The sequence below is a fragment of the Sorex araneus genome, chromosome 8, assembly GCF_027595985.1.
Source record: "Sorex araneus isolate mSorAra2 chromosome 8, mSorAra2.pri, whole genome shotgun sequence".
Lineage (NCBI taxonomy): Eukaryota > Metazoa > Chordata > Mammalia > Eulipotyphla > Soricidae > Sorex > Sorex araneus.
The window spans coordinates 42,325,178-42,466,515 of record NC_073309.1 but is presented as its reverse complement, the minus strand read 5'-3'; the positions used below and the strand labels follow the sequence as shown (position 1 = coordinate 42,466,515).

Here is a 141,338-nt window from a genome sequence, read left to right as displayed (position 1 = left end):
CAACATCTCTGGGACTTGATTTACGCCTTCACTGAGCCTCCGCTCCTAACACTCAACCCTCTTCTTCATTTTGACCTCACACTGGGCTCCCTCTCCCTTGTGAAAGAGATGGGGGTGGGCACTTTTCCAGGAAGGGAAAATACTACTTTGCACACATGAAAATTGAGGCTGTGGCCTGGGGTCTACTGCAGACGCTGCCCTTCTGCAAACCCGTCCCATGTGGCCTCAAAGTCGGGATGTCCGTCTACTTCCAGGGACTGGCCGACAAGAATATGCAGAGGTGAGGGATCCCATATCGGGCCTTGGGAGGGTCTGACATCGAGTAGCACTTGCAGTGGGGTTCCAGGCCCTCAGGAACTGTTGGAGAGACCACACTCTCAGAAAGGGAAGAAAAAAGATGAAACATAGACTAAGGTACATGGTGATAGAGTCTGAGATGGGGAGTGGGGGAGATGGAGAGGAGAAAGAGGGGCATGGCACGTCTCTTACCAGGTGGCACAGGAAAGATTTCTTAGGTGAAACAAAATTGTTCAGGGACTAAAGGAGAAGATGGGACTATGGGGTGCTGCAGGCATCAGGACTTTGAGGGAGAGGAAAGGGCTGATGCAAAGGCCCAGGGGTGAGGGGAGATGCCTTTTGGAGAACTTGGGATGCTCCAGTGAGTGGCATGCATGACTTGGGCGCTCCAGGGCCCTCAGGTTTCATGGGAATGGGGATGTTCTTGAGGAATTGTGAAGGGAACGGGGAGGCCTGAGCAGCCAGAGCTGAAGATGCTGGAACAGAGACTGGCCAACTGGGTAGTCAGGTTTGCCGGGAACATTTGTGTTGGAGTTGGGGGTTTCAGTGAGCAAATCAATATGGTTCACTGCATTCTGGGACCCTGGCCACCATGTCCCAAACCTCTAGGTCATAAATCCCAGTGACCACCTAACTGTCACCTCAACCTTCTTGGGTGGGACTAATTGGGCTCCCTGGAGGTTCTGACCCATTTCTGGCACCATTGCTGGGAGGATTTGAGGAACAGGCCCTCCTGTCCCCAGGTTTGTGGTAAACTTTGCCATGGGGCCAGATGCAGTAAGAGATGACATCGCCTTCCACTTCAACCCCCGCTTTGCTGGCTGGAACAAGGTCATCTTCAGCGCAAGGTTGTCAGGCATGTGGGGTGCGGCAGAGGAGAAAAAGAAGATACCCTTAAAAAATGGGGAGCACTTCGATATGCTGGTGATGATCACACAGGAGCATTACAAGGTCAGAGTCAGCTGCCTCCTCTCAGCCTACCCTTTACCTCGGTCCAGACTTCAATTATTGCTTGAATTTGTTAATTGTTGTGAGGGGCCACACCTGGCACTACAAAGGGAGGGTGCCATGTTGAGGGGATCAAACACTCCCCCTGAAATCGTGAACACAAGCTTGAGTTCCAGTCTGAGGAGGTATCTGCCATTCCCAGTTTTCTGTTTTTGTTTTTATTTTATCCTTTTTTCCCTTTGTGGCTATAACACCTGGGGCTTGCCTCTCAGTTGCAGGAACCCTGAAATGGTAGGGACTCGGGGGGACTGTGGAGAACAGGATTCAACCCAGGGTTTCACACATGCAAGACATGAGGTCCACTGCTGAGCCCCACCCCAACCTTAGGCCCCTCTTGTTCTCAACCATTTTTGAAAGTAGTTCAGAGAGGTTAGTCAGGGTGACACAGTCTGTGTTAGAGTGAAACCTCTATGTCCAAACCAGAGTCAGGCTTGATATTCTCTCGACCTCGCCATGAGCCATGTTTTGTGTCCTCGATAATCTGCCATCTTTGAGCTGTTTCTCATCTGCCATCTTTGAGCTGTTTTGATGCCCAACACTTCACTCAGGTGAAGCATTTCTGTCCTATGGAAATGACCTCTGACTTCACGTTGATCTTAAACCTGTGGAACCCGAGGTCCTGACTCTGGGTCTCTAGCTTTACCTCTCAGATTTGATCCCGAGTTGAATAGTTCCCCATCCCTGCTTCCTGTTTGAACTTCCCTGAGTCCCTCTGGGACTCATGACCTCTGGTCTTCATTAATTTTGCCCTTCAGGTGCTAGTGAACGGAAATCATTTCTATGAGTTTGGGCACCGGACACCCATCCAGAAAGTCACCCATCTGTATGTGGATGGAGCCATGACCCTTCAATCCGTTACCTTCTTTGGCAGCTGTCCCACCTCCTGTGAGGTGAGAGTTCTCTCATTGGTTATCTCTCTTTTTTCCTTCCCTCCCTTTGGTTAACTACAGTGTTGCGTGGTGCGGATCCTTAGGTTGAGCAATGCAGATGAGCCAGCAGTGACAGAGATTCTGCATAGAGGTTAGAAAAACCTCCCCTGGATCCTGGTGGCAGGTGCAATCTGAGCCTCATGGGAATGTCCGAATCCAGGAGGCTGACCTGAAGATCAACTTTACTCTTAAAGTACCAATGTTCCAGTCACTGTCATGGAAAATCAATATAGTTTAGGAGGGAAACTAGGACCAACTGTTCCCTGTACTATGTTTGGAATGATCTCTGCACACAGAGCCTGGAGCTATACCAGAGCATTGCTGGGTGTTACTAAAACCCCCCAAATAAAAATAAAATAGTAGGCAAAACAGAGCAAGATGCAGGAAGAAGATGCAAAGGACTGGGACTCAGGCCTTTATGGTGAGTCCCTAGCTCAATCTTGGCACCGGATGGCCCCCCAGTTTCACCTCAGAGGAATCCCAAAGCACTGCTGGGCCAAGGGACTGAAGAGTCTAGCCTGTTTGGTCAAGTATTGCTGAGAGTGACCCAGAGACCCCTGAATAGTGCATGGGAAACCCCGTCACAAAAAGGAGGGAAGAAATAATGGAAAGTGGAGGAGAGAGAGAGATGTAGGGGGAAGAGAAGAGGCTGGAGAAAAGTTAGAGAGAAAGTAAGAGAAAGAGGGAGATTGGTGGATGAAGCACAGAACCACAAGACAGGGGTTGGGGGTGCGGAGATATTGTCTGGTCTCAAAGTCTCTAGGTGCCTTGGGGAGGCTGTCGAGGTTAGAGGTGAGGTGATCAGGGGTCAGAGGCTTGTACCCTGCGGACAGTGGCTTCTGCATGGGCTTCAGGGAGAGGGAAAGAGAGGGACTGAGGAGGGTCCTGACAATGCAGGAGTCTAGGTCGGGACAAGAATAAAAAGGTTCTTGTTATTCTTTTAAAAAACATTTTTTTTGGGAGGGAAGTCAGACACAGCAAAGCTCGGAGCTATTCCAAACCTAGCACTTTGGGATCATACCTGAATGTTATCAAGGAACCACACGGAGCTGGGACTCAAACCCTGGGTCCCCCAAATATGAAGCATGTACTTTGCATGCACAAATCCCTGTTCTCTTTCCAGCGACCCATGATCCCTGGATCAATACCAGAAACTATCTTGAGCACAGAGCTAGGAGTCAATCCCCACCAAATCACTAAGTAGGGCTCCCCAAACTACAACTAATGAAGTTTCTCATTGAGCACTGGCGTTTAGACAGGACGGGACCCCTCTATTAATGAGGAATCTGGGGCCACTCCTTGACTCCAGAGTTCTCATGGATTGTGATATGGGGGTTGGCCTGAGGGGTGTCCTTCATCTACTCTAGGTCTTACTTTGGGGTGGTCTTTCTGTCTCTGTTCCCAAACATTCCTGTGGCTTTTATGGCATCCTGCATAAGGACCTGCTGAGGTTCATTGATTTCTCTTAAGTAGGTTCAGTGTCTGAAGAGCCCAAGAGCCCTAATTATCACTGTCTTCTCTGTATATAGTGTCCAGGAGTCGCTCTCAGAACGACAGTTAATCTGTCTGTACATTGGAGGGTTGTATTGGCATGGGAGTTATGGGCTAAGAATGAGAGGGGTTCCATGGGGTCAGGTCTCCAGTTTTGTAACTCAGCACCCCAAGGAACACCTGCATCTTATGATGTGCTGCAAACATTTGCTGACTTTTCTGCATTCTCTCTTCCTCACAGGAACAGGCCATGGAGGGACCCTCAATCTTCTACCCAGTAAGACAGCCAGTGGGGGCCAACTATATGATAGGTGATCTTGGATAAGCATGAACTGATGGTGGGGACCCGTATATAGGGGTGTCCTGTTGGAGGAAGTATATTGGTCAGAGGGGGCTGGGCAAGAGATCGGAGAGGGTTTGAGGTGGACAGAGGCCCCTAGGAGGAGTGGTACCCTGCTCTCAGAGTGGACCTCTGCTTCTAACTTTGGTGACATGGGTCCAATGGTCTCACCCCACAGCCTATGCCATATATGCGGAGACTTCAGGGGGGACTGAAGACCAACAGAACCATCATAGTCGTGGGCTTCATCCCTCTCTCAGCCCACAGGTACAGATGCCAAGTGGAGATGGAATGTGAACCCTATTCTCCATGCCTCCTCCCTTGGGGCCGCCAGTAATTTACCCCCAAGTGCTGACTCCTACTTTTCTCTCTACTTTCAGATTTTTTATCAACTTCATTGTGGGAACCACAGGGGACATAGCCCTGCACATCAACCCGCGCATGGACGAGAAGGCTGTTGTGCGGAACAGTTTCCTAAAGGGGGCCTGGGGGTCTGAGGAGAGGAGCATTTCCTACAATCCCTTTGCTCCAGGACAGTACTTTGATGTGAGTCCAGCTCTCCTTCCCTTCTCTTCAAGTATGTTTCCTCCCTCGTCTCAAACCTGCCCCTCTCCTGCACCATCTCACACCTGTCCCTCTCCTACAGCTGTCCATCCATGCCAGCACCGATAACCTCAAGGTATTTGCCAATGGCCAGCACATCTTTGACTACAAACATCGTGTGTCGGCTACCTTGGCGGATATACTGGAGATCTCCAGTGATGTCATCCTCTCCTATGTCCAGGTCTGAGCTTCACAGGTGACCAGGATCCAGGGAAATTCAGAAGAAAGACCCCTCCACCCCCTTAGGATACTCCTTTTAATCCCTGAAGTTTTCTTTATTAACCTCTTTCAAATCCAGTTCACTTGATTTTTTTCCTTCGTAAAGGACACACATGCTTTGGTAGTTTGGCACAAGCAAAATAAAGTCATGAGTTTGGAGCATCTCTGTGTCAATATATAACATTTCACAAGCTTAGGAGAATGAGTTCAACTCTCACACATCTAGGATGCCACTTGGTAGCTTAGGGCAGGGCACATGTGCCAGTGCATGCCCAGCCTTGTGCTCTCTTGTGTGTCTGCACAGCTCTGTCCCTCAAAACAAGAGTACTGCTATTTGCTCAGTCATTGATTAAGTTGATTGAATTGGGCATAAACTCCACATTACTTTTTTTTTTAAAGTTGTATCACCATGAGAGAATTACAAACCTTTCATATTTGAGTTTCAGCCATACAATGATGAAACACCCATCCCTCCATCAGTGTACACCTTTCACCACCCACATCCCAGTCCTCACCATGCCTCTGTGGCAGACAATTTCCCCAATATTCTCTTTCTACTTTGGGGCATTATGCTTTGCTCGAAATTTCCTACAACCATCCAGGCCTACCTGCCAGAGGCCGATACTAGATAATTTATTTTCATTGCTCATTTGAATTTCATGAGAGCTGGCACAGCCACGACTATAAATGTAAATTTCTAGATTGTAAATGGTCGGGTTCTAGACACATCTCTGTATGGCACTAATCCATATTGAGATTCAACTGGGAGTCTATGGGTCAGGGCTGTTAGTACGCCTAGATGGCACCCAGAGGCAAATTGTGGACATGAAAGCCAGTCTACTGGGCACCTGGGACCTGGGGAGGGGCATCCCAGGTCCTCTGGTACCATGTGACCTGAAGATTTAGTCCTGGAACCTGCATAAGGGTTGGGGGGGGGGCTTGTCTGTGGAAGCTCTTGGCTGCCGGGATCCCAATTGGAGTAGGCAGGGAGAATGCACCTGCTCCATCTGGGGTGCCCCAAAGAAATTGGCTCTGTATCTGGCCCAGAGAGATCTCTGGCACTGTGATGTCTTCTGGAACTCATAGCTATGTCTCTGGTCCAGGGCTGTTGGTGTGTTAGATGGAGCCCAGAGGCAAATTGTGGTCATGGCAGCCAGTCTGCTGGGTGGGTGGGGACCCGGGGAGGAACAGCCCAGGTCCTCTGCTGCCATGCGGGCCTGAAGATTCAGTCCTGGAACCCGCATACCTGGGCCTTGCGGTGGAAGCTCTTGGCCCCCGGAATTCCATCTGGAGTGGGAGGGGAGAGCACACCTCCTCCATCTGAGTGCCCTGGTGATATTGTCCTGGTATGAGGCCCAGAGAGATCTCTGACTCTATGGTTTCTTCCGGGACTTACCGCTGTGTCTCTGGGTCAGGGCTGTTGGTGTGCTAAGATTTACATTACAAAATTTTCAGCAGATTATATGTTGGCGAGGTCTATCCTGCGACGGTGGAGTCAGGCTGGGGGTGTGGCAGCGATTTTGGATTGTGGAAGCAAGTGGCTGCCCGGAGCTCTGCTTGGGCAGGCACAGGTCAACCCGCCCCCCTCCAATTTACCCTGGTCTGTTCAGTCACGCATGGGTCCGAGCTTTTCTGAGGCTCTTGATCTCTTTTGAGATTTATTTAGGGGTCTCTGAAGCAATGCCGGCGGTAGAGCTTACAGGGTGGTGCTGGAGTTGCTTCGTAGGGGTGACTGCCAGTGCTTCCATGGGGGCAGGTAGCTCACCTCAACTCTGAAAAAGCGTGGAGATATGAGTCAAAAAACCTGCATACCAGAATTTTCAGCAGATTATACCTTGGTGAGGTCCGTCCTGAGACAGTGGAGTCAGGACAGGAATATGGCAGATATTTTGGATTGTGGAAGAAGCGGCTGCTGGGGGCTCTGGTTGGGCAGGCCACCAGGCCAACCTGCCTCCCTTCAATTTACCCCAGTCTGTTCAGCCACGTGAGGGTCCAAGATTAACTGTGACTTTGGATCTCTTTCGAGATTCATCTATGGGCCTCTGCAACAGGCCAGTAAATGAGCTTATCTAGCTGAGCAGGAGGTGGTTTGGGGTGTGGCTTCCTCATACCTAACTTTTGGCCATTTAATTTCTTGATAAACTTGGTCCCAAGTTGTTGGGGTCTGGCCATAGGCATAGCGGCAATTTTGGGGTGTCAGGAAGCCTGAAGGCACCATCAGGCTGCTGGTGCACTCACCTCACAGGTACAGGTTGACCTGTTGGCAGCACCATACCCCCAAGAAAGTGCTTTTGTTTGTATAAAAGTCAGCCAAAGAAATTATAACCAAGTTGTTGTCCTTGGAATTCTGATTTCTAGGAAAACACAGGTTTTACCAGGTTTATAACACTCTCAGAGGTTGCTATTTTCAGCTATTCTAGTCTCTCAGGAAACGTGGAAGAGAGATGAGATTCCAGGTGGCAGCAGGGGAGGAGGAATCAGGTGTGGAATCTGGAATCTGAGGCAGAGCGAGTGATAATGGAGCAGCTGGGGCAGTGCTGAGAGGGACAGAGGCTTTGTGGGAGTGGACGATAGCACCGAAGCACAAAGGGAGTGGATGGGGCAGGGAGAGAAGACAGCCACTGAGAAGGCAGCTGAGTAGGGAGTGGAGAAGACAGCAGGGAAGAGCAGAGAATAGTAGAATGTCACTAGGAAAGTGAGATGGGCTTGAGGAGAGAGGGGCTGGACAGAGAAAATGTATGATAATAAAGATAAAGATGGGGGGAGAGAGAGAGACTGAGTCAGAGGTAGAGAGAGGGTGGGGGAGAGAGGGAAGCCTGAATATAAGGCTCACCAGAATTTCTCCCCACCAGACCACTTACTGGCAGTGATTTCATAGGGTTGTTAATGTTGAATAGTCAAACGTCCCATCTTCAGTCCACTTAAGACCATCCACCAAGGATTACGGGGGCCAAACATTACAGAAATGTATCAGACATTTGAGTCAGATACGCAGGAAGTCAAGTGCTTTCTGCGAATGCAAAAGGCACCCCAGAGGGGTGTGGCTAGGTTTTCAATTTTAGATTCCCCATCTAAATTTGTTCATGACCCAATCATGAAGGGAACGAGGAAGTACTCAAATACCATTCAATCCTTCCACAAAACAGAGGTGAGAGAAGTCAGAAATGACGACTTTTCACCCATCTCTTCACTGGGGAGACAGAGAGAAGAGAAGAGCGAGCAGGCATCCCTGGGGGCTCCAATTTTTCAAACAGAGGGTCACCCTGATGTGAGCTCGAAACTTACAATATTTAGGGTGCAGAACAGCTGGGAGTTGAGGTCATTGAACAAAAACAGACAGAGGTCGTACTTAAACTTACCAAGGCCAAGTTGAGGATCCAAGATGCGGTGGTTACGTGTGCATGGACAGGGGTGTGAAAAGAGAAGGATATCTTCGGCCAGAGCAAGGAAGGGATTTAGGGCATCATCAAAATAGGTCTGAGACCTCACCCGGCACAGACAAGGGACAGAGACGGGTAAAATGAAGAAACAGGAGTTTCTTGGAATGCGCTACTGGGCAGACCCTACTGGCCCCTGGAGAAGCTGGAGTTGAGCTGCGCCCTGGGAGAGACTTAAGTAGAATTTTAAGTTGTCTTCAGCGGGAAAAGTAACAAAGATCAGTGTGAGTGCTGCTGGGGACCTTCCAGTCCAGAAGATTGAACTTGGACTCCTGTATACATGGCGTGAACTCCAGCGAGGGGTTAGCTCCATTTCGGACTACATTAAAGAGGTTTTTTTCCCTCCTTGCCCTGGGTGGTCCAGGTTATTTGAGGTTGCCCACTGATTGAACTGTATCCAAAACCTAGTAATTTTGGGGAGTGGGGTTGGAGCTCAAACTGGGGCCTCCCATTCCCAAGTGTGCTCTGTGCTGAGGCATCCCCCGGCCCTCATCCCCCATCCCCACCACACTTTCAGAGGAGGTTTATAGATGATTGGGCCATCTGGGGTCTAGATCTCAGGCCCAGAGAGACAGCACAGCAGGCAGGGCACTGGCCTTGCATGATGCTGCAGCAGTGTGACCTTGGTTTGAATCCCTGGCATCACCTGGGGATGTGAGGTTGCAGAGAGCACCTGAGCACTAAAGGTGATCGCCCCGCCTCACAAAAGAAAAAAAGGAGAAAGGAACTAAACTAAAAAACCCATATCAGGAGCCACCTTGATATTCTCCCCAGCTGTCTTCCAGACCATATTCTTCATTGCTCTCAACTGTCATCCGGGGTTGTGCATCTTGGGGTTCCCTGTTGGAATTCAAGGCTTCAATATGCAAAGCACATGCTTTGGGGCTCAGGCACATCCCGTTTCTTTCTTTCTTTTTTAAAAATAATGTAGGAGTACTGCTATTTATTCAGCCATTGATTAAGCTGATTGAATTGGGTATGAACTCCAAATTACTTTTTTTTAAAAAATCTATACTGTATGTTAATTTTATTTTATTATTTTATCCCCCCCCATTTTTATTCACTGTGAGATACAGTTACAAAGATTTCATGTTTGAGCTTTGGTTATACAATTATCAAACACCCATCCTCTCACCAGTGCACATTTTCCACCTCCAAAATCCCCAGTATTTACCCCCACGACCTCCATTCCAACCCTCCCCTGCCTGTGTGGCAGACAATTTCCCCCATACTCTCTCTCTACTTTGGCAACATTCGATATTTCGACACCAGTCTCACCACCACGTAAATCTGCTGAAAAGGCAACGCTAGATGATTTGTTTTGGATTACTTGTTATGGACAGAATATAATGTTCAGGAAATTCTGTGTTATTTTCTTCCAGGAGATTTAGTTTGGCCATTGATTATATAAAATTGCTCGGGGGGGCAGTTTGTGGGTGTGCCTACCACGATTCTGGAAAACTGGGGTCTGGGAGGAGAAGGCCCAGTCCCAATGCAAGCAGGCTTGGGGATCTCAGTCACAGGTTCTTGCATATCTGGGTTTTCCTGCCGGTATGCCCTCTGGTGAGGTTCATGCTGTCTTGGGTGAGGTCTGTCCCCTCTTGGGTGAGGCTCCTCCGAGTATGTGGAGAGTAGCCTTGGGCCTGGTGATGGTTGGATTCTGGAGGTTTTTGGCTGCCAGGGTTCTTCTGCTTGGGGCAGGGAGGGAAACTCAACCCGCCCCCTCCAAGGTGCCCCAGTGAGGACAGCCTGGCACGGGATCAGGACATTATTCAGTGCTCTCTTCCGGGACCTTTAGTTTATAGTCTTTGGTTCTTGGCCATTGATGAGATTACATGGCACTGGGGCAGTTTGTGGGTGTGACTGCCAAACTATTGGAAAACTGGAAACGTGGGGAGAGGAGATCCAGTTCTGTTTCAAGCGATCCTGGAGCTCTCAGTCATGGGTTCCCGCCTATCTCTGTGCTACAGGCCCTAATTGCGTCTTTTGATCTCTTCTGAGATTCATTGGTCTCTGAAATAAGGCCAATAAATGAGCTTGTATAGCTGAGCTGAGGTGGTTTGTGGGTGTATCTCCCACATACCTAACTTTTGGCCATTGAACATCTTGGTAAACTTGGTCCCAAGTTGTTGGGGTCTGGCCAAAGGCACATCAGTAATTTTGGGGTATCTGGAAGTCTGAAGGCACCATCAGGCTGCTAACATCCCATTTCCCATTGGAGCTGAACCTTGACCTCAACTGCATCTTAGGCCTGTGGACTCCTGGGGCTGCATTCACCTCCTGGTATGGTTCTGCATGAAAATGTCCCTGTTCCCTGCTTCCTGTTTTGACCTTCCCAAGGTCTCTGTGTTCTTCATGGCCTTGTCCTTGTCCTCCAGGTGGTGGTGAATGGAAGTCCTTTCTATGGATTTAGGACCAGCTCTGCCTCCAGAATGACACCCACCTGCATGTGGATGTGGTCCTAAAGCTTTGATTCATCAACTTTTTTTGTTGACCGTCCCACCACTAGGACGGCAAATCGTCTCTGTCATGGGCTAGCTCCCATCTTTCCTTCCCTCCCATTGGTTAATTTCCTGAGAATTGCGTAGGAAATGCCCGAATACATCATTGCAGCTGCCCTCCCAACCCCACCTGGTCCCCCAAAAAGAAGAAAAAAAAAGAAAATGGAAAAAGAAGGAAAATGGGAGAAGGAAGGTGGGAGACAGAGGAATGGTAGTCCAGGTAGAAGGTGGGTGAGAGAGTGCGCGAACGAGTGAGAGAGAGAGGGAGTGAGCACAGAAATAGAGTTTATTCTCTCTCACACAAGGCACAGAGCAGTGCATTCACAAACCCAAGAGACTTGGATCCTTGATTCCCCTCAGCGAGAACTATGTTTTTTATTAAAAAATTTTAATTGAATCACCGTGAGATACAGTTATAAAGCTTTCATGACTGAGTTTCAGTCATACAATGATCAAACATCTATCCCTCCACCAGTGTGCATTTTTCACCACCAATGTCCTCAGCATCCCTCCTGCCATCCCTACCCCATCCCATTCCCTGCCTCTTCTTACTCTGTCTCTACTTTTGGGCATCATGGTTTGCAATAAAGATGCTGAGAACCCATCATGTTTGGTTTTTAGTCTACTTTCAGCATCTCCCATCCCGAGAGAATCCAGGGGGAAATTTTTTAATTTTAAAAAAATTTTTAATTCTTTAATTAGTGAGGGTACAGATACAGATTTACACATTTTTAGAGCTTGTTTTTCCCTCATACAATGTTCGAAAACCCATCCCTCCACCAGTGCCCATTCTCCACCACCAATAAACCCAGTATCCCTCACATCCCCCAATCCCATCTCCTCCCCACCCCACCCTGCCTCTTTGGCAGGGTATTCCCTTTTGATCTCTCTCTCCAATTGGGTGTTGTGCTTTGCAATAGGGGTATTGAGTGGCCATCGTGTTCAGTCTCTAGTCTACTTTCAGCACTAATCTCCCATCCTGAGCGGGATCTCCAATCACATTTTACTTGGTGTTCCCTTCTCTATCTGAGCTGCCTTTTTCCCCAGCATGAGACCAGCTTCCAAGCCATGGAGCCAACCTCCTGGTACTTATTTCTACTATTCTTGGATATTAGTCTCTTACTCTGTTATTTTATATTCCACAGATGAGTGCAATCTTTCTATGTCTGTCTCTCTCTTTCTGACTCATTTCACTTAGCATGATACTTTCCATGCTGATCCACTTATATGCAAAGTTCATGACTTCATTTTTTCTAACAGCTGCATAGTATTCCATTGTATAGATGTTCTAGAGTTTCTTTAACCAGTCATCTGTTCTCGGGCACTCGGGTTTTTTTCCAGATTCTGGCTATTGTAAACAGTGCTGCGATGAACATATAAGTGCAGATGTCATTTCGACTATGCTTTTTTGCTTCTCCGGGGTATATTCCCAGCAGTGGTATTGCTGGGTCAAATGGGAGCTCAATTTCTAATTTTTTGAGAATTGTCCATATTGTTTTCCAAAAGGGCTGAACCAGTCAACATTCCCACCAGCAGTGAAGGAGTTTCCTTTTCTCCCTACATCCATGCCAACAGCGGTTGCTTTTGTTCTTTTGGATGTGGGCCAGTCTCTGTGGTGTTAAATGATATCTCATTGTTGTTTTGATCTGCATCTCCCTGATGATTAGTGATGTAGAGCGCTTTTTCATGTGCCTTTTGGCCATTCGTATCTCTTCCTTGGGAAAGTTTCTGTTCATTTCTTCGCCCCATTTTCTGATGGGCAGTGGGAAATTTTTAAGTTGTATGCCCTCCCGCCTACATGCCTGGGTACATTCTCATGATCTTGAGCAAGCAATCAGAGGGTACAGAAGGGAAATTGTGGTCAACATAACGTGTTACATTTACTTGAAATATCCTTGTTATCTGTGGTCATAATCAGGGTGTTTGTGTCCTTGCCCTTTGTGGGCTGGGATGTTTTTCTTAGTTGGTTGTAAACTCATGACCCCACGATACAAAAATGGAGTCTGGCTTTCCAAAATGGAGTTGCTGTGGTCCTTTCAGCTACACTCATGCCTCACAAGGGGATTGGGAAGAAGTGGGACTGGGTGGAAATTGGGGAGTCTCTAGGGGGAGTGAGGAGCCTGCTTTGACAATGAGCACCTGGCTTCCTGTGATTGAGAGATGAAGGGACCCCATGTTCCCATTCCAGTGTCTGTGCTGTGTGTGGTGAGCCTGAAACGGGGCCTGACACCAAATAGAACCTTCAAATTTGGGCCTTCATCCCCCACTCAGCCTACAGGTACAGACCCAGGTGAAAGTGGGGACATGTTGCTGTCAGGCCTGGACATGTTGCCATCAGGCCTATGTCTTCCTTCCTTCGAGAGTATGTGCTGAACTTCCTCAGAGCTAACCCCCCACTTCTCTCTGTCTCCTGATTTTCCATCAATTTCATCATGGGAAGCACAGGAGACATAGCCCTGCACATCAACCCTCGTACGGACCAATGTGCCATGGTGTGGAACACCCTACAGAGGGGTATTTGAGGGGCCGAGGAGAGGAGCATCTCCTACAACCCCTATGGTCCAGGGCTGTCTTTCGATGTGAGTCCTGTTCTCCTCCTCCTTACTATCCAAATTCTGCGTCTTCTCTGTTTTTACCCTGTTTCTTCCTTGTAACTGTCCATCTGCGTTGGCTCCCAGAGTTGCCAGATGTTTGCCATTGGCCAACACGTCTTTGACTACAAGCATCGTAGGTTGGCTTTCACCATAGTGGATTTGTTGGAGGTCATTGGGGATGTCAGTCCATCCTACGTGCAGGTCTAAGCTGTGCCTTTAAAACTTATTGAAAGAGATCCCTAAGGATGTGCACTTACGTCACTGATCAAAAGTCTGAGTACATGTAGGAAGGTGGTGTCTTTTTTTTGTAATTATGACTTATTTCATGCAACTTTTGAGGAAGGGTTCAGGGAAGAAGCAAATTATTTTTTTTGAATTAAAAAATTTTATTAGAGAATCACTGTGATGTGCAGTTACAATCTTATGAACTTTTGTTTTTGCATTTCACTCATACAGTGATCATTTACCCATCCCTCCACCAGTGCCCATTCACCTCCACCAACGATCCCAGTATCCCTCTCACCACCCCCATCCCATCCCCCTCCACCCCACCCTGCCTCTGCGGCAGGGCATTCCCTTTTGTTCTCTGTCCTTTTGGGTGTTGTATTTTGCAATAGAGGTATTGAGTGGCCTTCACGTTCGGTCTATAGTCTACTTTTAGTTCGCATCTTCCAACCCGAATGGGTCCTAATAGCATCCTCTACTCGGTGTTCCCTTCTCTATCTGAGCTGCCTTTTCTCCCATCATGTGAGGCCAGTTTCCAGGTTGTAGGGCAGATCTCCTGATCCTTATCTTTACAACTCTTGGGTGTTAGTCTCTCTCTCTGTTATGTCTGTCTCTCTGTTTCTGACTCATTTCACGTAACATGATACTTTCCATGTTGATCCACTTATATGAAAATTTCATGACTTCATCTTTTCTAACAGCTGCATAGTATTCCACTGTGTAGATGTACCAAAGTTTCTTTAACCAGTCATCTGTTTTTTGGGCACTCTATTTTTTTCCAGATTTTGGCTATTGTAAACAGTGCTGGAATAAACATACAAATGCAGATGTCATTTCTACTATAACTTTTTGCCTCTCCACGATATATTCCCAGGAGTGGTATTGTTGGGTCAAATGGGAGCTCAATATCTAATTTTTTGAGAATCGTCCATATTGTTTTCCAAAAGGGTTGAACCAGTCGGCATTCCCACCAGCAGTGAAGGAGAGTCCCTTTCTCCCCACATACACGCCAACAGTGGTTGCTTTTATTCTTTTGGATGTGGGCCAGTCTCTGTGGTGTGAAATTATATCTCATTGTTGTTTTAATCTGCATCTCCCTGATGATTAGTGACGTAGAGCATTTTCTCATGTGTCTTTTAGCCATTCGGATTTCTTCTTTGAGAAAATTTCTGTTCATTTCCATCCCCCATTTTTTGATGGGGTTGGGAGTTTTGGGAAGAAGCAAATTCTTCACTGCCAGGACCTATTGGTAGCTCGGGGACAGGACATGGGTTCTCAGGTTTAAGCCCCACCAGTCTCTCAATGCCAATGTGCTCTTCTGGTTGCCTGCCTGATCTCTGCCCTTCACAGCAACAAAAGGGAGGGGGACAAAAAGGAAAACAACCATCTCCATGGTTTGTATGTGTTTGGGGACTCTCTACAGCCATGGGCTGTCTCCCTCCCTGGTTCACTCAGTCCCCTGCACAGTTAGATCCATTGTGTGTGCATCAAGGACTGGGGCATATCACTGTTCTATGAACCTTCACACAACAAAAGAAACACAAATACTAAGCTGAATGAATGGGATTCTGGAAAGTTCTTTGAGCTGATGGACATTGAAGTCTCTGAGTGACTTGGAATTAATCAATTTACATGGGATGATGTGTATTAAAGCAAATATGGTCAAAGCAACCTGTAGGAGATAATTGTTTGGGTGTTAACTGAACAATTTCTTCTTCGTCTTCTTCTTCCTCTTCCTCTTCTTTTTCTTCCTCTTTCCATTCTTCTTCCTCTCTTCTTCTTCTTCTTCTTCTTCTTCTTCTTCTTCTTCTTCTTCTTCTGATGATGATGATGATGATGATGATGATGAAAATGATGATGCTGGTCTCAGAAAGGGACTGAGGCTGGATCAAGTCCTAGGGAATTGAGAAGGGTCCGGCCATAGCTACTTGTGGTGTTTATCTCATGCCTTTATTTTCTTTTTTCCTTTTCATTTTTTCAGTTTTCCTCTGTAGTTATTTTTTCTCTGGTACTGAATATCTTCTAGGCAGTGTCCAATACATCAGGGAATGGGCTTGTTGGTCCTGGTCTGGTTGTGGTAGCTTTTTTCTAATATCTGATGAGACTTGACTTCTGAAGTGCACTGTTAGATTGGCTGCTCTCCTCTCAGCATCTCAGTTCACACTCTGCCTCAGAATTTCAGTCAAGGGAAAATGAAACACAGAGAGATTCTTGGAAGGGACTTGAGTGCATCTCCTGGGTCTTCCTGTAGTGAAATGGTTCAGTTCCTGCTTATTTCAGGCCCTCCAGGAGTCGAGTGATCCTGTGCTCTCTTCTCTCTTTTCCTGTTGTACCCAGCTAGTGTTTGCACTGTAGCTAAGTGTGTGGAATTGTTTCACGGGCAGGATAGGCAAGTTTGTTGGCTTTTTTTAGATGTGAGACGTATTCCTTGGACTGCCTCAATTGCTCCCCCCTAAGCCAGGGACAATTGACTTCTTTCCTCATCGGTACAACGAATGGTAAAAATACTAGATAGTTTTTGCCAAATCAACTCAACAGCTACAGGTCGAATCAGAAACTTTCTAATGACATGGCTGTTTTGAGTTGAAATATCCAATTTGACTTCAATCCCCACTTGCTTAAATAAAAAGAGATGAGTTTTGTTCAAGGTGAAGCTAGCAGGGCCCAAAAAGAACAAGGAAGATTATAACTCACGGTCTGCCAAAGAGAAGTCAGGACAGTCACTGACACTTGACAAACTAGATTACACTTGTTATGAGGAGACGAGAAGGGGAAAAAGTGCTCTCTCTCTCTCTCTCTCTCTCTCTCTTTTCTCTCTCTCCCCCTCCCCACATACATACACCGCAAGAATTTCTGGTAGATGTCTCACATTCAGAGGTGACAAATGATGTTTTGGGAGAGAGAGAGGGAGAATAAACATCAATGGAGAATTAAGGTTTTTAAACAGAGAAGCTTGTAGCAAACTGGTGAGAACAGTCAGTGTGAGTGGCATGTGAGATCATGGAGCCTTCCTCCACGGTCAGGTTTCCTTTCTCAGAGAATCCTTTTCATGGGATTGTACCCACTATCCCTTGAGCCAGGAGGAGCCCTGTCCCTTACTGATTTGGAAAAATATGTATTTACATAGGATAGTTTTTAAAATCTTGACTGAGTGGTGAGTGGTGAGAAAAACCAGTAGAGTCCAGTAAAATAAGGATGATGCAGTGGATCAGAATTTCCTTTTCACAAAACATATGTTATTTTTATTTACTTTGGAGAGGGGGGAGTACTGGGTCACACCCAGCAATACTCCGGGTTTACTCCAGGCTTTGTGCTCAAGAATCACTGCTGGTGGTGCTCGGGAAGCATATGGGAAGCCAGGAATTGAACTCGATTTAACTGTATGGAAGGCAAGCACCTTACCCGCTGTGCTATAGCTCTGGCCCCACTTTTCATAATCTTATCATCACTTCTAGATTCTCTTGAAGCTGTTCCTTTTCTGAGAGGGCCGTCTGCCTTCTCTACGTGAAGCCAGAGTTTCTGCATCTGGGTGAGGGCCTTTTAAAAAAATTTTTTTTTTTATTTTCCTACAGCTCATAGCTGCCACTCAAAGGATTGTGATCCTCAAGTCTTTGGGCTTCTGTAGGGCTGGTGACTAAGCAATTTCCCATGATGCTCAGGAGGCAGGGCTTTCTCAAATAGGGAACAACAAATCCAGGAGAGTATAAGAGTCACCCCAGTGACCATGTGGCACATTTCCACTCCTGCAGCTGTCAGAAGACAAACTGCCATTTCAGCATCTGAAGATGACTTTCGTGCCTGCACCTGGCTACTATCCTACCTACAACCCGGTGAGACACAGACCCAGGTTCTGACCTGGGTTCATCCCGACTCCCACTCTCCAGGTCCCTCCCAGCCTGAAACACAGAGGTAACAGGGATCCAGGGACCTGCCGCCTACACCATCCCTGGGATTTTTTTACTCCTTCACTGAGCCTCCTTTCCTTTCTTTTTTTTTTTTTTTTGGTCACACCTGGAGATGCACAGGGGTTACTCCTGGCTCTGCACTCAGAAATTGCCCTTGGAGGTGCTCAGGGGACCATATGGGATGCTAGGAATCGAACCCGGGTCAGCAACGCGCAGAGCAAACACCTTACCCGTTTTGCTATTGCTCCAGGCCCGAGACTCCGTTCCTAACACTCAACCCTCTTCTTCATTTTGACCCTCACTTTGGGGTCCCTCTCTCTTGTGAAGAGATGGGGGTGGGCACTTTTCCAGGAAGGGAAAATGCTACTTTGCACACATGACAATTGAGGCCGTGGCCCGGGGTCTACTGCAGACGCTGCCCTTCTGCAAACCCATCCCATGTGACCTCAACGTCGGGACGTTCGTCTACATCGCTGGAGTGGCCCACCAGAACTTGCAAAGGTGAGAGATCCCATACCGGCCGCGGGAGGGTCTGACATTGAGTAGCACTTGCAGTGGGGTTCCAGGCCCTCAGGAACTGTTGGTGGGACCACACTCTCAGAAAAAGAAGAAAAAAGATGAAACATAGACTAAGTTACATGGTGATGGAGTCCGATATGGGGAGTGGGAGAGATGGAGAGGAGAAAGAGGGGCGTGGCATAGTCTCTTCATGGGTGGCATAGGGAAGATTTCCTAGGTGAAACAAAATTGTACAGGGACTAAAGAAGATGGGGTTGTGGGGTTCTGCAGGCATCAGAGCTTTGAGGGAGAAGAAAGGGCTGATGCAGGCCCAGGGGTGAGGGGAGATGCCCTCTGGAGAACTTGGGGATGCTCCAGTGAGTGACGTGCTCTCACTAGGGTGCTCCAGGGCTCTTGGGAGGCCTGAGCAGCCAGAGCTGTAGATGCTGGCACAGAGACTGACCCCCTGGGTAGTCAGGTTTGCCGGGAACATTTGTGTTGGAGTTGGGGGTGCCAGTGAGCAAATCAATATGGTTCACTGCATCCTGGGACCCTGGTCACCGTACCCCAAATCTCTTGGTCATAGATCCCAGTGACCACCTCAATGTCACCTCAACCTTCTTGGGTGGAGCTAATCAGGCTCCCTGGAGGTTCTGACCCATTTCTGGCAGCATTGCTGGGAGGATTTGAGGAACAGGCTCTCCTGTCCCCCACAGCTTCGTGGTAAACTTTGCCTTGGGGCCAGATGCAGTAAGAGATGACATCGCCTTCCACTTCAACCCCCGTTTTGCTGGCTGGAACAAGGTTGTCTTCAACGCAAGGTTGTCAGGCACGTGGGGTGCAGAGGAGGAGAAAAGGAAGATCCCCTTCAAAAACGGGGAGCACTTCGATATACTGGTGATGATCACACAGGAGCATTACAAGGTCAGAGTCAGCTGCCTCCTCTCAGCCTACCCTTTACTTTGGTCCGGACTTCAATTATTGCTTGAATTTGTTGATCGTTCTGAGGGGCCACACCTGGTACTACAAAGGGAGGCTGCCATGTTGAGGAGAAGATTAAACACTCCCCCCTGAACTCGTGAACACAAGCTTGAGCTCCAGCCTGAGGAGGTTTCTGCCATTCCCAGTTTTCTGTTTTTGTTTTTATTTTATCCTTTTCTCCCTTTGTGGCTATAACATCTAGGGCTTGCCTCTCAGTTGCAGGTACCCTGAAATGGTAGGGACTCGGGGGGGACTGTGGAGAACAGGATTCAACCCAGGGTTTCACACATGCAAGACATGAGGTCCACTGCTGAGCCCTACCCCTGCCTTATGCCCCTCTTGTTCTCCTCAACCATTTTTGAGAGTAGTTCAGAGAGATTAGTCAGGGTGACACAGTCTGTGTTAGAGTGAAACCTCTATGTCCAAACCAGAGTCAGGCTTGATATTCTCCCGATCTCGCCATGGGCCATGTTTTGTGTCCTCGATAATCTGCCATCTTTGAGCTGTTTCTTTTTTGATGTCCAGCATTTCACTCAGGCAGAGCATCTTCACTCCTATGGAACTGACTTCAAGTTGATCTAAACCTGTGGAACCTGAGGTCCTGACATGGGTCTCCAGCTCTTCCTCCCAGATTTGATCCTGTGTTTAAAAGTCCCCCTTCCCTGCTTCCTGTTTGTACTTCCAAGTCCCTCTGGGACTCATGACCCTGGTCTTCATTACCTTTGCCCTTCAGGTGCTGGTGAATGGAAATGATTTCTATGAGTTTGGGCACCGGACCCCTATCCAGAAAGTCACCCACCTGATTGTGAATGGGAACATGACCCTTCAATTGGTTTCCTTCTTTGGCCAATGTCCCAAATTCTCTGAGGTGAGTGTGTTCTCTCATTGGTAAGCTCCCTTGTCTCCTTCCCTCCCACTGGTTGATTTGCAGAATTGCGTGGTATGGATCCCTTGGTTGAGCAATGCAGGTTAACCAGCAGTGACAGAGACTCTGCATAGAGGCTAGAAAAAGCTCCCCTGGGTCCTGGTGGCAGGTGCAATCAGAGCTTCATGGGAATGTCTGAATCCAGGAGGCTGACCTGAAGATCAACTTTGTCCTTCAAGTACCAATGTTCCCATTGCTGTCATAGAAAATCAATACAGTTTTGGAGGGAAACCAGGGTCAGGGAGGTAGCTGGGTGGTTAGTACTCTTACTTTCCATGAGAGGTCCTGGGTCCTTAGCCGTGCAAAATAATAATCTTAATAAGAAATTATCAAAAGATAACTATCTTAGTCATTAAAAGATAGCTATCAAATACATTTTTTTTTGCTTTTTGGGTCACACCCGGCAATGCACCTGGGTCACTCCTGGCTCTGTACTCAGGAACCACCCTTGACGGTGCTCAGGGGATTATATAGGATTCTGGGAACCGAACCTGGGTCGGCGCTAGCAAGTCAAACGCCGTACCCCCTGTGCTATTTGTTCCAGTCCCTATCAAATAAAATATTTTAAAGAGCTTTTAGAATAGTTTAAAATGTGAGACATAGGCGGTCATGTGCATGCATTCAACCCAGGTTTGATCCCCAGTTCCCAAAGCGTTCCGTGTACCCTGTTTGAAATGATCCCTGCGCACAATGCCTGGAGCTATACCAGAGCACTGCTGGGTGTTACCAAAACCCCCAAAATAAAAATAAAGTAGAAGGCAAAACAGAACAAGAAGCCCTCAAAGGACTGGGACACAGGCCTTTATGGTGAGTCCTAGCTCAATCTTGGCGCTGGATGGCCCCCCAGTTTCACCTCAGAGAAATCCCAAAGCACTGGTGGGCCCAGGGACTGAAGAGTCCAGCCTGTTTGGTCAAGTATTGCTGAGAGTGGCCCAGAGACCCCTGAACAGTGCATGGGAAACCCCCTCACTATAGGGAGGGAAGAACGGAAAGGGGAGGAGGGAGAGAGATGGAGGGGAAAGGGAAGAGACCGGAGAAAGATGAGAGAGAAAGTAAGAGAAAGAGAGGGAAAATGGTGGAAGAAGCACAGACCCACAAGACAAGGGTTGGGGGTGCGGAGAGAGTGTCTGGTCTCAAGGACTCCAGGTGCCTTGGGGAGGCTGTGGAGGGAGAAGCAAGTTGAGATTAGAGGTGAGGTGATCAGGGGTCAGGGGCTGTACCCTGAGGAGAGCGACTTCAGCATGGGCTTCAGGTAGAGGGAAAGACAGGGGCTGAGGAGGGTCCCGACACAGCAGGAATTCTAGGTGGGGACAAGAATAAAAAGACTCTTATTTTTCTTTCTGTTTTTTTTCATTTTTGGTGGGGGGAGGGCCAGTCAGACACAGCAAAGCTCAGGAGCTTTTCCAAACCTAGCACTTAGGGGGCACACCTGAATGCGATCAAGGAACCACACTGAGCTGGTGTTCAAACACAGGGATCCCCTGAATATGAAGCATGTACTTTGCATTCACACATCCCAGTCCTCTTACTAGTACCCCATGATCCCTGGAGCGACCCCAGAAACTCTCCTGAGTACAGAGCTAGAAGCCAATCCCCACCAAACCACTAGGTGTGGCTCCCCAAAGAAACAGCTAAAGAAGTTTCTCATTGAGCACTGGAGTTTAGACAAGATGGGACCCCTCTATTGATGAGGAATCTGGTGCCAGCCTTTGACTCCAGAGTTCCCATGGATGGTGATGTAGGGCTTGTCCTGGGGGGTGTCCTTCATCTGTCTAGGTCTTACTTTGGGGTGGTCCTTCTGTCTCTATTCCCACAGATGCCTGTGGCTTTTATGGCATCCTGCATAAGGACCTGCTGAGGGTCATAGATTTCCCTTAAGTGGGTTCAGCGTCTGAGGAGCCCGAGAGCCCTAATTATTGCTGTCTTCTCTGTATATAGTGTCCTGGAGTCGCTCTCAGATCAATAGTTAACCTGCCTGTAAATTGGAGGGTTGGATTGACATGGGAGTAGGGGCTAAGAATGAGGGAGGTCCATGGGGTCAGCTCTCCAGTTTTGTAACTCAGCACCCCAAGGAACACCTGCATCTGGTGATTTGCTGCAAACATTTGCTGACTCTTCTGCATTCTCTCTTGCTCACTGGACAGGCCATGGAGGGACCCCCAATCTTCTACCCGGTAAGACAGCCAGTGGGGGCCAGACTTTATGAGGGGTGATCTTGGGTTAGCATGAACTGATGGTGGGGACCTGTATATAGGGGTGTCCTGTTGGAGGAAGTATATTGGTCAGAGGGGGCTGGCAAGAGGTGGGAGAGGGTTACAGGCCCCTAGGAGGGGTGGGTACCCTGCTCTCACAGTCGACCTCTGCTTCTAACTTTGTGGGGCCCATATTCTCACCCCACAGCCTATGCCATATATGCGGAGACTTCAGGGGGGACTGAAGACCAACAGAACCATCATAATCGTGGGCTTCATCCCCCGCTCAGCCCACAGGTACAGATGCCAAGTGGAGATGGGATGTGAACCCTATTCTCCATGCCTCGTCCTTGGGGCTGCCAGTAATGTACCCCCAAGTGCTGACTGCTACTTTTCTCTCTACTTTCAGATTTTTTATCAACTTCACTGTGGGAACCACCGGGGACATAGCCCTGCACATCAACCCACGCATGGGTGAGAAGGCCGTCGTGAGGAACAGTTTCCTAAACGGTGGCTGGGGGTGCGAGGAGAGCGGAATCTCCTATAATCCCTTTGCTCCAGGACAGTACTTTGATGTGAGTCCAGCTCTCCTTCCCTTCCCTTCAAGTATGTGTCCTGCCCCACCTCACACGTGCCCTTCTCCTGCAGCTATCCATCTGCACCAGCACCGATAACCTCAAGGTATTTGCCAATGGCCAGCACATCTTTGACTATGAACATCGTGTGCCAGCTACCACGGCGGACATACTGGAGATCTCCAGTGATGTCATCCTCTCCTATGTCCAGGTCTGAGCTTCACAGCTGGCTTGGATACAAGAAAACTCAGAAGAAAGACCCCTCCACCACCTTAGAATACTCCTTTTAATCCCTAAAGTTTACTTTATTAACCTATTTCAAATCCAGTTCACTTGATTTTTTTCCTTTTTACAGGATACACATGCTTTGGTAGTTTAGCACAAGCAAAATAAAGTCATGAGTTTGGAGCATCTCTGTGTCAATACATAACATTTTACAAGCTTACGAGGATGAGTTCAACTCTCACACATCTAGGATGTTACTTGGTAGCTCAGGGCAGGGCACATGTGCCAAGTGCAAGCCCGGCCATGTGCTCTCTTGGGTGCCTGCACAGCTCTGTCCCTCTACACAACAGTGGGGAATAACAAGCATCTCCAGCATTTGCAAGTGTTAGGTGACCCTCTGGGGCCATGGAGTGTCCCTGTCCCTAGGTACACAGTTTTCTGCACCATTTTATCTCACAGTCGTGTGCATGGCATATCAAAGGATGGGGAGGTGTCTTGTCTGTGAATCTTCACACAAATCAAGGAGCACAAACATTTTGCCCAGTGAATGAGATGCCAGGGAGTGGTTAGGACTTGTGGGTACAGAAGTCTTTGAATGACTTTGAGCAGGCCAGGATGTTAGATGATTTCATGGATATAAAGCAATTAGAGTTCCTCAGGAACTTTAGTATGTAGTTGGAGGGTATTGATATGTCAATAAACAATTAAAAAATTGTAAGGAGATCACCAACTATAATGTAGTCGAAGGCCATGTGGGGGAAGGGAGTTGCGGGCTGAATGAGGGCTAGAGACTGAGCACAGTGGCCACTCAACACCTTTATTGCAAACCACAACAGCTAATTAGAGAGAGAGAACAGAAGGGAATGCCCTGCCACAGTGGCAGGTCGGGGTGGGGGGAGATGGGATCGGGGAGGGTGGGAGGGATGCTGGGTTTACTGGTGGTGGAGAATGGGCACTGGTGAAGGGATGGGTTCCCGAACTTTGTGTGAGGGAAGCATAAGCACAAAAGTGTATAAATCTGTAAATGTGCCCTCATGGTGATTCACGAATTAAAAATAAATAAATTAATTAAAAAAAAAGAGAGCTGATATACATTTGAGTGTTTGTATACATATGTGTATTCAGAACTGGAAGAAATATTAGTCATAACTGATAACTATAAAAAAACAATAATCTTATAGTATAATTATTATTAATTTTTTCTTTTTGAGTTACACCTGGCAATGCACAGGGGTTACCTCCTGGCTTTGCACTCAGGAATTACTCCTGGTGATGCTCAGGGGACCATATGGGATGCTGGGAATCAAACCCAGGTCGGCTGCATGCAAGGCAAATGCCCTACCCGCTGTGCTGTTGCTCCAGCCCCAGCTTATAGTAAAATTCTTTACACCCACAAAAAAAATTGTAAGGATGTGCAGGTGTGAGGGGGTGTCATCCCTTGGAAGCGTCATGGGTATTCCTGTCTTCTGCATGCAAGGACCACTCCTGGGGGTGCTTAGGGGATCATATGAGATGCCAGAGATTAGCCACATGCAAATTAAAGGCCCTACTCACTAATTTTCCAGCCCCTGAGCTAATCTTTTTGTTGTTTATGGGCCCTCATGTGGTGGTCAGGGGACCCTGGATTCCCAGCAGTGATTCTTTTTTTTTTTTAATTAATTTATTGTTAATTAGAGAATCACCGTGAGGGTACAGTTACAGATTTATACACTTTTGTGCTTATACTTCCCTCATACAAAGTTTGGGAACCCATCCCTTCACCAGTGCCCATTCTCCACCACCCGTAAACCCAGTGTCCCTCCCACCCTCCCCAATCCCATCTCCCCCCCACCCCACCCTGCCACTGTGGCAAGGCATTCCCTTCTGTTTTCTCTCTCTAATTAGCTGTTGTGGTTTGCAATAAAGGTGTTGAGTGGCCGCTGTGCTCAGTCTCTAGCCCTCATTCAGCCCGCAACTCCCTTCCCCCACATGGCCTTCGACTACAATGTAGTTGGTGATCGCTTCTCTGAGTTGACCTTTCCCCGGAACGTGAGGCCAGCCTCGAAGCCATGGAGTCAACCTCCTGGTACTTATTTCTACAGTTCTTGGGTGTTAGTCTCCCACTCTGTTATTCTATATACCATAGATGAGTGCAATCTTTCTATGTCTGTCTCTCTCTTTCTGACTCATTTCACTCAGCATGAAACTTTTCATGCCCATCCACTTAACTACAAAATTCTTGACCTCCTTTTTTCTAACAGCTGCATAGTATTCCATTGTATAGATGTACCAAAGTTTCCTCAACCAGTCATCCGTTCTGGGGCATTCGGGTTTTTTCCAGATTCTGGCTATTGTAAACAGTGCTGCGATGAACATACATGTGCAGATGTTGTTTCGATTGTACTTTTTTGCCTCTCTGGGATATATTCCCAGCAGTGGTATTGCTGGGTCAAATGGGAATTCAATACCTAATTTTTTGAGAGTCGTCCAAATTGTTTTCCAGAAGGGCTGAACCAGTCGGCATTCCCACCAGCAGTGAAGAAGGGTCCCTTTCTCCCCACATCCTCTCCAACAGCGGTTGCTTTTGTTCTTTTGGATGTGTGCTAGTCTCTGTGGTGTGAGGTGGTATCTCATGGTTGTTTTGATCTGCATCTCTCTGATGATTAGTGATGTAGAGCACTTTTTCATGTGCCTTTTGGCCATTCGTATTTCTTCCTTGGTAAAGTTTCTGTTCATTTCTTCGCCCCATTTTTTGATGGGGTTGGATGTTTTCTTCTTGTAGAGCTCAACCAGTGCTTTATATACCATTGATATCAACCCCTTATCTGATGGGTATTGTGTAAATATCCTTTCCCATTCTGTGGATAGTCTTTATATTCTGGTCACTGTATCTGTTGCGGTGCAGAAGCTTTTTAGTTTAATGTAGTCCCATTTGTTGATCTCTGTTTTTACTAGATTGCTTAGTTCCGTGTCACCTTTGAAGATACCTTTATCTTCAATATCGTGGAGGGTTTCGCCGACCTTGTCTTCAATGTACCTTATGGTTTGTGGTCTAATGTTGAGGTCTTTAATCCATTTTGATCTGACTTTTGTGCATGGTGTCAGGTCAAGGTCTAAACCCATTTTTTTGCATGTGGTTGTCCAGTTGTGCCAGCACCATTTGTTAAAGAGGCTTTCCTTGCTCCACTTCACATCTCTTGCTCCCTTATCAAAGATTAGATGGTCATACATTTGGGGTTGTGTGTAGGGATATTCCACCCTGTTCCATTGGTCTACGGCTCTGCCTTTGTTCCAGTACCATGCTGTTTTAATTGTTACTCCAGCAGTGATTCTTTACCAACAAGGCTGGCAGTTCACTGGAAGGCCCAAGGATGCCGTGCTCTTTGGGACTTGTGTAGGTGATATACCAGGCCGCCCACACAGTGTTCAGAGGTCTTTGGGGCTAGCCTCGCAATGTCAGGAAGCCATGTGGTGGCATAAAGATCCCAGGTCAAGTGCCTGTCTACCAGAGACTCTAGCCATTGTACTATCTCCTGGTTCCTCACTGAATATTTCGTAACTTTTATTCAGTCTAAAATATTTATGAGGGCCAAAGAGAGAACTCGATGGACTGAAGGATTTGCTTTATAGTTAGGAGGCCTGAGTTCAATTCCTAGCACCATAAGGTCCTTCATTACTGTTGGGTATGATCCCCCACTGAAAATAAAGTGACAGTGACCCCTGAGTACCATCAAGTGTGTCCCAAGAAACAACAACCAAGTTCATAACAAAATGTTGGGGGAAAATTGCAATGAAACAGTACAAATATTAGGATACCCGGATACAACCAATGGTTTTTTTTTCTTGTGACAGACCCCGTATTGGGGCTAGTCCTGCAAGAACAAAACTGGGTCCTTGTGGGCAATGTGTAATATTATCATGCTGACTCTGGGATTCTTGAATGTTTCAGCGATTTTTTCTTTTTAACAGCTTTAGTTGTTGGGGTCTGAGAGAGAGCTGCTAGGCGCTTACCTTGCACATGGCTGACCAAGTTAGATCCAGTCAGTAAATAGGGAATCACAAGCACCATATGGGGGGCCTGAGCACAGAGCCAGGAATAAGCCCTGAACATTTCTGGGAATAGCCCCCCCTAAAAACAGTTCAAGTTAGTATACCTGTAGGATGGGAACAATCACAGAAATGGGAAGCTCTGCATTCTAGACAGCACCTCTTTTTTCACACACTCAGCCCCTCTTTATAGTGACTATATTTATATGCATTATATATTCTTATCCCTTAGCTGCTTCTCCTATTTGATTGGTTACAATTTGTGAGGTTATTAACTCGGAAAAACCAATCTGATAATGTATGCAAATGAGGGTGTGGGTGATGGTGGTACAGCCAGATTCCACATCATGTCCCATGAGTTTATAAAATGATATATATCATTATACAAGTGAGGCCTGTAAAAATACCAATCAGCTTGCATATGCAAATTGGGTGCTAAGCTGATCCATGGATAGCCTGCCCCTGCCCTTTCAGCATCTCTTCCTGGTCCCTTTGTGCTTATTTTGATTATTTTTTGTTTTGTTTTGTTTCGCTTTTGGGCCACACCTGGCAATACTCAGGGATAACTCCTGGCTCTACCCCCAGGAATTACTTCTGGCTGTGCTCAGGGGACCATATGGGATGCCTAAGATCGAACCTGCGTCTGTAGGGTTCAAGGTGTGGAAGTGCACGTAGGTGTAATTGTTCATTTTACAGAGGTAAAGTCCTATCTTGGCATTAAAATCACCGACAATGATGTAGAAGGTGTGGTCTTCTTTATAGAATTCAATTTATTCTTCATCATAGTTGGATGTTAGTGCATAGATGACGAAGATAGAAACTGCCGGCGGTGAGCCACATCTATTCAAGCGTAATCATTCGATTCAGGTTGTCAGACATTTGAATAAATCAATACTCATGGCCAAGTTGGTGTTGACAAGGACACCGACGCCACCGACGCCTCTGTTGTCACATGTTCTGAGGGACAGTTCTTTTTTTTCCCTATGACTTCATCTTTTCTTTCTTTTTTTTTTTTTAAATTATTTATTTTTAATTAGTGAATCACCGTGAGGGCACAGTTACAGATTTATACACTTTTGTGCTCATGCTTCCCTCATACAAAGTTCGGGAACCCATCCCTTCACCAGTGCCCATTCTCCACCACCAGTAAACCCAGCATCCCTCCCACCCTCCCTGATCCCATCTCCCCCCACCCCACCCTGGCACTGTGGCTGGGCATTCTCTTCTGTTCTCTCTCTCTAATTAGCTGTTGTGGTTTGCAATAAAGGTGTTGAGTGGCCACTGTGCTCAGTCTCTAGCCCTCATTCAGCCTGCAACACCCTTCCCCCGCATGGCCTTCGACTACATTATAGTTGGTGATCCCTTCTCTGAGTTGCCCTTTCCCCAGAATGTGAGGCCAGCCTCCAAACCATGGAGTCAACCTCCTGTTACTTATTTCTACAATTCTTGGGTGTTAGTCTCCCATCTGTTATTCTATATACCACAGATGAGTGCAATCTTTCTGTCTCTTTCTGACTCATTTCACTCAGCATGAAACTTTCCATGCCGATCCACTTATATGCAAAATTCATGATTTCCTTTTTTCTAACAGCTGCATAGTATTCCATTGTATAGATGTACCAAAGTTTCCTCAACCAGTCATCCGTTCTAGGGCATTCGGGTTTTTTCCAGATTCTGGCTATTGTAAACAGTGCTGCGATGAACATGTAAGTGCAGATGTCATTTCGACTATACTTTTTTGCCTCTCTGGGATATATTCCCAGCAGTGGTATTGCTGGGTCAAATGGGAGCTCAATATCTAATTTTTTGAGAACCGTCCATATTGTTTTCCAGAAGGGCTGAACTAGTCGGCATTCCCACCAGCAGTGTAGAAGGGTCCCTTTCTCCCCACATCCTCTCCAACAGCGGTTGCTTTTGTTCTTTTGGATGTGTGCTAGTCTCTGTGGTGTGAGGTGGTATCTCATGGTTGTTTTGATCTGCATCTCTCTGATGATTAGTGATGCAGAGCACTTTTTCATGTGCCTTTTGGCCATTCGTATTTCTTCCTTGGTAAAGTTTCTGTTCATTTCTTCGCCCCATTTTTTGATGGGGTTGGATGTTTTCTTCTTGTAGAGTTCAACCAGTGCTTTATATACCATTGATATCAACCCCTTATCTGATGGGTATTGTGTAAATATCCTTTCCCATTCTGTGGATAGTCTTTGTATTTTGGTCACTGTATCTTTTGCGGTGCAGAAGCTTTTTAGTTTAATGTAGTCCCATTTGTTGATCTCTGTTTCCACTTAGTTGGCCAGTTGCATGTCATCTTTGAAGATACCTTTATCTTCAATATCGTGGAGGGTTTTGCCAACCTTGTCTTCAATGTACCTTATGGTTTGTGGTCTATGTTGAGGTCTTTAATCCATTTTGATCTGACTTTTGTGTATGGTGTCAGGTCAAGGTCTAAGCCCATTCTTTTGCATGTGGTTGTCCAGTTGTGCCAGCACCATTTGTTAAAGAGGCTTTCCTTGCTCCACTTCACATCTCTTGCTCCCTTATCAAAGATTAGATGATCATACATTTGGGGTTGTGTGTGGGGATATTCCACCCTGTTCCATTGGTCTGTGGTTCTGCCTTTGTTCCAGTACCATGCTCTTTTAATTGTTACTGCTTTGTAATAAAGTTTGAGGTTGGGGTTGGGGAGGGTGATGCCTCCCATCGTCTTTTTCCCAAGAATTGTTTTAGCTATCCGTGGGCGTTTGTTGTTCCATATGAATTTTAGGATTGCTTGATTAGTTTCTTTGAAGAATATCATGGGTATCGTTATAGGGATCGCGTTGAATCTGTATAATGCTTTGGGAAGTATTGCCATTTTGACAACATTGATTCTCCCTATGCACGAGCAGGGTATATGTTTCCATTTCCTCATGTCCTCTTTGATTTCATGGAGTAGCGTTTTATAGTTTTCTTTGTAGAGGTCTTTTACTTCCTTGGTTAAGCTGATTCCGAGGTACTTGATTTTCTGGGGCACGATTGTGAATGGGATTGCTTTTTTCATGTCCCTTTCCTCTGCCTCATTGTTTGTGTATAGGAAGGCCATGGATTTTTGGGTATTGATTTTGTAGCCTGCAACTTTACTGTATAAGTCTATTGTTTCTAAGAGTTTCTTAGTAGAGGCTTTAGGCTTCTCTAGATATAGTATCATATCGTCTGCAAATAGTGAGAGTTTGATTTCTTCCTTTCCTCTCTGGATGCCCTTAATCTCTTTTTCTTGTCTAATAGCTATCGCAAGTACTTCCAGTACTATATTGAAGAGGAGTGGTGAGAGTGGGCATCCTTGTCTTGTGCCTGATCTTAGAGGAAAGGCCCTTAGTTTTTCCCCGTTGAGGATAATGCTTGCTGTAGGCTTGTGATAGATGGCTTCGACTATCTTGAGGAAAGTTCCTCCAAACCCCATTTTGGTGAGGGTTTTCATCATGAAAGGATGTTGGATCTTGTCAAATACTTTCTCTGCATCTATTAATATGATCATATGGTTTTTATCTTTACTTTTGTTGATATGATGGATTATGTTGATTGATTTCCGAATGTTAAACCATCCTTGCATACCCGGGATGAATCCCACTTGGTCGTGATGTATGATCTTTTTGATGAGTTGTTGGATCCTATTTGCTAGTATTTTGTTGAGGATCTTCGCATCTGTGTTCATCAGGGATATTGGTCTGTAATTTTCTTTCTTAGTGGTGTCTTTGTTTGCTTTTGGTATTAGGGAGATGTGTGCTTCATAGAAACTGTTTGGGAGAGTTCCTGTTTTTTCAATTTCCTGGAAAAGTTTGAGGAAAACAGGCAACAGGTCTTCTTTAAATGTTTGGAAGAATTTGCCAGTGAAACCATCTGGGCCTGGGCTTTTGTTTTTAGGGAGGTTTTTGATTACTGTTTCAATTTCCTTAACATTGATGGGTCTATTCAGGTATTCCAAGTCTTCTTTGTTCAGTCTTGGGAGATTTTAGGAATCAAGGAATCCATCCATTTCTTTTAGGTTCTCCTGTTTTGTGGCATATAGACTTTCGAAGTAGTCTCTAATGATCTTTTGAATCTCACTGGTTTCTGTTATGATGTCCCCCTTTTCATTTCTGATTCGATTTATTAGGGTTCTCTCTCTTTCTTTCTTTGTGAGTCTTGCTAGCGGTTTATCAATCTTATTTATTTTCTCGAAGAACCAGCTCTTTGTTTCATTGATCTTTCGGATTGTCTTTTTGGTTTCCGTGTCATTAATTTCTGCTCTAATTTTTATTATTTCTTTCCTTCGGTCTGGTTTGGGTTCCTTTTTCTGGTCCTTTTCTAAGGTCTTGAGTCGTGAAGTCAAGTTGTCTGTGTGGGCCCTTTCTTCCTTCCTGAGGAATGCTTGGAGAGCTATAAATTTTCCCCTTCACACGGCTTTAGCTGCGTCCCATAGGTTTTGGCAGCTCGTGTCTTCATTCTCATTTGTTTCTAAGTATGTTTTGACTTCTTCCTTGATTTCCTTCCTGACCTACTCATTGTTCAACATTGAATTGTTTAATTTCCAGGTGTTTGATTTGATTCTCCGTGTCGGTGAGTGGTTAGCTTCTATCTTCAGTGCATGGTGGTCTGAAAAGATGGTTGATACAATTTCTATTTTTCCGAGTCTATTGAGGTATGTTCTGGGGCCCTGTACATGGTCTATTTTAGAAAATGTTCCATGTGCACTGGAAAAGAATGTGTATTCTTTCTTTTTGGGGTGTAAGGCCCTGTATAGGTCTATTAGGCCTCTCTCTTCAATTTATTCTTTCAGAGTCAGTGTTTCCTTGTTGAGTTTTGTTCTTGTCGATCTATCTAGAGATGATAAGGCCGTATTGAAGTCTCCGACTACTATTGTGCTGTTAGTGATGTCCTCTTTGAAGTCTGTTAGGGGTTGTTTTAAATATTTAGCCGGTCGCTCATTAGATGCATATACGTTTAAGAGTGTGATTTCTTCCTGTTGTACATATCCCTTGATAAACAGAAAATGGCCTTCGCTGTCCCTTTTAATCTTTTTCAACCTGAAATCTATGTTGTCGGATACTAGGATGGCCACTCCAGCTTTTTTAAGGGGGTTGTTTGCTTGCAGGATTGTTTTCCATCCTTTGACTTTGAGTCTATGTTTACTCTGTTTGTTCAGGTGAGTTTCTTGCAGGCAACAGAATGTTGGGTTTAATTTCCGGATCCATTTTGCCACTCTGTGTCTCTTGATAGGTGCATTTAGGCCGTTGACATTGAGAGAGATTATTGTGATGGGGTTTTGTGTCATCTTTCTGTGGGATTTGTTGTTCTTATGGGGCTCCTACTTGTCTCACAGTAGCCCCTTTAGACCTTCTTTCAAGTTTGGTTTTGAGTCTATGAAGTTCCTGAGCTGTTGTTTGTCCGAGAAATAGTGTATGGTTCCTTCGACTTTGAGTGAGAGTTTAGCCGGATAAAGTATTCTTGGTGAGGCATTCATTTCGTTGAGTTTTTTCACTATGTCCCACCATTGTCTTCGGGCTCGGAGGGTTTCCTCTGACAGGTCTGCTGTAAATCTGAGGGGTGCTCCTTTGTATGTGATTTCCTTCTTTGACCTTGCTGCTTGCAGAATTGTGTCTCTATCCATAGCATCCGTCATTCTGACTATGATATGCCTTGGAGTCTTTTTATTGGGGTCTCTTTTTGCTGGTACTCTTCGGACTCCTTGTATCTGGATGCCTGCCTTCTCCAGCTCTGGGAATTTCTTAGCAATGATGTCTTTGTGTTTTTTTCATTTGGGTTACTTCCCTGTGGTTCTGGTACTCCAATGATTCTAATGTTGTTCCTCTTGAAGTCATCCCCCAGGGCTCTGATTCGTTCTATAGCCATTTTGAGGTCTTTGGCCATGATTTGTTGTTGTCTATAAGCTTTCTGCAGCTCATCTTCTAGGTCGCTGATTCTGTCTTCAGCTGTAGTCATTCTACTGTTGAGGGCATCTAATGAGATTTTTAGTTCATCTACCGATTCCTTTATTTGTGTGACTTCCGTTTGTAGGTTTGAAATTTCTGCTCTCATTTCTTCCTGCATTTTCTTGGTAGACCGTTGCAGTGCTTCATTCATCTCCTCCCTTAACTTATTGGATGTCTGTTCCATGGTTGCTTGTAGTAGGTCGACTCTCCTCCAGATTTCCTCTCTGAATTGTTTATCTGAGAGGTCATAGATGTGAGTAGCCCCTGATGATGTTTCTGGAATCTTTTCTTCTCCCTCTCTTGGTGGAGGGGATTTTTGCTGCTTCATCATCTTGATATGGAAGTGTAGAGTCTGAGCTTTGTAGTTCTTTATTCCTGTTCCCTCTTGTTGTGGGAAGGAGGGGCTCTGTTTGTGCTAAGCTTCCCTTATTCACTGATAGGTTTTATAAAGTTAGACTAAGCTAATGGGTATTTTGCAAAGGTGGTTGAGATGATTAAAGTCATTTTCAAAGAAATAGACAATACCTATTGTGCTAAGGTCAAAGATAATATCTGTGGAGATAATATCTGCAGCCCCGTTAGCGGCCGCTGCTCTGACAGGAGGCCATGCCCACTTTGAGACCACGCCCACTGAGATAAGGCCACGCCCCCAGTATCTTCCTGGCGGGGTCGCAGTTTCTCCCAGGTCTGCGCAGCACAGGGAAGCGTTTCCTGGTTGGTCGTTACCTGGTCAAGACGCGTGAGATGGGGTGGTGCTGGGCTTGATTGACAGTGGCAGCAAAGTGGGGGGAGGATGCAGAGGAGCCCAAGCCGGCAGAAAGCCGACTTGGGGGGCAGTTTCTCGCAGGGCCGCACCGGGACAGTTCTTCTTCAATGTCAAAAATGGCGTGATGCCCAACAGCTAATTAGAGAGAGAGAACAGAAGGGAATGCCCTGCCACAGTGGCAGGGTGGGTTGGGGGGGAGATGGGATTGGGGAGGGTGGGAGGGACGCTGGGTTTACGGGTGGTGGAGAATGGGCACTGGTGGAGGAATGGGTTCCCGAACTTTGTATGAGGGAAGTATAAGCACAAAAGTGTATAAATCTGTAACTGTACCCTCACGGTGATTCTCTAATTAAAAATAAATAAATTATTAAAAAAAAAAACTAGAATCCTAAGGAGAAGAAATAGCTTGTTGAAGGTCTGTCAATCAGAGCCTCATTAAAAATGTTTAGTGAACAAGACAGTAGGGTGCATTATAGGAGCAGAGTTGGTGCTGGATTGTATTAGTCTCATATGCCTGCTGTAACCAATCACTGAGGACTAGAGGCTTAAAACAAAAACTGGAGGTTTTTATTTTGTCTGGTCAGAAGTCTGAAATCAAGATGCCAATTGAATTTTATTTCCAATGCAGGTTTTAGGTTCATTCTTTGATTCTTCCAGCTTCTGGTGGCTACCAGCATTTACTGACTTGCCATGTTATTCTAGATTCTGCTTTCATGGACACATTGGAGCCTCTTTTTTGTGCAATTTCGCTTTTTCTCATTCTTTTATTGTTTATTTGTTGGTCACAAAACTGGCACTGCTCAGAGAACCTAAGGGATGCTGGGGATCAAATCCAAGTTGATACTACCCATTGTACTATCACTTGGGCCCCCTCTTCTTTCATTTTAATAAATAAAATGAAATATGGACATTTCTTTCCAAATATCAAAAAAAAATGGCGTGATGCCTTCTCGTTTTGGTCAGACCAGTGATATCATACTTGATCTTCTGTGCTTGCACCATCAGGTCCTCGATGGATGCTTCCGATGCCAGCGTTCGTGCGTTGAAAGTGCAGAGTCATTTTACTCCTTCTTCATTTTGGCAGTCTGGTTCATCCCTGAGATTTTCTTTTATTTTAATTTTTTTATTGAATCACCGTGAAAAAAGTTACAAAGCTTCCAGGTTCAAGTCTCAGTCATTCAATGATCAGATCCCCATCCCTTCACCAGTGCAATGTTCCACCACCAAGAAACCCAGTATACCACCCCCCACACGTGTGTGGCTAATGATCTTCACTTTATTCTCTTTATACTTTGAATCCATTCAATATTTCAACAGAAAACTATTATTATTTAAAACTTCCCCCCAACGATCAAACCTGCTAAAAGGTATCATTTGATAATTTGTTTTCCATTGCTGAGAATGAAGAGCATATGAGGTCATGCAGCCGTGACAGTGACCATGCAGTTTTGGATTTCTAGTATTTTAGTAATGAAGTCCAGAGAAATTTCTGCCAGAAATCGCATCATTGCAAGCTCGTACCTCTGTTTAGTGGGCCTTATAAGATGGCGGTCGCCATGCCACTGCCCGGGAAAGGAAAGGCCGAGAGAGAGAAAAACCTTTCCCCTCCAGGGGAGGCATGGGGCCGTAGCTTAGTTCACAGTCTAGAGGCATTTCTGCAAGAGCCGCTGGGTGCCAAAAGTAGCTAGTTGGCCTCTGGGATCATGGGAGTTCAGGAGCAGAGGGACCGCCTGTGTATGACCACTTGGGATCACTTCTGGGTGGAGAGCGGCTCTCTGTTTCTTTATGCTGTTTTCTCTGTTTCTTTAGTGACAGCTGCAGAGCAAGCTCCTTACATCGACACTGGTGCTGATACTGAGACAGGTGGAATTAACTTTGATCTGTGCTGGTTTCAGCCCATGCTGGGACGTGTATTTGTTCAGGAACATACAGAGCCCTATGGTAATCAACTATAGAGTGGCTCCCAGCACTTATACCACAGGTCAGCTAGAAGAACCCCCTATACCGGGGACCCAACAATACTTGGCTTGTTTGCACGTAACCCCTTCCCTGTCTCCTTCCTACTTTGCTGATTCTAGTCTTCATGAATTGTGTTAAATGATAAAAATTGTGCTACAGGTATATTGTTATGGAAGGGAGCTGGGAAAGTCAACTTGTCACCCTGATCCCATCCCACATGGGACCCCTAGTGCTCCTGCTTTTGCTACCATGGTCCCTGCATCCTGAACAAGCTAGTGCTTTTGTTAAGGGCAGAATAAATACAGTACAGCTTGCAGTCTTAAGGCAGCAATACACTGTGGATTGGCCAGAAATCCACAGTCCATAGAACAGTTAAGCATGCAAGAGTATGATTACTCTTGGAGGCAAAAGAAAATAGTGGGGATGGAAGGGTGAAACTGATGCCATGATAGGCGGCAGAAATCAGCATAATCAGGTAGGTCTCAGGTTTAGTTCCTGGAACTGAAAAAGATTCAGTTTCACAGCAATAAAATAGTGCGTAGTCAACGTGAACCCACCTGGGAAAGTTCCTGGGCTCAGCAAGTGGGCTCAATGAAGCAATTCTCACAATGCCCCAGAAGTTGCCTTTTGTTAAGCGTATAAGAATAGAAAGTCTATGTTATCATAAAATTGGTACTGATACTGGACATTATTATTTAATTGTTGCCTAACCACTGTTACTCTAGACACTTGCCAAAACACCTTTGTTTGGTAACTATATAAGATTCTTTTTGAAACAATAAGGCATGTACTGCGTATATAATCAACCCCTATATAAACTGCTTGCTGCCTGAAGTTGGGGTCACTATTAAGAGACCACTCTGTGGGTGAGATAGTTGACCCCAGTATCGTGGAATAATACTTTCACATTATCGTGTTTGTGTCTCTGTCCATCTTGCCCATTGGGAGCCAGAATCCTGGGTTTAACACATTCTCTCTCTTTCCCTCTCTCTCCCCCTCAGTCATTCACACACACACACACACACACACACACACACACACACTCTCTCTCTCTCTCTCAGACACACACACACACACGCGCGCGCGCGCACATGCTCAAGAACTACTGGAAAATGTTCTATAGTCAAAGGTGACAAATAATGTTTGGGACTAAGAGAGAACGAATAAAAATGGAGAATTAAGCAGTTTTAAGCCCAGAAGCTTGTAGCTAGCTAGTGAGAGCAGTCAGTGTGAGTGGCATATTAGATTATGGAGCCTTGGTCTCATCACCACAGTCAGGTTTCTTTCTGCAGAGAACCCTCTTCACGGGTCAGATGAGTACTCAATCTTACTAGGATCAGGAGAGTACTGTCCCTTTTTGGTTTTGGAGAATATGTATTTGTATGGGGTGATTTATTATGTCTTTTTTTTTACTTTTTGGGTCATACCCAGAGAGCTAAGGGGTTTCTCCTGGCTCTGCACTCCGGAGTTACTCCTGGCAGTGCTTGAGGGACCATATGAGATGCCGAAGATCCAACTTGGGTTAGCATGTGCGAGACAAACATCCAATCTGCTGTACTATCACTCCGACCCTAGTTTCTTTTCTCGATTGCAGTGGGGAATGGTGAGAAAAATGAATAGAGTTCAGTAAAATAAAGATGAAGAGGACCAGCGTCTACTTTTTCCACACACAAAAACACACCATTGTAATTTATTTTTTAGGAGGGTTGGATTTTGGACCACAACCGGTGTTGCTCAGGGGTTGCTCCTGACTCTGCACTCAGGAATCCCTCCTGGAGATGCTTGGGGACCATAATAGATGCTGGGGATCAAACCCAGTTTGGCCTCATGCAAGGCAAGCACCTTACCTGCTGTGCTATCGCTCCAGCCCCCCCTTTTTAAAAAATTTATTGAATCACCATGAGATAGTTACAAGCTTTCATGTTTGGGTTACAATCTCACAATGATCAAACACACATCCCTCCACCAGTGCACATTCCCTACCACCAATATCCCGGGTATACCTACCTTTCCCACCCTCCCCCTGCCTCTAAGGCAGACAATATTCCCCATATTCTCTCTCTACTTTGGGGCATTATAGCTTGCAACACAGACACTGAGAGGTCATCATGTTTGGTCCATTATCTACTTTCGGCATGCATCTCCCATCCCAACTGGTTCCTCCAGCCATCATTTTCTTAGTGATCCCTTCTCTATTCCATCTGCCTTCTCCCCTCTGCTCATGAAGCAGGCTTCCAGCTATGGGGCAATCCCCTTTCCAGCACCTTTATCATATTCTTTAATTTTTTTTTATTGAATCACCATGTGGAAAGTTACAAAGCTTTCAGGCTTAAGACCCAGTTATACAATGCTCAAACACCCATCCCTTCACCAGTGCACATATTCCACCACCAAGAACCCCAGTATACCTTTCCCCCACCCCCACCCAACCCCCCGCCTGTGTAGCTGATAAATTTCACTTTACTTTTCTCTTTACTTTGACTATATTCAATATTTCAACAAAAAACTCACTATTACTGTTTGGAGTTTTCCCCCCAAAGTCAGACCTGTTGAAAAGGAAGCATTTGATAATTTGTTTTCCATTGCTGACAATGAAGAGATATGAGGCTTTGGATTTCTGTATTTTAGTATTTTAGTAACTAAGTCCAGGGAAATTTCTGCCAGAAATTGCATCACTGCAAGCTCATACTTCCCTTTTGTGGACGTCATAAGATGGCAGCCGGGGCTCAGTTCACAGTCTAGAGACATTTCTGCAAGAAGCTGCTGGTGCCCAAAGTAGTTTAGCTGGCCTCCGGGGCCATGGTCATGCAGCAGCAGAGAGGCCGCACACGTGCGGCCACCGGAGCTACATCTCGGCCCCTTTTCCATATTCTTATAATAAATTTTAGGTTCTCTTGAAGATTATGCATTTCTGAATGTGAGTGTGTGTGGGGGGGGGGTCAGGTGGGTTCAGGTTCTATGTGTGAAGCCAAAGTTTTGGTATTCGGGTGATGCCTTATATTTTTTTCACAGTTCCTAAGAGATCAGCAGTTGCCGATTAAAGGGTTATGATCCCCATGCCATTAGGCTACTTCAAAACTGGTGACTAAGCAACCCCCAAATATAAGAGCTTTATTCTGTAATACTAGGAGGGAGTTCCAAAGATAAGATGGGTGTAGAGAATTTTATTTGCTGGATTTCTGGAAGGTCTGAGGGAGGAGGAAGAAGCGAGCAGGCAAGGGCAGGAGGCGGGGTTTTCTGGAAAGAGGGAACAGCAACCCCAGGAGAATATAAGAGTCACCCCAGTTGCCATGTGCCACATTTCCTCTCCTGCAGCTCTACCAGAAGCAAACTGCCATTCCAGCATCTGAAGATGACTTTCGTGCCCGCACCTGGCTATCATCCCACCTACAATCCGGTGAGATACAGACCCAGGTCCTGACCTGGGTTCACGCTGACCCCCACTCTCCAAGTCCTTCCCAGGCTGAAGCACAGAGATAACAGGGATCCAGGCCCCCTACAACATCTCTGGGACTTGATTTACGCCTTCACTGAGCCTCCGCTCCTAACACTCAACCCTCTTCTTCATTTTGACCTCACACTGGGCTCCCTCTCCCTTGTGAAAGAGATGGGGGTGGGCACTTTTCCAGGAAGGGAAAATACTACTTTGCACACATGAAAATTGAGGCTGTGGCCTGGGGTCTACTGCAGACGCTGCCCTTCTGCAAACCCGTCCCATGTGGCCTCAAAGTCGGGATGTCCGTCTACTTCCAGGGACTGGCCGACAAGAATATGCAGAGGTGAGGGATCCCATATCGGGCCTTGGGAGGGTCTGACATCGAGTAGCACTTGCAGTGGGGTTCCAGGCCCTCAGGAACTGTTGGAGAGACCACACTCTCAGAAAGGGAAGAAAAAAGATGAAACATAGACTAAGGTACATGGTGATAGAGTCTGAGATGGGGAGTGGGGGAGATGGAGAGGAGAAAGAGGGGCATGGCACGTCTCTTACCAGGTGGCACAGGAAAGATTTCTTAGGTGAAACAAAATTGTTCAGGGACTAAAGGAGAAGATGGGACTATGGGGTGCTGCAGGCATCAGGACTTTGAGGGAGAGGAAAGGGCTGATGCAAAGGCCCAGGGGTGAGGGGAGATGCCTTTTGGAGAACTTGGGATGCTCCAGTGAGTGGCATGCATGACTTGGGCGCTCCAGGGCCCTCAGGTTTCATGGGAATGGGGATGTTCTTGAGGAATTGTGAAGGGAACGGGGAGGCCTGAGCAGCCAGAGCTGAAGATGCTGGAACAGAGACTGGCCAACTGGGTAGTCAGGTTTGCCGGGAACATTTGTGTTGGAGTTGGGGGTTTCAGTGAGCAAATCAATATGGTTCACTGCATTCTGGGACCCTGGCCACCATGTCCCAAACCTCTAGGTCATAAATCCCAGTGACCACCTAACTGTCACCTCAACCTTCTTGGGTGGGACTAATTGGGCTCCCTGGAGGTTCTGACCCATTTCTGGCACCATTGCTGGGAGGATTTGAGGAACAGGCCCTCCTGTCCCCAGGTTTGTGGTAAACTTTGCCATGGGGCCAGATGCAGTAAGAGATGACATCGCCTTCCACTTCAACCCCCGCTTTGCTGGCTGGAACAAGGTCATCTTCAGCGCAAGGTTGTCAGGCATGTGGGGTGCGGCAGAGGAGAAAAAGAAGATACCCTTAAAAAATGGGGAGCACTTCGATATGCTGGTGATGATCACACAGGAGCATTACAAGGTCAGAGTCAGCTGCCTCCTCTCAGCCTACCCTTTACCTCGGTCCAGACTTCAATTATTGCTTGAATTTGTTAATTGTTGTGAGGGGCCACACCTGGCACTACAAAGGGAGGGTGCCATGTTGAGGGGATCAAACACTCCCCCTGAAATCGTGAACACAAGCTTGAGTTCCAGTCTGAGGAGGTATCTGCCATTCCCAGTTTTCTGTTTTTGTTTTTATTTTATCCTTTTTTCCCTTTGTGGCTATAACACCTGGGGCTTGCCTCTCAGTTGCAGGAACCCTGAAATGGTAGGGACTCGGGGGGACTGTGGAGAACAGGATTCAACCCAGGGTTTCACACATGCAAGACATGAGGTCCACTGCTGAGCCCCACCCCAACCTTAGGCCCCTCTTGTTCTCAACCATTTTTGAAAGTAGTTCAGAGAGGTTAGTCAGGGTGACACAGTCTGTGTTAGAGTGAAACCTCTATGTCCAAACCAGAGTCAGGCTTGATATTCTCTCGACCTCGCCATGAGCCATGTTTTGTGTCCTCGATAATCTGCCATCTTTGAGCTGTTTCTCATCTGCCATCTTTGAGCTGTTTTGATGCCCAACACTTCACTCAGGTGAAGCATTTCTGTCCTATGGAAATGACCTCTGACTTCACGTTGATCTTAAACCTGTGGAACCCGAGGTCCTGACTCTGGGTCTCTAGCTTTACCTCTCAGATTTGATCCCGAGTTGAATAGTTCCCCATCCCTGCTTCCTGTTTGAACTTCCCTGAGTCCCTCTGGGACTCATGACCTCTGGTCTTCATTAATTTTGCCCTTCAGGTGCTAGTGAACGGAAATCATTTCTATGAGTTTGGGCACCGGACACCCATCCAGAAAGTCACCCATCTGTATGTGGATGGAGCCATGACCCTTCAATCCGTTACCTTCTTTGGCAGCTGTCCCACCTCCTGTGAGGTGAGAGTTCTCTCATTGGTTATCTCTCTTTTTTCCTTCCCTCCCTTTGGTTAACTACAGTGTTGCGTGGTGCGGATCCTTAGGTTGAGCAATGCAGATGAGCCAGCAGTGACAGAGATTCTGCATAGAGGTTAGAAAAACCTCCCCTGGATCCTGGTGGCAGGTGCAATCTGAGCCTCATGGGAATGTCCGAATCCAGGAGGCTGACCTGAAGATCAACTTTACTCTTAAAGTACCAATGTTCCAGTCACTGTCATGGAAAATCAATATAGTTTAGGAGGGAAACTAGGACCAACTGTTCCCTGTACTATGTTTGGAATGATCTCTGCACACAGAGCCTGGAGCTATACCAGAGCATTGCTGGGTGTTACTAAAACCCCCCAAATAAAAATAAAATAGTAGGCAAAACAGAGCAAGATGCAGGAAGAAGATGCAAAGGACTGGGACTCAGGCCTTTATGGTGAGTCCCTAGCTCAATCTTGGCACCGGATGGCCCCCCAGTTTCACCTCAGAGGAATCCCAAAGCACTGCTGGGCCAAGGGACTGAAGAGTCTAGCCTGTTTGGTCAAGTATTGCTGAGAGTGACCCAGAGACCCCTGAATAGTGCATGGGAAACCCCGTCACAAAAAGGAGGGAAGAAATAATGGAAAGTGGAGGAGAGAGAGAGATGTAGGGGGAAGAGAAGAGGCTGGAGAAAAGTTAGAGAGAAAGTAAGAGAAAGAGGGAGATTGGTGGATGAAGCACAGAACCACAAGACAGGGGTTGGGGGTGCGGAGATATTGTCTGGTCTCAAAGTCTCTAGGTGCCTTGGGGAGGCTGTCGAGGTTAGAGGTGAGGTGATCAGGGGTCAGAGGCTTGTACCCTGCGGACAGTGGCTTCTGCATGGGCTTCAGGGAGAGGGAAAGAGAGGGACTGAGGAGGGTCCTGACAATGCAGGAGTCTAGGTCGGGACAAGAATAAAAAGGTTCTTGTTATTCTTTTAAAAAACATTTTTTTTGGGAGGGAAGTCAGACACAGCAAAGCTCGGAGCTATTCCAAACCTAGCACTTTGGGATCATACCTCAATGTTATCAAGGAACCACACGGAGCTGGGACTCAAACCCTGGGTCCCCCAAATATGAAGCATGTACTTTGCATGCACAAATCCCTGTTCTCTTTCCAGCGACCCATGATCCCTGGATCAATACCAGAAACTATCTTGAGCACAGAGCTAGGAGTCAATCCCCACCAAATCACTAAGTAGGGCTCCCCAAACTACAACTAATGAAGTTTCTCATTGAGCACTGGCGTTTAGACAGGACGGGACCCCTCTATTAATGAGGAATCTGGGGCCACTCCTTGACTCCAGAGTTCTCATGGATTGTGATATGGGGGTTGGCCTGAGGGGTGTCCTTCATCTACTCTAGGTCTTACTTTGGGGTGGTCTTTCTGTCTCTGTTCCCAAACATTCCTGTGGCTTTTATGGCATCCTGCATAAGGACCTGCTGAGGTTCATTGATTTCTCTTAAGTAGGTTCAGTGTCTGAAGAGCCCAAGAGCCCTAATTATCACTGTCTTCTCTGTATATAGTGTCCAGGAGTCGCTCTCAGAACGACAGTTAATCTGTCTGTACATTGGAGGGTTGTATTGGCATGGGAGTTATGGGCTAAGAATGAGAGGGGTTCCATGGGGTCAGGTCTCCAGTTTTGTAACTCAGCACCCCAAGGAACACCTGCATCTTATGATGTGCTGCAAACATTTGCTGACTTTTCTGCATTCTCTCTTCCTCACAGGAACAGGCCATGGAGGGACCCCCAATCTTCTACCCAGTAAGACAGCCAGTGGGGGCCAACTATATGATAGGTGATCTTGGATAAGCATGAACTGATGGTGGGGACCCGTATATAGGGGTGTCCTGTTGGAGGAAGTAGATTGGTCAGAGGGGGCTGGGCAAGAGATCGGAGAGGGTTTGAGGTGGACAGAGGCCCCTAGGAGGAGTGGTACCCTGCTCTCAGAGTGGACCTCTGCTTCGAACTTTGGTGACATGGGTCCAATGGTCTCACCCCACAGCCTATGCCATATATGCGGAGACTTCAGGGGGGACTGAAGACCAACAGAACCATCATAGTCGTGGGCTTCATCCCTCTCTCAGCCCACAGGTACAGATGCCAAGTGGAGATGGAATGTGAACCCTATTCTCCATGCCTCCTCCCTTGGGGCCGCCAGTAATTTACCCCCAAGTGCTGACTCCTACTTTTCTCTCTACTTTCAGATTTTTTATCAACTTCATTGTGGGAACCACAGAGGACATAGCCCTGCACATCAACCCGCGCATGGACGGGAAGGCTGTTGTGCGGAACAGTTTCCTAAAGGGGGCCTGGGGGCCCGAGGAGAGGAGCATCTCCTACAATCCCTTTGCTCCAGGACAGTACTTTGATGTGAGTCCAGCTCTCCTTCCCTTCTCTTCAAGTATGTTTCCTCCCTCGTCTCAAACCTGCCCCTCTCCTGCACCATCTCACACCTGCCCCTCTCCTACAGCTGTCCATCCATGCCAGCACCGATAACCTCAAGGTATTTGCCAATGGCCAGCACATCTTTGACTACAAACATCGTGTGTCGGCTGCCTTGGCGGATATACTGGAGATCTCCAGTGATGTCATCCTCTCCTATGTCCAGGTCTGAGCTTCACAGATGACCAGGATCCAGGGAAATTCAGAAGAAAGACCCCTCCACCCCCTTAGGATACTCCTTTTAATCCCTGAAGTTTTCTTTATTAACCGCTTTCAAATCCAGTTCACTTGATTTTTTTCCTTCGTAAAGGACACACATGCTTTGGTAGTTTGGCACAAGCAAAATAAAGTCATGAGTTTGGAGCATCTCTGTGTCAATACATAACATTTTACAAGCTTAGGAGAATGAGTTCAACTCTCACACATCTAGGATGCCACTTGGTAGCTTAGGGCAGGGCACATGTGCCAGTGCATGCCCAGCCTTGTGCTCTCTTGTGTGTCTGCACAGCTCTGTCCCTCAAAGCAAGAGTACTGCTATTTGCTCAGTCATTGATTAATTTGATTGAATTGGGCATAAACTCCACATTACTTTTTTTTTTAAAGTTGTATCACCATGAGAGAATTACAAACCTTTCATATTTGAGTTTCAGCCATACAATGATGAAACACCCATCCCTCCATCAGTGTACACCTTTCACCACCCACATCCCAGTCCTCACCATGCCTCTGTGGCAGACAATTTCCCCAATATTCTCTTTCTACTTTGGGGCATTTTGCTTTGCTCGAAATTTCCTACAACCATCCAGGCCTACCTGCCAGGGGCCGATACTAGATAATTTATTTTCATTGCTCATTTGAATTTCATGAGAGCTGGCACAGCCACGACTATAAATGTAAATTTCTAGATTGTAAATGGTCGGGTTCTAGACACATCTCTGTATGGCACTAATCCATATTGAGATTCAACTGGGAGTCTATGGGTCAGGGCTGTTAGTGCGCCTAGATGGCACCCGGAGGCAAATTGTGGACATGAAAGCCAGTCTACTGGGCACCTGGGACCTGGGGAGGGGCATCCCAGGTCCTCTGGTACCATGTGACCTGGAGATTTAGTCTTGGAACCTGCATAAGGGTGGGGGGGGGGACTTGTCTGTGGAAGCTCTTGGCTGCCGGGATCCCAATTGGAGTAGGCAGGGAGAATGCACCTGCTCCATCTGGGGTGCCCCAAAGAAATTGGCTCTGTATCTGGCCCAGAGAGATCTCTGGCACTGTGATGTCTTCTGGAACTCATAGCTATGTCTCTGGTCCAGGGCTGTTGGTGTGTTAGATGGAGCCCAGAGGCAAATTGTGGTCATGGCAGCCAGTCTGCTGGGTGGGTGGGGACCCAGGGAGGGACAGCACAGGTCCTCTGCTGCCATGAGGGCCTGAAGATTCAGTCCTGGAACCCGCATACCTGGGCCTTGCGGTGGAAGCTCTTGGCCCCCGGAATTCCATCTGGAGAGGGAGGGGAGAGCACACCTCCTCCATCTGAGTGCCCTGGTGATATTGTCCTGGTATGAGGCCCAGAGAGATCTCTGGCTCTATGGTTTCTTCCGGGACTTGCCGCTGTGTCTCTGGGTCAGGGCTGTTGGTGTCCTAAGATTTACATTACAAAATTTTCAGCAGATTATATGTTGGCGAGGTCTATCCTGCGATGGTGGAGTCAGGCTGGGGGTGTGGCAGCGATTTTGGATTGTGGAAGCAAGTGGCTGCTTTTACAGGCACAGGTCAACCTGCCCCCCTCCAATTTACCCTGGTCTGTTCAGTTACACATGGGTCCGAGCTTTTCTGAGGCTCTTGATTTCTTTTGAGATTTATTTAGGGGTCTCTGAAGCAATGCCGGCAGTAGAGCTTACAGGGTAGTGTTGGAGTTGCTTCGTAGGGGTGACTGCCAGTGCTTCCATGGGGGCAGGTAGCTCACCTCAACTCTGAAAAAGCGTGGAGATATGAGTCAAAAAACCTGCATACCAGAATTTTCAGCAGATTATACCTTGGTGAGGTCCGTCCTGAGACAGTGGAGTCAGTACAGGAATATGGCAGATATTTTGAATTGTGGAAGAAGCGGCTGCTGGGGGCTCTGCTTGGGCAGGCCACCAGGCCAACCTGCCTTCCTTCAATTTACCCCAGTCTGTTCAGCCACGTGAGGGTCCAAGATTAACTGTGACTTTGGATCTCTTTCGAGATTCATCTATGGGCCTCTGCAACAGGCCAGTAAATGAGCTTATCTAGCTGAGCAGGAGGTGGTTTGGGGTGTGGCTTCCTCATACCTAACTTTTGGCCATTTAATTTCTTGATAAACTTGGTCCCAAATTGTTGGGTTCTGGCTATAGGCATAGCGGCAATTTTGGGGTGTCAGGAAGCCTGAAGGCACCATCAGGCTGCTGGTGCACTCACCTCACAGGTACAGGTTGACCTGTTGGCAGCACCATACCCCCAAGAAAGTGCTTTTGTTTGTATAAAAGTCAGCCAAAGAAATTATAACCAAGTTGTTGTCCTTGGAATTCTGATTTCTAGGAAAACACAGGTTTTACCAGGTTTAAAACACTCTCAGAGGTTGCTATTTTCAGCTATTCTAGTCTCTCAGGAAACTTGGAAGAGAGATGAGATTCCAGGTGGCAGCAGGGGAGGAGGAATCAGGTGTGGAATCTGGAATCTGAGGCAGAGCGAGTGATAATGGAGCAGCTGGGGCAGTGCTGAGAGGGACAGAGGCTTTGTGGGAGTGGATGGTAGCACCGAAGCACAAAGGAAGTGGATGGGGCAGGGAGAGAAGACAGCCATTGAGAAGGCAGCTGAGTAAGGAGTGGAGAAGACAGCAGGGAAGAGCAGGGAATAGTAGAATGTCACTAGGAAAGTGAGATGGGCTTGAGGAGAGAGGGGCTGGACAGAGAAAATGTATGATAATAAAGATAAAGATGGGGGGAGAGAGAGAGACTGAGTCAGAGGTAGAGAGAGGGTGGGGGAGAGAGGGAAGCCTGAATATAAGGCTCACCAGAATTTCTCCCCACCAGACCACTTACTGGCAGTGATTTCATAGGGTTGTTAATGTTGAATAGTCAAACGTCCCATCTTCAGTCCACTTAAGACCATCCACCAAGGATTACGGGGGCCAAACATTACAGAAATGTATCAGACATTTGAGTCAGATACACAGGAAGTCAAGTGCTTTCTGAGAATGCAAAAGGCACCCCAGAGGGGTGTGGCTAGGTTTTCAATTTTAGATTCCCCATTGTCCATGACCCAATCATGAAGGGAACGAGGAAGTACTCAAATACCATTCAATCCTTCCACAAAACAGAGGTGAGAGAAGTCAGAAATGACGACTTTTCACCCATCTCTTCACTGGGGAGACAGAGAGAAGAGAAGAGCGAGCAGGCATCCCTGGGGGCTCCAATTTTCCAAACAGAGGGTCACCCTGATGTGAGCTCAAAACTTACAATATTTAGGGTGCAGAACAGCTGGGAGTTGAGGTCATTGAACAAAAACAGATAGAGGTCGTACTTAAACTTACCAAGGCCAAGTTGAGGATCCAAGATGCGGTGGTTACGTGTGCATGGACAGGGGTGTGAAAAGAGAAGGATATCTTCGGCCAGAGCAAGGAAGGGATTTAGGGCATCATCAAAATAGGTCTGAGACCTCACCCGGCACAGACAAGGGACAGACACAGGTAAAATGAAGAAACAGGAATTTCTTGGAATGCGCTACTGGGCAGACCCTACTGGCCCCTGGAGAAGCTGGAGTTGAGCTGCGCCCTGGGAGAGACTTAAGTAGAATTTTAAGTTGTCTTCAGCGGGAAAAGTAACAAAGACCAGTGTGAGTGCTGCTGGGGACCTTCCAGTCCAGAAGATTGAACTTGGACTCCTGTATACATGGCGTGAACTCCAGCGAGGGGTTAGCTCCATTTTGGACTACATTAAAAAGGTTTTTTTCCCTCCTTGCCCTGGGTGGTCCAGGTTATTTGAGGTTGCCCACTGATTGAACTGTATCCAAAACCTAGTAATTTTGGGGAGTGGGGTTGGAGCTCAAACTGGGGCCTCCCATTCCCAAGTGTGCTCTGTGCTGAGGCATCCCCCGGCCCTCATCCCCCATCCCCACCACACTTTCAGAGGAGGTTTATAGATGATTGGGCCATCTGGGGTCTAGATCTCAGGCCCAGAGAGACAGCACAGCAGGCAGGGCACTGGCCTTGCATGATGCTGAAGCAGTGTGACCTTGGTTTGAATCCCTGGCATCACCTGGGGATGTGAGGTTGCAGAGAGCACCTGAGCACTAAAGGTGATCGCCCCGCCTCACAAAAGAAAAAAGGAGAAAGGAACTAAACTAAAAACCCATATCAGGAGCCACCTTGATATTCTCCCCAGCTGTCTTCCAGACCATATTCTTCATTGCTCTCAACTGTCATCCGGGGGTGTGCATCTTGGGGTTCCCTGTTGGAATTCAAGGCTTCAATATGCAAAGCACATGCTTTGGGGCTCAGGCACATTCCGTTTCTTTCTTTCTTTTTTAAAAATAATGTAGGAGTACTGCTATTTATTCAGCCATTGATTAAGCTGATTGAATTGGGTATGAACTCCACATTACTTTTTTTTAAATAAATTTATTTATTTTTAATGAATGAATCACCATGAGGGTACAGTTACGGATTTATACACATCTGTGCTTATGCTTCCCCCATACAAAGTTCGGGAACCCATCCCTTCACCAGTGCCCATATTCCACCACCAGTAAACTCAGCATCCCTCCCATCCTCCCCAATCCCATCTCCCCCCCACCCCACCCTGTCACTGTGGCAGGGCATTCCCTTCTGTTCTCTCCCTCTAATTAGCTATTGTGGTTTGCAATAAAGGTGTTGAGTGGCCACTGTGCTCAGTCTCTAGTCCTCATTCAGAAAAATATGGAACGCTTCATGAATTTGCGTTTCATCCTTGCGCAGGGGCCATGCTAATCTTCTCTGTATCGTTCCAATTTTAGTATATGTGCTGCCGAAGCGAGCACCACATTACTTTTTTTAAAAAAATCTATTCTGTATGTTAATTTTATTTTATTATTTTATCCCCCCCTTTTTTATTCACTGTGAGATACAGTTACAAAGATTTCATGTTTGAGCTTTGGTTATACAATTATCAAACACCCATCCTCTCACCAGTGCACATCTTCCACCTCCAAAATCCCCAGTATTTGCCCCCACCACCTCCATTCCAACCCTCCCCTGCCTGTGTGGCAGACAATTTCCCCCATACTCTCTCTCTACTTTGGCAACATTCGATATTTCGACACCAGTCTCACCACCACGTAAATCTGCTGAAAAGGCAACGCTAGATGATTTGTTTTGGATTACTTGTTATGGACAGAATATAATGTTCAGGAAATTCTGTGTTATTTTCTTCCGGGAGATTTAGTTTGGCCATTGATTATATAAAATGGCGCGGGGGGGGCAGTTTGTGGGTGTGCCTACCACGATTCTGGAAAACTGGGGTCTGGGAGGAGAAGGCCCAGTCCCAATGCAAGCAGGCTTGGGGATCTCAGTCACAGGTTCTTGCATATCTGGGTTTTCCTGCTGGTATGCCCTCTGGTGAGGTTCATGCTGTCTTGGGTGAGGTCTGTCCCCTCTTGGGTGAGGCTCCTCCGAGTATGTGGAGAGTAGCCTTGGGCCTGGTGATGGTTGGATTCTGGAGGTTTTTGGCTGCCAGGGTTCTTCTGCTTGGGGCAGGGAGGGAAACTCAACCCGCCCCCTCCAGGGTGCCCCAGTGAGGACAGCCTGGCACGGGATCAGGACATTATTCAGTGCTCTCTTCCGGGACCTTTAGTTTATAGTCTTTGGTTCTTGGCCATTGATGAGATTACATGGCACTGGGGCAGTTTGTGGGTGTGACTGCCGAACTATTGGAAAATTGGAAACGTGGGGAGAGGAGATCCAGTCCTATTTCAAGCGATCCTGGAGCTCTCAGTCATGGGTTCCCGCCTATCTCTGTGCTACAGGCCCTAATTGCATCTTTTGATCTCTTCTGAGATTCATTGGTCTCTGAAATAAGGCCAATAAATGAGCTTATATAGCTGAGCCGAGGTGGTTTGTGGGTGTATCTCCCACATACCTAACTTTTGGCCATTGAACATCTTGGTAAACTTGGTCCCAAGTTGTTGGAGTCTGGACAAAGGCACAGCAGTAATTTTGGGGTATCTGGAAGTCTGAAGGCACCATCAGGCTGCTAACATTTGATTTCCCATCGGAGCTGAACCTTGACCTCAACTGCACCTTAGGCCTGTGGACTCCTGGGGCTGCATTCACCTCCCGGTATGGTCCTGCATGAAAATGTCCCTGTTCCCTGCTTCCTGTTTTGACCTTCCCAAGGTCTCTGTGTTCTTCATGGCCTTGTCCTTGTCCTCCAGGTGGTGGTGAATGGAAGTCCTTTCTATGGATTTAGGACCAGCTCTGCCTCCAGAATGACACCCACCTGCATGTGGATGTGGTCCTGAAGCTTCGATTCATCAACTTTTTTTTGTTGATCGTCCCACCACTAGGACGGCAAATCGTCTCTGTCATGGGCTAGCTCCCATCCTTCCTTCCCTCCCGTTGGTTAATTTCCTGAGAATTGCACAGGAAATGCCCGAATATATCATTGCAGCTGCCCTTCCAACCCCACCTGGTCCCCCAAAAATAAGGAAAAAAAAGAAAATGGAAAAAGAAGGAAAGTGGGAGAAGGAAGGTGGGAGACAGAGGAATGGTAGTCCAGGTAGAAGGTGGGTGAGAGAGTGAGCGAACGAGTGAGAGAGAGAGGGAGTGAGCACAGAAATAGAGTTTATTCTCTCTCACACAAGGCACAGAGCGGTGGATTCACGAACCCAAGAGACTTGGATCCTTGATTCCCCTCAGCGAGAACTATGTTTTTTATTAAAAAATTTTAATTGAATCACCGTGAGATACAGTTATAAAGCTTTCATGACTGAGTTTCAGTCATACAATGATCAAACATCTATCCCTCCACCAGTGTGCATTTTTCACCACCAATGTCCTCAGCATCCCTCCTGCCATCCCTACCCCATCCCATTCCCTGCCTCTTCTTACTCTGTCTCTACTTTTGGGCATCATGGTTTGCAATAAAGATGCTGAGAACCCATCATGTTTGGTTTTTAGTCTACTTTCAGCATCTCCCATCCCGAGAGAATCCAGGGGGAAATTTTTTAATTTTAAAAAAATTTTTAATTCTTTAATTAGTGAGGGTACAGATACAGATTTACACATTTTTAGAGCTTGTTTTTCCCTCATACAATGTTCGAAAACCCATCCCTCCACCAGTGCCCATTCTCCACCACCAATAAACCCAGTATCCCTCACATCCCCCAATCCCATCTCCTCCCCACCCCACCCTGCCTCTTTGGCAGGGTATTCCCTTTTGATCTCTCTCTCCAATTGGGTGTTGTGCTTTGCAATAGGGGTATTGAGTGGCCATCGTGTTCAGTCTCTAGTCTACTTTCAGCACTAATCTCCCATCCTGAGCGGGATCTCCAATCACATTTTACTTGGTGTTCCCTTCTCTATCTGAGCTGCCTTTTTCCCCAGCATGAGACCAGCTTCCAAGCCATGGAGCCAACCTCCTGGTACTTATTTATACTATTCTTGGATATTAGTCTCTTACTCTGTTATTTTATATTCCACAGATGAGTGCAATCTTTCTATGTCTGTCTCTCTCTTTCTGACTCATTTCACTTAGCATGATACTTTCCATGCTGATCCACTTATATGCAAAGTTCATGACTTCATTTTTTCTAAGAGCTGCATAGTATTCCACTGTGTAGATGTACCAAAGTTTCTTTAACCAGTCATCTGTTTTTTGGGCACTCTATTTTTTTCCAGATTTTGGCTATTGTAAACAGTGCTGGAATAAACATACAAATGCAGATGTCATTTCTACTATAACTTTTTGCCTCTCCACGATATATTCCCAGGAGTGGTATTGCTGGGTCAAATGGGAGCTCAATATCTAATTTTTTGAGAATCGTCCATATTGTTTTCCAAAAGGGTTGAACCAGTCGGCATTCCCACCAGCAGTGAAGGAGAGTCCCTTTCTCCCCACATACACGCCAACAGTGGTTGCTTTTATTCTTTTGGATGTGGGCCAGTCTCTGTGGTGTGAAATTATATCTCATTGTTGTTTTAATCTGCATCTCCCTGATGATTAGTGACGTAGAGCATTTTCTCATGTGTCTTTTAGCCATTCGGATTTCTTCTTTGAGAAAATTTCTGTTCATTTCCATCCCCCATTTTTTGATGGGGTTGGGAGTTTTGGGAAGAAGCAAATTCTACACTGCCAGGACCTATTGGTAGCTCGGGGACAGGACATGGGTTCTCAGGTTTAAGCCCCACCAGTCTCTCAATGCCAATGTGCTCTTCTGGTTGCCTGCCTGAACTCTGCCCTTCACAGCAACAAAAGGGAGGGGGACAAAAAGGAAAACAACCATCTCCATGGTTTGTATGTGTTTGGGGACTCTCTACAGCCATGGGCTGTCTCCCTCCCTGGTTCACTCAGTCCCCTGCACAATTAGATCCATTGTGTGTGCATCAAGGACTGGGGCATATCACTGTTCTATGAACCTTCACACAACAAAAGAAACACAAATACTAAGCTGAATGAATGGGATTCTGGAAAGTTCTTTGAGCTGATGGACATTGAAGTCTCTGAGTGACTTGGAATTAATCAATTTACATGGGATGATGTGTATTAAAGCAAATATGGTCAAAGCAACCTGTAGGAGATAATTGTTTGGGTGTTAACTGAACAATTTCTTCTTCGTCTTCTTCTTCCTCTTCCTCTTCTTTTTCTTCCTCTTTCCATTCTTCTTCCTCTCTTCTTCTTCTTCTTCTTCTTCTTCTTCTGATGATGATGATGATGATGATGATGATGATGATGATGAAAATGATGATGCTGGTCTCAGAAAGGGACTGAGGCTGGATCAAGTCCTAGGGAATTGAGAAGGGTCCGGCCATAGATACTTGTGGTGTTTATCTCATGCCTTTATTTTCTTTTTTCCTTTTCATTTTTTCAGTTTTCCTCTGTAGTTATTTTTTTCTCTGGTACTGAATATCTTTTAGGCAGTGTCCAATACATCAGGGAATGGGCTTGTTGGTCCTGGTCTGGTTGTGGTAGCTTTTTTCTAATATCTGATGAGACTTGACTTCTGAAGTGCACTGTTAGATTGGCTGCTCTCCTCTCAGCATCTCAGTTCACACTCTGCCTCAGAATTTCAGTCAAGGGAAAATGAAACACAGAGAGATTCTTGGAAGGGACTTGAGTGCATCTCCTGGGTCTTCCTGTAGTGAAATGGTTCAGTTCCTGCTTATTTCAGGCCCTCCAGGAGTCGAGTGATCCTGTGCTCTCTTCTCTCTTTTCCTGTTGTACCCAGCTAGTGTTTGCACTGTAGCTAAGTGTGTGGAATTGTTTCACGGGCAGGATAGGCAAGTTTGTTGGCTTTTTTTAGATGTGAGACGTATTCCTTGGACTGCCTCAATTGCTCCCCCCTAAGCCAGGGACAATTGACTTCTTTCCTCATCGGTACAACGAATGGTAAAAATACTAGATAGTTTTTGCCAAATCAACTCAACAGCTACAGGTCGAATCAGAAACTTTCTAATGACATGGCTGTTTTGAGTTGAAATATCCAATTTGACTTCAATCCCCACTTGCTTAAATAAAAAGAGATGAGTTTTGTTCAAGGTGAAGCTAGCAGGGCCCAAAAAGAACAAGGAAGATTATAACTCACGGTCTGCCAAAGAGAAGTCAGGACAGTCACTGACACTTGACAAACTAGATTACACTTGTTATGAGGAGACAAGAAGGGGAAAAAGTGCTCTCTCTCTCTCTCTCTCTCTCTCTCTCTCTCTCTTTTCTCTCTCTCCCCCTCCCCACATACACACACCGCAAGAATTTCTGGTAGATGTCTCACATTCAGAGGTGACAAATGATGTTTTGGGAGAGAGAGAGGGAGAATAAACATCAATGGAGAATTAAGGTTTTTAAACAGAGAAGCTTGTAGCAAACTGGTGAGAACAGTCAGTGTGAGTGGCATGTGAGATCAAAGAGCCTTCCTCCACGGTCAGGTTTCCTTTCTCAGAGAATCCTTTTCATGGGATTGTACCCACTATCCCTTGAGCCAGGAGGAGCCCTGTCCCTTACTGATTTGGAAAAATATGTATTTACATAGGATAGTTTTTAAAATCTTGACTGAGTGGTGAGTGGTGAGAAAAACCAGTAGAGTCCAGTAAAATAAGGATGATGCAGTGGATCAGAATTTCCTTTTCACAAAACATATGTTATTTTTATTTACTTTGGAGAGGGGGGAGTACTGGGTCACACCCAGCAATACTCCGGGCTTACTCCAGGCTTTGTGCTCAAGAATCACTGCTGGTGGTGCTCGGGAAGCATATGGGAAGCCAGGAATTGAACTCGATTTAACTGTATGGAAGGCAAGCACCTTACCCGCTGTGCTATAGCTCTGGCCCCACTTTTCATAATCTTATCATCACTTCTAGATTCTCTTGAAGCTGTTCCTTTTCTGAGAGGGCCGTCTGCCTTCTCTACGTGAAGCCAGAGTTTCTGCATCTGGGTGAGGGCCTTTTAAAAAAATTTTTTTTTTTTATTTTCCTACAGCTCATAGCTGCCACTCAATGGATTGTGATCCTCAAGCCTTTGGGCTTCTGTAGGGCTGGTGACTAAGCAATTTCCCATGATGCTCAGGAGGCAGGGCTTTCTCAAATAGGAAACAACAAATCCAGGAGAGTATAAGTGTCACCCCAGTGACCATGTGGCACATTTCCACTCCTGCAGCTGTCAGAAGACAAACTGCCATTTCAGCATCTGAAGATGACTTTCGTGCCTGCACCTGGCTACTATCCTACCTACAACCCGGTGAGACACAGACCCAGGTTCTGACCTGGGTTCATCCCGACTCCCACTCTCCAGGTCCCTCCCAGCCTGAAACACAGAGGTAACAGGGATCCAGGGACCTGCCGCCTACACCATCCCTGGGATTTTTTTACTCCTTCACTGAGCCTCCTTTCCTTTCTTTTTTTTTTTGGTCACACCTGGAGATGCACAGGGGTTACTCCTGGCTCTGCACTCAGAAATTGCCCTTGGAGGTGCTCAGGGGACCATATGGGATGCTAGGAATCGAACCCGGGTCAGCAACGCGCAGAGCAAACACCTTACCCGTTTTGCTATTGCTCCAGGCCCGAGACTCCGTTCCTAACACTCAACCCTCTTCTTCATTTTGACCCTCACTCTGGGGTCCCTCTCTCTTGTGAAGAGATGGGGGTGGGCACTTTTCCAGGAAGGGAAAATGCTACTTTGCACACATGACAATTGAGGCCGTGGCCCGGGGTCTACTGCAGACGCTGCCCTTCTGCAAACCCATCCCATGTGACCTCAACGTCGGGACGTTCGTCTACATTGCTGGAGTGGCCCACCGGAACTTGCAAAGGTGAGAGATCCCATACCGGCCGCGGGAGGGTCTGACATTGAGTAGCACTTGCAGTGGGGTTCCAGGCCCTCAGGAACTGTTGGAGAGACCACACTCTGAGAAAGGGAAGGAAAAAGATGAAACATAGACTAAGTTACATGGTGATGGAGTCCGATATGGGGAGTGGGAGAGATGGAGAGGAGAAAGAGGGGCGTGGCATAGTCTCTTCATGGGTGGCATAGGGAAGATTTCCTAGGTGAAACAAAATTGTACAGGGACTAAAGGAGAAGATGGGGTTGTGGGGTTCTGCAGGCATCAGAGCTTTGAGGGAGAAGAAAGGGCTTATGCAGGCCCAGGGGTGAGGGGAGATGCCCTCTGGAGAACTTGGGGATGCTCCAGTGAGTGACGTGCTCTCACTAGGGTGCTCCAGGGCTCTCGGGAGGCCTGAGCAGCCAGAGCTGTAGATGCTGGCACAGATACTGGCCCCCTGGGTAGTCAGGTTTGCCGGGAACATTTGTGTTGGAGTTGGGGGTGCCAGTGAGCAAATCAATATGGTTCATTGCATCCTGGGACCCTGGTCACCATACCCCAAATCTCTTGGTCATAGATCCCAGTGACCACCTCAATGTCACCTCAACCTTCTTGGGTGGAGCTAATCAGGCTCCCTGGAGGTTCTGACCCATTTCTGGCAGCATTGCTGGGAGGATTTGAGGAACAGGCTCTCCTGTCCCCCACAGCTTCGTGGTAAACTTTGCCTTGGGGCCAGATGCAGTAAGAGACGACATCGCCTTCCACTTCAACCCCCGTTTTGCTGGCTGGAACAAGGTTGTCTTCAACGCAAGGTTGTCAGGCACGTGGGGTGCAGAGGAGGAGAAAAGGAAGATCCCCTTCAAAAACGGGGAGCACTTCGATATACTGGTGATGATCACACAGGAGCATTACAAGGTCAGAGTCAGCTGCCTCCTCTCAGCCTACCCTTTACTTTGGTCCGGACTTCAATTATTGCTTGAATTTGTTGATCGTTCTGAGGGGCCACACCTGGTACTACAAAGGGAGGCTGCCATGTTGAGGAGAAGATTAAACACTCCCCCCTGAACTCGTGAACACAAGCTTGAGCTCCAGCCTGAGGAGGTTTCTGCCATTCCCAGTTTTCTGTTTTTGTTTTTATTTTATCCTTTTCTCCCTTTGTGGCTATAACACCTGGGGCTTGCCTCTCAGTTGCAGGAACCCTGAAATGGTAGGGACTCGGGGGGACTGTGGAGAACAGGATTCAACCCAGGGTTTCACACATGCAAGACATGAGGCCCACTGCTGAGCCCTACCCCTGCCTTATGCCCCTCTTGTTCTCCTCAACCATTTTTGAGAGTAGTTCAGAGAGATTAGTCAGGGTGACACAGTCTGTGTTAGAGTGAGACCTCTATGTCCAAACCAGAGTCAGGCTTGATATTCTCCCGATCTCGCCATGGGCCATGTTTTGTGTCCTCGATAATCTGCCATCTTTGAGCTGTTTCTTTTTTGATGTCCAGCATTTCACTCAGGCAGAGCATCTTCACTCCTATGGAACTGACTTCAAGTTGATCTAAACCTGTGGAACCTGAGGTCCTGACATGGGTCTCCAGCTCTTCCTCCCAGATTTGATCCTGTGTTTAAAAGTCCCCCTTCCCTGCTTCCTGTTTGTACTTCCAAGTCCCTCTGGGACTCATGACCCTGGTCTTCATTACCTTTGCCCTTCAGGTGCTGGTGAATGGAAATGATTTCTATGAGTTTGGGCACCGGACCCCTATCCAGAAAGTCACCCACCTGATTGTGAATGGGAACATGACCCTTCAATTGGTTTCCTTCTTTGGCCAATGTCCCAAATTCTCTGAGGTGAGTGTGTTCTCTCATTGGTAAGCTCCCTTGTCTCCTTCCCTCCCACTGGTTGATTTGCAGAATTGCGTGGTATGGATCCCTTGGTTGAGCAATGCAGGTTAACCAGCAGTGACAGAGACTCTGCATAGAGGCTAGAAAAAGCTCCCCTGGGTCCTGGTGGCAGGTGCAATCAGAGCTTCATGGGAATGTCTGAATCCAGGAGGCTGACCTGAAGATCAACTTTGTCCTTCAAGTACCAATGTTCCCATTGCGTCATAGAAAATCAATACAGTTTTGGAGGGAAACCAGGGTCAGGGAGGTAGCTGGGTGGTTGGTACTCTTACTTTCCATGAGAGGTCCTGGGTCCTTAGCCGTGCAAAATAATAATCTTAATAAGAAATTATCAAAAGATAACTATCTTAGTCATTAAAAGATAGCTATCAAATTTTTTTTTTTTTGATTTTTGGGTCACACCCGGCAATGCACCTGGGTCACTCCTGGCTCTGTACTCAGGAACCACCCTTGACGGTGCTCAGGGGATTATATAGGATTCTGGGAACCGAACCTGGGTCGGCGCTAGCAAGTCAAACGCCGTACCCCCTGTGCTATTTGTTCCAGTCCCTATCAAATAAAATATTTTAAAGAGCTTTTAGAATAGTTTAAAATGTGAGACATAGGCGGTCATGTGCATGCATTCAACCCAGGTTTGATCCCCAGTTCCCAAAGCGTTCCGTGTACCCTGTTTGAAATGATCCCTGCGCACAATGCCTGGAGCTATACCAGAGCACTGCTGGGTGTTACCAAAACCCCCAAAATAAAAATAAAGTAGAAGGCAAAACAGAACAAGAAGCCCTCAAAGGACTGGGACACAGGCCTTTATGGTGAGTCCTAGCTCAATCTTGGCGCTGGATGGCCCCCCAGTTTCACCTCAGAGAAATCCCAAAGCACTGGTGGGCCCAGGGACTGAAGACTCCAGCCTGTTTGGTCAAGTATTGCTGAGAGTGGCCCAGAGACCCCTGAACAGTACATGGGAAACCCCCTCACTAAAGGGAGGGAAGAACGGAAAGGGGAGGAGGGAGAGAGATGGAGGGGAAAGGGAAGAGACCGGAGAAAGATGAGAGAGAAAGTAAGAGAAAGAGAGGGAAAATGGTGGAAGAAGCACAGACCCACAAGACAAGGGTTGGGGGTGCGGAGAGAGTGTCTGGTCTCAAGGACTCCAGGTGCCTTGGGGAGGCTGTGGAGGGAGAAGCAAGTTGAGATTAGAGGTGAGGTGATCAGGGGTCAGGGGCTGTACCCTGAGGAGAGTGGCTTCAGCATGGGCTTCAGGTAGAGGGAAAGACAGGGGCTGAGGAGGGTCCCGACACAGCAGGAATTCTAGGTGGGGACAAGAATAAAAAGACTCTTATTTTTCTTTCTGTTTTTTTTTTTTTGGTGGGGGGAGGGCCAGTCAGACACAGCAAAGCTCAGGAGCTTTTCCAAACCTAGCACTTAGGGGGCACACCTGAATGCGATCAAGGAACCACACTGAGCTGGTGTTCAAACACAGGGATCCCCTGAATATGAAGCATGTACTTTGCATTCACACATCCCAGTTCTCTTACTAGTACCCCATGATCCCTGGAGCGACCCCAGAAACTCTCCTGAGTACAGAGCTAGAAGTCAATCCCCACCAAACCACTAGGTGTGGCTCCCCAAAGAAACAGCTAAAGAAGTTTCTCATTGAGCACTGGAGTTTAGACAAGACGGGACCCCTCTATTGATGAGGAATCTGGTGCCAGCCTTTGACTCCAGAGTTCCCATGGATGGTGATGTAGGGCTTGTCCTGGGGGGTGTCCTTCATCTGTCTAGGTCTTACTTTGGGGTGGTCCTTCTGTCTCTATTCCCACAGATGCCTGTGGCTTTTATGGCATCCTGCATAAGGACCTGCTGAGGGTCATAGATTTCCCTTAAGTGGGTTCAGCGTCTGAGGAGCCCGAGAGCCCTAATTATTGCTGTCTTCTCTGTATATAGTGTCCTGGAGTCGCTCTCAGATCAATAGTTAACCTGCCTGTAAATTGGAGGGTTGGATTGACATGGGAGTAGGGGCTAAGAATGAGGGAGGTCCATGGGGTCAGCTCTCCAGTTTTGTAACTCAGCACCCCAAGGAACACCTGCATCTGGTGATTTGCTGCAAACATTTGCTGACTCTTCTGCATTCTCTCTTGCTCACTGGACAGGCCATGGAGGGACCCCCAATCTTCTACCCGGTAAGACAGCCAGTGGGGGCCAGACTTTATGAGGGGTGATCTTGGGTTAGCATGAACTGATGGTGGGGACCTGTATATAGGGGTGTCCTGTTGGAGGAAGTATATTGGTCAGAGGGGGCTGGCAAGAGGTGGGAGAGGGTTACAGGCCCCTAGGAGGGGTGGGTACCCTGCTCTCACAGTCGACCTCTGCTTCTAACTTTGTGGGGCCCATATTCTCACCCCACAGCCTATGCCATATATGCGGAGACTTCAGGGGGGACTGAAGACCAACAGAACCATCATAATCGTGGGCTTCATCCCCCGCTCAGCCCACAGGTACAGATGCCAAGTGGAGATGGGATGTGAACCCTATTCTCCATGCCTCGTCCTTGGGGCTGCCAGTAATGTACCCCCAAGTGCTGACTGCTACTTTTCTCTCTACTTTCAGATTTTTTATCAACTTCACTGTGGGAACCACCGGGTACATAGCCCTGCACATCAACCCACGCATGGGTGAGAAGGCCGTCGTGAGGAACAGTTTCCTAAACGGTGCCTGGGGGTGCGAGGAGAGCGGAATCTCCTATAATCCCTTTGCTCCAGGACAGTACTTTGATGTGAGTCCAGCTCTCCTTCCCTTCCCTTCAAGTATGTGTCCTGCCCCACCTCACACGTGCCCTTCTCCTGCAGCTATCCATCTGCACCAGCACCGATAACCTCAAGGTATTTGCCAATGGCCAGCACATCTTTGACTATGAACATCGTGTGCCAGCTACCACGGCTGACATACTGGAGATCTCCAGTGATGTCATCCTCTCCTATGTCCAGGTCTGAGCTTCACAGCTGGCTTGGATACAAGAAAACTCAGAAGAAAGACCCCTCCACCCCCTTAGAATACTCCTTTTAATCCCTAAAGTTTACTTTATTAACCTCTTTCAAATCCAGTTCACTTGATTTTTTTCCTTTTTACAGGATACACATGCTTTGGTAGTTTAGCACAAGCAAAATAAAGTCATGAGTTTGGAGCATCTCTGTGTCAATACATAACATTTTACAAGCTTACGAGGATGAGTTCAACTCTCACACATCTAGGATGTTACTTGGTAGCTCAGGGCAGGGCACATGTGCCAAGTGCAAGCCCGGCCATGTGCTCTCTTGGGTGCCTGCACAGCTCTGTCCCTCTAAACAACAGTGGGGAATAACAAGCATCTCCAGCATTTGCAAGTGTTAGGTGACCCTCTGGGGCCATGGAGTGTCCCTCTCCCTAGGTACACAGTTTTCTGCACCATTTTATCTCACAGTCGTGTGCATGGCATATCAAAGGATGGGGAGGTGTCTTGTCTGTGAATCTTCACACAAATCAAGGAGCACAAACATTTTGCCCAGTGAATGAGATGCCAGGGAGTGGTTAGGACTTGTGGGTACAGAAGTCTTTGAATGACTTTGAGCAGGCCAGGATGTTAGATGATTTCATGGATATAAAGCAATTAGAGTTCCTCGGGAACTTTAGTATGTAGTTGGAGGGTATTGATATGTCAATAAACAATTAAAAAATTGTAAGGATGTGCAGGTGTGAGGGGGTGTCATCCCTTGGAAGCGTCATGGGTATTCTTGTCTTTTGCATGCAAGGACCACTCCTGGGGGTGCTTAGGGGACCATATGAGATGCCAGAGATTAGCCACATGCAAATCAAAGGCCCTACTCACTAATTTTCCAGCCCCTGAGCTAATCTTTTTGTTCTTTATGGGCCCTCATGTGGTGGTCAGGGGACCCTGGATTCCCAGCAGTGATTCTTTACCAACAAGGCTGGCGGTTCACTGGAAGGCCCAAGGATGCCGTGCTCTTTGGGACTTGTGTAGGTGATATACCAGGCCGCCCACACAATGCTCAGAGGTCTTTGGGGCTAGCCTCGCAATGTCAGGAAGCCATGTGGTGGCATAAAGATCCCAGGTCAAGTGCCTGTCTACCAGAGTCTCTAGCCATTGTACTATCTCCTGGTTCCTCACTGAATATTTTGTAACTTTTATTCAGTCTAAAATATTTATGAGGGCCAAAGAGAGAACTCGATGGACTGAAGGATTTGCTTTATAGTTAGGAGGCCTGAGTTCAATTCCTAGCACCATAAGGTCCTTCATTACTGTTGGGTATGATCCCCCGCTGAAAATAAAGTGACAGTGACCCCTGAGTACCATCAAGTGTGTCCCAAGAAACAACAACCAAGTTCATAACAAAATGTTGGGGGAAAATTGCAATGAAACAGTACAAATATTAGGATACCCGGATACAACCAAAGGTTTTTTTTTCTTGTGACAGACCCCGTATTGGGGCTAGTCCTGCAAGAACAAAACTGGGTCCTTGTGGGCAATGTGTAATATTATCATACTGAATCTGGGATTCTTGAATGTTTCAGCGATTTTTTCTTTTTAACAGCTTTAGTTGTTGGGGTCTGAGAGAGAGCTGCTAGGCGCTTACCTTGCACATGGCTGACCAAGTTAGATCCAGTCAGTAAATAGGGAATCACAAGCACCATATGGGGGGCCTGAGCACAGAGCCAGGAATAAGCCCTGAACATTTCTGGGAATAGCCCCCCCTAAAAACAGTTCAGTTACCTGTAGGATGGGAACAATCACAGAAATGGGAAGCTCTGCATTCTAGACAGCACCTCTTTTTTCACACACTCAGCCCCTCTTTACAGTGACTATATTTATATGCATTATATATTCTTATCCCTTAGCTGCTTCTCCTATTTGATTGGTTACAATTTGTGAGGTTATTAACTCGGAAAAACCAATCTGATAATGTATGCAAATGAGGGTGTGGGTGATGGTGGTACGGCCAGATTCCACATCATGTCCCATGAGTTTATAAAATGATATATATCATTATACAAGTGAGGCCTGTAAAATGACCAATCAGCTTGCATATGCAAATTGGGTGCTAAGCTGATCCATCGATAGCCTGCCCCTGCCCTTTCAGCATCTCTTCCTGGTCCCTTTGTGCTTATTTTGATTATTTTTTGTTTTGTTTTGTTTCGCTTTTGGGCCACACCTGGCAATACTCAGGGATAACTCCTGGCTCTACCCCCAGGAATTACTTCTGGCTGTGCTCAGGGGACCATATGGGATGCCTAAGATCGAACCTGTGTCTGCAGGGTTCAAGGTGTGGAAGTGCACGTAGGTGTAATTGTTCATTTTACAGAGGTAAAGTCCTATCTTGGCATTAAAATCACCGGCAATGATGTTGTAGAAGGTGTGGTCTTCTTTATAGAACTCAATTTCTTCTTCATCATAGTTGGATGTTAGTGCATAGATGACGAAGATAGAAACTGCCGGTGGTGAGCCACATCTATTCAAGCGTAATCATTCGATTCGGGTTGTCAGACTTTCGAATGAATCAATGCTCATGGCCAAGTTGGTGTTGACAAGGACACCGACGCCACTGATGCCTCTGTTGTCACACGTTCTGAGGTACAGTTCTTCTCCAGTGTCGAAAATGGCGTGATGCCTTCTCGTTTTGGTCAGACCAGTGATATCATACTTGATCTTCTGTGCTTGCACCATCAGGTCCTCGATGGATGCTTCCGATGCCAGCGTTCATGCATTGAAAGTGCAGATAGTTATTTTAGTCCTTCTTCATTTTGGAAGTCTAGTTCATCCCTGAGATTTTCTTTTATATTAATTTTTTTATTGAATCACCGTGAAAAAAGTTACAAAGCTTCCAGGTTCAAGTCTCAGTCACTCAATGATCAGATCCCCATCCCTTCACCAGTGCAATGTTCCACCACCAAGAAACCCAGTATACCACCCCCCCACACGTGTGTGGCTAATGATCTTCACTTTATTCTCCTTATACTTTGAATCCATTCAATATTTCAACAGAAAACTATTATTATTTAAAACTTCCCCCCCCAACAATCAAACCTGCTAAAAGGTATCATTTGATAATTTGTTTTCCATTGCTGAGAATGAAGAGCATATGAGGTCATGCAGCCGTGACAGTGACCATGCAGTTTTGGATTTCTAGTATTTTAGTAATGAAGTCCAGAGAAATTTCTGCCAGAAATCGCATCATTGCAAGCTCGTACCTCTGTTTAGTGGGCCTTATAAGATGGAGGTCGCCATGCCACTGCCCGGGAAAGGAAAGGCCGAGAGAGAGAAAAACCTTTCCCCTCCAGGGCGGCATGGGGCCGTAGCTTAGTTCACAGTCTAGAGGCATTTCTGCAAGAGCCGCTGGGTGCCAAAAGTAGCTAGTTGGCCTCTGGGATCATGGGAGTTCAGGAACAGAGGGACCGCCTGTGTATGACCACTTGGGATCACTTCTGGGTGGAGAGCGGCTCTCTGTTTCTTTATGCTGTTTTCTGTTTCTTAGTGACAGCTGCAGAGCAAGCTCCTTACATCGACACTGGTGCTGATACTGAGACAGGTGGAATTAACTTTGATCTGTGCTGGTTTCAGCCCATGCTGGGACGTGTATTTGTTCAGGAACATACAGAGCCCTATTATAATCAATTATAGAGTGGCTCCCAGCAATTATACTACAGGTCAGCTAGAAGAACCCCCGATACCGGGGACCCAACAATACTTGGCTTGTTTGCACGTAACCCCTTCCTTGTCTCTTTCCTACTTTGCTGATTCTAGTCTTCATGAATTGTGTTAAATGATAAAAATTGTGCTATAGGTACATTGTTATGGAAGGGAGCTGGGAAAGTCAACTTGTCACCCTGATCCCATCCCACATGGGACCCCTAGTGCTCATGCTTTTGCTACCATGGTCCCTGCATCCTGAACAAGCTAGTGCTTTTGTTAAGGGCAGAATAAATACAGTACAGCTTGCAGTCTTAAGGCAGCAATACACTGTGGATTGACCAGAAATCCACAGTCCATAGAACGGTTAAGCATGCAAGAGTATGATTACTCTTGGAGGCAAAAGAAAATAGTGGGGATGTAAGGGTGAAACTGATGCCATGATAGGCAGCAGAAATCAGCAAAATCAGGTAGGTCTCAGGTTTAGTTCCTGGAACTGAAAAAGATTCAGTTTCACAGCAATAAAATAGTGCGTAGTCAACGTGAACCCACCTGGGAAAGTTCCTGGGCTCAGCAAGTGGGCTCAATTAAGCAATTCTCACAATGCCCCAGAAGTTGCCTTTTTTAAGGCTAAAGGAAAGTCTATGTAATCATAAAATTGGTACTGATACAAAAAAATTGGTACCGATACTGGAAATTATTGTTTAATTGTTGCCTAACCACTGTTACCCTAGACACTTGCAAAAACACCTTGTTTGGTAACTAAATAAGATTCTTTCTGAAACAATAAGGAATTTGCTTATATAATTAACCCCTATATATACTGCTTGCTGCCTGAAATTGGGATCGCTATCAAGAGACCACTCTGTGGGTGAGATAGTTGACCCCAGTATCCTGGAATAAAACACCTACTGCTTTTGCATTATTGTGTTCGTGTCTCTGTCATACCCAGAGAGCTAAGCGGTTACTCCTGGCTCTGCACTCAGGAGTTACTCCTGGCAGTGCTTGAGGGACCATATAAGATGATGAGGATTGAACCTGGGTTGGCCATGTGCAAGACAAACGTCTGATCTGCTGTACTATTACTCCGACCCTAGTTTCTTTTCTTGATTGCAGTGGGGAATGGTGAGAAAAATGAATAGAGTTCAGTAAAATAAAGATGAAGAGGACCAGCGTCTACTTTTTTCACACACAAAAAACACACTATTGTAATTTATTTATAAGGGGGAGTTGGGTTTTGGGACACAACCAGCATTGCTCAGGGGTTACTCCTGGCTCTGCACTCAGGAATCACTCCTAGAGATGCTTGGGGACCATAATGGATGCTGGGGATCAAACCCCAGTTTGGCCTCATGCAAGGCAAGCATCTTACTTGTTGTGCTATTGCTCCAGCCCCTTTTTCATATTCTTATAATGAATTTTAGATTCTCTTGAAGATTCTGCTTTTCTGAGTGTGAGTGTGTGTGAGGCGGGGCACGGGGATTCAGGTTCTATGTGTGAAGCCAAAGTTTTTGTATCTGGGTCATGCTTCATGTTTTTATTTTACAATTTCCAAGAGATCAGTAGTTGCCAATCAAAGGGTTATGATCCTCATGCCTTCGGGCTACTTCAAAACTGGTGACTAAGCAACCACCAAATATAGAAGTTTATTCTGTAATACTCAGAGGGCGGTCCAAAGATAAGATGGGTGTAGATAATTTTATTTGCTGGATTTCTGGAAGGTCTGAGGGAAGAGGATGAAGCCAGCTGGCAAGGGCAGGAGGCGGGGTTTTCTGGAAAGAGGGAACAGCAAACCCAGGAGAATATAAGAATCACCCCAGTTGCCATGTGTCACATTTCTTCTCTTGCAGCTCTGTCTGAAGAAAACTGCCATTCCAGCATCTAAAGATGACTTTCAGGCCTGCACCTGGCTACCATCCCACTTATAATCCGGTGAGAGGACCTGGGTTCACGCTGACTCCCACTCTCCAGGTCCTTCCCAGACTGAAGCACAGAATACCAGGGATCCAGGACCCCTATAATATCCCTGGGACTTGATTTGCTCCTTCAATGAGCCTCCATTCCTAGCACTCAACCCCCTTCTTCATTTTGACCCAAACACTGGGGTCCCTCTCTCTTGAAGAAGGGATGAGGGTGAGCACATTTTCAGAAGGGAAAATACTACTTTGCATACATGATAATTGAGGCTGTGACCCTGCAGACGCTGCCCTTCTGCAAACCCGTCCCATGTGACCTCAACGTTGGGACGTTCGTCTACATTGCTGGAGTGGCCCACCAGAACTTGCAAAGGTGAGAGATCCCATACCGGCCGCGGGAGGGTCTGACATTGAGTAGCACTTGCAGTGGGGTTCCAGGCCCTCAGGAACTGTTGGAGGGACCGAACTCTCAGAAAGGGAAGAAAAAAAGAAAAAACATAGACTAAGCTACATGATTATGGAGTCCGAATGGGGAGTGGTGGGGATAGAGTGGAGAAAGAGGGGCATGTCATAGTCTCTTAATGGGTGACATAGGGAAGATTTCCTAGATGAAACAAAATTGTTCAGGGACTAAAGAAGATGGGGTTGTGGGGTGCTGCAGGAATCAGGTCTTTGAGGGAGAGGAAAGGGCTGATGCAAAGACCCAGCGGTGAGGGGAGATGCCCTCCGGAGAACTTGGGGATGCTCCTGTGAGTGGCGTGCTCTCACTTGGGTGCTTCAGAGCCCTCGGGTTTCATGGAGATGGGGATGTTCTTGAGGAATTGTGAAGGGAACGGGGAGGCCTGAGCAGCCAGAGCTGAAGATGCTGGAACAGAGACTGGCCAACTGGGTAGTCAGGTTTGTCTGGAGCATTTGTGTTGGAGTTGGGGGTGTCAGTGAGCAAATCAATATGGTTCACTGAATCCTGGGACCCTGGCCACCATGTCCCACATCTTTTGGTCATAGGTCCCAGTGACCACCTAACTGTCACCTCAACCTTCTTGGGTGGGGCTATTCGGGCTCCCTGGAGCCCCTGACCCATTTCTGGCACCACCACTGGGAGGATTTGAGGAACAGGCCCTCCTATCCACCCCCAGCTTCGTGGTGAACTTTGCCTTGGGGCCAGATGCAGTAAGAGATGACATCGCCTTCCACTTCAACCCCCGTTTTGCTGGCTGGAACAAGGTCGTCTTCAACGCAAGGTTGTCGGGCAAGTGGGGTGCAGAGGAGGAGAAAAGGAAGATCCCCTTCAAAAATGGGGAGCACTTCGATATGCTGGTGATGATCACGCAGGAACATTACAAGGTCAGAGTCAGCAGCCTCCTCTCAGCCGACCCTTTATCTCGGTTTCGGACTTCATTTATTGATTGAATTTGTTGATTGTTGTGAGGGGCCACACCTGGTACTGTAAAGGGAGGGTGCCATGTTGGGGACAAGATTAAACACTCCCCCCTGAACTCGTGAACACAAGCTTGAGCTCAAGCCTGTGAAGGTAACTGCCACCCTCAGTTTTCTGTTTGTGTTTTTATTTTCCCCTCCTTCCATTTTGTAGCTATGACATCTGCGGCTTGCCCTTCTGCTGCAGGTACCCTGAATTGGTAGCGACTTGTAGGGACTGTGGAGAACAGGATTCAACTCAGGGTTTCACACATGCAAGACATGAGCTCCACTGCTGAGCCCCACACTAGCCTTATGCTGTTCTTGTTCTCCTCAACCATTTTTGAGAGTAGTTCAGAGAGGTTAGTCAGGGTGACACAGTCTGTGTTAGAGTGAAACCTCTATGTCCAAACCAGAATCAGACTTGATGTTCTCCCAAACTCACTCCCAGACAATATTTTGTGTCCTCGATAATCTGCCATCTTTGAGCTATTTCTCTTTTGATGCCCAGCACTTAACTCAGGCGAAGAATCTCTTTCCTACGGAACTGACCTCTGACTTCAATTTGATCTTACACCTGTGGAACCTGAGGTCCTGACTTGGGTCTCCAGCTTTCCCTCCCGGATTTGATCCCAAGTTGAATAGCTCCCCATCCCTGCTTCCTGTCTGTACTTCCCTGAGTCCCTCTGGGACTCATGACCTCTGGTCTTCATTACTTTGCCCTTCAGGTGCTGGTGAACGGAAATCATTTCTATGAGTTTGGGCACCAGACCCCCATCCAGAAAGTCACTCACCTGTATGTGGATGGGAACATGACCCTTCAATTGGTTTCCTTCCTTGGCAGCACTCCTACCTCCTCTGAGGTGAGTGTTCTCTCATTGGTTATCTCTCCTCTTTCCTCCCTCCCATTGGTTGTTTTGTAGAGTTGCGTGGTGTGGATCCTGTCGTTGAGCAAAGCAGGTGAGCCAGCAGTGACAGAGACTCTGCATAGAGGCTAGATAAACTTCCCCTGTGTCCTGGTGGCAGGTGCAATCTGAACTTCATGGGAATGTCCGAATCCAGGAGGCTGACCTGGAGATCAACTTTACCCTTAAAGTACCAATGTTCCAGTCACTGTCATGGAAAATTAATATCAGTTTAGGAGGGAAACCAGGGTCAGGGAGGTAGCTGGGTGGTAGCACTCTTGCCTTCCTTGAGAGGTCCTGGGTACTTAGCAGTGCAAAATAATAATTTAACTGAAATTATAAAAGATAATGATCTTAATCATCAAAAGATAGCTATAAAATAAAATACTTCTGAAGGGATTTTAGAACGGTTTAAAATGTGAGACATAGGGGGTCATGTCCATGCAGTCAACCCAGGTTTGATCCCCAACACCCAAAGTGTTCCCTGTACCTTGTTTGCTTTTTTTTTTTGGGTCACACCTGGCAATGCGCAGGGGTTACTCCTGGCTCTGCACTCAGGAATCACTCCTGGCGGTGCTCAGGGGACCATATGGGATGCTGGGAATCGAACTCAGGTCGGCCGCATGCAAGGCAAACGCCCTACCCACTGTGCTATCGCTCCAGCCCCCACCTGTACCTTGTTTGGAATGTACCCTGTGCACAGAGCCTGGAGCTATACCAGAGCACTGCTGGGTGTTACCAAAACCACCAAAATAAAAATAAAGTAGAAGGCAAAACAGAACAAGGTGCAGGGAGAAGATGCAAAGGACTGGGACACAGGCACAGGCCTTTATGGTGAGTCCCTAGCTCAATCTTGGCACCGGATGGCCCCCCCACTTTTACCTCAGAGGAAGCCCAAAGCACTACTGGGCCCAGGGACTGAAGAGTCCAGCCTGTTTGTTCAAGTATTACTGAGAGTGGCCCAGAGACCCCTGAACATGCATGGGAAACCCCCTCACTAAAGGGAGGGAAGAAAGAATGGAAAGGGGAGGAGGGAGAGAGATGGAGGGGGAAGGGAAGAGGACAGAGAAAGGTGAGAGAGAAAGAGGGAGATTGGTGGATGAAGCATAAACCCACAAGACAGGGGTTGGGGTGCGGAGAGAGTGTCTGTTCTCAAGGACTCCAGGTGCCCTGGGGAGGCTGTGGAGGGAGAAGCAGGTTGAGGTTAGAGGTGAGGTGATCAGGGGTCAGGGGCTGTACCCTGGGGAGAGCGACTTCAGCATGGGCTTCAGGTAGAAGGAAAGAGAGGGACTGAGGAGGGTTCCAACACAGCAGGAAGTCTAGGTGGGGACAAAAATAAAAAGGGTCTTATTTCTTTTCTTGTGTTTTTTGGGGGTAGGTAGGGGCGGTCAGACATAGCAAAGCTCAGGAACTATTCCAAACCTAGCACTTGTGGGTCACACCTGAATGTGATCAAGGAACCATGTGGAGCTGGGGTTCAAACCCAGGGTCCCCTGAATATGAAGCTTGTACTTTGCATGCACACATTTCAGTTCTTTTTCCAGCAACCCATTATCCCAATATCAGAGCAATATCAGAAACTGTCCTGAGCACAGAGCTAGGAGTCAATCCCCACCAAACCACTAGGTGTGGCTCCCCAAACAAACAAGAAAAGAAGTTTCTCATTGAGTACTGGGGTTTAGACAAGATGAGCCCTTCCATTGATGAGGAATCTGAGGCCATGCCTTGACTCCAGAATTCCCATGGATGGCCTGGGGGGTGTCCTTCATCTCTTCTAGGTCTTACTTTGGGGTGGTCTTTCTATCTCTGTTCCCACAGATGCCTGTGGCTTTTATGGCATCCTGCATAAGGACCTGCTGAGGGTCATAGATTTCCCCTTAAGTGGGTTCAGTGTCTGAAGAGCCCAAGAGCCCTAATTATCACTGTCTTCTCTGTATATAGTGTCCAGGAGTCGCTCTCGGATCGACAGTCAACCTGCCCGTACATTGGAGGGTTGTATTGGCATGGGAGTTATGGGCTTAGAATGAGGGGGGGTCCATGGGGTCAGCTCTCCAGTTTTGTAACTCAGCACCCCAAGGAACACCTGCATCTGGTGATTCGCTGCAAACATTTGCTGACTCTTCTATATTCTCTCTTCCTCACTGGACAGGCCATGGAAGGACCCCCAATCTTCTACCCGGTAAGACAGCCAATGGGGCCAGACTTTATGAGGGGTGATCTTGGGTTAGCATGAACTGATGGTGGGGACCCGTACCTAGGGGTGTCCTGTTGGAGGAAGTAGAGTGGTAAGAGGGGGCTGGGAAAGAGGTGGGAGAGTAGGAGGTAGACAGAGGCCCCCTAGGAGGAGTGGGTACCCTATTCTCACAGTGGACCTCTGCTTCTAACTTTGGTGACATAGGTCCCATGTTCTCACCCCACAGCCTATGCTGTATATGCGGAGACTTCAGGGGGGACTGAAGACCAACAGAACCATCATAGTGGTGGGCTTCATCCCCCTCTCAGCCCACAGGTACTAATGCCAAGTGGAGACAGGATATCAATCCTATTCTTCATGCTTTCTCCCTTGGGGCCGCCAGTAATGTACCCCCAAGTTCTTACTCTTATTTTTCTCTCTACTTTCAGATTTTTTATCAGCTTCATTGTGGGAACCACAGGGGACATAGCCCTGCACATCAACGTGAGCATGGATGAGAAGGCTGTCGTGCGGAACAGTTTCCTAAAGGGGGCCTGGGGGCCCGAGGAGAGGAGCATCTCCTACAATCCCTTTGCTCCAGGACAGTACTTTGATGTGAGTCCAGCTCTCCTTCCCTTCCCTTCAAGTATGTGTCCTGCCCCATCTCACACCTGCCCCTCTCCTACAGCTGTCCATCCATGCCAGCACCGATAACCTCAAGGTATTTGCCAACGGCCAGCACATCTTTGACTACGAACATCGTGTGTCGGCTACCTTGGCGGACATACTGGAGATCTCCGGGGATGTCATCCTCTCCTATGTCCAGGTCTGAGCTTCACAGCTGGCCAGGATCCATGGAAATCCAGAAGAAAGACCCCTCTTCCACCCCCTTAGAATACTCCTTTTAATCCCTAAAGTTTACTTTATTAACCTCTTTCAAATCCAGTTCACTTGATTTTTTTTTTTTTGTAAAGGACAAACATGCTTTGGTAGTTTGGCACAAGCAAAATAAAGTCATGAGTTTGGAGCATCTCTGTGTCAATACATAATATTTTACAAGCTTACGAGGATGAGTTCAACTCTCACACATCTAGGATGTTACTTGGTAGCTTAGGGCAGGGCACATGTGCCAGTGCAAGCCCGGCCATGTGCTCTCTTGGGTGCCTGCACAGCTCTGTCCCTCTACACAACAGTGGGGAATAACAAGTATCTCCAGCATTTGCATGTGTTAGGTGACCCTCTGGGGCCATGGAGTGTCCCTCTCCCTAGTTACACAGTTTTTTTGCACCATTTCATCTTTTTTTTTAATTTTTAAAATTTTATTGAAGCACCGTGAGATATTTACAAGCTTTCGTGTTTGGGTTACAATCTCACAATGATCAAACGCCCATCCCTCCACCAGTACACATTCCCTACCACCTATATCCCGGGTATACCCCTCCCCCCTTTCCAGCCCTCCCCCTGCCTCCATGGCAGACAATATTCCCCATACTCTGTCTCTACTTTTGGGTACTATGTCTTGAAACACAGACACTGAGAGATCATCATGTTTGGTTTATTATATACTTTTGGCATGCATATCCCATCCCAACTGGTTTCTCCAGCCTTCATTTTCTTAGTGATCCCTTCTCTATTCAATATGCTTTCTTCGCTCCACTCATGAATCAGTATTCCAGCTATGGGGCAATCCCCCTGGCCCTTGTATCTACTGTCCTTGGGTGTCAGCCTCATGTGATCTTACTTTATACTCCACAAATGAGTGCAGTCCTTCTTTGTCTGTCCCTCTCTTTCTGAATCATTTCACCTAGCATGCACCATTTCATCTCACAGTGATGTGCCTGGCATATCAAAGGATGGGGCAGGTGTCTGGTCTGTGAATCTTCACACAAAAGAAGAAGCACAAACACTGTGCCCAGTGAATGAGATACCAGGGAGTTGTTAGGACTAACGGGTACAGAAGTCTTTGAATGACTGAGTAGGCCATGATATTAGATGATTTCATAGATATAAAGCAGTTAGAGTTATCATCCAATTATTCATACTCAGAAGGCCTTAAAGCCAAAGGGCCTGTTCCTAGCATCTTGAATGTTAAAGTAGTTCACTTTATTTTTTATTTATTTATATTAAAAAAATTTTTTTTTTTGCTTTTTGGGCCACAACCCAGCGATGCTCAGGGGTTACTCCTGGCTTTGCACTCAGGAATTATTCCTGGCAGTGCTTGGGGGACCATATGGGATGCCGGGGACTGAATCCGGGTCAGCCGCGTGCAAGGCAAATGCCCTACCCACTGTGCTATTGCTCCGGCCCCTTTATTTTTTTTTTTGAAGTTCTGAAGCTGGTCTGGAATTCCAGCAGGAAAGCCTGTTTTTTTTTTTCCTTTTTCTTTTTTGGGTCACAACTGGCGATGCTCAGGGGTTGCTTCTGGCTTTGCACTCAGGAATTTCTCCTGTCAGTGCTTGGGGACCATAAGGGATTCTGGGAATTGAACCAGGTTGGCTACGTGCAAGGCAAACGCCCTACCCACCGTGCTATCGCTCCAGCCCCGAAAGCCTGGTATCTTTTGAGCACTGGTAGGATGAAAGTTTTGCAATAAGTTTTTTTTTTTTTTGCTTTTTTTTGGGTCACAACTGGCAATGCACAGGGGTTACTCCTGGCTTTACACTCAGGAATTACTCCTGGTGGTGCTCAGGGAACCATATGGGATGCTGGGAATGGAACCCGGGTTGGCTGAGTGCAAGGCAAACGCCCTACACCCTGTGCTATCACTCCAGCGCCCTGCAACAAATTTTATAACTCTAGAAACAGTTTAATGGTTTTAAACTAAACCATTACTCTTTGAACCTGTTTTTATGCATCACCATTATTTCAAATCACATTATTTCTAGGTCAGATATTCTAATAATCCTATGCAGAAATAAAACAAATATGTTAGACATATCAGTGTTAGACAATTGCCAATGTTTATGAAAGCACAAGAAAAATTTCTTTAATTTAATTTTGGTGGCTTCTGTACTGTTGAATTGCCTTGGTTTGTGCTTTCTCTCCCCTCATTGATCTTAGGCTTACTGACTTACTCACACTACAGTGCTCCTGAGGCACACTCAATTCTATCAGGCACTCCCAATCCTCTGCATTTATCTTTAACCTTTTTTTTGTGCTCTTCTTCCCCTATCTGTTAATCATTTTTCTCTCCAAATCAGACCCTGTAACTTGTAAAGGCAAATTCTTCTGAGGACTCTGAATTTTGTATATTTTGTATATCAGAAAAATTTTGTATATATGATAAGGCACAGCTTTACCTTATAAGGTAAAGCTTTACAAAATACATTTTGTAAAATTATGAGTTTTGTATATAAGAAAAAAGATAGTGTTTTTATTTTTCCTTTATGTCCTTTGCATAGTTTATTTTAGACCATTTAGTATAGATACAGGAAGATAGTTAACTTGGGAGTTAGTTGACTCTGAATAACATTTATTCCTGGGCACCCATTATATTTATACGATTTAAGCTTCAGTTACCTTTAGTTTCTAACATCCCAAAATGGGGGTCCCTCCGAGGGACAAGGATAGACCCAGGGCAAGCCGTAATCACCCCTGGCATCGAAAAAGGACAGGCTAAGAACCATGAAAAGTACAATAAGTTAAGAGCACGGTCATGGAACAAACTCTGTCTCTCTGTGTCCTTACAAAATGATGAGAAATATTATTAAGAAGTAAATTTCAGGGCTGGAGCGATAGCACAGTGGGTAGGGCGTTTGTCTTGCACTCGGCTGACCCGGGTTTGACTTCCAGCATCCCTTATGGTCCCCTGAACACCGCCAGGAATAATTCCTGAGTGCAGAGCCAGAAATAACCCCTGTGCATCGCCAGATGTGACCCAAAAAGCAAAAAAAATTTTTTTTCTAAGAAGTAAATTTAAGAATATTGTTTAAATGGATACTGGCTAAGGAAATGGGAAAGTAACATACCCTTAGATGAAATTCCGCCCTTGCATGGATCTCCTAGCGGAATCTAGAGTGCTAACGCCCAGATGAGAATTTGTCCTTGAATTAGTCTCCTAGAACTTCCCCTGAAGGAAGGGCTTTACATCTGTTCATTTGGTTTTTGATTCAACCACACCTATTGAATATTACACTTATGTGTAATTGCTACCCCCAAACCCTTCATCCTTCATGATTTCTCTATGACTATCACTATGAGACTTGAATAAACAGACACTGACTACCAACCAGCCTGCTCGTCCCCGTTCCCTCCTTCGTTTGTCTGTCGCCATCAGCCAGCTGGGGGAGAAGGAGGGGGGACAGTGATTCAGTCCTGAGTGCACGCAGGGGACCTTCAGTTCGCCTCGGGTGGGCCAGTGACCAACCCCGCTGGAACAGCAACAATGTGCCTCTCTGTGGTTTGTCAAACAGCCTAATTTCTGATTAAAATTAGCTGAGGCTTAAAAGGTAAAGCTCTGCCCTATCTCACAAAGCTCTTTTCTTACCTTTGTTTTCGACTCTAGCTCCCTGCCCTTTCTAAATTGTCCAGGTTCTGGAGCCGAGAGAATTTCAGGGATCAGGAACCTTTTACAGTAAGAGATCTAGGCTGAGAATTTCAATTTCTCTGTAGGCTCAACATTCTGATTAGAAACCTTTGTGTAACCTTGATCTAATGATTTCTACTACTGATTTCAACCTGGTTCCAACATTCTAGCATTCCACACACAGAAAAGAAGATGAATTTACTATAGACAGAGGGGTGTCACACACACATACATGGATGTACAAACATATACAGTTCATCGATCTGCTCCAGTTATCTGATCCTGGCAGGGAGGAGACTGATGTGCGCTGAGGAAGGAAGGGACTGATCCGGGGGTAAAACTAACCCTATTGCCAATTTGGGAACTTCATCCCACGTTTTTCAACCTGCATGAGCCTCTTTTCCCTGCCCTTTTTTATATGAAAAATGGGTCAAGAAATTGCTTTTTGAAATTAAAAAAAAAATAATGTAAGAGTACTGCTATTTGCTCAGCCATTGATTAAGTTGATTGAATTGGGCATAAACTCCACATTACTTTTTTTTTAAAATCGTATCACCATGAGATAGAATTACAAACCTTTCATGTTTGAGTTTCAGCCATACAATGATGAAACACCCATCCCTCCATCAGTGTACACCTTCCTCCACCCACATCCCAGTCCTCACCCTGCCTCTATGGTAGGTAATTTTCCCAATATTCCCTTTCTAATTTGGGGCATTATGTTTTGCTTGAAATTTCCCACAACCATTCAGGCCTACCTGCCAGGGGCAGATGCTAGATAATTTATTTTCATTGCTCGTTTGAATATCTCGTTTGAGCGCTTCGAGATGCTGGTGATGGTCATGCAGGGACATTACAAGGTCAGAGTCAGCTGCCTCCTCTCAACCGACCCTTTCCTCAGTTCCGAACTTCATTTATTGCTTAACTATGTTGATTGTTGTGAGGGGACACACCTGGTATACTGCAAAGGGAGGGTGCCATGTTGGGGGGAAGATCAAACGCTCCCCCCGAACTCGTGAACACAAGTTTGAGCTCCAGCCTCTGGAGGTACCTGCCATCCCCAGTTTTCTGTTTGTGTTTTTATTTTCCCCTCCTTCCATTTTGTGGCTATGACATCTGGGGCTTGCCCTTCAGTTGCAGGTACCCTGAAATGATAGGGACTCAGGGGGACTGTGGAGAACAGGATTCAACTCAGGGTTTCACACGTGTAAGACATGCGCTTCACTGCTGAGCCCCACCCTAGCCTTATGCCCCTCTTGTTCTCCTCAACCATTTTTCAGAGAAGTTCAGAGAGGTTAGTCAAGGTGACACAGTCTGTGTTAGAGTGAGACCTCTATGTCCAAACCAGATTCAGGCTTGATGTTCTCCCAAACTCACTCTCAGACCATGTTTTGCATCCTCATTAATTCTCCTTTGATGTCCAGGACTTCACTCAGGCAAAGCATCTTCTCTCCTACGGAACTGACCTCTGACTACAAGTTGATTTTAAACTTGTGGAACCCGAGGTCCTGACTCTGGGTCTCCAGCTTTCTCTCTCAGATTTGATCCCGAGTTGAATAGTTCCCCATGCCTTCTTCCTGTCTGTACTTCCCTGAGTCCCTCTGGGACTCACGACCTCTGGTCTTCATTACCTTTGCCCTTCAGGTGCTGGTGAACAGAAATTATTTCTATGAGTTTGGGCACCAGACCCCCATCCAGAAAGTCACCCACCTGTATGTGGATGGGGACATGACCCTTCAATCAGTGACCTTCCTTGGCAGCTGTCCCACCTCCTCTGAGGTGAGTGTTCTATCATTGGTTATCTCTCCTCTTTCCTTCCCTCCCACTGGTTGATTTGCCGAGTTGCCTGGTGTGGATCCCTTCCTTGAGCAATGCAGGTGAGCCAGCAGTGACAGAGACTCTGCATAGAGACTAGAAAAAGCTCCCTTGGGTGCTGGTGGCAGGTGCAATCTGAGCTTCATGGGAATGTCCGAATCCAGGAGGCTGACTGAAGATCAATTTTACCCTTAAAGTACCAATGTTCCAATCCCTGTCCTGGAAAATCAATATAGTTTAGGAGAGAAACCAGGGCCAGGGAGGTAGCCGGGTGGTAGCGCTCTTGCCTTCCTTGAGAGGTCCTGGGTCCTTAGCAGTGCAGAATAATTATCCTAATAAGAAATTATCAAAAATAATGATCTTAATCATCAAAAAATTGCTATCAAATAAAACTCATTTTTTCTTTTTGTGTCACACTCAGCTATGCACAGGGTCACTCCTGGCTCTGCACTCAGAAACCACCCTTGGCGGTGCTCAGGAGACCAAATGGGATGCTGGGAATCGAACCTGGGTTGGCCACGTGCAAGGCAAACACCCTACTCCCTGTGCTATCACTCCAGCCCCTATCAAATAAAATTTTTCATTTTTATTTACTTATTTATTTGCTCTTTAGGTCACACTGGGCAATGTACAGGGGTTATTCCTGGCTCTGAACTCAGGAATTACCCCTGGCGGTGCTCAGAGAACCATATGGGATGCTGGGAATCGAACCCGCATCTGCCACATGCAAGGCAAACGCCCTCCCCGCTGTGATATCACTACAGCCACAAATAAAATATTTTAAAGAGATTTTAGAATGGTTTAAAGTGTGAGACATAAGGGGTAATGTGCATGCATTCAACCCAGGTTTGATCCCCAGCACCCAAAGTATTCCCTGTACCCTGTTTGAAATGATCCCTGTGCACAGAGCCTGGAGCTATACCAGAGCACTGCTGGATGTTACCAAAACCACCAAAATGAAAATAAAGTAGAAGGCAAAACAGAACAAGGTGCAGGGAGAAGATGCAAAGGACTGGGACACAGGCCTTTATGGTGAGTCCCTAGCTCAATCTTGGCACCGGATGCCTCCCAGTTTCACCTCAGAGGAAGCCTAAAGTAGAGCTGGGCCCAAGAACTGAAGAGTCCAGCCTGTTTGTTCAAGTATTGCTGAGAGTGGCCCAGGGACCCCTGAACAGTGCATGGGAAACCCCGTCACAAAAGGGAGGGAAGAAAAAATGGAAAGGGGAGGAGAGAGAGAGATGGAGGGGGGAGGGAAGAGGCCAGAGAAAGGTGAGAGAGAAAGTAAGAGAAAGATAGGGAGATTGGTGGATGGAGCATAGACCCATTGGACAGGGGTTGGGGGTGCGGAGAGAGTGTCTGGTTTCAAGGACTCCAGGTGCCTTGGGGAGGCTCTGGAGGGAGAAGCAGGTTGAGGTTAGAGGTGAGGTGATCAGGGGTCAGGGGCTGTACCCTGAGGAGAGCGACTTCAGCATGGGCTTCAGGTAGAGGGAAAGAGAGGAACTGAGGAAGGTCCCGTCACAGCAGGAAGTCTAGGTGGGGACAAAAATTAAAAGGCTCTTATTTCTTTTCTTGTTTTTTTTATTTTTTATTTTTTGGGGAGGGGCGGTCAGACACAGCAAAGCTCAGGAACTATTCCAAATCTAGCACTTAGGGGTCACACCTGAATGTGATCAAGGAACCATGTGGAGCTGGGGTTCAAACCCAGGGTCCCCTGAATATGAAGCTTGTACTTTGCATGCACACATTTCAGTTCTCTTTCCAGCACCCCATGATCCCTGGAGCAATAGCAGGAACTATACTGAGCACAGAGCTGGGAATTGATCTCCACCAAACACTAGGTGTGGTTCCCCAAACAAAGAAGAACTAAAGAAGTTTCTCACCGAGCACTGGGGCTTAGTCAGGATGAGACTCCTTTATTGATAAGGCATCTGGGGCCACCCCTTGACTCCAGAGTTCCCATGGATGATGAGGTGGGGGTTGTCCTGGGAGGTGTCCTTCATCTCCTCTAGGTCTTATTTTGGGGTAGTCATTCTGTCTCTGTTCCCACAGATGCCTGTGGCTTTTATGGCATTCTTCATAAGGACCTGCTGAGGGTCATAGATTTCCCCTTAAGTGGGTTCAGTGTCTGAGGAGCTCAAGAGCCCTAATTATTGCTGTCTTCTCTTTATATAGTGTCCTGGAGTCACTCTCGGATTGACAGGTAACCTACCTGTAAGTTGAAGGGCTCTATTGGCATGGGAGTTATGGGCTTAGAATGAGGGGGGTCCATGAGGCCAGCTCTCCAGTTTTGTAACTCAGCACCCCAAGGAACACCTGCATCTGGTGATTTGCTGCAAACATTTGCTGACTCTTCTGTATTCTCTCTTCCTTGCTGGACAGGCCATGGAGGGACCCCCAATCTCTACCCGGTAAGACAGCCAGTGGGGCCAGACTATATGAGGGGTGATCTTGGGTTAGTATGAACTGATGGTGGGGACCCGTACCTAGGGGTGTCCTGTTGGAGGAAGTAGAGTGGTAAGAGGGGGCTGGGCAAGAGGTGGGAGAGGGTGGGAGGTGGAGATATGTCCCTAGAGGGAGTGGTACCATGCTCTCACAGTGGACCTCCGCTTCCAAATTTGGTGACATGGGTCCCATGTTCTCACCCTACAGCCTATGCCATATATGCAGAAACTTCATGGGGGACTGAACACCAACAGAACCATCATTGTCAGTGGCTTCATCCCCCTCTCAGTCCACAGGTACAGACCCCAAGTGGAGATGGGATTCTGAACCCAATTCTCCACGCCTCCTACCATGGGGCAGCCAGTACTGTACCCTCAGGTTCTGACTCCCACGTCTCTCTCTACTTTCAGATTTTATATCAACTTCAATGTGGGAACCAGAGGGGATGTAGCCCTGCACATCAACCTGCGCATGGATGAGAAGGCTGTCATGCGGAACAATTTCCTAAAGGGTGCCTGGGGGTCCGAGGAGAGGAGCATTTCCTACAATCCCTTTGCTCCAGGACAGTACTTTGATGTGAGTCCAGCTCTCCTTCCCTTCCCTTCAAGTATGTGTCCTGCCCTGTCTCACACCTGTCCCTCTCTTGCAGCTGTCCATCCACGCCAGCACCTATAAATTCAAGGTATTTGCCAATGGCCAGCACATAACTTTGACTATGAACATCGTGAGTTGGCTACCATGGTGGACATACTGGAGATTTCCGGGGATGTCATCCTCTCCTATGTCCAGGTCTGAGCTTCAGAGGTCACCAGGATCCTGGGAAATACAGAAAAAAAATCCCACCCCCACTTAGGATGCTCCTCTAAATTCCTGAAGTTGTTTTCTTCCCCTCCTCCCCACCTCTTTCTTTCTTTCTTTCTTTCTTTCTTTCTTTCTTTCTTTCTTTCTTTCTTTCTTTCTTTCTTTCTTTCTTTCTTTCTTTCTTTCTTTCTTTCTTTCTTTCTTTCTTTCTTTCTTTCTTTCTTTCTTTCTTTCTTTCTTCGTCACACCCCGTGATGCACCGGGGTTACTCCTGGCTCTACACTCAGGAATTACTCCTGGCGGTGCTCAGGGGACCATATGGGATGCTGGGAATCGAACCCGGGTCGGCCGCGTGCAAGGCAAACACCCTACCCGCTGTGCTATCACTCCAGCCCCCCCCCCAACCTCTTTGAAATCCAGTTTGCTTGATCTTTTTCTCTGTAAAGGACAAGATGCTTTGGTAGTTTTTCACAAACAAAATAAAGCCATGAGTTTGGAGCCTCTTTGTATCAATATTACACATTTAAGAACTTATGATGATGAAGTCAACTCTTACATGTATAAGACTCTACTTGGTAGCTCAGGCAGGGCACGTGTCCCAAGTGCAAACCCTGCCCTGTGCTCTCTTTGGTGCCTGCGCAACTCTGTCCCTCACAACAACACAGAGGGGAAGAACAAGCATTTCCAGCGTTTGCACTTGTGAGGGAACTTTCTGGAGTTATCGGGTGTCCCCACTCCTGGTCACAGAGTTCCCTGCAATGTTGGATCTCACAGTGGCCTGCCCAGTACATTGAAGACTGGGCCACGTGACTGGTCTGTGAATCTTCACACAAATGAAGAAGCACAAACACTGTGCCCAGTGAATGAGATGTCAGCGAGTTGTTAAGGCTAACAGGTACAGAAGTCTTTGATTGACTTTGAGTAGGTCATGATGTTAGATGATTTCATGTGTATAAAACAGGTAGAGTCCAATGTGAACTTTATGATGTACTTGGAGGGTATTGATATGTAAATGAACAATTTAAAAAAATTTTTAAGGGAGTGCAGGTGTGAGGGGTGTGTCACACCTGGGAAGAGTCATGGGTTACTCCTGTCTTCTGCATGCAGGGATCACTCCTGGGGGTGCTTAGGGGACCATATGGGATGCCAGAGATTAGCAATATGCAAATCAAGTGCCCTACCCACTAACTTTCCAGCCCCTGAGCAATTCTTTTTGTTGTTTTTGGGCCCTCAGATGGGGCTCAGGAGGCCCTGGATTTCCACCAGTGATTCTTGACCAACAAGACTGGCAATTCACTGGAAGGTTCAAGGATGAAATGCTCTTTGGGACTACTGCAGATGATATTCCAGGTCACCCCCGCAGCGCTCGTGTTCTTTGGAGCCAGCCTAGCAATGTCAGGAAGCCATGTGGCATAACCGATTCTGAGTCTGGTGCCAGCCCACCAGACACTCTAACACTCTAGTTCCTCACAGAATCAATTTGTAACTTTTCTTCAGTCTAAAACGTTTGTGTCGGTCTTAGGTTTCTGATGTTAGATTCCCCATCTGAATTTGTCCAAGACCCAATCACAGGGGAACTCCGTGTTCACAAAGCGTGTGGGCGCTTGCTGCATGTGTTTGGTGGTCAGGTGGCATCTTCCCATCCTGACTGGCCTCTTCCGATAGATGCATGAAGGAGAAAACAGGGCTGCCAAGCTGGTTGGTGATCAGTCGCCATTTATTCCACTCTCCATCTCCCTTCTAGACTCACTCCTCACTCAATCCAGTCTCCTACTTTCCCCCATGCTAGTCTCACTCTGCCCCCATTCCTGTCTCCCAGTCAATTAAGAGCTCCACCTCATGGTTGGGGGTAGCAATTACACATAGGTGGGAAAGCACAATCAACGTATGAAAAGCCCTTCCTTTCATGGAAGCCTCTTTTAAGACAAAGATCTCATCTTGCTAGGAGATCAGCTCAAGGGCGAAATTTCATCTAAAGGTGTATTTCTCCTTTCCTTAGTCCATATTTAAACTTAAATCATCTTAAATTTACTTCTTTTTAAATTTTTTTTATTTTATTGAATCACCGTGAGATAATTACAAGCTTTCATGTTTGGGTTACAATCTCACAATGATCAAACACCCATCCCTCCACCAGTGCACATTCCCCACCACCGATATCTGGGTATACCCCCCTTTCCCACCCTCCCCCTGCCTCCATGGCAGACAATATTCCCCATACTCTCTCTCTACTTTTGGGCATTATGGCTTGCAACACAGACACTGAGAAGTCATCATGTTTGTTCTATTATCTACTTTCAGCATGCATATCCCATCCCAACTGGTTCCTCCAGTCATCATTTTCTTAGTGATCCCTTCTCTATTCCATCTGCCTTCTCCCCTCCACTCATGAAACAGTCTTCCAGCTATGGGGCAATCCTCCTGGCCCTTGTATGTACCGTCCTTCGGTGTCAGCCTCATGTGATGTTATTTTATACTCCACAAATGAGTACAGTCTTTCTATATCTGTCCCTCTCTTTCTGACTCATTTCACTTAGCATAAACTCTCCATGTTTATCCACTTATAAGCAAATGTTATGACTTCATCTCTCCTAACAGCTGCATAGTATTCCATTGTGTTGATGTACCAAAGTTTCTTTAACCAGTCATCTGTTTTAGGGCACTTGGATTGTTTCCAGATTTTGGCTATTGTGAACAATGCTGCAATGAATATATAGGTACAGATGTCATTTCTACTGTGCTTTTTTGTATCCTTGGGATATATTCCCAAAAATGGTATTGCAAGGTCATATGGAAGCTCAATTTCTAGTTTTTGAAGGACTGTCCATACTGTTTTCCAGAAAGGCCGGACCAATCAGCATTCCCACCAACAGTGAAGGAGCGTCCCTTTTTCCCCATATCCATGCCAGCACTGGTTGCTTTTGTTCTTTTGAATGTGTGCCAGTCTCTGTGGTATGAGATGATATCTCATTGTTGCTTTGATTTGCATCTCCCTGATGACTAGCGATGTGGAGCACTTTTTCATGTGCCTTTTGGCCATTTGTATTTCTTTTCTGAGGAAAATTCTGTTCATTTGTTCTCCCCATTTTTTGATGGGGTTGGAGGTTTTTTTCTTATACAGTTCTACTAGTGTCTTGTGTACCCTGGATATTAATCCCTTATCAGATGGGTATTGGGTAAATATTCTTTTCCATTCTGTGGGTTCTTTCTGTATTTTGGTCACTGTTTCTTTTGAAGTGCAGAAGCTTCTTAGTTTGATGTAGTCCCATTTGTTTATGTTTGCTGCCACTTGCATGGTCAGTGCTGTTTCGTCCTTAAAGATGCTTTTAGCTTCAATGTCATGGGGAGTTCTGCCTACATTTTCTTCTATGAACCTTATAGATTCATGTCTGTTATTGAGGTCTTTAATCCACTTTGATCTGACTTTTGTGCCTGGCATTAGACAGAGGTCAGAGTTCATTTTTTTTGCAGGTAGCTATCCAGTTTTCCCAGCACCACTTGTTGAAAAGACTTTCCTTGTTCCACTTTGCATTTCTTGCTCATTTGTCAAAGATTAAGTGGCCATATATTTGGAGGTCTGTGACAGGATATTCAACTCTGTTCCATTGGTCTGCAGGTCTGTTTTTATCCCAATACCATGCTGTTTTAATTACTACTGCTTTGTAGTAGAGTTTGAAGTTGGGGAAGGTGATGCCACCCATCTTCTTTTTTCCAAGGATTGCTTTAGCTATTCATGGGGGTTTATTTGCCGGAGACCAGCTCCGGAATGAAGATCACTGACTCAGAGATGATGTGTTGACCAGCAGCTATCGAGGCTGAAGGCCCCGTTTATTCTCAAGCAAGCAGTTTTATATTATTTGCATACCTTGGCCCAGGCACGTAGCCAAGTCCAAAGATGTTCTCATGGGTTAGACATATTTTGTGTTTGTCTCAAGATGTTCTCATTAAAAATACCAAGTCAAATTATTCCCAAGGTTACTTAGAGCACGAGAAGTATGTACGTGCAGGATGTGTCCTGCTTATCTTGCTGGTAGGTTTTACCTTCAAGGCCCCTCTTTCAAGAGGCCCTCTGCACAGGACTCTCCCAAGCCCCCAGTGCAGGTCATACAAAGTTCATTGTCCCACGCTGATCTCTAGTCTCTAGTCTATGTGCTCCAAGCAATCCCACTACAGTCCCCCCTTTTTTATTTTATAAGGAACGCGCCTCATTTTCTAATTGCAGTTTCTGAATTCTTTTTGCTGAAGTTTTGGCCATAGTTAGAAGCACCCGGAGACAAACACAACTAACATCGATGAATACAATCAAGATCAAAACAGCAGAAGCAATACCGATAAGAGAATACAGCCAATGAGAAAATGGGGGAAATTGTTGTTTAAGCGCTTGTACAAACGCCTGAGCTTCTTGGATAAATGTTTCATCTAAGGATGGGGCATCTTGAATACTTTTTATCATTTGATGCAAGGAAAGTAGATCTAATGAAGTATTAGTATCATGCCAAATACCATATAGATGATTTTTTATCTTGTGCCATGGAAAAAGAGTGTCATTATAAATTGTAGAAGTAATACAAATTGAAGGAAACTGATAATGGCACCTTAATTTTGTATGAGTCTCTAGTTGCAAAAGTTCATCACCTAGTATATTGACAGTGTCATAAAGAGCATTCAGACGTTGCTCCACTTTAGAATCCCAATCTTCTTGGGTGGTAAAAGCAAGCGAAACATTTCTAGCTAAATTATTCACATATTCAGCAGTTTGCACGCCTGACACTAAAGCCACGGAAGCCGCTGTGGTGCTAGCTATCATAGTAACCAAAGCCACTACTCCTGTAATCACCATACCTAAAAAGCGCTTAGATCGAGTTAATTCTTGTAAAGTAGATGCAAAAAGCATAGCTCCTTTCTCAGAATACCAGGGAACAGACAGATTAACAGGTAATAACACAAAGGAGGGTTGTTTAACAATTAACATAGTAGAGTGAGGAGAAATTCCTCTAATACAGTTAGTCAAGGTACAGCTAAAACAGGATACATTGTATACTGAATCTAAAATACTAACAGTAAGATTTCCTATAATCAAGGCATATGGCTCGGGCACACAAGCTTGAACAGTTACATTGGTACTGTTATACTGTCCTTCTACATCTGAGGTGATACCAGCACGTCCTAATGTCACAAGAGACATACATGCAACAAGCTTCCAGAGGGATGTTTGAAAAGTCTTATTATTTCCAGTCCATATTCCTCCAACCAGGTTTACAGGTTCACTCACACCTGTCATTGAATGGTGCCCAGTCACAAACTTCCCAAGCGGTGTTGCAGACGGAGAAATTCCCTCGGCAACTTCTCCATTCAGGTTTGCTAGGGTTATGGTTAATTTGTCCACATAGCTTAACATTTTGTAAAACATGTCCTTGCATTCCACGGTGAGAGCAATTAAAATACGGATAGGCATATTGCATTACCCAATGAATACCAGGTGTGGTGGGGTGATCATCAGTATTATATATGCGACGAACCTGTATGCAATAAGGAGAAGAAGCAAAGGAAAAACATAGGGGCTTATGGCTGCTAAGACCTGCAAAAGAATAATTTTCTTGTTTTGGAATTATATGCGTGCTGGAAGGAAATCCCAAAACCCAGGTGTTATTTACATAAACCGGCACATCTGAATCTCCCCAAGTATGAGGATGCAAAAAGGGTGGATTTGGAAGATAGGCCCAGTGCAATTCAGCTCGGGCCATCCGAGGGCAGGAAATCAGCCACCACCAAGCTACAACTTGCAGTAGCAAGAAGGCGCATTGCAGACGTAGTTCTTCATTCTGGTGGGTATTCAATTTCATTCTCTCCATGCGACGCCGTAGTTTGGCGTTGGGTGTTCTCGGCATGTCGGATGAGGTGTTCTGGGATCCAGATAGGAGAGTCAGCGTCTGTTGGAAAAACACAAGCATACCCTCTTCCCCACATAAGAATGGGATCGGGGCCCTTCCAAGTTCCAGTGATTACATCCTTCCATAAAACTAAAGGATGTGTTTGTTTTGTTTTATGTACTTGCCATAGGCATTGAGCAGCAGTGGATTGATCATCCGAAAAAATTAAGAAGTTAATTATAAAGAGTATATGAGATATAATAGTTTGAGGGGATTTATTCAGTATTCCTATTCCCCCCTTTTTTATTTTATAAAGATACTGTTTAATAGTACGGTTAGCACGTTCTACTATGCCTTGTCCTTGAGGATTATATGGAATTCCAAAACTATGTTGGATAGAAAAAGTAGCACAGAATTTTTTCATGGCTGTAGATGTATAAGCAGGAGCATTATCAGTTTTTAAATGCTTTGGATAGCCCATAACAGAAAAACATTGGAATAAAAATTTTTGTACTTGTGTTACATTTTCCCCAGGCAGGGGTGCTGCCCAGACATAGCCTGAAAACGTGTCAACTGCAACATGAACATATTTTAAACGGCCAAAAGAAGGCTCATGTGTGACATCCATTTGCCAAAGGTCATTAGGTTGTAAGCCACGAGGATTGACTCCCAAAGGAGGGAGGGGGTGAGTCTGAGGGCAGGCAGTACATGCTTTAACAATAGCACGGGCTTGTTCTTTAGTAATACCAAATTGTATTCGTAATGTGCGAGCAGATTGATGAAATAATTCATGAGATTGGGCCGCAGCCTTTACTGGCGTAGTGACAAGAGATATTAGTCGGGTAGCATCATCAGTAAGTTGATTTTGAGTATGTAAATAACCCGGAAGGTTGGTGTGACTGTGAATATGCTCAATAAAGAAAAGTTCATTTCTATTCCATATGCATTGTTGAAGCTGAGAAAATAAAGAAAGAATATTCTTCTGAGCGCCTTTCAGGAGAGGAACTATTTCAAGATTACGTAAGGCTTGTACAACATAAAGAGAATCTGAGTAAATATTAATAGGTTCAGAAAACTGTGAAAAGGCTTGCAACACGGCAAAAAGTTCAGTTTGCTGAGCTGAAGTATAAGAAGTATTCCATCGTTGAGTTTTCCCTCTAGCTGTTAGAGCTGCCATTCCATTAGAGGAACCATCAGTAAAAACGCACAAGGCGTCAGGAAGGGGGGATAGGGAAGTAATCTTGTAAAAAATGTGAGGGGTTTTTGCCATAAATTGTACTATTTTATCAGCTGGCAGGTGGTGTTCTATTTTTCCTGCAAAGGTGGCTAAAGACATAGCAAATTCATCAGAAAACGTCCACAGCCAATCAGTTTGCTGGGCAGTATAAGGAAGCACTATAATGTCAGGGTCTTTGCCTAAATAAAGACGGCACAATTTTCTGCCAGCTTTGATACATAAGGAGACTAGGTTAAAGTAAGGCTGTAAATTTTTCTTGGGATTAGTGGAGCCATGATGCCAATGTAGCACTCCCTTTTGATAAATTATACCGGTGGGGACCTTTGGGGAGGCTAGAACTAAATAATATACAGGCAAATTATAGTCGCAATATTGCAAAACACTGTTACTTAATACCTCATTAACCCTTTTCAAACTATCTAAAGCCTCTTTGGTTAGGGTAATTTTTTCTGTAGGTTTAGTGGCTCCTTTCAGAAGTTCATATAGGGGCATCAATTGATCTGTAGTAACAGGAAGTGAGGGTCGGATCCAAGCAATATTGCCAGTTAATTTTTGGAGATCATTTAGAGTACGTACAGCGGTGGTATCTATTTTTAATTTTTGAGGGGAGAAACTGCCCTTATTTAAAATGTATCCTAAATAGGAGTAGGGAAAATGCTTTTGAATTTTGTCTGGGGCTACTACTAATCCAAAAGTCCTTAATTCTTTATGCATAAAGGTAAAGATTTTGTTAACCAGATTTTCTTGGGCATGGGCTATTAAAATGTCATCCATATAGTGGATGATATAGGCGGACGGGTATGTTTTCCTTGTCCGTTGTAAGGCTTGTGATACATATTTTTGACACAAGGTGGGGCTATTAGCCATTCCTTGCGGTAGGACTTTCCAGTGATATCGTTTACTAGGTTCTTGCAGATTTGGAGTGGGTAGAGTAAAGGCAAATTTTTCTTTATCCTTAGGGTGTAAGGGAATAGTATAAAAGCAATCTTTTAAATCAATAACTAGAAGGTGATAATCTTTTGGAATAGCAAAAGGCTGAGGAAGGCCCGGTTGTAAGGGGCCCATGGGAAACATGGCTTCATTAACTTTGCGAAGGTCTTGTAATAAGCGCCATTTCCCTGATTTCTTTTTTATAACAAAGATCGGGGAGTTCCAGGGAGAGGTTGTCTCCTCTATATGCCCAGCTTGAAGCTGTTCCTGCACCAGCTGTTGGGCAGCTGTTAATTTTTCTTTGGTTAAGGGCCATTGTTCCACCCACACAGGATCATCAGTTTTCCAATGTATTTTGTCTGCGTGTGGGAGGTGCGGGGCAGGAAGGAACGCAGGCCCCATTAAAAAGATTGCAAAGTTTCAGGAGGATGGCTATCATTCGGGGGACTCTGGAAATCCTCTCGGTGACCTATCACTAAATCCATTCCAGCCAGTACGTCTCTTCCCCATAGATTTACTGGTAAATTTTCTACGACGTAGGGCTGAAAGTGTCCTGTCTTTCCCGAGCTGTCAACCCACTTTAAAACTACAGTGCTTTGTAGAGGGGCAGTTGTTTGCCCAATTCCTTGCAAGGAGGTGTAACTAGGGACCACAGGCCATGTACTAGGCCAAAATCTCTTAGATATTACTGAGACGTCAGCTCCTGTATCCATTAAGCCAGTAAATGATTTCCCTTCAATTGTTAAGGCCCGCATAGGTCGGGAAGCCCTAATGGCTTGCATCCAATGCACCCAATAAGTGTCTGAAGATCCAAAACCGCGATTCTCTCTCTCTTCAGGCATTGCCGCAGTAGAGGTGCAGAGAGGAATCAGAATTAACTGGGCCACTCGGGTGCCTGCGGGGATAGATAATACCCTCTGTGTAGTTTCTGCCATAATTTTTATTTCTCCTGTGAAATCTTGATCTATAACACCAGGCAGGACAGTAAGACCTTTCATCGTCATTCCACTTCTTCCTAACAATAGACCCCACATTTTTTCTGGAAGGGGTCCAACAACTCCTGTAGAAAGGAGTTGCCTTCCCATTTCAGGGGTGAGAATTACATCGCTGGCCACTGAGAGGTCAAGGCCTGCACTACCTGGGGTGGCTCTCCAAAGAGACTGCACATTTCTTGAGGATTGCTCTCGTTTGCACTCATTTGTTGAACTGCCCCTATTGTTTGTTTCGGGGCCCGGGGAGGGCCCCGAAAAAAGTTTCCCGATTGCAGAGCCCTTCCATTAATATCAGTTTTTGAATGGCACACACTAGCCCAATGATTCCCTTTCTTACACCGAGGGCATAACCCAGGAGCGCCGTTCCCCGGAGGATTTCCGGGGGACGTCTGTCCTTGCCGTTGCTGTCTCTGAGGGCAATTTTTTATTTGGTGTCCTGCTCTACCACAACCGAAGCAACTTCCTGGAGGACCAATAGCTCTCCGTCCTAAGCCGAGACCGAATTGGTTTTGCGCGATATTAACCAGAGGCACTCCTTTCATAGCAGCAGCAAAACTCATGCCTTGTATGTAGCTACTGCCTATATCTGCATACAACCTGATCATATCACTGAGATTTGACTGGTTTTTCCATGGCCTAATAGCAGCCTGGCATGCTGTGTTAGCATTTTCAAAAGCTAACTGCTTTACTATAATTTGTGCAGCAGTTTCATCCTCTATCATTCTAGAAGCGGCCTGGACTAAACGAGAGCAAAAATCTGCGAATGGCTCATCTGGCCCCTGTCTGATTTTTGACAACTCTGCCGTACGTTGAGAGCCCTTTCCTTTAGGGAGTTTTCTCCACGCCCCCATTGCAATATCTCGTACCTGTTCATAGTACTGGACGGGAAAATTTAGTTGAGTGTCGGGAGTCAGGTAGGCTCCTGTTCCCGTAAGCATATCAAAGTCAATTCCAATCTGATTTCTCTGATTTATAGTTGCTTGCCGGGTAGCCAAGTCAGCATATTCTGACTTCCATGCTAAAAAATCCCCTCCATTTAAAACAGATTTTGCAATAGTTTTCCAATCATAAGGTGGGAGAGCCTCTTGGGCAATCATGAAAAGAATTGTCTCAGTAAAAGGAGCGTTTGGTCCGTACTGAGCACAGGCACTTTTTAATTCTTTCAATTGTTTAAAGGGTAACACATGATATTGTCTGTGGCCATTCACTTCAGTTACAGGGAAAGCCAGTCTGGCTTCTTCAAAACCGTCTAAAGTTTCTCCGGCTTGCCTGGCCTCACGTAATGTCAATTGTAACGGAGACATTATTTCATCCATGCCTGTTCTTTTAGGCACAGACATAGGTAGAGAGACGGCTTGCTGAATGGCGCCTGCAAGTTTCTGTAACTTTGGGGCACCACATGAGACAATGGGTCCCATCTCCTTTTTAGGAGCCAGAATTTTTATCGGGTCTGAAAATGGAGGGGCAGAAGGAAGAACCTTCGAGAGAGGTTCTACAATGGTTTTATTGTTTCTTGTTTCAGGGGGTCCCCCTTTTTGCTCAGAATTGTATGGCTCAGGGAAAGTTCCTGGGGGAGTAGGAGGAAACTCCTCCTCATCATTAAGAGGTGGAAAGGTTCTTTGAAAAGCTCTCTCAAAATCAGGATTCCCTTGCAAGGGTTCCTGCAATCTTCGTACAGCTTCAGCAATATTCTGAATTTCGTTCCTGAGCTGAGTCAGTAACGAAATAGTTTGAGCTGCTCCAATAATTTCCCCATTACAACTTTCTACTTGGTCATTGAATTGTTGCCATTCTTCCTCACTCACTTCCTCAGGTAAAGCAGGGTAAAGTTTCTGGATTACAGGTTTATTACTCTCCTCACATCCTTGCTCAGAGGTGTCATAAATATGAAGTTCTGCAGTAGCATTCTGCTCTAAGTTTTTATCAATCTGAGTGTCAGATTTTATTCTCCGAAGGCTATTACGAGATCCGTCACGGCATAATAGCCTCCACTTTTCTGCTTCACTATCAGTCACTAAACAATCTCTTACTAAAATCCAAAGACTAAACGCATCCACTGGCGTTTTCTCTGGGCCATTAGCCCTGTAATGATCTCTAATCCGATCTCCGACCTTTTTCCAGATCTCAATATTAATAGTCCCGTCTTCTGGGAACCAAGGGCATATTTCTCTTACAAATTTTATAAATCTGGTTAACTGTCCCTGCCCGACAGTAACTCCCCGCGCCTCCATGGACGCTCTCAATACTTGAATAAAAAGACTGCTGCTTGAAGCTTGCCCCATTCTTTCCTCTTTTTTTTTTCTTTTTTTCCCCGCGCCCACTTTACCGAGCGCTTACTTCTCTTTTTTTTTTTCCCCGCGCCCACTTTACCGAGCGCTTACTTCTCTTTTTTTTTTTTCCCCGCGCCCACTTTACCGAGCGCTTACTTCTTTTTTTTTTCTCCGCGCCCACTTTACCGAGCGCTTACTTCTCTTTTTTTTTTTCTCCGCGCCCACTGTACCGAGCGCTTACTTCTTTTCTTTTCTCCGCGCCCACTGTACCGAGCGCTTACTTCTTTTTTTTCTCCGAGCCCACTTTACCGAGCGCTTACTTCTTTTTTTTTTTCTCCGCGCCCACTTTACCGAGCGCTTACTCTTTTTTTTTTCTCCGCGCCCACTTTACCGAGCGCTTACTTCTTTTTTTTTTCTTTTTTCTCCGCGCCCACTTTACCGAGCGCTTACTTCTTTTTTTTCTCTGCGCCCACTTTACCGAGCGCTTACTTCTTTTTTTTTTTCTCTTTTTTTTTTTCCCCCGCGCCCACTTACCGAGCGCTTACTTCTTTTTTCTTCAAATCTTCCCCGGGGGTCTCGGGGGTCCCTGTTCGGGGCGCCAGCTGCCGGAGACCAGCTCCGGAATGAAGACCACCGACTCAGAGATGATGTGTTGACCAGCAGCTATCGAGGCTGAAGGCCCCGTTTATTCTCAAGCAAGCAGTTTTATATTATTTACATACCTTGGCCCAGGCACGTAGCCAAGTCCAAAGATGTTCTCATGGGTTAGACATATTTTGTGTTTGTCTCAAGATGTTCTCATTAAAAATACCAAGTCAAATTATTCCCAAGGTTACTTAGAGCACGAGAAGTATGTACGTGCAGGATGTGTCCTGCTTATCTTGCTGGTAGGTTTTACCTTCAAGGCCCCTCTTTCAAGAGGCCCTCTGCACAGGACTCTCCCAAGCCCCCAGTGCAGGTCATACAAAGTTCATTGTCCCACGCTGGTCTCTAGTCTCTAGTCTATGTGCTCCAAGCAATCCCACTACATTTATTGTTCCATATAAATTTCAGGAATGTTTTGTCTATTTCTTTGAAAAATGTTGTGGGTATCCTGATAGGGATGGCATTAAATTTGTATAGTGCTTTGAGCAGTATTGCCATTTTGATCATGTTAATTCCCCCTATCCATGAGCAGGGGATGTGTCTCCATTTCCTAGTGTCCTCCCTTATTTCTTGAAGTAGTGTTTTGTAATTTTCTTTGTATAGATTTTTCACCTCTTTGGTTAAGCTGATTCCAACGTACTTGATTTTCTGAGGTACTATTGTGAATGGGATTGTTTTTTTTTTAATGTTTCTTTCTTCTCTTTTATTTGTATATAAGAAAGCCATGGACTTTTGGGTGTTGATTTTGTAGCCTGCCACTTTACTATATGGACTTATTGTTTCTAGGAGCTTTTCTATAGAGTCTTTAGGGTTTTCCAAGTATAGTATCATATCATCTGCAAATAGTAATAACTTGACTTCTTCCTTTCCTATCTGTATGCCCTTGATATCCTTTTCTTGTCTAACTGCTATGGCCAGGACTTCCAGTACTATATTGAATAGGAGTGGTGAAAGTGGGCAACCTTGCCTTGTGCCCAATCTTAGAGGGAAGGCTTTCAGTTTTTCCCCATTGAGAATGATACTTGCCGTGGGCTTTTGGTAGATGGCTTTGACTATATTAAGGAAAGTTCCTTTGATGCCCAATTTGCTTAAGAATTTTCATCATAGATAGGTGCTGAATCTTGTCAAATGCTTTCTCTGCATCTATTGATATAATCAGATGGTTTTTATTATTTCTTTTATTGATATGATAAATTATGTTGATTGACTTGCGAATGTTAAAACGTCCTTGCATCCCTGAGATGAATCCTACTTGGTCATGGTTTATGATCTTTTTGATGAGTTGTTGGATTCTATTTGCCAATATTTTGTTGAGGATCTTTGCATCTGTGTTCATCAGGAATATCGGTCTGTAATTCTCTTTGTGGTATCTTTGTCTGCTTTTGGTATCAGGGTGATATTTGCTTCATAGAAACTGTTTGGAAGTGTTTTTGATACTTCAATTTCCTGGAAAAGCTTAAAGAGGATTGGGAGTAAGTCTTCTTTAAAGGTTTGGAAGAATTCACTAGTGAATTCATCTGGGCCAGGACTTTTGTAGTTGGGGAGACTTTTTATTACTGTTTCAATTTCCTTGAACCATCAATAGGTTCAAGGTCTTTTCTCAAGAATAGGTCTGTTCATGTATTCCAGGTCTTCTTGTTCAGTCTTGGGAGGCTATAGGAGTCTAGGACTGTATCCATTTCCTCGAGGTTTTCATGTTTCATGGCATAAAGATTCTCAAAGTAATCTCTGAGAATCCTTTGAATTTTTGTAACTTCTGTTGTAATGTCCCCCTTTTCATTTCTGATTCAGTTTATTAGGGTTTTCTCTCTCCCTTTTTTTGTGAGTCTTGCTAGAGGTTCATCGATCTTGGTTCTTCTCAAAGAACCAGCTCTTTGTTTCATTGATCTTTCGAATTGTTTTTTGGGTTTCCATCTCATTAATTTCTGCTCTGAGTTTTATAATTTCCTTCCTCCTGTTAGCTCCTTTTGTTGGTCATTCTCCAAGCTCTTAGGCTTTGAGGTTAGGTTGCTTATGTGGGCTCGCTCCTCCTTCCCGAGGAATGCTTGTAGAGGTATAAACTTTTCTCTTAACACAGCTTTTGCTGTGTCCCATTAGTTTTGGTAACTCGTGTCCTCATTTTCATTCGTTTCCAGGAATCTTTTGATTTCCTCTTTGATTTCCTTTCTAAGACACTCATTGTCTAATAGAGAGCTGTTTAATTTCCAGGTGTTTGATTTAGTTTTCTGTTTGTGCGTGTGATTTATTTCTAATTTCAGCGCATTGTGGTCTGAGAAGATCGTTGATACAATCTCTATCTTCTTAATTTTATGGAGGTATGTTTTGTGGCTCAGCATGTGGTCTATCTTGGAGAATGTTCCATGCACACTTGAGAAGAATGTATATTCAGCTTTTTGAGGATGAAGTGTCTTGTATATATCTACTAAGTCCCTTTCTTCCACTTCTTCCCTCAGATGCAGTATGTCCTAGCTCAGCTTGAGTCTGGTTGATCTATCAAGAGGTGATAAAGTGGTGTTGAAGTCTCCCACTAGTATTGTGTTGCTATTGATGTCTTTCTTCAAATCTATGAGTAGTTGTTTTAAGTACTTTGCTGGTCCCTCATTAGGTGCATATATATTTAGTATTGTTCTTCCTGTTGTACAAATCCCTTTAGCAATAAGAAATGACCTTCACTGTCTCCTTTTTTCTGACAGCTGCATAGTATTCCATTGTATAGATTTACCAAAGTTTCCTCAACCAGTCATCCGTTCTAGGGCATTCGGGTTTTTTCCAGATTCTGGCTATTGTAAATAGTGCTGCGATGAACATATAAGTGCAGATGTCATTTCGACTATATTTTTTTGCCTCTCTGGGATATATTCCCAGCAGTGGAATTGCTGGGTCAAATGGGAGCTCAACCTCTAATTTTTTGAGAGTCGTCCATATTGTTTTCCAGAAGGGCTGAACCAGTCGGCATTCCCACCAGCAGTGTAGAAGGGTCCCTTTCTCCCCACATCCTCTCCAACAGCGGTTGCTTTTGTTCTTTTGGATGTGTGCTAGTCTCTGTGGTGTGAGGTGGTATCTCGTGGTTGTTTTGATCTGCATCTCTCTGATGATTAGTGATGTAAGTGGATGGGCATGAAAAGTTTCATGCTGAGTGAAATGAGTCAGAAAGAGAGAGACAGACATAGAATGATTGCACTCATCTAGGGTATATAGAATAACAGAGTGGGAGACTAACACCCAAGAATTGTAGAAATAAGTACTAGGAGGTTGACTCCATGGCTTGGAGGCTGGCCTCACATTCTGGGGAAAGGGCAACTCAGAGAAGGGATCACCAACTATAATGTAGTCGAAGGCCATGTGGGGGAAGGGAGTTGCGGGCTGAATGAGGGCTAGAGACTGAGCACAGTGGCCACTCAACACCTTTATTGCAAACCACAACAGCTAATTAGAGAGAGAGAACAGAAGGGAATGCCCTGCCACAGTGGCAGGGCGGGGTGGGGGGAGATGGGATCGGGAAGGGTGGGAGGGATGCTGGGTTTACTGGTGGTGGAGAATGGGCACTGGTGAAGGGATGGGTTCCCGAACTTTGTATGAGGGAAGCATAAGCACAAAAGTGTATAAATCTGTAAATGTGCCCTCATGGTGATTCACGAATTAAAAATAAATTAATTAATTAAAAAAAATAAAAAAATAAAATAAAATAAAAAAAGGTAAAAAAAAACAAACAAAACAAAACAAAAAAAAGTTGTCATAGACAAAGTTAAAGAACACTTTACCTTTGAAATTCATATCTTAATAACCATTAATTTAGCTTTCATAGTACTTTAAAAAATGATAATAAAGTACCATTGTTATTTTCAAAAAAAAAAAAGAAATGTCCTTCACTGTCTCTTGTGACCTTCTTGAGTCTGAAATCAATGTGGTCTGATACTAGGATGGCTACCCCAGCGTTTTTATGGGAGTTGTTCGCCTGTAGGATTGTTTTCCAGCCTTTGACTTTGAGCCTGTGTTTGCTCTGACTATTGAGATGTGTTTCTTGCAGGCAGCAGAATGTTGGGTTCAATTTTCTAATCCACGCTGCCACTATATGTCTTTTAACTGGTGTGTTTAACCCATAAACATTGAGAGAGTTATTGTTCTGGGGTTTTGTCCCATTTTTCTGATGAAATTTGGTGTATTTGAGGGTCCTGTCTTGTCTGAAAGTATTGTTCTTGTAACCATGGTTTTGAGTCTATGAAGTTCCTGAGCTGTTGTTTATCTGTGAAACTGTGTGTTTTTCCATCTGTTATGAATGAGAGTCTAGCCAGGTAAAGATTTTTGGTGAGGCATTTATTTCATTGAGTTTTTTCACTATATCCCACCACTGTTTTTGGGCCGTGAGGGTTTCATCAGACAAATCGGCTGTGAATCTTAAGGATGCTCCATTATAGGCAATTTCTTTCTTTGATCTTGCTGTTTCCAGGATTTTGTCTCTATCTAAGGTTTTGGTTATTTTGATCAGGATGTGTCTTGGGGTATTTCTATTTGGATTTCTTCTAGCTGGTACCCTTTGGGTCTCCTGAATGTGGTCCCAGGTTTTCTTCAACTCTGGGAACATTGTAGCAATGATGTCTTTGACAGTTTCTTCTTCATCAGGGTTTTCTTCCTGTCCCTCTGGGACTCCAATAATTCTTATATTACTCCTCTTGGTTTCATCACGATCTTCTCTTGCCATCTGTTCCCGGATTGTCAGTCCATTTTCTGCTCTTTTCTAGAGAGTCTCTGGAGTTCATCTTCGAGCTCACTGATTCTGTCCTCAGCAGCTGTTACTCTGCTGCTGAGGCTGTCCACTGAGTTTTTTAATTAGCCTACTAGCTTTTTCCGGTCTGACGTTTGTTTGTAATTTTGTGTGCATTTTCTGCATTTATGCCTTCAAATCCTCTTGTATCTTATTGATATTGCTATCCCTTGTTTCTTTTAGTTCCCTAAGCATCCTCAGTAGCTCCCTTCTAAATTCGTTATCAGGGAGGTTGTATAGCACTTCATTGTTGTTGGGGTCTTTTGGGCTAGCCTCTTCAACAAGTAAGCTTGATGGGGATCTGCATTGCTTTACCATAGTGACCTGTGTGGCTCAGCCCTTCACACTTACTGCTACTATTCTGCTTATAATGCAATATTAATTGAGGCGGGCTTAATGAGATATTGGTTAATGAAATTCTGGTGGTTAAGCTAATCTGGTGAAAGTTCCAGCTAAGAGGGTAACTTAAGGTTCTTGTGGGATATGGAGGGGAGAATATATGGAGGGAGAGGGCTCCAGGAAGGAGCCTTGGCCCGGTCTGTTACCTGGATGAGATGGCAGAGGATGCGCGGAACATTTCAGCTAGGGTAGGCGTGCGGTGTCCCTCAATTCCCATCCCCCATAGATCAAGGGGCTGAAAACCGGCTTTCCTGGGGTCTGGTTAAAAACGCAGCTCTGGGAAGGAGCCCTGGCCCGGGCTGATACCTGGCGTGGTGTCAGGGTCTCTGGCTTGCAGTTGGGGCAGCCGCGTTGGTGCCAAGGATAAGTGGCTGTCCCAGGACGTTTAGCAACACCACCTCCACTTCGTGCAAAAATCTACGTTGAAATGAATTTGCTGCTCTGCACCCGGGAAAGCCTTCTTAAATTTACTTCTTAATAATCATTTTAGTCATTTTGTATGGATACAGTAAGAGATTATTAAGTTTAAAGGGTGGCTCTCCTAATATATATCCCAGACTACAGTTTTCAGGTCAGATTAGTCCTTCCTAACCCCAGAAAGGTCCTTATCTATCCAATTATTTCTTTCTGAGTTATGACAAAGTTTGTCCATAACCGTGCTCTTATTATAAGCTTTATGGCGCTTGGTCTTTTTCTTTTCGATGTCAGGGTAGATTATAGCTTGCTTTGGGTCCATCCAGTCCCTTCACTTAGACCCTCTTTTTGGGGTGCTAGGAAATAAGGGCAACTGAGGCTTAAGTTGAGAAAATATGACAGTAAATATTATTCAAAGTCACTTAGCTCCAAGTTAGAAAAGCTTAGCATTAACTGTCTCCTTGTTGATGTCAGTGGACCCCACAGTGGCTTATGTGAAGCAGGAAAGAGAAAAATGGTCATTTTCTCCCCATCTTCCTCTGTCACCTGGGAGAACCCAGGGTCACTGGGTTCTTGTCTCACCTTGCAGAAAAGAAATTCAGGAGTAGACAAACAGTGAAGTGAAACAGATTTTATTTGGAGGGTTTTTGAAGGTGTGGAGGAGAGAGACAGAGATATGTGTGTGTGTGTGTGTGTGTGTGTGTGTGTGTGTGAGAGAGAGAGAGAGAGAGAGAGAGAGAGAGAGAGAGACGCTCAAGGAAGAATGCAGGCTTTTCCTAGGACAGAGAGAGCCCCTACACACATTCCAGCATTAGAAAGGAAAGCACGAAAGTACATATCTCAAGACAGGAAATTCGGGCAACACATGTGCTTAGGTGCCACATGTGCTTAGTTATATGGGCACATGATTGGGTTTCAGTCGTACACTGCTGCAATACCCATCCCTTCAACAGTGTACATGCTAATATTAATATGACCATCCCTTTGAGCCCTCCCACCCCCTATTCTGTTAAGTTTAGAAATTTTTCATTTCAAAAATTGTAATTTATACAGATCTCAAATTTAGATTTCCTTTTTTAAAGGTTAAGTTAATTATTTTTGTTATGCCAAGGACCAAATCTATGGTTTTACACATGTAAGGCAAGTGTTTTACAGCGAGCCACATCCATGCACTTAGATTTGCATTATTTGTTTGTTTATTTATTTTTATTTATTTAGACTTTTGGGGCATGCTCAGTGGTGCTCAGTGCTTACTCCTGGCTCTGCACTACCGGATCATTCCTGGCAGTGCTTAGGGGACCATATCGAATGCCGGGGATCAAACCTGGGTCAGCCACGAGAAGGGAAATGCCCTACTTGCTGTATTCCAGCCCATAGATTAGCTTCTTTTATAATAGGCCTCATTTCCCTCTTCTCTTTTGATATTTTATATATATTCATTGTTTATTGGCATATGTTTCATTCCATTCTTGAATATGGTTAAGTTGAATTTCACATGACTTATTTTTTATTTTGGGGCCACACACAGCTGATGGTGCTCAGAGGTTCCTCCTGGCTCTGTGCTTGGCCATCACTCCTGGAAGTTCTTGGGGTACAATGTAGTCCCATGTGGAGAAACTGGGATCTCACACAGCAAAGTAGGAATTCAACCCTTTACTCTGGCCCTATTTATATGTGTGTGTACATTTATATGTATACATATATATGTATATATAGTATATAGTTTATAAAATGATTTTGAGGAGGGTGACATCCAGCTCAAGGGCAACATCTGGCATGGTTCCTGTGGGCCAGTCCTGATTGTGCTCTAGGGACAATTTGGTGTTAGAGGTACTAGGGCCCCACATGCTTCTAGTTTCCAAGGGGATTGTGGTCTTGGAGTCCTGTTGTGTCCTGTATCTGTATATGGACAGTGTTGGCAAAGGGGCCTATTCCTGCAGTATTAATGTCTCAGACTTCCAGAGAACTCCTCAGGTCAAAGAGTAATGCCGGGGTTTTGTCGACATGGCTTGTGATGCAGCTACTGTGATGAGAAGGAGATGCTATATTTCACTGGAATTTAGTGTTGAATGGGTTTCCAGTTTTTAAATAATATCTCTTGCAAAAAAAGAGTTAGGCAAGTGAACTAGACCAGGAAATAGTGAGCAGGTATTTGCTTACATAAAGGGTGAGCTGACCAATCAGGAAATGTCCTGTGAATACTCTTCCAGAGGGTTTGGAAACATTTTTCCTGAGAATTTAAGAATGGTGGAAAATGTGGCCCCAGTATTGGCAAAAAAAGTTTACTTTGGCTCCAGCAACTACTTGAGTGTCCCAGGGTTCCCTCGCAGAGATGTTTATCTCTTACCCCTGTAACCTGCCCAAAGCAGGAAACCAAAGCATAATCCAGTGACACAAAAAGGGGTGAAGAGGGGCTGTGGTTTCTGTGTGACGCCAGGACACAAGTGATTTATGGAACCTGGGCAGTGATTAGGAAATATCTTCACACTATTGCTGACAAGGGGATCAATCCCATCTCCATTAACATGTACACCTGCATCTTGGACAAGGACAGGTGGTCCTGGATAGTTCTTTTGGATGTTCCCAGGCTGGTGTCAAATGAATCATATTAAAGCTAAAGTTCATCATGTGATGGGTAAATTTTGGGGTGCAGGTACCCTTAGACTGGTCTCAATAAGGATGGCTTAAGTCCTGGGAAATGAGAAGGGCTCTTGAGACAAGTTATTCCTGTTGTTTATCTCATGGTCTTATTTTCTTTTTCCCCATTCGTGATTTTTAGTTTTCCCCTGTGGTTATTTCTTCTCTGGTACTGAATATCTTGTAGGCGGTATCCAGATAATGGGGAATGGGGTTGTTGGTGCCTATCTAGTTTTGGTAGCTAACATCTGATATGACATGACTTCTGAAGTGCACTGTTAGATCGACTGCTCTCACTCTAAGCATCTCAGGATCTCATTGGATTCTATTTGCTAGGATTTTGTGGAGGATCTTTGCATCTTTGCATCCATGTTCATCAGGAATATGGGTCTGAAATTATCTTTTTCTATGGAGTCTCTGTCTGCATTATAAAGGTGATATTTGCCTCTCAAAAACTGTTTGAGAGTCCTTCTGTTTCTTCAATTTCCTGAAAACGCTTAAAAAAGATTGGCAATAGGTCCTCTTTAAAGGTCTGAAAGAATTCACAAATGAATCCATCTGGGCCTGGGTTTTTGTTTTTGGAAAGACCTTTGATTACTATTTCAATTTCCTCAATGGTGATAGATCTATTCAGATATTCCTAGTCTTCTTGGATCAGCCTTGGGAGGTTAAAGGAATTCAGAATTTAACCATTTCTTCCTGTTACTGTTTTTGGCATATCAAATATGCCACAGGTAGCTTGCCAGGCTCTGCCATGTGGGCGGGGTACTCTCAGTAGCTTGCCGGGCTCTCCAAGAGGTATATATACATATATATACATATATATGTATATATACATATACACACATATATATGTATATATATTTCCATCTATGATTTTATGGAAAATGGGTAGAGAGTGTCTTTTTCGGCTGTGCAGTCCAGGAATATGTTCACTCATGTGTGAGGCTCGGACCAAGTGTGTGGAAAGTGTCCTGGAGCGTGGCAGCAGTTGGGAAGTGGAAGTCGGCTGCTGGGGCTGGGTCCCTTAGGGCGGGGAGGGCTCCCACCTGCCCCACTCTGGGTCGCCCCGAGTGGAAACAGCCTCTGGCACGGAGTCCAGTGGTATGGTTATGGAAGCCTCAATTAAATGCTCCCTTCCAGGAGGAGCAGCAGTGAGTTCTGGAGGGTAGCCAATGAAGAAATTACCTGGCGAGGCAGTAGGTGGCTTATGAGTGTGACCTCTGGGTGTCTGGAGACTGGGGGAAGCAGGCAGAGGATCTCTGCTCCAGGGTCTCATTGAGCCCAGAGTCCAAGGTCATAAAGTTCTGCATTCCCTGGGTTCTGTGGGACTTCGCTCATGCTTGAGGCTTGGCCCAAGCATGTGGAAAGTGGCCTGGAGCATGGCGGTGGTTGGGTAGTGGAGTTGGCTGCTGGAGCTGGGTCCCTTGGGGCGGGGAGGGCTCTGACCTGAAAGGATAGTAAATATAATTGCTATCCTTTTAATTTTATAGAGGTATGCTGTGTGGCCCAGAAGGTGGTCTATCTTGGAGAATGTCTCATATGCACTGAAGAAGAATGAGCCTTTTGGGTATGAAAAGTCCTGTATATATCTACTAACCCTCCCTCTTCTGTTTCTTCCCTCAATTAAAGTATCTCCTTGCTGAGCTTGAGTCTGGTTGATCTATTGAGAGGTGACAGAGCTGTGTTAGAGTCTCCAACTACTATTGTGTTGCTATCAGTGTCCTCTTCAAGTCTATTAGCAATTGTTTCAAGTATTTTGCTGGTCCCTTGTTTGGTGCATATACATTTAAGAGTGTGAGTTCTTCCTGGTGTACCTGATGTAGGTGGACCCCATGGGTGGCTCACTTGAGTCAGGAAGAGAGAAAGATGGTCACTTTCTCCCAATCCACCTCTGCCACCCGGGACCCAGGGTTACTGGGTTCTTGTCTCACCTCGCAGAGAGAATTTCTGTAGACAAGCAGTGAAGTAAAACAGATTTTATTTGGAGGGTTTTTGAAGGCGTGGAAGGAGTGAGAATGAGAAAGAGAGAGTAACGTGCTCAAGAGAGAAGGCAGGCTTCTCCAAGGGTGGAGATAACCCTACACACATCCCAGCATTAGACATGAAAGCATGAAAGTACACATCTCAAGAGAGGGGAGATGCAGGCAACACATGAGCTCTGGCGACACATGAGCTTGGCCACACGAGCACAAGCAGCACATGGGCACGGGCAGCATATATGCATGTTTCCTTTGTTCAAGGTGGCTTTTATAGGCTTTTCTCAGGTTGTCTTGATACAGAACGTTCTGGAGTCTTCTTGAGGCTGAATCACTAAAGTTAACTGGATTAAGGTTCGAGGGTTTGAGGAGGATTTGGGGAGGGGTCCAATCTCCTTAGGGTCCACAGCTGAAGGTCTTATCAGGTCTCCATTTTCCATATCCACAGGGTGGATCAGCCTTAGAATTTTCCTCCCAGAAGTTTTGTTGACCTAAATTTTGTTGCTGAGGGCCTTTCCCTGTCTACCTCCATACATCATACTGATGCCTTGATAATGAAAAAATGCTCTTCATTGTATCTTCAGGTTGAAGTCTATGCAGTCTGATACTAGTATGACCACTCTGGCTTTTTTTTTCTTTTTGGGTCACACCCAGCAATGCACAGGGGTCACTCCTGGCTCATGCACTCAGGAATCACCCCTGGCGGTGCTCAGGGAACCATATGGGATGCTGGGATTTGAACCCGGGTCGGCCGCGTGCAAGGCAAACGCCCTACCCGCTGTGCTATCACTCCAGCCCCCACTCTGGCTTTTTTGAGGAGTTGTTTTCTTGGAGAATTATTTTCCAACTGTTGACTTTGAGCCTGTGTTTGCTCTGATTATTCAGATGTATTTCTTGTAGGCAGCAAATGTTGGGTTGAATATTCTAATCCATCCTGCCACTCTGTGTCTCTTGATTGGTGTATTTAGTCCATTGACATTGAGTGAGGTTATTGTGATGGTGATTTGTGCCATCTTTAAGTAGGAGTTTGGTGTACTCATGGGACTTGTCTTATCCTAAAGTAGCCCATTTAGTCCTTCTTGTAACATTGGTTTTGTTTCTATGAAGTGTCTGAGTTGTTTATCTGTGAAGTTTTTTATTGTCCTTCAAATGTGAATGAGAGTCTGGCTGGGTAATATATTCTTGGTAAGGCATTCATTTTATTGAGTTTGTTCACTATCCCACCACTGTCTTCAGGCCCAGAGAGTTTCATCTTTGATCTTGCTGCTTTCAGTATTCTATATCTGTGTTTTTTGTCATTCTGATTAGGATGTGTTCTGGAGTATTCTTGTTTGGATTTCTTTTAGCTGGTACCCTTCAGGCCACCGGATTTGGGTGCATGCATTGTTCAGCTCTGGGAACTTATCAGCAACACTAGTTTGACTGTTGCTTCTTCTTAGAGTTTTCTTCTTGCCCCTCTGGTACGCCAATGATTCTTATGTTGTTCCTCTTGGCATCGTCCCAATTTTCTCTTGTCATCTGTTGGTTTATTTTGAGGCTCTTTTCCATCATCTGCTATAGTCTGGAGATTCTCTGTACCTAGTCTTGGAGCTCACTGATTCTGTCCTCAGCAGCTATTTCTCTGCTGGTGAGACCTTCGAGTGAGTTTTTTATTTCACCTATGCTGTTTTACAGGTTTGTCATTTCTGCTTGTATTTTTGTTTGCATTTTCCTCAATTCTGCTCTCATGTCCTCCTGTACTTTATTGGCGTTTTGTTCCATGGTTTCTTTGAGCTCTTTATGAATCCTTAACAATTACATTCTAACTTCCTTATCAGAGAGATTATAGCTCATTATTACTCATTGGGTCATCTGGGCTAGCTTGTTCACTCACTAAGCCTGGTGGGTTTCTGCATTGTTTTACCATTGTGACCTTTGTCATTTAGGGTTGTTACCTGGGAAGCCAACACAAAGAGTGCTCTCCAATGTACATTTGTATGCCTGCCCTGAAGTCCTAATGCCATGATCCACTCTCTCTCACTGCTCGCATACTCTCCAGGGTGGTCTGGATTGGGGATCTACCTGGGAAGCCAACACAAAGAGTCCTTTTTCATATTCCTATTATCACTTTTATATTCTCTTGAAGCTGGCCCTTCCCTTAAGTGGTCTTCAGCCTTCTTTGTAGGAATCCAAAGTTCCTGCATCTGGGCAATGTCTCATATTTCATACCTTTTCCTACAGCTCAATAGCTGTCACTCAAACAGTTGTGATCCTCAAGCCTTTGGGCTACTTTAGGGCTGGTAACTGAGCAAGTTCCCGAGAGGCTCATTACCAGAGCCCCCTACAAGATAACCACCAATATAATTGCTCTATTCTGTAATACCGAGAGGGAGTGCCAAGATAATATGGGAAGAAAGAAATTCTATTTGCAAGGTGCCCTGAAAGGTCTCAGGGAGGAGAAGGAAGCCAGGTGGTTGGGGGAAGGAAGTGGAGGTTTATTGAGAAGAAGGAACAGCAAACCCAGGAGAATATAAGAGTCACTGGAAACTTCTACAGCACAGTAGGAATTCAATGTGTTTGGAGTATCACACTGGCCCTAATGCACACACACACACACACACACACACACACACTTTTCTTTTTGAGGAGGGTTGCACCCAACTCAAGGGCCACATCTGAAATGGTGCTTGTGGGCCAGTCCTGGTCACATACTGGGGCTAATTCAGTTTTGGAGATAGAACCAGGGCCCACATGCTTCTTGTTTCCAGCAGTATTGTGGCCCACTATGGAGTTTGGCTGGATCTTTCATCTCTATATGGACAGTGTTAGCAAAGGGGCCTTTTTCCTGAGATATTAATGTTTCAGACTTCCAGAGAACTCACAGACCAAAGAGTAATGCCTGGGCTTTGTGGACATGGTTTGTGATGCAGCTACTGTGACTAGGAGGAGACCAGATGTCTGATGGGATTTACCATTGAGTGGGTTTCTAGGTTGTTGTTTTTCTTTTTTTTGTGTGGGGGGGATCCACACCCGGCGATGCACAGGGATTACTCCTGGCTTTGCACTCAGGAATTACTCCTGGTGGTGCTCAGGGGACCATATGGGATGCTGGGAATCGAACCCGTGTTTTCCATGTGCAAGGCCTTACCCACTGTACTACCGCTCCAGCCCCAGGTCTCCAGTTTTTAAATAATATCATTTTCCAAAACAGAGTTAGGCAACAGAGCTGTCCTGCGAATACTCTTTGAGAAGGTTTGGAAGGAATTTTCTTGAGCAATTAGGAAGGGCAGGCAATGTGGGCCCAGTATTGATCAAAAAGTTTACCTTGGCTCCTTCAACTCCTGCAGTGACTCAGGGCTCCCTTGCAGAGATGTCCAGCTGTAACCCCTGTGACCCACCAGAGCAGGAAATCAAAGCAGAATCTGGTGACTGAGAACTGGAGTGAGGAGGGGCTGTATTTCATGTGTGGCTCTTTGATGCAGGTAATTTATTAGACCTGGGCTGGGTCAGGAAATGTCCCCACATTACTGCTGACAAGGTGATCAATACTTCTCTCTGGCCCTGTCCATTTTTGTTGTGGATGGCATGGGACAATTCTTTTGGAGGTTCCCAGGCTGGTTCCAAGGGAAGCATATTGAAGCTGAGGTCCATCGTGTGATGGGTATAAGTTGGAGTGTTGGTGCCCTAGAGGCTGGTCTCAGAAGGGGACTGAGGATGGCTCAAATCCTAGGGAGCTGAGAAGGGTTACTACCATAAATTGTTTGTGGTGTTAATCTCATTATCTTCCTTCCTTCCTTCCTTCCTTCCTTCCTTCCTTCCTTCCTTCCTTCCTTCCTTCCTTCCTTCCTTCCTTCCTTCCTTCCTTCCTTTCTTTTTTTTTTTCTTTTTGGGTCACACCCGGCACTGCACAGGGGTTACTCCTGGCTCTGCACTCAGGAATTACTCCTGGCGGTGCTCAGGGGACCATATGGGACGCCGGGAATCGAACCTGGGTCAACCGCGTGCAAGGCAAATGCCCTACCCGCTGTGCTATTGCTCTGGCCCCTTTCTTTCTTTCTTTCTTTCTTTCTTTCTTTCTTTCTTTCTTTCTTTCTTTCTTTCTTTCTTTCTTTCTTTCTTTCTTTCTTTCTTTCTTTCTTTCTTTCTTTCTTTCTTTCTCTCTCTCTCTCTCTCTCTCTCTCTCTCCTCCCTCCCTCCCTCCCTCCCTCCCTTTCTTTCTTTCTTCCTTCCTTTCTTTCTTTCTTTCTTTCTTTCTTTCTTTCTTTCTTTCTTTCTTTCTTTCTTTCTTTCTTTCTTTCTTTCTTTCTTTCTTTCTTTCTTTCTTTCTTTCTTTCTTTCTTTTCCTTTTTGGGTCACACTGGTGATGCACAGGAGTCACTCCTGGCTCTGCACTCAGGAATTACCCCTGGCGGTGCTCAGGGGACCATACGGGATGCTGGGAATCGAACCGGAGTCAGCTGTGTGCAAGGCAAACACCCTACCCGCTGTGCTATCGCTCCAGCCCCCACATGCTCTTATTTTCTTATTCACCATTCATGCTTTTAGTTTTCCTCTGTGGCTCTTTCTTCTCTGGTACTGAATATATTCTAAGAGGTGTGCAATAAAACCAAGAATGTTTTGGTCCCAATCTAGTTTGGGTAGCTTTTATCTAATATCTGATGAGACTTGACTCCCGAGTGCACTGTTAGGTTCCCTGCTTTCAATCTCAGGATCACAGCCTCAGAGATTCAGCTAAGAGAGAATGAAGTACAGGGAGCCTCTTGGCAGGGACTTGAGTGATCCTCTGGCCCTTCCTGCTTGGTTTAGAGCCCCCAAGAGTCAAGGGATCCTATGCTCTCTTCTCTCCTTTCCTGATGTACCCAGCTAGTGATTGCACTAGAGCTAAGTGTCTGGAACTGCTTCATGGATATGACAGGGAAGTTTGCTTGTTTGTTTGAGGTCGGAGGTGGGTGTTGGGCTGCATCAACACTGCACCCATAAGTCAGAAACAACTGAGTCCTTTCCTCGTGGGTGCAACAGGTGGTAAAAAGACTAGAGAGCTTCTGCCAGATCAGCTCAACAGCTCCAGGTAGAGTCAGAAATTCCCTAATGACATGGCTGGGATTTGAGCTGAGAGATCCAAATTTGGCTTCAGTCCTGATTTCCTGAAATAAAAAGAGAATCAGGGGCCAGAGCGATAGCACAGCGGGTATTTGCCTTGCACATGGCCGACCCGGGTTCGATTCTCAGCATCCCATATGGTCCCCTGAGAACCCCCAGGAGTGATTCCTGAGTGCAGAGCCAGGAGTAACCCCTGAGTATCACCTGGTGTGACCAGAAAAGAAAAATAAAAAAGAGAGAGAATCATATTGTTAAGTGTGAAGCAAGTAGGGCCCTTAAAGAACAAGGAAGTTTATAACTCATGGTCCCCATAAAGATGGAGTCATAACAGTCACTGACATTTAACAAATTAGATTACATTTGTCAGTTGTGGAGAGACTAGAAGGGAAGAGAAAAGAGTGTTCCCCTTCTTTCTCCCTCTATCTATCTCTGTCTCTATCTCTGTCTCTGTCTCTCTGTCTCTCTCTCTCTCTGTCTCTCTCTCTCTCTCTCTCTCTCTCTCTCTCTCTCTCTCGCACACACAGACAGACACAGACACAGACACACACACAGCAAAAATTTCTGGAAGGTGTGGTCTATGGTCAAATTGACAAATAATGTGTAGGGAGAGAGAATAAACATCAAGGGAGAACGAAGCAGTTTTTAAAGCACAGAAGCTTGTAGCAAACTGCTGAGTGCTTCAGTGTCATGACATGAGATTATGAAGCCTTGGTCTCACCTCTATGGTCAGGTTTCTATCTGCAGAGCATCCTCCTCACCCCTCAGATGAGTACCCAGTCTCCCAAGGGCAGGGGACTCCTGTACTTTTTTTGATTTTGGAAAATATGTATTTACATTGGATGGTTTCTTATTTTTGCCTGAGTGGGGAGTGTGGAGAGAAACCAATAGATTCCAGTAAAATAAAGATGATGAACAGTACCAGAATCTAATTTTCACAAAAACACATTCATCGATTTGCTCTAGCGATTCGCTCGAGCGGGCACCAGTAACATCTTCATTGTGAGACTTGTTACTGTTCTTGGCATATCGAATATGCCATGGGTAGCTTGCCAGGCTCTGCCGTGTGGGTAAGATACTCTCGGTAGCTTGCTGGGCTCTCTGAGAGGGGAGAAGGAATCGAACTCAGGTCGGCCATGTGCAAGGCAAACCCGCTGTGCTATCGCTCCAGCCCACAAAAACACATTATTTTAATTTTTTAAATTTATTATAGTGGTTGGTTTTTGAGCTATAACCAGCTATGCTCGGGGTTACTCCTGGATCTCAGGGCAGAAATCACTCCTGCTGGTCCTCAGGGACCATAATGGATGCTAGGGATCAAACTCAATTTGGCCGAATGCAAAGCAAGTGCCTTACAGCTGTGCTATCACTGATGTCCCCTGTTTCAGAGTCTTATCATCAATTTTAGATTCTCTTGAAGCTGCTCCTTTTCTAGGTGTGTTTGTTATCAGTCTTTCTGTTTGAAGTCAAATTTTCTGTATCTGTGGTCCCTCATTTTTTAAGAACCCCCAAGTAGTTGCCAATTAAAGGGTTGTGATCGTCATGCTTTGGGCTACTTCAAGGGTACTGACAAAGCAACCTCCAAATATCAGTGCTTTATTCTGTAATACTAGGAGGAAGTTCCAAAGATAAGATGGAGGAAAGGAATTCTGTCTGCTGAGGTGTCAGAAAGATCTCAGGGAGGAGGAGGAAACCAGGTGGCAGGGTGCAGGAGGTGGGGCTCACTGGGAAGAGGGAACAGCAAACCCAGGAGAATATAAGAGTCACCCTGGTTGCCATGTGCCACATTCCCACTCCTGCAGCTGTCAGAAGACAAACTGCTATTCCCGCATCTGAAGATGACTTTCGTGCCTGCACCTGGCTACCATCCCTGCTACAACCCGGTGAGATACAGACCTGGGTCCTGACCTGGGTTCACCTAGACCCCACTCTTCAGGTCCCTCCCAGACTGAAGCACAGAGGTAATGGGATCCAGGGACCTGACCCACCCCTACACCAACCCTGGGACTTGATTTCTACTTTCTCTGACCTTTGGTTCCTAACACTCAACCCCATTCTTCATGCTGACCCTCACTCTTGGGGGCCCCTCATTCTTTTGAAAAGGAATGGGGGGATCCTCAGGAAGAAAAAAATGCTATTTTGGACACATGACAACTGAACCCGAGCTCTACTGCAGACGCTGCCCTTCTGCAAATCCATCCCAGGTGGCCTGAACATCGGGATGTTCATCTACATCCAGGGAATGGCCAACAAGGACATGAAGAGGTGAGCCATGCCAAGAAGGGAGAGAGTCTGCCACTGAGTAGCACTTGCAATGGGGGAGACCACACACACAGAAAGGGAAGAAAAGGATGAAATACAAGCTATGCTATATGGCAACAGAGACCAATATGAAGTATGTAGATAGAGAGAAGAAAGGGGGCATGGTGGAGTTTCTTTATGAGGGAGTCGGAATACTTCTTAGGTGAAACAAAATTGGTCAGGGACTAAAGAAGAAGATGGGGTTCTGGGGTGCTGCAGGCATCAGGGCGTCGAGAGAGGGAAATGGCTGGTACAAAGGTCTGGGGGCGAGGCGTGATGCCCTCTGGAGAAACTGGGGATGCTCCAGTGAGTGCAGTACTCTGATTTGAGGGCGGGGGATATTCTTGGGCATTGTGAAGGGATCAGAGAGGCCTGAGCTGTCAGAGCTGTGGATGTTGGCACGGAGTCTGGCCCTTGGGCATTGAGAAGTGCCTGGGGCATTTGTGTTGGAGTTCGGGGTGTTGGTACACACAACTATATGGTTCTCTGCGTGCTGGGACTCTGGGCCATCATGTCCCACATCTCCTGGTCAATAGATCCCGGTCGACATCTCTTCTCTCACCTCACTCTACCACACCTGGCTCGTGTGGGAGTAATCAGGCTCCTTTGAGCTCCTGCCCCAGTACTGGAACCACGACTGGGAAAATCTGAGGAACAGACCCTCCTGTCCCCCAGGTTCGAAGTGAATTTTGCCTTGGGACCAGAACCGGGGGCCGACATCGCCTTCCACTTCAACCCCCGCTTGGACGGCTGGGACAAGGTTGTCTTCAATTCAAAGCTGTCAGGCCAGTGGTGCGAGGAGGAGGAGGAAAGGAAGATGCCTATCAAAAAGGGGAGCACTTCGAGCTGCTGGTGATGGTCCTGCAGGAGCATTACAAGGTCAGAGTCAGGTGCTTCCCCTCAGCCGACCTTTGTCTCCATTCCTGACTTCCTTTATTGCTTGAATTTATTTATTGTTCTGGAGGGCCACACCTGGTACTGCTAGGTGGGGGAACCATCCTGGGGGGAAGATCAAATCCTCCTGAAACTCGTGAGCACAAACTTGAGCTCCAGCCTGTGGAGTTATGTGAAATCAGTTTTCTCTTTCTTGTTTTTATTTTCCTCTCCTTCCCCTTTGTGACTGTGACATCTGGGGATTTTCCCTCACTTTTAGATACCCTGAAATGTAGGGACTTGGGGGCTTGCCCCTAGCTTGTAGGCACCCTGAATTGGTAGGGACTTGGGGGGACTGTGGAGAACAAGATTCAACCCAGGGTTTCACACATGAGAGACATGTGCTCTACTGCTGAGCCCCACTCCAACCTTATGCCCTCGTGTCTGCCTCCACCCTTTTCAGGGATGTTTGGAGGCATTAATCGGGGCCACACAGTCTGTGTTAGAATTAGACCTCAGTGTCCAAACCAGGGTCAGGTTCCTTGTGCTCCATCTTTGCTTTCAGACACATTCCCTATCCTCTCTGATTTGTCATCTCAGAGCTGTTCCTCTTTCATGTCCAGTTGATACCCTGGACATCACTAAATCAAATCCCGTGGACTGACCTTGACTTCTGAGTTGATCTTAGACCTGTGGACTCCTGAGGTCCTAACCCTCGTCTCCAGCCAACCTCTTAGATTTGACCGTGGGTTAAAAGGCTCCCCAGTCCCTACTTCATGTTTGTACTTTCCCAAGGTCTCTCTGGGACTCATGTCTCTGTTCTTCATTACCTTTACCCTCCAGGTGCTGGTGAACGGATATCTTTTCTATGAGTTCGAGCACCGGATCCCCCTCCAGAAAGTCACCCACCTGCATGTGGCTGGGGATATGACCCTTCAATCCATTAATATTCTTGGCAGCAGTCCTGCCTCCAGAATAGTGAGTGATCTCTCTCATTGGCTAGCTCACTGTCTTTTCTTCCTTCCCACTGATTAATTTCCAGAGTTGCCTCGTGCAGATACCTTGGCTGAGCGATGCAGGTGAGCCCCCAGTGAAAGAGGTTCCATATATGGGGTGAAAGAACCTTCCCGGTGACAGAGAACACTCAAGTAGAGGGTGGAATCTGGGCTCCACTGGAATCTCCGCACCCAGGAGGATGACCTGGAGAAATCCCTCACCCTTAAAGTGGCCCCAGTGGACAGATGTCCCAATTATGGTCATGGAAAATTAACATAGTTTAGAAGGGAAACCAGGGCGAGGGAGGTAGTTGGGTGGTAGAGCTCTCACCATGCTGTGAGGTCCTGGACCCCCAGCAGTACAAAATAATAATCATAATGATAAAGAAAAAGGAGTTAACAATTAAAATATTTCTAATGGGACTTTAGAATGATTGAAAATGTGAGACATATGGGGGCGGGGCACGTGCATTTGGGTATTTGGGTGACCCAGCTTCTAACTCCCACATTTTTCTCGACTTTCAGTTTTTATGTAAGCTTCAATGTGGGAACCACAGGGGACATAGCCCTACACATGAGCCCACGCCTGTATGAGAACTCCGTTGTGCGGAACAGTCTACAGAAGGGCAGATGGGGGCCCGAGGAGAGGAGCATCACCTACAATCCCTTTGGTCCAGGGAAGTTCTTCGATGTGAGTCCTACTTTCCTTCCCCTTCCCTCCAAGCTTGTGTCCCACCCCGTCTCACCCCCTTCCTCTCCTGCAGCTGTCCATCCGTGGCAGCACCCATAACTTCAAAGTATTTGCCAACGGCCAGCACATCTTTGACTACAAACATCGTGTGTTGGCTACCATGGTGGACATACTGGAGATCTCCGGGGATGTCATCCTTTCCTATGTCCAGATCTGAGCTTCACTAGTTGCCAGAACCCTGAAAAACCCACAAAGACCCCCCTAAGCCACTCCTCTAAATCTCTGAAATTGTCTGTTAACCTCTTTCAAATCCAGTCTGCTTGATCTTTTTCCTCTGTAAAGGTAGTTTGGCACAAACAAAATAAAGTCATGAGTTTGGAGCATCTCTGTGTCAATATACAACATCCCCTCCCTTTTATTGATTTACTGTGAGGTACAATAACAGAGTTTTCATGTTTGAGCTTCGATCATACAATTATCAAACACCTATCCCTTCACCAGTGCATGTTTTCCACCATCAAAGTCTCCAGTATCCCCACCTACGCCCCATTCCACACCTACCTCTCTCTGCCTGTGTGGCAGACAATTTGCACAATAGTCTCTCTCTCTCCTTTGGCTGCCTTTGATGTTTGAGCCCAGTCCCACCACCACTCATACCTGCCAAAAATGCAGTGCTAGACAATGTGTTTTGTATTGCTTGTTATGGATACAATATAATGTTGCGTGGTTGCAAGAGCAGCCACATGCTCTAGGAATTCTAAAATTTTAATAATTAGGGTCTGGATAGATCACTGCAGCAAGTTGTTTGGGTCCGAGATTCATTTGTTTGTCTCTGGATCATGGCCATGTGGAAGCTTAAGTAGATGGTGGCCATATGTGAGCGTCATCTCAGAGTCCCATGGTGGGGGGAAGGAGAAGGGCTGATTCCTCCCCTGTCCCGTGAGGCCTGGCATTTCCTGCCACTGCCAACCGTACCTGGAGCTTTTCGCTGAATTCTAGAAGATGGTGGTTGCTGGGATTCCTCGAGGGCAGGCGGAGGGATGGAACCTACCCCCAACTGGAGTGGTCCAGCGAAAATGGTCTATTGCAAAGTCCAGAGCCATCTCTGCAGCAAGTTGTTCAGGTTCGAGATTCGTTAATACACAACATTTTAAAAGCTTACAGGATGAGCTCAGCTCTCACACATCTAGGACGCCACTTGGTAGCTCAGGGCACGGTACATGTCCTAAGTGCAAGCCCTGCTGTGTCCTCTCTTGGGTGCCTGCACAGCTCTGTCCCTCACAACAACACAGAGGGGAACAACAAGCATTTTCAGCATTTGCATGTGTGCAGGGACTCTCTGGGTCATGGGGTATCCTCTTCCCTGGTCACGCAGTTCCCTGCTCTGTTGGAGCTCACATTGACCTGCCCAGCACATCAAAGATTGGGCCAAGTGACTGGTCTTGAATCTTCCCACAAAGGAAGAAGCACAAATACTGTGACCAGTGAATGAGATGCCAGAAAGTTGTTAAGGCTAACAACTTTCTTAAGGGATTCCCACCAGTGATTCTTGACCAACAAGGCTGGCAGTTCAATGGAAGGCCCAAGGATGCAATGACCTTTGGGACTAGTGCCGGTGATTTTCCAGACCACTCCCACAGAGCTCAGTGGATTTGGGGTTACCCTAGCAATGTCAGGAAGCCATTTGATATCATAACCTATCCTGGGTCAGGTGCCTACCAGATACTTTAATCACTGTACTGTATCCTAGTCCCTCACCGAACAATCTTTTCCTCAGTCTAAACACATTTGTAAGAGGGCCAGAGAGAGAACTCAACAGATTGGACAATTTGCTTTATAGCTGGGAGACCCGAGTTCAATTTCTAGAACCATATGGTCCTACAAATATTGTCGAGTATGACCCTCCTGAAAACAAAGCAAGAGTGACCCCTGAGCACCAGCAATTGTGCCTAAAGAAACAACAACCAAATTTATAACAACATATTGGGGGAAAATTACATACAAATGGTACAAGCACTAGAATACTAGGAGACAAATTGTTTTTCCTTTGTGACACACGCAGTAGTTGTTGGGGCTAATCCAGGAGGGGAAAGACTCCATGTGCTGATTGTTCTTCCTGATGTCAACTAGACCAGAGTTCTTCAACTTTTTGACATCTGCACTCTGGCATCTCTTCCGCTTACCGTTCACAGAGCAATAGTTAGAACAAAAGTGGTAGATGTGTGGGTTTTGACTTTCATATACCTGCAGGCCAGCAGTAGTACAGGGACTGGTGTGGACAAATCCAGTGCATAGATACCTGCATGAGATCTTTTTATTTTATTTTATTTTTTATTGAATCACTGAGATACAGTTACAAAGTTTTCATATTTGATCCACCACCAAACCCCTGCATACCCCCCTCCCACTCCCCCTCTGCCTGTGTGGCAGACATTTTTCACTTTACTCTTTCCTTACTTTTACTACATTCGATTTTCAACAGGGATCTCACTATCATTATTTGGAGGTTTTCCTCCAGCAGGCAGACATGTTGGATGGCAATAAAAGATTGTATGTTTTCATCTTTTAGAAAAGGTCGTGCAGCCGCATTAGCAGCTGCGCGGTTCGGAGCTGTCCCAGTCCCGCATCCTGGAGCCGTGTTAGTTGCTGCCCATTGTCGCCGGGGCTCCATCTGGAGAAGGTGTACCAGCTGTACCTTCTCCGTCTGGATCTTTAAATCACACTTCTGCTAATGAAATCCTGAAAAAGTTAGAATAATCTGTAGAATAGGAAAATAATCTATTTTTATAACACATATCTGACCCTTACCTCTCCAGAGTTATAGTCTTACTATATTTTCAGAAGTTGTCCAAGAGCCCAATTTTATACTCTTTTATCATTAGGTCTGCTGAATCCAGGGCTAGTAGACAAGGAGACTATCCCTCAGGGTTGCATCTAAGTTTTTTAATAGATATGGCAGGACTTGGGGAAAGTCCCAGTGACACCATTTTGCTCACAGAATATGCACTGTAGCACTGTAGTCCCGTTATTCATCGATTTGCTCAAGTGGGCACCAGTAACAACTCTATTGTAAGACTCGTTGTTACTGTTTTTGGCATATCGAATACGCCACGAGTAGCTTGCCAGGCTCTGCCATGTGGGCGGGATACTCTCAGTAGGTTTCTGGGCTCTCTGAGAGGGATGGAGGAATCGAACCCGGGTTGGCCTCGTGCAAGGCAAATGCCCTACCCGATGTGCTATCGCTCTAGTCCAGTTCATTAACTATAGTTATCTAATAGTTATCATGATCTAACAGTTCATTAACTACTTTCCAACACAAAATGGAAAGGTTACAGCTAAATAAAGATCAAGGTGAACAAAAAACTGAGCCCTCAGTAAATAAAGATTATTTTAATAACGGAAAACAACATTTCAAAGATCCTTAATAGCATTCCTCTAGATATTGAGACAGAACATTCTTATATCAAGAACAGGGATTAGAGAGGTGTTGCAAAGTGTTAGAATGTATACCTTGCATGCACTAGTACTCAAGTTCAATGCCTGGTACTGTCTGGCCCCCAAAACGCTGCAGATTGAGACTCAAGTAGTACCACGTTTCTGGGACTAAGAACTGAACAAACAGGCCCATGCAGCTGGAATGTGTTACCACTGGAGTAGATTATGGAGGCCCAAGATCTCCCAACTAACCATCCATCCAAAGAAAACAAGAACACAGACTGGGGAGATAGCTCAAAGGGTTGGAGTACATGCTTTGGATAATGGAACTTCAGGTTCAATCCCTGGCACCAAATGACCTATTGTGCACCACCAAAAGTATCCCTGAGCATTGTTCCAGGAGTAAATCTTAAGTAAATCTTAGCCCCTGGGCACCTCTAGATGAGCCACCCCCTCAAAAGAACCAAGGAAAAAAAAGAAAATGTTATTATTAAAACTGGGAGAGAGGAGGAACAAAGGGGGACAGATGACACACAGAGCACAAGTCAATCCATGAATAAGAAAAGAAAATGTTTCAAGGAAACTAAATACATAATTGCTAAAAAGTTTTCAAAAGAAAGATTAGAGAACCCATAAAGTCAAGGAAATGATAAATGAATGAGTAGCTCAGAAGAGCAAACAACCCACTAAATAAAGAATTCTAAAGAGAAATTGAAGAGGTAATTACCAAATAAATATGAACATTTCCCAGAGCTGCAGAAGTCCTCAAACTGTAAAGGCCAATAACAAATGTTAAAAACCAAAAAAAAAAAGAGGAGTTGGAGAGATAGTACAGCAGGCAGGACGCTTGCCTTGCATGGGCCGGCCAGGTTCAATCTCTGGCACCTATCTATATGATCCAGCAGGAGCAAGCCCTGATCACAGCCAGATGAAGCCCAAGAACAAAAGCAAAAGAAATAAAAAGAGAGAAAAATGAGATCATTTAAGATTTTGAAACAAAAAAAGGAAAAATTGTCAAAACACACAAAAATCAGTTTTCCTAAGTAACAATGGTTAGTATAGAGAACAATGCATCAGGCTCTAAAATTATCATTATAATTATTTCAACACATATATAGACAATGACCTATTAAGTTAATTCTTAGCAGTAGACAAATTGACTTTGACTTCATTGTGTCTGGGCATAAATTTCTGCATAACATTTGGAAATAATAGATGTAAAGCTCACGAGGTAGAGATTTGATTTAAGAACAGTTTTCATTAAACTATAGTAAATTTATCCCCTCTGTAGATTGGGAAAAGTGTGAAAGCCAAAGCTAGAAAATATAACAATCAGGAAAAATAGAGGAAGAGCTTTATGGAAATGAGGTTCAGAGAAAGATTTCACGTACTGGAGAAAACTAGGAAAATAAAGAGATGGAGTTAATGGCAGAAGAATTTCAGAGATTATATAGGACAGTAATTTCCGACCTTCCTATGCATTATAACTACTTGGGGCAAATGTTAAAGATACAGGTGTGTTTTTAAAGATACAGAATTCCAAAAAGGACACTGATATTAGTATTTTAAAAATACCTCTAGGGGTGAAAGAGAGAGCTCAATCAGCTAAGTGTATGCTTTGCGTGCAGGAGACATGGGTTTGGTCCCCAGCACCACTGGGTATGGACCAAAAAACAAAACAAAACAAAAATCAGGGAATAAAAAGGGAAAAATCAAGGTGATTTGGCGTTTATCCTGCTTAGAACGTCATGTGCTAGTCATTGTGGTTGAGGGCAAGCATGGAGGATTGGGGAAATCGCTGGATTTGGCAATGAGGGATGTGTCTCAAGGGTATGCTGAAGAAGATAGATTGCATCTTTTCTGACTGAGGGATGCATCAGAAGTGAGGAAATGGAAACGGCAAATATAGGTTGTCCATTTTAGAATCTTTGCAGTAAAGGTTTGGGAACCAAGGGAGCATTATGCTCAGAGGAGGTAGACAAGGTCGGGAAAGGATTTATAGTGCTGCTGTGACAAGTGAATTGATCAACAAAGTGAGGAGCAGATGACAAGAGAACTTGTTACTTCAGTTAGATAAGTTAACTGAAGAACCTTCTAGAAGAAGTAAAAGCAAAACATTAAGAAGCGCTAAAGTCGTGCAGTTCATCTGGGCACTTCTTGAGCAAATGTCAGTAATGAAATATCTTTTTATATTATCATGGGTGAGAGGGAGGGAGACAGTGTTGGCTCCCAAGCATTGAGGCGGGGGGGGGGGGAGAGATAGAGAGAGAGACAGAGAGAGAAGAAGGGATGGAGGGAGGGAAGGAAGGAGAGAGGGAAGGGGAGAAGGGAGGGAGGAAAGGAGGGAGGGAGACTCTGTGTGTGTGTGTGTGTGTGTGTGTGTGTGTGTGTGTGTGTGTGTGGTAGGGTAGGTTGTGGGGGAGTGGGGGAGTGTCCAAATGCCTGGTGATACAGTGATGCTTGGGCACAGTGCTGCTGGGGACACAGACACCTTGCAGTGCTGGGGGAGAGAGGGGTGTCAAGCATGCCAGGGATTGACCCTTTGTTCTGTGCATGCAAGGCATGTACCCCTTGTCCCTGTGTTCGCTTCCTAACCCAACAATTGAATTTAAAGGAAGCTGCATTTATAATATATTTTTATTTTGAAAGCTTCACATACAAAAAAGCCTCCTCTGGTGAAAAGAATAAAATGAAACAATATAAAAGCTCTTTAAGCTAAGGAGAAATTACCCAAAAAAATCATGGTTTAAGTTTCAGTGAAACAGAAAGTGAAGGAGAAAAGATTTAATTAGATAAAGTTTTCACAAAATCTCTTACATGTGAGAAAAATTTAAAACACATGGAGCTTACAACCTGAAATGATGTTTGGAAAAAATAATAGACCATATGTATAACATGTAAAATTTCAAGGTATACTTTTTATTCTGATTGGATAAATTTTGTTCTTGAAATTTACTTTTCTTTTCAGATGTGAACAATATTTGCAGTTAGGTGAATAAAAATATTTTCCCTTGTCATCATTGCCTGTCATTTTGTTCCTTGTTCATAGAGTTTAAAGAGAAGAAATCATGTTTTTGGGCACTCCGGTTTTTCCAGATTATGGCTATTGTAAACAGTGCTGCAATGAACATAGAAATGCAAATGTCATTTCTACTATACCTTTTTGCCTCTCTGGGGTATATTCCCAGGAGTGGTATTGCTACTTACATCTACACAATGGAATACTATGCAGCTGTTAGAAAACATGAAGTCATGAAATTTGCATATAAGTGGATCAACATGGAAAGTATCATGTTGAGTGAAATGAGTCAGAAAGAAAGAGACAGACATAGAAAGATTGCACTCATATGTGGAATCTAAAGTAGCAAAGAGGTACGAGCTAGCAATGATGCAACTTCTGGCAGAAATTCCTCTGGACTTAGTTACTAAAACACTAAAATACAGAAATCCAGAACCTCACGTCCGCTACTGTGGCCACATGACCTCATATCTCTTCATTCTCAGCAATGGAAAACAAATTATCAAATGCTTCCTTTCCAGCAGGTCCGACTCTGGCAGGGGGGGGGGGGACTCCAAACAATAATAGTGAGTTTTTTGTTTGAATGTAATCAAAGTAAAGAGAAAGTAAAGTGAAATTTATCAGCTACACAGGCGGGGTGGGGGGCTGGGGGGGCGGGGTATGGGGGGAGGTTTACTGTGGTTCTTGGTGGTGGAATATATGCACTGGTGAAGGGATGAGTGTTCGAGCATTATGTAACTGAGACTTAAGCCTGAAAGCTTTGTAACTTTCCACATGGTGATTCAATAAAAAAAAAAAGAGAGAGAGAAGAAATCATTCAGGTCAGGAGAAACAAAAGCAGGAGCAGAAGGCAGGGTCCTTCCACCTGTGAAAGGCAGAAATCATATCTAAAAACCAGTGAGGAGGAATTCCTCCAGCTCCCAGAGAGCTGCACATAGTGACCGGATGGACTGTGAGTCCAAATTTGGGAATCCATGTTTACAAAATCCCACCGGGCCTAAGAAATGTCTTACTCATCCTCAGTGGCAAGGACTGCTGTGTAAAGGATGTGTTATTTTCCTTTGGTAGGGAGACTGCTGGATCCCGGGGTGAGGGTGAACCTTAAACATTTTACTTGTTGAGTAGAATTTTAAGTCTGCTCTATAGAACTTTGTTGTTTGTGCTTGGGGCCATATCCAGAGTTGCTCAGGGCTTACTCCTGGCCTCCCCCCACAAAAAAAAAGTGCACCATTGGCCACTGTCTAGATCGCAAGTCCTTATCTCCCAGAAGGGAGCAACATAACATCGCCACAACCATTCCGCCATATACCTCGCCAGGCTGTTTCACTTGGGTGGGGCGCCCCAGAGAGGGGCAGGTGAGACCACTTACCATCCCAAGGGACCCAGTCCCGGCAACTGAAAACTTCCACAACTCAGCCTCTGCCACTCTCAAGGCCACTCTCGACACTCTTGGCCCAGCATCACCCACAAATGCATCTATTCTTGGACTGTGTGGCCACATTTGTGGCTGTGTGATACTTCAAATCACATACTCTACCCATATTCCAGGATTACTGCACCACATTTGACAGGGTTCAAAGTAGGAGTCAACCAATCTTAGAGGGAAATATACATTTTTACAGATACATATATATAATATATAATATATGATATATATACATATATAAGACACAAGGCTCAAGCTTTCACAACACATTAGTGATCTCTTATAGAAAGGTTTAATGGCCCCTGGGTGAAATGCAACAATCCTAACATTCTTGCCTTTAAGGATACTTTTTTCTAGCTTTCTATAGCAGATTCTCATAACAAAGATACTAAATATATTATTTGGCTTCTGTTTTGGGGCAGGGATTGGGGTTTGGGATGGAAACATCCAAAATATGATGGTGGGAATGTGTAATGATGGTGGGATTGGTGTTTGAATATTAAATGTAATCAAATATTGTGAACTACTTTATAAAATAAAAATATTTTCAAAAAAGTCCTCAGTGATAATTCCTGACAGTGTTCAGGGGACTAGATGTGATGTAGGGGTGTCAACCCGGGCCAGCTGTGTGCCTGGCAAGCCCACTTTCCCTAGTTTTCTCACCCTTTTTTCTGGCTTATATTTATATTTTTGTTCTGGAGGCACCACTCCTGCTGATGGTGGGGAACCCTGCAGTTCAGAGGCTCTTGGAACTTCAGACTCCTTTACACACAGCATGAGCTGCAACGAGGGACTAGCTCCCCATCCCCACTTATTTAAACAGTATTTTTTCCTCCTTGCCCTTGGTGACCCTGGTTCTTTGAGGTTGCCCACTGGTTGAACTGTACCCAAGGGTAGTAACTTTCAGGGGTGGGAACTGAGCTCAAACCCAGGGCCTGCCACTCCCAAGTGCATTCGAGTGCTGACCCACCCGCCATCCCTCATTCCTCACCCCCACCACATTTTTTAGAGGAGGTTCATAGACGATATGGACCTACCGGGGTCTAGACCTCAGACCCAGAGAGACAGCACAGCAGGCAGGGCACTGGCCTTGCATGACACTGCAATAGTGTGGCCTTGGTTTGAATCCCTGATATCACATGAGGATGTGAGGCTGCAGACAGCACCTGAGCACTAAGGGCGATCGCCCCGCCCCAAAAATGAAAATAAGAAAAAAGAACTAAACTAAAACCCCATATAGGGTCCACTTTGATATTCTCCCAAGCTGCCTTCCAGACCACATTCTCCATCTACTCTCATCTGTCATCCGGGGGTGCTCATCTTGGGGTTCCCTGTTGAAATTGGTGAGGGTTTCAAAATGCAAAGCACATCTTGGGGGCTCAGACACATCCCAGCTCCCTTGACCTCAACTAGACCTTAGACCTATAGACTCCTGGGCTTCAGTCACCTCCCAGTATGATCCTGCATGGAAAATGTCCCTGTTCCCTGCTTCCTGTTTGACTTTCCCAAGGTCCCTGTTCTCTCCATGGCCTTGGCCTTGTCCTCCAGGTACTGGTAAATGGACATCCTTCCTATGAACTCGGGACCAAATGCCCCTCCAGAATGACACCCAGCTGCAAGTAGATGGGGACCTGAAGCTTCAATTCATTGACTGCATTGGTGATTGTCTCACATTCAGAGGGCAAGGAGCCTGTCATTGACTAGCTTCCATCTTTCCTTCCCTTCCATTGGTTGATTTCCTGAGAATTGTCCCAGAAATGCCTGAACACAATATTGGAGGCTCACCCCTCCCCATCCCTATCCCACCCACCAAAAAAGAAGAAGGAAAGAAAGAAAACAGAAAGAGAAGGAAAGGAAGAGGACTAAGGAATGTAGGAGACAGGAGAAGAAGGTGGTCCAGGAAGAAGGTGAGCTTGAGAGAGAGAGAAAGAGAAAGAGAGAGTGCGAGGGAAAAGCTGAGCATCAGAATTAGAGCCACACAGAAGGCAGCAGGTAGACTTGGAGCAGAGAGGGTAGTGATGGGTCCCAAGTACTCCCAGGTGTTCTGATCTGCATGGAGGAGAGAGAGAAAAATGGATGTTAGAGAGGAAGTGAGCAGGGACATGAGGATGGGGGTTTTATCCTGTGAAGAGTCTCCTCAGCATGGGGTTCAGCTTGAAGGGGCAGACAGGGGATGCTTGAAGGTCCTGGCACAGCAGGATGCCAGGGCAGGGAAGGGAATACTGGGACCTTTTTGGTGCTGCTTGAGGCCACACCCAGCACATTTCTGGGACTGTTTTGAACTCTGAGGTCACTCCTGGTCATCCTCAGGAATTCCTCCTGGGGACTCCTGTATGGACAGACCTGTACCTACCTGCAGAGGTCTGTCTCAGCCCATAGAACACCCTGGTCTAAAGGACTAGGGTGTACTCAGAGATGGCTCAGAGGGCAGGAGATAAGCTTTGCATGCAGGAAGTCGGGGTGTAAACCCAGCACCAAGGGTCCCCAGGCATCACCGGAGCCTAAAGTAATCCCCATTGTGGTCCAGGTGTGTCAGGGTTCTGGCCAGTCGACTCTGGCAAACTGGAGTATGATCCCCCAAGCCACCGGACTTACTCTGTAGGATGACATTACTTTGTCCTCTCCCTGCTTGCCACAAGTAGCTTGTCCCGGTTTTTCCCGGAGTTTAGGCTTACCCCAGTCTCACCCATCAAGGTGTTCCCGAATCTCTCCCATCCCTTTGTTTAGCTATAATCACTTCTCCATGCTCTCTTCCCCAAAAGAGTTAATCCGCGGCTTTCCCTTAATCTGACTCTGCTAATTTGTAAGGTCAGAACTTCCTAGGATACTGAATTTATATTATATAAGTTAATATTGCCTTTCTCCTCTTCTTGTGCCTTTTGAATAATTTACTTTAAAGCTATGTCTGTTTTGTATAGACACAAGAAGACAATATTATGTTTTTATAACTTGGGAATTAATTAACCTCGAATATTATTCCCTCCCGGGCATCTGCTTTCTCCACTTAAGCCTCAGTTGCCCTCAGTTCCTAGCACCCCAAAGTAGGGTCCCCGACGTGGGACAGGAAGGATCCAGGGCAAGCGGTGAGTTATATGCTACCCTGGCATCGAGATGGGCCTGGCCAAAGTGCCTAATTCTTAACTATAAGTTAAGAGCTTGATCATAGACAAATGTTGTCATGATCCAATAGTAATTATGAGACTGGGACCCTGCCAGGGATAGGAAAGACTGATCTGGCCTGAGCACTGTAGTCTGAGATTGAGATGGCTCCAGGAGAGCAATTCTATAAGCTTTAATGCATCTCGTATTGTGTCCATACAAAATAAATAATATTATGAATTCTTATATGTTTGCTTGCTGAGGAGAAGAGAAACACATTCATGGGACTCCGCCCTTGGGTGGATCCTCCTGCTGAAAGGGAATTAAGTCCTAGGAGAAGCGTCCCCTAAGGGAAAGGACCTTACCCTATTGATGGTGACCACACCTATGTGTGTACGCCCCAACCCCCTCATGCGGTGGAGATTTAACTAGGCTGTAAGAGTGGGTTTGGGAGCCAGATCCATGAGCCAGATCCACGGGGGCCAGACCCAAGATCCTGAGAGAGACCGAGAGCCGGGAGAGAAGCAGGGAGAGAGTAGGAAATAAACGGATCGAGCAACCAGTCTGGCCTTCTCCCTTCCGTCGCCTGCCTTTGACCGGCAGCACACACAGCGGTTCCGGGGCACCGGACGCGGGCGGTGAGACAGAGCCGCCCGGAGAGCCCGCGAGTGCTCGCCCCTCGGCGAGCTTTAGTTTTTTACATTACTCCCTATGAGAGAGGGAGTGGGAGGGGGAGAAGCCTCTGCCCAGCCCCTCTGTGCACCTCGACCACCCCACCACCACCACCGAGAAAGAACCACGCAAAGGGGAGAGAGTTGGAGGTCAAGCAACTCTCATTTTATTAGATCTCACACGCTTTTATTTATATAAAAAAAATTTAGGGTGGTTTGGATACTGTAAATACCTGATTATCAACTCTTGGCGTAAACACTTTGCTGTGCCCTTTACAGATGTTAATTAATGATTTATGTTTCCCGCTTCTCAAGGTCGGGTATGTTAGCTCAGACAAGTGGTGACTTTCAAGTTTCATCCCATTATCTCCTCAATCAAGGGCACCTTTCTGGGTGGAGTGCTGGCACAGGGCCTTAGGCCCCTGTGAAGAGAGCCTGCTCCTGCTTCTAAGGGCAGGGGATTTGGCCAGGGTCTCAGGCTGACTGCTGAGACCCCAACACAGGTGTGACCCCCAACAAACTAAGAAAGTGATTGTTCATACTTTGTTCTCTGGAAGTCCCTAGTCAGGGCAGTTTTACTTCCATTAATAAGCCATTGAGTGTCACCCTTTCATTGATTACATGGGGTGGTGGGTTGGGGTCCTGGTATGGAGGTCTCATCATATTCTCTGGATCTAATTTGGGGATGTACCTCGGGAGTAACTGATGTAGGAAGATGGATGTGTCCTTGATGTGAGAATCAGGGAACTCAAACCCCCCTCATGATTGCTGTCTTCTCAGTTTCTCTTGTAGTATGTTGCAAAAATGGTCCCCCTTTCCAGTATCCTGCCTGTAAGTTTGAGGGTCATAGACCATGCGGGTAGAGAGTAGAATAAGGGGATCCTTGAGATTGGCTCTTTAGTTGTGTTCACCCAGCATCCCAACAATGCCCACAATGTAGTGTTCTGTGGTACACATTTGCTGATTGTTGTATATTCCATTTTCTTTGCTGAACACTCCATGGGAGTATCCTCAGTCTTTTACCTGGTAAGATAGTCACTGGGTGACAGACTGTGGGGCATGAGGCTTGGGTGAAAGGGAACTGATAGAGGGTGAGGAGCTCTGCTCGGGGTGTCCTGAGAGGACCAGAATAGAGGGGACACAGAAGATTGGGAAGTAGTGGGACCTGGTGGAAATTGGGGGTCTCTGAGGAGGAGTGAGTATCCTTCTCTGAAAATAAATCTTGGCTCCTGCATCAGAGAATTGACAGATGACCTTTTGTTCTCAATCTACAATCTGTTTTGTATGTGGTGAGCCTGCAGGGTGGCCTGACCCCAAGCAGAGCTTTCATTATTAAGGGCTTCATCCACCCCCGTCAGCCTACAAGTATAGACCCAGGTGGAGATGGGGATCACAAGCCTCACACCTGGAGTCCAACCCCCACCATCCCTCTCTTGGGCGGGGAGCATGTGCTAAACCTCTCTAGCGCTGACTCCCATCTTCCTAACTGCCTCCAGATGTTCCACCAACTTCATCATGGGAAGCACAGGGGACATAGCCCTGCACATCAGCCTTTCCATGGCCCAGTGTGCCATTGTGCAGAATACCCTATGGAGAGCTATTTGGGTTAGAGGAGAGGAGCATCTCCTACACCCCTTGGGTCCAGGGTAGTCCTTCGGTGTGAGTTCAGCTCTCCTCCCATAGATCTCCAAAATCTGTGTCTTTCCCCTTTTCAGTTCTGCCCATGTCCTGCAGCTGTCCATCTGTGTTGCCTCCCATAGTTTCCAGGTGTTTGCAGGGGTCAGCACATCTTTGATTACAGGCATTGTAGATTGGCCTTCACCATGGTGGATGTGTTGCAGATCACTGGGGGAGACAGCCTGTCCTACATCCAGGTCTGAGCTGCTCCTGGGGACCCACTGAGGAAGATCCCCAAGGACATGCACTTAAGCCACTAAATAAATGGCTGAGTTAGTGTTGGAAGGTGGTGCCGGACTCAAATACTGATAGTCTTAATTTCTTCTATCATGGTTACAGAAGATTTGATTTCTTGCAAACATAACAGTCATTTATTTTTATTCATGACTGATTTTGTGCAACTTCCTAGGAAGCATTCAGGGAGGAAACAAATTCTACACTGCTAGGACCCATATGTGGAGTTCTTCGGGTGACCTTCTTGGATCTATCTTGGCATTAAAATCGCCAACAATGATCTTGTAGGTGTGGTCTTCTTTATAGAACATCTCCAGTTCCATGTAGAACCTCTCAATTTCTTCTTCATCATAGTTGGAAGTTGGTGTGTAGACGACGAAGATAGAAACTGCAGGCAGTGAGCCACATCTATTAAAGCACAATCGTCCAATTCGGGTTGTTAGGCATTCGAATGAATCGATGCTCGTGGCCAAGTTCGTGTTGACAAGGACACCAACACCACCAACGCCTCTGTTGTCACATGTTCCGAGGAAAAATTCTTCTCCAGAGTCAAAAATGGTGTGATGTGATTGATGTCTCCTCGTTTCGGTCAGACCAATGATGTCATACTTGATCTTCTGTGCTTGCACCATCAGGTCCTCGATGGATGCTTCTGATGCCAGCGTACGTGCGTTGAAAGTACAGACAATCATTTTAGTCTTTCTTCTTTTTGGCAGCCTAGTTCGTCCCCAAGATTTTTTCAGCCTCTCCTTGCTCATCTTTCTTAACACTGCCGTATTGGGGGCTCTTTTGGTGACAGGTGAATGAGGCCAATTGTTGTTACTGTTGTTGGCATATTGAATATGCCACAGGTAGCTTGCTAGGCTCTGCCGTGTGGGCGGGATACTCTCGGTAGCTTGCCAGGCTCTCCGAGAGGGATGAAGGCTTTTAGGGCGGCCTCCAATCGCCCTTAGAGCTGTTACCATGGTTCACACCAAATTTAAACCTATCAAATATGGTGCAGTAATAATGGGTATTAAGTGTCTTATGGTGTTCGCACAGCCACAAAGCGGCCTCTCGGTCCAGAGAGCGGCCTGGAGCGTGGCGGTGGCTGGGTAGTGGATGTAGTGGAGTCAGCCAGTGAGGTATTTATCTGGCTTGGGTAGAGTGGGGCATCTGGGTTTGACCCCTCCCTTTGATGCCAGAGATTGGAGGAGGCAGACAGAGGATCTTGTTTCCAGGTCTCGTTGAACCTAGAGTTCAAGGTCACAAAGTTCTACTTACCTGGTTTTGCGGGGCTTGACTTGTGCATGAGGTTCGGCCCAAGTGTCCGGAGAGTGGCCTGGAGCGTGGTGGAATGGCCTAGAATGGAACAATCAGGGTGAGAGACTGTCTGAATTCATCTTGTCGACCAAGATCATCCATGGTAACTCACAGTTCCAGAAGGCCGAATCTAAACGTTGGACATGGGAGTCTCCCGGTGGACAGTTCCACAATGAAATTGACCACATCATATTCAATTAAAGGTTTTGCCTGACCAATGTCACTGTTGTCCCAAAATTCCAAATGTGATTGGACCACCGTCTCCTTCATGCAAAATTCTACTTCACAGAGCGGGGAGAAAAGTCTGAAAAATATAAGTCTACGAAGGCAACTCCCAGAATGACCACCAACTGGGAGCTCTTTGGCACTATTGCAGCAATGTGGGAAGATGCCATCCTTGACAACATCGACGAGGAATACAATGGACTGGTTCAGCCCCTCCATGACTGTGCGAAGAATGCCAAGAGTGAGAAAGCCACAAACAGACGCCTGTCTTCGGAAACTCTCGAGCTCATTTGTCAATGTAGCGCGAGCCTCAGGCAACCACAAGCTAATATCCGAGCTCACAAAGCTGTGCAGAGATGCAATAAAGGAAGACCTCAAAGAGAGAAGAGCATCAGTGTTGGCCAGTGCAGCAGAAGCCGGGAAAAGTATTTGCAATGCTCATCTGTCCTTCACCAACTACAAGACCGAGATGACTGCCCTCCAGCGTCCCAATGGATCTATCACATCTTCCAGAAAGGTGATGGAGAGGATTATTCATGACTTCTACTCGGATCTCTTTGACAGCCATGTCCACCTGCCCACGTACCAAATTCCGCAGGATGGATATGTTGTTCCCAACGTTCTCCCTTCTGAAATCCGACACGCCATTTCGTTGGTAAAGACACGTACAGCACTTGGTCCGGACAAGGTCAGACCTGAACACCTGAAAAATCTGCCGCCAGTATTTGTCAGTACATTGGCTCAACTCTTCACATGCTACCTGTCTGAATGTAAGGTTCCGTCTCAGTGGAAAACCAGTAGAACCGTTCTGTTAGAGAAGAAGGGAGACATCCACGACATCGGCAATTATCGCCCAGTCTGCCTGCTGTCTGTCATCTACAAGTTGTTCACTCATGTCATCCTGAATAGAATAGGCAGAACACTAGACGAAGAACAACCATGCAAGCAAGCTGGGTTCCAAAGGGGATTCAGCATGATAGACCATATCCACACAGTGACCAAACTCATTGAAGTTGCACGAGAGTTCAAGATGCCACTCTGTCTAACCTTCATTGACTTAAAGAAGGCCTCCGATTCTGTTAAGATGAGGCGGTCATCGAAGCCCTGGCCAAACAGGGTGTTCAAACTCAGTATATCAAAATCCTCCGAGAGCTGTATTGTGGATTCACCACCAGGATCTCATCATTCTACAAGGAAGTGATCATTGATGTAAAGAGAGGGGTGCAGCAGGGTGATACCATTTCACCGAAACTCTTCAGTGCCACCTTCGAGAACATCATGCAACGACTGGAATGGGAAGGAATGGGAGTGAAGATAGATGGTCAGCAATTACACCACCTCCGCTTCGTTGATGACATTGTTCTCATAACACCAAACATTAGCCAAGTGGCACAAATGCTGGCTGACTTCGACGGCGAGTGTGGAAAGGTCGGATTGCAGTTGAATCTCAACAAGACGATGTTCATGAAAAACGAACTGGTCCCTGAAGCTCCATTTGCTCTCCATGGAACGAACATCTCCGAATGCAGCAGCTATGTGTACCTGGGTCAAGAAATCAACATGAGGAACGACTTGGTGCCAGAACTGCGCAGGAGGAAGAGAGCAGGAGGAAGGAAGTGGAATGCCTTCAAGAGCATCGAAGAAGTGGTTAAGAGAACGAAGAACCTCCGACTCCGGGCACATCTTTTTGATTCCACCGTTCCTCCTGCACGGATATATGCCTCAGAGACCTGGGCCCTACGCAAACAGGATGAGAACGCTGTTAGGGTATCCCAAAGAAGAATCGAAGAACTATGCTGGGAATATCATGTCTCACTCAAGTGAGAGAAGGAATTCAAAGTTATGACCTCCGTCAATGGTCAAGAATCAGGGACGCTGTCTCATTTGCCAAGGCATCAAAAATCAGATTGGCTGGTCATGTAATGCGATTCAGAGATGACCGCTGGACTAGAGCTGTTACCGACTGGATTCCACGGGATGTCAGAAGACCTCATGGCCGCGCACCAACTAGATGGTCAGATTTCTTCGTCAAATCCCTGAATGAACGATTTGAGGCTCTTCGTGTGCATGGAGCAAACAGATATCATTGGGCTGCACTAGCACGCGACAGGGACAAATGGAGACGTTACTTGCGCCCGCTCGAGCAAATCGAAGATCAACGAGATAACAAGTGACAAGTGTGATACAAGGACCCTTTTGTATCTCAGGGGCAGGACATGGGCTTTCAGGTTCAAGCCCTCTAAGTCCAGCAGTATTGTGTGCCCTCCTGGTTGCCCGCCTGACCTCTGCCCATCGCAGCAACACAAAGGGAGGCAAAAAGGAATAACAGCCATCTCCAGGGTTTGCATGTGTGAGGGGACTCTCTGCAGTCGTGGGGTGTCCCCCTCCCTCGGTCCCTTAGTTTTCTGCACTGTTAGATCTCATTGTCTGTGCTCAAAGACTAGGCATGTCACTGCTCTATGAACTATAACACACAAAAAGAAACACAAATACAGCTCAGTTATTGAGATACCAGAAGAGTGTATTTAGCTGATGGGCCTGAAGTCTTTGAGTGACCTGGAATCAATCGATTTACATGGATTAATGTGTGTTAAAGCAGGTAGGATCAAAGCAACATTTTGGAGATAGTTGTCTAGGTGTTCACTGTACAATTGCTACTTCATCTTCTTCCTCTTCTTTCCTATCTTCCTCTTCTTCCTCTGATTTTAACTTCTTCATTGAATCACTGTGGGGTAGAGCATTATAAAGCCATTCATGATTGGATTTCAGTCATACAGTTTTCTTCATCTCTTATTATTATTACTACTACCACTACAATTGCTATTGCTTCTTTTCCTCTTTCTCCTCATCTTCCACACCTATCCTGTGACTCTGAGAGTTACACAGTACCCTTGATGGTGTTCACACGTCTCAATTGTTGCACCAATGGTCAGAGGGCCATGTGTGCCAGAATCTGGGTCAGCTGCATGCCTCAAATTTGCCCTAACTACTGTATTAGCCCTTGACTTCTCTCCAGACAATTTTTATTTATTTATTTATTTACTTTGCATTTTGGGTCACACCCAGCGATGCTCAGGGATTACTCCTGGCTCTACACTCAGGAATTACTCCTGGCGGTGCTGGGGGACAGTATGGGATGGCGGGGATTGAACCGGGGTCCACCCCATGCAAGGCAAACACCATACTCACTGTACTGTCATTTAGGCTCCTTGTTGAGTTGAATTTAACATGATTTTTGGTTTTGGTTTTGGGGTCACAGGTGGTGGCTCTCAGGGATTACTCCTGGCTCTGCACTTGATCATCACTCCTGACAGGACAAACTGGGATCCACAGCAAAGTGGGAATTCAGCCCTTCACTCTAGCCTCTGTGTGTGTATGTATATCTGTTTGTGTGTATGTATATATATACATATACATATATATGTGTTTTTGAAGAGGGTGACACCCAACTCGAGGACCATATCTGATATGGTGCTTGTGGGTCAGTTCTAATCATATTCTGGGGACAGTTCAGTGCTGGAGATAGAATCAGGGCCCCACATGCTTCTAGTTTCAAGGGGGATTGTGACCCACTGTGGAGTCTGGCTGGATCCTTTATCTGTATATGGACAGCGTGGGAAAAGGGGCCTATTCCCGGGGTATTAATGCCTCAGACTTCCAGAAAACTCTTCACAGATCAAAGAGTAATGCCAGAGCTTTGTTGACAGGGCTTTATGATGCAGCTTATGTGGCTAGAAGGGAACGAGATATTTGACTGGGATTTACCATTGAATGGGTTTCCGGTTTTTAAATAATATCTCTTCAAGGGCCAGGATTGGTTCACAGTTGGAAGCCTGCCTCTAGTTCTGGGGGAGAAGGCAATTGGGATAGAGAAGGAACCACCAAGTCAATGATGGAGGGATCACTAGGGATGGGAGATGTGTCCTGAAAGTACACATGATGGCCTCTTAGAATCTGTACTACAAACTGTGATGCCCCAAAGCAGAGAGAGACTAAAAAGGAAAGTGTCTGTCATAGACGTGAGGGTGAGGTGGGGTGGGTTGGCTGTAAGAATACTGGGGACACTGTTGGTGGAGGGATGGGTGTTTGAACATTGTATGACTAAAACTCAATCAGGAAAGCTTTGGAACTGTATCTCACGGTGACTTAAATTAAAAAATTAATATAAATAATGTCTCTTTCCAAAATAGAATTAGGCAGACAGACTAGACCAAAAAATAGTGAGCAGGTATTAACTCTCATAAGGAATGAGCTGACCTATCAGGAGTGTCCTGGGAATACTCTTTGAGAAGGTTTGGAAAGAATTTTTCCTGAGAAATTAGAAAGGAAAGTAAATTGACTCCAGTGTTAGCTAAAAAGTTTACTTTGGTTCTGCTCACATGACCGAGGGCTCCCTTGCAGAAATGTTTATCTTAACCCCTATGTCTTGCCAGAGCAAGAAACCAAAGCAGAATCCAGTGAGTGAGGAAGGGTCGAAAAGGGTTTGTAGCTCCTGTGTGATGCCAGAACACAGGTGGTTTATTAGACCCAGGATGGGTTAGGAAATAATGTGCCCACACTATTGCCAACAAGGTGATCAATCCCTTCTCCAGTAACATATACATTTGCACTGGGCAAGGACCAGAAGTCCTGGGTAAATCTTTTGCATATGCCCAAAGGAAGTGTCAAAGGAAGCATGATAAAGCTGAGGACCATCATGTGATGGGTAGAAGTTGTGGTGCTGGTTCCCTTGGGCTGGTCCCAATAAGGAACCAAGGCTGGTTCAAGTCCTGGGGAACAGAGAAGGGCTGGGCTCCTGATGTAAGCTATTTTTATTTATTGAGGGCAGGGGGGGTTGCATCACATCCAGTGTTGCTCAGGGCTAAATCCAGGCTGTGTTCAAGAATCAATCCTGGTAGTGCTTGGTGACCATATGGGATGTCTGGGATCAAACCCAGTTCGGCGACTTGCAAACCAACTGCCTTTTCTGCTGTGTCATGGTTCTGGTCCCCTTTTTCCTATTCTTACTGACACCAATATATTCTCTTAAAAGCTTCTCCTTTTATGTGGGGGCTCTTCAGCCTTCTCTGTGTGAAGTCGAAGTTTCTGTATCTATTGGTACTTCATTTGTTTACATTTTCTGACAGCTCAGTAGCTGCCACTTAAAGCGTTGTGATTCTCAAGCCTTTGGCAACTTAGGACCAGTGACCAAGCAACTTCCTAAGAGGCTCTTTACTAGGCCCATAGAAACAAGTGCTGTATTTATTTTATATAAATATTTATTTTAAATAAAGCTTTATGCTCCCCAACATAAGTGCTTTATTCTGTAATTCTTAGAGTGAGTACCCAATAATAAGACTGGAGGTGGGGTGGGAGTCTGTTTGCTGAGGTGCCCTGTGGGAGAAGAAGGGAGTTGAAAGATCTGAGCTAGGAAAAGGGAGTCAAGTGGCAGGGTCAAAAGATGGGGTTTCCTGGGAATAAGGAACAGCAAACCAGGAGAGTATAAGAGTCACCCTCAGTTTCCATGTGCCACATTCCCACTCCAGCAGCTGTCAGAAGACAAACTACCATTCCAGCATCTGAAGATGGTGTTCATGCCCGCACCTGGCTACCATCCCTGCTACAACCCGGTGAGATACAGACCCAGGTTCTGACCCCCACTCTCCAGGTCCCTCCCAGCCTGAAGCACAGAGGTAGCAGGGATCCAGGAACCTGCCCAACTGCTACACAAACCCTGGGATTGATTTACTCTCTCACTGACCCTCGGTGCCTAACACTCAACCCTCTTCTTCATACTGACCCTCACTCCTGGGGTCCCTCTGTCTTGTAAAAGGGATTTTGGGTGGGGCATCCCCAAGAAGAGAAAGTGCTACTTTGCACACATGACAACTGAGGCCGTTTTATGGGGTCTACTGTAGACGCTGCCCTTCTGCCAACCCATACCATGTGCCCTGAACGTCGGTTCATCGATCTACCTCCAGGGCATAGCCTGCAACGACATGACAAGGTAGGCATCCCCCATGAAAGCCAGTGGGAGAGGCTGCCAGAAGGTAGCACCTTCAATGGACCCCCTGGCCCTCAGCAATTACTGGAGAGACTAAAACCACCAGAAGAGGAGAAAAAGATGAAGTATAGACTATACTACATGGTGATAGAGACCAATATGGGTGCGGCAGAGATGGAGAGAGGAAGAGGGCCATGGCATTGTCTCTTAAGGGAAGGTTAGGGAGGATTACCTAGGTTGGAAAAAATCTGATCAGAGACTAAAGGAGAAGATGGGGTTCTGGGGTACTTCCGGCTTCAGGGCTTTGAGGGAGAGGAAAGTCCCAGGCATGAGGTGCGCTGCCATCAGGAGAAACTGGGATGCTCCAGTGCGTGATGTGCTCTGACTAAGGTACTCCTGGGACCTCTGGTTTCGTGGGGACAAGAGATATTGTTAGGGGAACGTGAAGACATCGGGGAAGCCTGAGCTGACAAAGCTGTGGATACTGGCACAGTCTGGCCCCCTGGTTATTCAGGTGTGGTTGGAGAATTAGTGTTGGAAGTTGAGGCTGTCAGTGAGCAAAAATTACGGTTCACTGCATCCTGGGACTCTAGGACACCATGTCCCACATCTCTTGGTCAATAGATCCCAGTACCTCTTCCTCCCTCACTGTCATCACAACCTCATTAGGTGGGACTAATCAGCTTCCTTGTAGCCCCTGCCCAGGTCCTCAGACTGGGAAGACTTGAGGAACAGGTCCTCCTGTCCCCCAGGTTTGCAGTGAACTTTGCCTTGGGGCCGAACCCAGGGGCCGACATCGCCTTCCAACTCAACCACCTCTTTGACAACTTGGCCAAGGTGGTCTTCAACTCTCTGCTGTCGGGTCAGTGGTGCGAGGTGCAGGAGGAAAGGAGGACGCTCTTCAAAAGGGGGGAGCACTTCGAGCTGCTGGTGATGGTCATGGAGGAGCATTACAAGGTCAGAGTCAGACTCTTCCTCTAACAGACTCTTTCCCTCAATTCCTCAGGCTTTCTTTTCACTTAAACTTATTCATTGTTCTGAGAGCCACACATGGTAGCTGGGGAGATCATGATGGGGAAAAGATCAAATCATCTCAGACACATAGCGTATGCCTGTGGGGTTATCTGCCATGCCCAGTTTTCTGCTTCCCTCCTTCCTCTTTGTGGCTATGACATGTAGGGTTGCCTCTTGCTTGCAGGCACCATGAAATGGTAGGGACTGGGGGCCGGGGTTGGGAGAATGTGGAGAACATGATTCAACTCAGGGTTTCACACATGCAAGACATGCGCTCTACTGCTGAGCCCCACCCCAGCCTAATGGCCCTCGTGTCTGCCTCCAAATTTTCCAGGGATGTCCAGAGGAGTTAGCCAGGTTGACACAGTCTGTGTTAGAATTAAACCTCAAAATTCAAACCAGGGTCAGGCTCAATGTTCTCCCAACCTCGCTCCTAGATCACCTTCTCCATTGGCTCTCATCTGCCATCTCTAGGCTGTTCCTCTTGCGGTGCCCAGTTGGTATGCAGGACTTCACTCAGAGTGTTCTCTCTCATGAGCCACCTCTCCACCAACTCAGAGCTGACCTTTAACTTCCAAATTGACCTTCGACCTGGGGATTCCTGAGGTCCTTACTCTGGGTCTCCAGCTCACCTCCCAGTATTGACCTCAAGTCAAAAAACCTCCCCGTTCACCGCTTCCTGTTTTTACTTTCCCCTAGGTCTCTCTGGGACTCATGACCTCTGATCTTAATTACTTTTGCCCTCCAGGTGCTGGTGAACGGAAGTCTTTTCTATGAGTATGGGCACCGGATCCCCTTCCAGCAAGTCACCCATCTGAATGTGGATGGGGACGTGACCCTTCAATCTATTAACTTCTTTGCCAGCGGTCCCCCCTACTTAGGGGTGAGTGGTGTCTCTCATTGTCTATTCCCATCTTTCCTTTCCTCCCATTGGTTGATTTCCAAAGTTGACTGGTGTGGATCCCTTAGCTGAGGGATGCAGGTGAGTCAGCAGTGACTGAAGTTCCATATAGCAGGATGAAAGAACTCTCCTGGTCCTGGTGGCATGTGGAATCTGAGCTCCAATGGAATCTCCCGATCCAGGAGTCTGACCTGGAGAACATTCTCCCCCTTAAAGTGTCCCAGCTGACAGATGTCCTAGTTACTGTCATACAAAAGCATCATAGCTTAGAAGGGCACCTAGGTTCATGGAGGTAGCTGTGTGAAAGGGAAATCAACAATTAAAATATACCTAAAGGAAATTGAGAATAGTTTTAAATGTAAGGCCTTGGGGGAACAGAGATAAAACAACTTGCCTTCCCCACGTAAGATCCAGGCTTGATCCTCAGCGCCCAATACCATCCTCTGTGCCCCATTAGAAATGATCCATAAGCACAGAGCCCAGAATTATACCAGAGCACTTGTAAGTGTGAACCAACACCCGAAAATAAATAAAAATAAGATAGAAGGCATAATAGGAAAAGAAGCAGGAAGAAGATGCAAAGGACTGGGCACAGGCCTTGTATGGTGAGACCTCAAGTTCAATACTAGCACTGGATGGCTCCCCACAGAACCGCTGGAGTAGCTCCCAGTATCACTAGGCCCAGGGGTTGAAGAGTTCAGCCAGTTTTGTCAAATATTGCTGGAACAGGATTGTCACTGTCACTTTCATCCCATTGTTCATCTATTTGCTCGAGCAGATGCCAGTAACTTCTCCTTTAGTCCTAGCCCTGAGACTTTAGCAACCCCTCTTTACTCGTCCTTCCCAACGGTGCTGCATTGGAGGCTCTTTCAGGATTATGGGAATGAGACCCATCATTGTTACTGTTTTTGTCATATCTAATACGCCACAGGGAGGTTTCTAGGTTCTGCCGTACAGGCAGAAACTCTCAGTAGCTTGCCGTGTTCTCCGAGAGGGAGAACTAGACTATAAGAGGACACATAGTCACAAATACGGCCACACGCTTCCGGGAGCTTTGTTTTATAGTCTCTAGATCTTGGGTGTTGATGGGATTACATGGTGCCAAGGGAAGTTTGTGGGTGTGACTGCATAGCTACTGGAAAATGGGGGGGTCTCGGGGCTGGAGAGATAGCACAGCGGGTAGGGCGTTTGCCTTGCACGCGGCCGACCCGGGTTCGAATCCCAGCATCCCATATGGTCGCCTGAGCACAGCCAGGGGTAATTCCTGAGTGCAGAGCCAGGAGTAACCCCTGTGCATCGCCAGGTGTGACCCAAAAAGCAAAAAAAAAAAAAAAGAAAAGAAAATGGGGGGGTCTGGATGGAGGAGGCCCAGTCCCGATCCGAGCAGGCTTGGATATCTCAGCCCCGGGTCCCGTACACTTGGGTTCCTCTGCTGGTTCCTTCATGCATGAGGCTTAGTATGTGGAGAGTGGCCTTGAGCATGGCTGCGGCTGGGTTCCAAAGGTCTTTGGCTGCCAGGGCTCTGTTCAGGGCGAGGAGGTAAACTCAACCTGCCCCCTTCCAAGATGCCCTCATGAAGACAGCCTGGAGCAGAGTCAGGAGTCTCTGAAACAAGACCAGGAACACATAAACATGACATGAGGACCTCCCTCAAATATTGGAGAAAAGGAAGAATGGAGAGAGCAAGAAAGAGAGAAGGAGGATAAAGGGAAGTAGGTGGAAGGGGAAAGGTTGTAGAAAGAAAAGACAGAGAGGTCATATATATATACATACATATATATATATATATATAGAGAGAGAGAGAGAGAGAGAGAGAGAGAAAAGGGGGAAGCACAAAGTACAGTGGTTTGAAGTGTGGTGGGAGTATCTGGTCCCAAGGACTCTAATACCTTCTTGGGAGGGGGAATGGAGGGAGGGACAAGTTGAAGTTAAAGATGAGGTGACCAGGGGTATGGCTCCTGACAGTTATCAAGGGCCCATGGTGGGATCAAATCCAGGCACCCTTGTATATGAAGATATTTGCTTTGCATGCATGCAGCCCATTCTCTTCCCAGCACTCCCTGGTCCTCTGAGCAATAACAGGAACACTCGTGAGCTCAGAGTTACGAGAGACCACCACCAAATCACCACGTGGGGTTCCCGAAACAAAAGAACTAAAGAAATTTCTCATTGAGCACTGGAGATCCCTAAACAGACCTAGCCCACTCCACTGATGAGCCATCTATTGTCACCTTTTGGCCTCAAGATTCCCATGAATGGTTATGTGGGGGGTTGACCTGGGGATGTCCTTCACAGCCTCCATGTCTCAGTTTGGGGTTTCCTCATCACCTCCTTCTCTTTGTGCGCACAGGTGCCCATGCCTCCCATGGAATTCTATGTAAGTACATGCCTGGGTGATGGATTCCCCCTTAAAGTGGCATTCAAGCCCGAGGACTCCAAGACTCCTAATGATCGTATACTTCTCTGTATATAGGGTCGTGAAATTGAAATCCTACCACCAGTAAATCTGCCTGTAAGTGGAAAGCCGTATGCCATGGGGAGAGGGGCTGAGAATGAGGGGTGTCCATGAGGTCAGCTCCCCAAGTTGTACTCACCAGCACCCCAAGGAACACTTGCATGTAATGATGTGCTATGAATGTTTGATTAATGTTCTGTATTCTCTCTTCCTCACTGGCTAGGCCATGGAGGCACCCCCAGTCTTCAACCCGGTAAGAGAGCCAGTGGGGGTCAGACAATATGAGGGGTGATCTCGGGCAAACACTCATTGATGGTGGGAACCCCTTCTTGGACGTGTCCTGAGAAGTGGAGTGGGCAGAGGGGACTGTGCAAGAGATGGAGAGTTGGGAGGTGGGCAAAGTAGAGTTGGAAGGTGGGCAAAGATCCCTAGCAGGAGTGGATACCTTGCTTTCCCAGTGGAGCTCTGGTTCTAACTTTGGTGACATGGGACCCCCTGTTCTCACTCCACAGCCTGTGCCATTTATGCGGAGACTTCAGGGGGGACTGATGACCCGCAGAACCATCATCATCAGGGGCTTCATCCCCTGTCCAGCATATAGGTACAGACCCCAATTGGAGGTGAAGTGTAGAAGTCTATTCTCCAAGCTTGGGGCACCCTGTAATGTACCCTATCTACTTCCTACCTACTCTCAGTTTCCAGATCAACTTCTGTGTGGGAACCACAGGGGACATAGCTTTGCACATCAAATCACGTATGAATGAGTGTGTCGTCGTGCGGAACACTTTCCAGAGAGGTTGCTGGGGGCCTGAGGAGAGCTGCATTCCCTTCAATCCCTTTGTTCCAGGACAGTACTTTGATGTGAGTTCTGCTCTCCTTCCCCTTCCCTCCAAGCTCCTGTCCCACCCCATCTCACACCCGCCCCTCTCCTGCAGCTGTCCATCCGCGCCAGCACCTATAAGTTCAAGGTATTTGCCAACGGCCAGCACATCTTTGACTACAGCCATCGCATGTTGGCAACCATGGTGGATATACTGGAGATCTGTGGGGATGTCGTCCTGTCCTATGTCCAGATCTGAGCTTCGCTGGATGTCGGGACCTTGGGAGATCCAGAAGGAAGGTCCCCTCACACACTTCTCTAAATCCCTGGGGTTGTTGTATCAAATTCTTTCAAATCCAGTTCATTTGATGTGTCTCCTCTGTAGAGGGCAGGCAAGCCCTGGTAGTCTGGCACCAACAAAATAAAGTCATGAATTTTAGCATGTCTGCTATTAAAACACAAGGTTCTGTAATACCTATGAAATTGTGTGTCACTCTGACACGCTGTGGTCACAGGAGCCGGCTGTGAGAAGTGCACCTCAATTTAGCCCGTTGCACACGGTAGTGGGCAAAAAGGCTTAGTGAGATGTTGTGTTTTGTTTTTTCTTCTTGGAGGGGGTCCTGTCTGCTCAACCATCCCCTGACACCACTGCTGCTGGAGGGGAGAGGGTATGGGAGAGGAGAGGGGCCCCTACTGGGAGACCAGAAGGAGGAGCTATGGGGGAGGGTCTGCCTACAACTGCTCCTACTCAGGCCAAGTATGCGGTAACCCCATCCTCACCCCTGCTTGCTCCCCAATTGCTCCTGGCAACATCCCATACACGTGCTCGGTCTCACACATCTAAGGCTGCACCAGGTAGCTTAAGGCAGGGCATGGGACCCAAGAGCAAACCCACACTTTCCCCAGTTATGTGCTCTCTTAGGTGCCTGCACATCTCTGCCCATCACAACAAAATGGGACTAACAGTCTTCTCTCCAGCATTTGCATGTGTGAGGGGACTCTCTGGGGTCATGAGTTGTCCTCTTCCCTGGTCACACAGTTCCTTACACTGGATCTCACAGTGATCTGCTAGGTCAAAGACTGGGGCAGGTGATTGGTCTGAATCTTCACAGAAAGGAAGAAGCATAAACACTGAGCCCAGTGAATGAGATGCCAGGGAGTTGGTAGTGCTAATGGGTACAAAGTCTTTGATTGACTTTGAGTAGGTCATGTTAGGTGATTTCATATGTATAAAGCAGGTAGAGTCCAACATGACCCTAAGGAAATAGTTAGAGGGTATCTAGTAATTAGTTGGACATGTAAGTGGACATTTTTTTATTGAATCACTTTGAGATTTACTTACAAAACTTTCATGTTTGAGTTTCAGTCATAAAATGATCAAACACCCATTTATGTCTGCCATAGAGGCAGGGGGAGGGTATACCTGGGATTTTGGTGGTGGGGTATGTGCAGTGGTGGAGGGCTGGGTGTTTGATCATTGTGCGATTGTAACCCAAACATGAAAGCTTGTAACTATCTCATGGTGATTCAATAAAATTTAAAAAATTTTAAAAAAAGGAAGTGTGAGACCTATTTCAACCCGAGGTATCACACACAAAAGACTGAGGTTGCTGCCTGTGGCAGCTTTTAGGAACTGGACACCTCAAGGGAGAGCTGTGAGACCTCTAGAGCACAACCATCTTGTGAGCACTGCAACAAAGCTGTGAGAGCACTAGACCCCGCCTTGCATGCAGGCCAGTTCAGTGTGAGCACTAGGGAAACATCCATGAGCACCACAGCCTGAGTGTGTGAGAGCCCCACAACTAAGCCTGCGGGCCCTGCAAGAACGTGTGCGACACAGCAGCCAGAGATGGGACTCCTGCTAGAGCCTCCAGTGAGCCTGTGTGCGAATCCTGGGCACAGACACAGCAAAGGGCAGGGGGCCTCCTTCATACTTACACTCAAACTTGAAAGGTGATGGGGTCGAGTACAGTGGGTAGGGCCCTTGCCTTGCATAAGGCCAACCTGAGTTCGTTTCCCAAAACCCCATATGCTTCCCTGAGCAAGTCAGGATCGGTCCAAGCACAGAGCCAGGAGTAACCCCGAGCACCTCTGGGTGTGGCCAAGAGCCCATTTTTTTTAATTAAAAAAATAACACATAATACGTGGATGAAAAAGACAGCAATAGGGATATCATGTTTCATATTTCCTGACTCCTTCTTGGATGGGATTACATTTATTTGAGGAGGGTGTCACCCAGCTCAAGGGTTACATCTGACATGGTGCTTGTGGCCTTGCCCTGGTCATGCACTGGGGACATTTGGTGCTGGAGATAGAACCAGGGCCTCACATGCTTCTAGTTTCCAGGGGGATTGGAAACTGTGGCATCTAGCCTGGTCCTTTATCTGTATATGGACAGTGTTGGCAAAGGGGCCTAATTCTGGGGTTTAATGTCTCAGACTTCCAGAAAACTCACAGATTAAAGAGTAATGCCAGTGTTAGGGTTTGATGTCGATAATTTCCACTTCTCCAAACCCGCACAAAGAGTTCAGCCAGTAATGCAACACATAAGCGGAGTTTATTAAGCCAGCTAGCTGGGGTCAAGCTTCTAGACACGCAGGCCCAAGCAAGACCCTGAGCAAGGGAAAAGCTGCAAGTTTTATAGTTAATGTTTATATCTGCTTACATCTTTATCCGCACGCACAAATTTTAATAAAAACGTAAGTGAAAATGAAAGTTTCATGATTCATTCATGATTCAGAAGTAATAAACAAGTAGTTACAGATAGGTGATCTAGACATGTTTTCAGAACATTCTGGCGGTTGCTCACCCTGCTTGCGTCTGGGTAGCTTCTGTGGACAGTGAATATAGTTATGGAGATAGTTATGAAACTATTTGCCAAGGCCGAGTTTTCAGCCCAGTTGTCCTTCCCTTGCAGATGGCCAGAGGGGAGAAGTGGGGTTTTAAGAAAAACAAAAAGCTTTAAAACGTGAAGCAGGAACCAGGCATGATGGAGTTGCTCCTGCCCTGGTCCGTGTCCTACACTCCCCCCTTTTTTGTTTCAAACTGAGGAATTATCCTCAGCCACAGGGTCATTAGTATTGTTGTCTGAAAACCACAAACTGTGCTGA

General features: G+C 46.1%; 6 protein-coding genes, 1 non-coding gene and 2 pseudogenes across 7 annotated transcripts in view; 8 read left to right on the top strand and 1 right to left on the bottom strand.

Annotated features, from left to right (window-relative positions):
• The window catches only part of LOC129406841 (galectin-4-like), a 5,002-nt gene extending 147 nt beyond the window's left edge, over positions 1-4,855 (top strand). Inside the window, exons 2-7 of the mRNA XM_055146421.1 lie at positions 192-280; positions 1,041-1,248; positions 2,061-2,195; positions 4,244-4,332; positions 4,446-4,611; positions 4,712-4,855. Coding sequence (XP_055002396.1) covers positions 192-280; positions 1,041-1,248; positions 2,061-2,195; positions 4,244-4,332; positions 4,446-4,611; positions 4,712-4,855 — 831 coding nt within the window. The remainder of the gene's footprint in view (positions 1-191; positions 281-1,040; positions 1,249-2,060; positions 2,196-4,243; positions 4,333-4,445; positions 4,612-4,711) is intronic.
• Positions 4,856-17,378: 12,523 nt separating this feature from the next.
• On the top strand, positions 17,379-22,967 carry LOC129406823 (galectin-4-like). The gene is made up of 8 exons (XM_055146114.1): positions 17,379-17,474; positions 17,962-18,050; positions 18,764-18,971; positions 19,762-19,896; positions 22,098-22,127; positions 22,354-22,442; positions 22,555-22,720; positions 22,794-22,967. Exons 1-8 carry the CDS (start codon positions 17,430-17,432, stop codon positions 22,935-22,937), a joined length of 906 nt encoding a protein of 301 aa, XP_055002089.1. The 5' UTR covers positions 17,379-17,429; the 3' UTR covers positions 22,938-22,967.
• Positions 22,968-38,993: 16,026 nt separating this feature from the next.
• LOC101553307 (galectin-4-like) lies at positions 38,994-43,995 on the top strand. The gene is made up of 8 exons (XM_055146420.1): positions 38,994-39,038; positions 39,332-39,420; positions 40,181-40,388; positions 41,201-41,335; positions 43,107-43,142; positions 43,384-43,472; positions 43,586-43,751; positions 43,852-43,995. The coding sequence occupies exons 1-8, from the start codon at positions 38,994-38,996 to the stop codon at positions 43,993-43,995; spliced, it is 912 nt and encodes a 303-aa protein (XP_055002395.1).
• A 4,749-nt stretch (positions 43,996-48,744) lies between these two features.
• On the bottom strand, positions 48,745-48,851 carry LOC129406934 (U6 spliceosomal RNA). The gene has a single exon (XR_008631342.1). It is a non-coding gene; the product is annotated as a U6 spliceosomal RNA (small nuclear RNA).
• Positions 48,852-54,682: 5,831 nt separating this feature from the next.
• Positions 54,683-60,214, top strand: LOC101553039 (galectin-4-like). Its single transcript, XM_055146191.1, has 8 exons — positions 54,683-54,757; positions 55,240-55,328; positions 56,045-56,252; positions 57,042-57,176; positions 59,375-59,404; positions 59,631-59,719; positions 59,832-59,997; positions 60,071-60,214. The coding sequence occupies exons 1-8, from the start codon at positions 54,713-54,715 to the stop codon at positions 60,212-60,214; spliced, it is 906 nt and encodes a 301-aa protein (XP_055002166.1). The 5' UTR covers positions 54,683-54,712.
• Positions 60,215-65,790: 5,576 nt separating this feature from the next.
• On the top strand, positions 65,791-71,145 carry LOC101552772 (galectin-4-like). Its single transcript, XM_055146418.1, has 8 exons — positions 65,791-65,835; positions 66,104-66,192; positions 66,956-67,163; positions 67,964-68,098; positions 68,262-68,330; positions 70,561-70,649; positions 70,763-70,928; positions 71,002-71,145. Exons 1-8 carry the CDS (start codon positions 65,791-65,793, stop codon positions 71,143-71,145), a joined length of 945 nt encoding a protein of 314 aa, XP_055002393.1.
• Positions 71,146-72,295: 1,150 nt separating this feature from the next.
• Positions 72,296-79,890, top strand: LOC101552508 (galectin-4-like; annotated as a pseudogene).
• Positions 79,891-108,945: 29,055 nt separating this feature from the next.
• On the top strand, positions 108,946-112,184 carry LOC101552237 (galectin-4-like; annotated as a pseudogene).
• Positions 112,185-132,619: 20,435 nt separating this feature from the next.
• Positions 132,620-138,487, top strand: LOC101551976 (galectin-4-like). Its single transcript, XM_055146417.1, has 10 exons — positions 132,620-132,664; positions 132,953-133,041; positions 133,791-133,995; positions 134,801-134,935; positions 137,304-137,330; positions 137,427-137,465; positions 137,632-137,661; positions 137,921-138,009; positions 138,104-138,269; positions 138,344-138,487. The coding sequence occupies exons 1-10, from the start codon at positions 132,620-132,622 to the stop codon at positions 138,485-138,487; spliced, it is 969 nt and encodes a 322-aa protein (XP_055002392.1).
• The last annotated feature ends 2,851 nt before the right edge of the window (positions 138,488-141,338 follow it).

What these genes read in the sequence shown, in the direction of transcription:
- LOC101553039 (XM_055146191.1), top strand. Translation starts at nt 54,713, where the DNA reads ATGACTTTCGTGCCTGCACCTGGCTACTATCCTACCTACAACCCG. An exon ending in GCCCACCGGAACTTGCAAAG is followed by an intron (nt 55,329 to 56,044) that starts GTGAGAGATCCC and finishes TGTCCCCCACAG; the next exon opens with CTTCGTGGTAAACTTTGCCT. An exon ending in AATGTCCCAAATTCTCTGAG is followed by an intron (nt 57,177 to 59,374) that starts GTGAGTGTGTTC and finishes CTCACTGGACAG; the next exon opens with GCCATGGAGGGACCCCCAAT.
- LOC101551976 (XM_055146417.1), top strand. Translation starts at nt 132,620, where the DNA reads ATGGTGTTCATGCCCGCACCTGGCTACCATCCCTGCTACAACCCG. An exon ending in TGCCTCCCATGGAATTCTAT is followed by an intron (nt 137,331 to 137,426) that starts GTAAGTACATGC and finishes CTCTGTATATAG; the next exon opens with GGTCGTGAAATTGAAATCCT. An exon ending in ATCCCCTGTCCAGCATATAG is followed by an intron (nt 138,010 to 138,103) that starts GTACAGACCCCA and finishes ACCTACTCTCAG; the next exon opens with TTTCCAGATCAACTTCTGTG.
- LOC101553307 (XM_055146420.1), top strand. Translation starts at nt 38,994, where the DNA reads ATGACTTTCGTGCCCGCACCTGGCTATCATCCCACCTACAATCCG. An exon ending in ATCATCCCACCTACAATCCG is followed by an intron (nt 39,039 to 39,331) that starts GTGAGATACAGA and finishes GGTCTACTGCAG; the next exon opens with ACGCTGCCCTTCTGCAAACC. An exon ending in ATCCCTCTCTCAGCCCACAG is followed by an intron (nt 43,473 to 43,585) that starts GTACAGATGCCA and finishes CTCTACTTTCAG; the next exon opens with ATTTTTTATCAACTTCATTG.
- LOC129406823 (XM_055146114.1), top strand. Translation starts at nt 17,430, where the DNA reads ATGACTTTCGTGCCTGCACCTGGCTACTATCCTACCTACAACCCG. An exon ending in TCACACAGGAGCATTACAAG is followed by an intron (nt 18,972 to 19,761) that starts GTCAGAGTCAGC and finishes TTTGCCCTTCAG; the next exon opens with GTGCTGGTGAATGGAAATGA. An exon ending in GACCCCCAATCTTCTACCCG is followed by an intron (nt 22,128 to 22,353) that starts GTAAGACAGCCA and finishes CTCACCCCACAG; the next exon opens with CCTATGCCATATATGCGGAG.
- LOC101552772 (XM_055146418.1), top strand. Translation starts at nt 65,791, where the DNA reads ATGACTTTCAGGCCTGCACCTGGCTACCATCCCACTTATAATCCG. An exon ending in GCACTCCTACCTCCTCTGAG is followed by an intron (nt 68,099 to 68,261) that starts GTGAGTGTTCTC and finishes TCCTGGTGGCAG; the next exon opens with GTGCAATCTGAACTTCATGG. An exon ending in CTCCAGGACAGTACTTTGAT is followed by an intron (nt 70,929 to 71,001) that starts GTGAGTCCAGCT and finishes CCTCTCCTACAG; the next exon opens with CTGTCCATCCATGCCAGCAC.